The following is a 144,179-nucleotide window of genomic DNA, read 5'->3' as shown; positions in this document are numbered from 1 at the left end:
AGGCAAATTATTTTGGGAAAATAATTTGCCTCCCAAAATAATTTGCAAAAGAAACAGCTCCTAAAACATTATTTTACACTTTTGGTTGTTGAAAAACAGCTCCTAAAACATTATTTGACACTTTTGGTTGTTGAAAAACAGCTTCTAACCATTATTTGACACTTTGGTTGTTGAGAAACAGCTCCTAAAACATTATTTTACACTTTGGGAGGCAAATTATTTTTGGAGGCAAATTATTTTGGGAGGCAAATTATTTTGGGAGGCAAATTATTTTGGGAGACAAATTATTTTGGGAGGCAAATTATTTTGGCAAATTATTTTGGGAGGCAAATTATTTTGGGAGGCAAATTATTTTGGGATGCAAATTATTTTGGCAAATTATTTTGGGAGGCAAATTATTTTGGCAAATTATTTTGGGAGGCAAATTATTTTGGCAAATTATTTTGGGAGGCAAATTATTTTGGCAAATTATTTTGGCAAATTATTTTGGGAGGCAAATTATTTTGGGATGCAAATTATTTTGGGAAATTATTTTGGGAGGCAAATTATTTTGGCAAATTATTTTGGGAGGCAAATTATTTTGGCAAATTATTTTGGGAGGCAAATTATTTTGGGATGCAAATTATTTTGGGAGGCAAATTATTTTGGGAGGCAAATTATTTTGGGAGGCAAATTATTTTGGCAAATTATTTTGGGAGGCAAATTATTTTGGGAGGCAAATTATTTTGGCAAATTATTTTGTGAGGCAAATTATTTTGGCAAATTATTTTGGGAGGCAAATTATTTTGGGAGGCAAATTATTTTGGGAGGGAAATTATTTTGGGAGGCAAATTATTTTGGGATGCAAATTATTTTGGCAAATTATTTTGGGAGGCAAATTATTTTGGGAGGCAAATTATTTTGGCAAATTATTTTGGGAGGCAAATTATTTTGGGAGGCAAATTATTTTGGCAAATTATTTTGGGAGGCAAATTATTTTGGCAAATTATTTTGGAAGGCAAATTATTTTGGGAAATTATTTTGGGAGGCAAATTATTTTGGGAGGCAAATTATTTTGGGAGGCAAATTATTTTGGGAGGCAAATTATTTTGGCAGGCAAATTATTTTGGCAGGCAAATTATTTTGGGAGGCAAATTATTTTGGGAGGCAAATTATTTTGGCAAATTATTTTGGGAGGCAAATTATTTTGGCAAATTATTTGCCTCCCAAAATAATTTGCCTCCCAAAATAATTTGCCTCCCAAAATAATTTGCCAAAATAATTTGCCTCCCAAAATAATTTGCAAAAGAAACAGCTCCTAAAACATTATTTTACACTTTTGGTTGTTGAAAAACAGCTTCTAACCATTATTTGACACTTTGGTTGTTGAGAAACAGCTCCTAAAACATTATTTGACACTTTTGGTTGTTGAAAAACAGCTTCTAACCATTATTTGACACGTTGGTTGTTGAGAAACAGCTCATAAAACATTATTTTACACTTTTGGTTGTTGAGAAACGGCTCCTAAAACATTATTTGACACTTTTGGTTGTTGAAAAACAGCTTCTAACCATTATTTGACACTTTGGTTGTTGAGAAACAGCTCCTAAAACATTATTTTACACTTTTGGTTGTTGAGAAACAGCTCCTAAAACATTATTTGACACTTTTGGTTGTTGAAAAACAGCTTCTAACCATTATTTGACACTTTGGTTGTTGAGAAACAGCTCCTAAAACATTATTTGACACTTTTGGTTGTTGAAAAACAGCTTCTAACCATTATTTGACACTTTGGTTGTTGAGAAACAGCTCCTAAAACATTATTTTACACTTTTGGTTGTTGAGAAACAGCTCCTAAAACATTATTTGACACTTTTGGTTGTTGAAAAACAGCTTCTAACCATTATTTGACACTTTGGTTGTTGAGAAACAGCTCCTAAAACATTATTTTACACTTTTGGTTGTTGAGAAACAGCTCCTAAAACATTATTTGACACTTTTGGTTGTTGAAAAACAGCTTCTAACCATTATTTGACTTTGGTTGTTGAGAAACAGCTCCTAAAACATTATTTTACACTTTTGGTTGTTGAAAAACAGCTTCTAACCATTATTTGACACTTTGGTTGTTGAGAAACAGCTCCTAAAACATTATTTTACACTTTTGGTTATTGAGAAACAGCTCGTAAAACATTATTTGACACTTTTGGTTGTTGAAAAACAGCTTCTAACCATTATTTGACACTTTGGTTGTTGAGAAACAGCTCATAAAACATTATTTTACACTTTTGGTTGTTGAGAAACAGCTCCTAAAACATTATTTGACACTTTTGGTTGTTGAAAAACAGCTTCTAACCATTATTTGACACTTTGGTTGTTGAGAAACAGCTCATAAAACATTATTTTACACTTTTGGTTGTTGAGAAACAGCTCCTAAAACATTATTTGACACTTTGGTTGTTGAGAAACAGCTCCTAAAAAATTATTTTACACTTTTGGTTGTTGAGAACAGCTCCTAAAACATTATTTGACACTTTTGGTTGTTGAAAAACAGCTTCTAACCATTATTTGACACTTTGGTTGTTGAGAAACAGCTCCTAAAACATTATTTTACACTTTGGGAGGCAAATTATTTTGGCAAATTATTTTGGCAAATTATTTTGGGAGGCAAATTATTTTGGGAGGCAAATTATTTTGGGAGGCAAATTATTTTGGGAGGCAAATTATTTTGGCAAATTATTTTGGGAGGCAAATTATTTTGGCAAATTATTTTGGGAGGCAAATTATTTTGGGAGGCAAATTATTTTGGGAGGCAAATTATTTTGGCAAATTATTTTGGGAGGCAAATTATTTTGGCAAATTATTTTGGGAGGCAAATTATTTTGGGAGGCAAATTATTTTGGGATGCAAATTATTTTGGGAGGCAAATTATTTTGGCAAATTATTTTGGGAGGCAAATTATTTTGGCAAATTATTTTGGGAGGCAAATTATTTTGGGAGGCAAATTATTTTGGGAGGCAAATTATTTTGGCAGGCAAATTATTTTGGCAAATTATTTTGGCAAATTATTTTATTATTATTATGCAAGAATTTTGCATTCGTGCGTGCGTGCTACCTGTGTGTTGAAGGCGTCTCCCAGACTGGTGAACAGGTATTCATATCCGTACGCAGCCTTACAGTTGAGCCAGACCACATGGTACACACTCTGACCAATCCACGCAGAGATCACCTCCTTGATGCCGCGGAGACACGCCTCCTACACACACACACACACACACACACACACACACACACACACACACACACACACACACAGAGAACTAATGTTTAAACCATAGACTGTAAAAAATATGGACAAAGCGTTCCGCGGGTCTAACGTGAACGTAAAATGAAGCCTGTCAGTCCTTGCAATGGAAGTCGCCATCTTTCTAGATCCGTTTTGGCCCAGTTCAGGCCAGCTGGCCCATTGGCTGGCCCAGACAACGAGGCGGGACTTCCCCCTTCTTCTTCGTTGGTTTTTATTTTGAAAAGTGAGTGGGTGGGGAATTATTTTGGGAGGCAAATTATTTTGGGAGGCAAATTATTTTGGCAGGCAAATTATTTTGGCAATTATTTTGGGAGGCAAATTATTTTGGGAGGCAAATTATTTTGGGAGGCAAATTATTTTGGCAAATTATTTTGGGAGGCAAATTATTTTGGGAGGCAAATTATTTTGGCAGGCAAATTATTTTGGCAAATTATTTTGGGAGGCAAATTATTTTGGCAAATTATTTTGGGAGGCAAATTATTTTGGCAAATTATTTTGGGAGGCAAATTAATTTGGGAGGCAAATTATTTTGGCAAATTATTTTGGGAGGCAAATTATTTTGGCAATTATTTTGGGAGGCAAATTATTTTGGGAGGCAAATAATTTGCCAAAATAATTTGCCTCCCAAAATAATTTGCCTCCCAAAATAATGGCAAATTATTTTGGCAGGCAAATTATTTTGGCAAATTATTTTGGGAGGCAAATTATTTTTGGCAAATTATTTTGGGAGGCAAATTATTTTGGGAGGCAAATTATTTTGGCAAATTATTTTGGGAGGCAAATTATTTTGGGAGGCAAATTATTTTGGGAGGCAAATTATTTTGGCAAATTATTTTGGGAGGCAAATTATTTTGGGAGGCAAATTATTTTGGCAAATTATTTTGGAAGGCAAATTATTTTGGGAGGCAAATTATTTTGGCAAATTATTTTGGGAGGCAAATTATTTTGGGAGGCAAATTATTTTGGCAGGCAAATTATTTTGGCAGGAAAATTATTTTGGCAAATTATTTTGGGAGGCAAATTATTTTGGGAAATTATTTTGGGAGGCAAATTATTTTGGCAAATTATTTTGGGAGGCAAATTATTTTGGCAAATTATTTGCCTCCCAAAATAATTTGCCTCCCAAAATAATTTGCCTCCCAAAATAATTTGCCAGCTCCTAAAACATTATTTTACACTTTTGGTTGTTGAAAAACAGCTTCTAACCATTATTTGACACTTTGGTTGTTGAGAAACAGCTCCTAAAACATTATTTGACACTTTTGGTTGTTGAAAAACAGCTTCTAACCATTATTTGACACGTTGGTTGTTGAGAAACAGCTCATAAAACATTATTTTACACTTTTGGTTGTTGAGAAACGGCTCCTAAAACATTATTTGACACTTTTGGTTGTTGAGAAACAGCTCCTAAAACATTATTTGACACTTTTGGTTGTTGAAAAACAGCTTCTAACCATTATTTGACACTTTGGTTGTTGAGAAACAGCTCCTAAAACATTATTTTACACTTTTGGTTGTTGAGAAACGGCTCCTAAAACATTATTTTACACTTTTGGTTGTTGAGAAACAGCTCCTAAAACATTATTTGACACTTTTGGTTGTTGAAAAACAGCTTCTAACCATTATTTGACACTTTGGTTGTTGAGAAACAGCTCCTAAAACATTATTTGACACTTTTGGTTGTTGAAAAACAGCTTCTACCCATTATTTGACACTTTGGTTGTTGAGAAACAGCTCCTAAAACATTATTTTACACTTTTGGTTGTTGAGAAACAGCTCCTAAAACATTATTTGACACTTTTGGTTGTTGAAAAACAGCTTCTAACCATTATTTGACACTTTGGTTGTTGAGAAACAGCTCCTAAAACATTATTTTACACTTTTGGTTGTTGAGAAACAGCTCCTAAAACATTATTTGACACTTTTGGTTGTTGAAAAACAGCTTCTAACCATTATTTGACTTTGGTTGTTGAGAAACAGCTCCTAAAACATTATTTTACACTTTTGGTTGTTGAAAAACAGCTTCTAACCATTATTTGACACTTTGGTTGTTGAGAAACAGCTCCTAAAACATTATTTTACACTTTTGGTTATTGAGAAACAGCTCGTAAAACATTATTTGACACTTTTGGTTGTTGAAAAACAGCTTCTAACCATTATTTGACACTTTGGTTGTTGAGAAACAGCTCATAAAACATTATTTTACACTTTTGGTTGTTGAGAAACAGCTCCTAAAACATTATTTGACACTTTTGGTTGTTGAAAAACAGCTTCTAACCATTATTTGACACTTTGGTTGTTGAGAAACAGTTCATAAAACATTATTTTACACTTTTGGTTGTTGAGAAACAGCTCCTAAAACATTATTTGACACTTTGGTTGTTGAGAAACAGCTCCTAAAAAATTATTTTACACTTTTGGTTGTTGAGAACAGCTCCTAAAACATTATTTGACACTTTTGGTTGTTGAAAAACAGCTTCTAACCATTATTTGACACTTTGGTTGTTGAGAAACAGCTCCTAAAACATTATTTTACACTTTGGGAGGCAAATTATTTTGGCAAATTATTTGGGAGGCAAATTATTTTGGGAGGCAAATTATTTTGGGAGGCAAATTATTTTGGGAGGCAAATTATTTTGGCAAATTATTTTGGGAGGCAAATTATTTTGGCAGGCAAATTATTTTGGGAGGCAAATTATTTTGGGAGGCAAATTATTTTGGCAAATTATTTTGGGAGGCAAATTATTTTGGGAGGCAAATTATTTTGGCAATTATTTTGGGAGGCAAATTATTTTGGGAGGCAAATAATTTGCCAAAATAATTTGCCTCCCAAAATAATTTGCCTCCCAAAATAATGGCAAATTATTTTGGCAGGCAAATTATTTTGGCAAATTATTTTGGGAGGCAAATTATTTTTGGCAAATTATTTTGGGAGGCAAATTATTTTGGGAGGCAAATTATTTTGGCAAATTATTTTGGGAGGCAAATTATTTTGGGAGGCAAATTATTTTGGGAGGCAAATTATTTTGGCAAATTATTTTGGGAGGCAAATTATTTTGGGAGGCAAATTATTTTGGCAAATTATTTTGGAAGGCAAATTATTTTGGGAGGCAAATTATTTTGGCAAATTATTTTGGGAGGCAAATTATTTTGGGAGGCAAATTATTTTGGCAGGCAAATTATTTTGGCAGGAAAATTATTTTGGCAAATTATTTTGGGAGGCAAATTATTTTGGGAAATTATTTTGGGAGGCAAATTATTTTGGCAAATTATTTTGGGAGGCAAATTATTTTGGCAAATTATTTGCCTCCCAAAATAATTTGCCTCCCAAAAAAATTTGCCTCCCAAAATAATTTGCCAGCTCCTAAAACATTATTTTACACTTTTGGTTGTTGAAAAACAGCTTCTAACCATTATTTGACACTTTGGTTGTTGAGAAACAGCTCCTAAAACATTATTTGACACTTTTGGTTGTTGAAAAACAGCTTCTAACCATTATTTGACACGTTGGTTGTTGAGAAACAGCTCATAAAACATTATTTTACACTTTTGGTTGTTGAGAAACGGCTCCTAAAACATTATTTGACACTTTTGGTTGTTGAGAAACAGCTCCTAAAACATTATTTGACACTTTTGGTTGTTGAAAAACAGCTTCTAACCATTATTTGACACTTTGGTTGTTGAGAAACAGCTCCTAAAACATTATTTTACACTTTTGGTTGTTGAGAAACGGCTCCTAAAACATTATTTTACACTTTTGGTTGTTGAGAAACAGCTCCTAAAACATTATTTGACACTTTTGGTTGTTGAAAAACAGCTTCTAACCATTATTTGACACTTTGGTTGTTGAGAAACAGCTCCTAAAACATTATTTGACACTTTTGGTTGTTGAAAAACAGCTTCTACCCATTATTTGACACTTTGGTTGTTGAGAAACAGCTCCTAAAACATTATTTTACACTTTTGGTTGTTGAGAAACAGCTCCTAAAACATTATTTGACACTTTTGGTTGTTGAAAAACAGCTTCTAACCATTATTTGACACTTTGGTTGTTGAGAAACAGCTCCTAAAACATTATTTTACACTTTTGGTTGTTGAGAAACAGCTCCTAAAACATTATTTGACACTTTTGGTTGTTGAAAAACAGCTTCTAACCATTATTTGACTTTGGTTGTTGAGAAACAGCTCCTAAAACATTATTTTACACTTTTGGTTGTTGAAAAACAGCTTCTAACCATTATTTGACACTTTGGTTGTTGAGAAACAGCTCCTAAAACATTATTTTACACTTTTGGTTATTGAGAAACAGCTCGTAAAACATTATTTGACACTTTTGGTTGTTGAAAAACAGCTTCTAACCATTATTTGACACTTTGGTTGTTGAGAAACAGCTCATAAAACATTATTTTACACTTTTGGTTGTTGAGAAACAGCTCCTAAAACATTATTTGACACTTTTGGTTGTTGAAAAACAGCTTCTAACCATTATTTGACACTTTGGTTGTTGAGAAACAGTTCATAAAACATTATTTTACACTTTTGGTTGTTGAGAAACAGCTCCTAAAACATTATTTGACACTTTGGTTGTTGAGAAACAGCTCCTAAAAAATTATTTTACACTTTTGGTTGTTGAGAACAGCTCCTAAAACATTATTTGACACTTTTGGTTGTTGAAAAACAGCTTCTAACCATTATTTGACACTTTGGTTGTTGAGAAACAGCTCCTAAAACATTATTTTACACTTTGGGAGGCAAATTATTTTGGCAAATTATTTGGGAGGCAAATTATTTTGGGAGGCAAATTATTTTGGGAGGCAAATTATTTTGGGAGGCAAATTATTTTGGCAAATTATTTTGGGAGGCAAATTATTTTGGCAGGCAAATTATTTTGGGAGGCAAATTATTTTGGGAGGCAAATTATTTTGGCAAATTATTTTGGGAGGCAAATTATTTTGGCAAATTATTTTGGGAGGCAAATTATTTTGGGAGGCAAATTATTTTGGGATGCAAATTATTTTGGGAGGCAAATTATTTTGGGAGGCAAATTATTTTGGGAGGCAAATTATTTTGGCAAATTATTTTGGGAGGCAAATTATTTTGGCAAATTATTTTGGGAGGCAAATTATTTTGGGAGGCAAATTATTTTGGCAAATTATTTTGGGAGGCAAATTATTTTGGCAGGCAAATTATTTTGGCAAATTATTTTGGCAAATTATTTTATTATTATTATGCAAGAATTTTGCATTCGTGCGTGCGTGCTACCTGTGTGTTGAAGGCGTCTCCCAGACTGGTGAACAGGTATTCATATCCGTACGCAGCCTTACAGTTGAGCCAGACCACATGGTACACACTCTGACCAATCCACGCAGAGATCACCTCCTTGATGCCGCGGAGACACGCCTCCTACACACACACACACACACACACACACACACACACACACACACACACACACACACACATACACACACACACACACACACACACACACAGAGAACTAATGTTTAAACCATAGACTGTAAAAAATATGGACAAAGCGTTCCGCGGGTCTAACGTGAACGTAAAATGAAGCCTGTCAGTCCTTGCAATGGAAGTCGCCATCTTTCTAGATCCGTTTTGGCCCAGTTCAGGCCAGCTGGCCCATTGGCTGGCCCAGACAACGAGGCGGGACTTCCCCCTTCTTCTTCGTTGGTTTTTATTTTGACTCGAGTGGGTGGGGAATTATTTTGGGAGGCAAATTATTTTGGGAGGCAAATTATTTTGGCAGGCAAATTATTTTGGCAATTATTTTGGGAGGCAAATTATTTTGGGAGGCAAATTATTTTTGGCAAATTATTTTGGGAGGCAAATTATTTTGGGAGGCAAATTATTTTGGCAAATTATTTTGGGAGGCAAATTATTTTGGGAGGCAAATTATTTTGGCAAATTATTTTGGGAGGCAAATTATTTTGGGAGGCAAATTATTTTGGCAAATTATTTTGGAAGGCAAATTATTTTGGGAAATTATTTTGGGAGGCAAATTATTTTGGGAGGCAAATTATTTTGGGAGGCAAATTATTTTGGGAGGCAAATTATTTTGGCAGGCAAATTATTTTGGCAGGAAAATTATTTTGGCAAATTATTTTGGGAGGCAAATTATTTTGGGAAATTATTTTGGCAATTATTTTGGGAGGCAAATTATTTTGGGAGGCAAATAATTTGCCAAAATAATTTGCCTCCCAAAATAATTTGCCTCCCAAAATAATGGCAAATTATTTTGGCAGGCAAATTATTTTGGCAAATTATTTTGGGAGGCAAATTATTTTTGGCAAATTATTTTGGGAGGCAAATTATTTTGGGAGGCAAATTATTTTGGGAGGCAAATTATTTTGGCAAATTATTTTGGGAGGCAAATTATTTTGGCAAATTATTTTGGAAGGCAAATTATTTTGGGAAATTATTTTGGGAGGCAAATTATTTTGGCAAATTATTTTGGGAGGCAAATTATTTTGGGAGGCAAATTATTTTGGGAGGCAAATTATTTTGGCAGGCAAATTATTTTGGCAGGAAAATTATTTTGGCAAATTATTTTGGGAGGCAAATTATTTTGGGAAATTATTTTGGGAGGCAAATTATTTTGGCAAATTATTTTGGGAGGCAAATTATTTTGGCAAATAATTTGCCTCCCAAAATAATTTGCCTCCCAAAATAATTTGCCTCCCAAAATAATTTGCCAAAATAATTTGCCTCCCAAAATAATTTGCAAAAGAAACAGCTCCTAAAACATTATTTTACACTTTTGGTTGTTGAAAAACAGCTTCTAACCATTATTTGACACTTTGGTTGTTGAGAAACAGCTCCTAAAACATTATTTGACACTTTTGGTTGTTGAAAAACAGCTTCTAACCATTATTTGACACGTTGGTTGTTGAGAAACAGCTCATAAAACATTATTTTACACTTTTGGTTGTTGAGAAACGGCTCCTAAAACATTATTTGACACTTTTGGTTGTTGAAAAACAGCTTCTAACCATTATTTGACACTTTGGTTGTTGAGAAACAGCTCCTAAAACATTATTTTACACTTTTGGTTGTTGAGAAACAGCTCCTAAAACATTATTTTACACTTTTGGTTGTTGAAAAACAGCTTCTAACCATTATTTGACACTTTGGTTGTTGAGAAACAGCTCCTAAAACATTATTTGACACTTTTGGTTGTTGAAAAACAGCTTCTAACCATTATTTGACACTTTGGTTGTTGAGAAACAGCTCCTAAAACATTATTTTACACTTTTGGTTGTTGAGAAACGGCGCCTAAAACATTATTTGACACTTTTGGTTGTTGAAAAACAGCTTCTAACCATTATTTGACACTTTGGTTGTTGAGAAACAGCTCCTAAAACATTATTTTACACTTTTGGTTATTGAGAAACAGCTCGTAAAACATTATTTGACACTTTTGGTTGTTGAAAAACAGCTTCTAACCATTATTTGACACTTTGGTTGTTGAGAAACAGCTCATAAAACATTATTTTACACTTTTGGTTGTTGAGAAACAGCTCCTAAAACATTATTTGACACTTTTGGTTGTTGAAAAACAGCTTCTAACCATTATTTGACACTTTGGTTGTTGAGAAACAGCTCATAAAACATTATTTTACACTTTTGGTTGTTGAGAAACAGCTCCTAAAACATTATTTGACACTTTGGTTGTTGAGAAACAGCTCCTAAAAAATTATTTTACACTTTTGGTTGTTGAGAACAGCTCCTAAAACATTATTTGACACTTTTGGTTGTTGAAAAACAGCTTCTAACCATTATTTGACACTTTGGTTGTTGAGAAACAGCTCCTAAAACATTATTTTACACTTTGGGAGGCAAATTATTTTGGCAAATTATTTTGGGAGGCAAATTATTTTGGGAGGCAAATTATTTTGGGAGGCAAATTATTTTGGCAATTATTTTGGGAGGCAAATTATTTTGGGAGGCAAATAATTTGCCAAAATAATTTGCCTCCCAAAATAATTTGCCTCCCAAAATAATGGCAAATTATTTTGGCAGGCAAATTATTTTGGCAAATTATTTTGGGAGGCAAATTATTTTTGGCAAATTATTTTGGGAGGCAAATTATTTTGGGAGGCAAATTATTTTGGCAAATTATTTTGGGAGGCAAATTATTTTGGGAGGCAAATTATTTTGGCAAATTATTTTGGGAGGCAAATTATTTTGGGAGGCAAATTATTTTGGCAAATTATTTTGGAAGGCAAATTATTTTGGGAAATTATTTTGGGAGGCAAATTATTTTGGCAAATTATTTTGGGAGGCAAATTATTTTGGGAGGCAAATTATTTTGGGAGGCAAATTATTTTGGCAGGCAAATTATTTTGGCAGGAAAATTATTTTGGCAAATTATTTTGGGAGGCAAATTATTTTGGGAAATTATTTTGGGAGGCAAATTATTTTGGCAAATTATTTTGGGAGGCAAATTATTTTGGCAAATTATTTGCCTCCCAAAATAATTTGCCTCCCAAAATAATTTGCCTCCCAAAATAATTTGCTAAAATAATTTGCCTCCCAAAATAATTTGCAAAAGAAACAGCTCCTAAAACATTATTTTACACTTTTGGTTGTTGAAAAACAGCTTCTAACCATTATTTGACACTTTGGTTGTTGAGAAACAGCTCCTAAAACATTATTTGACACTTTTGGTTGTTGAAAAACAGCTTCTAACCATTATTTGACACGTTGGTTGTTGAGAAACAGCTCATAAAACATTATTTTACACTTTTGGTTGTTGAGAAACGGCTCCTAAAACATTATTTGACACTTTTGGTTGTTGAAAAACAGCTTCTAACCATTATTTGACACTTTGGTTGTTGAGAAACAGCTCCTAAAACATTATTTTACACTTTTGGTTGTTGAGAAACAGCTCCTAAAACATTATTTGACACTTTTGGTTGTTGAGAAACAGCTCCTAAAACATTATTTGACACTTTTGGTTGTTGAAAAACAGCTTCTAACCATTATTTGACACTTTGGTTGTTGAGAAACAGCTCCTAAAACATTATTTGACACTTTTGGTTGTTGAAAAACAGCTTCTAACCATTATTTGACACTTTGGTTGTTGAGAAACAGCTCCTAAAACATTATTTTACACTTTTGGTTGTTGAGAAACAGTTCCTAAAACATTATTTTACACTTTGGGAGGCAAATTATTTTGGCAAATTATTTTGGCAAATTATTTTGGGAGGCAAATTATTTTGGAAGGCAAATTATTTTGGGAGGCAAATTATTTTGGGAGGCAAATTATTTTGGGAGGCAAATTATTTTGGGAGGCAAATTATTTTGGGAGGCAAATTATTTTGGCAAATTATTTTGGGAGGCAAATTATTTTGGGAGGCAAATTATTTTGGCAAATTATTTTGGGAGGCAAATTATTTTGGCAAATTATTTTGGGAGGCAAATTATTTTGGCAAATTATTTTGGGAGGCAAATTATTTTGGGAGGCAAATTATTTTGGGAGGCAAATTATTTTGGCAGGCAAATTATTTTGGCAAATTATTTTGGCAAATTATTTTATTATTATTATGCAAGAATTTTGCATTCGTGCGTGCGTGCTACCTGTGTGTTGAAGGCGTCTCCCAGACTGGTGAACAGGTATTCATATCCGTACGCAGCCTTACAGTTGAGCCAGACCACATGGTACACACTCTGACCAATCCACGCAGAGATCACCTCCTTGATGCCGCGGAGACACGCCTCCTACACACACACACACACATACACACACACACACAAACACACAGAGAACTAATGTTTAAACCATAAACTGTAAAAAATATCGACAAAGCGTTCCGCGGGTCTAACGTGAACGTAAAATGAAGCCTGTCAGTCCTTGCAATGGAAGTCGCCATCTTTCTAGATCCGTTTTGGCCCAGTTCAGGCCAGCTGGCCCATTGGCTGGCCCAGACAACGAGGCGGGACTTCCCCCTTCTTCTTCGTTGGTTTTTATTTTGACTCGAGTGGGTGGGGGATTATTTTGGGAGGCAAATTATTTTGGGAGGCAAATTATTTTGGCAAATTATTTTGGGAGGCAAATTATTTTGGGAGGCAAATTATTTTGGCAATTATTTTGGGAGGCAAATTATTTTGGGAGGCAAATTATTTTGGCAAATTATTTTGGGAGGCAAATTATTTTGGGAAATTATTTTGGGAGGCAAATTATTTTGGGAGGCAAATTATTTTGGGAGGCAAATTATTTTGGCAAATTATTTTGGGAGGCAAATTATTGGCAAATTATTTTGGGAGGCAAATTATTTTGGGAGGCAAATTATTTTGGCAAATTATTTTGGCAAATTATTTTGGGAGGCAAATTATTTTGGGAGGCAAATTATTTTGGCAAATTATTTTGGGAGGCAAATTATTTTGGCAAATTATTTTGGGAGGCAAATTATTTTGGCAAATTATTTGCCTCCCAAAATAATTTGCCTCCCAAAATAATTTGCCAAAATAATTTGCCTCCCAAAATAATTTGCCTCCCAAAATAATTTGCCAAAGAAACAGCTCCTAAAACATTATTTTACACTTTTGGTTGTTGAAAAACAGCTTCTAACCATTATTTGACACTTTGGTTGTTGAGAAACAGCTCCTAAAACATTATTTGACACTTTTGGTTGTTGAAAAACAGCTTCTAACCATTATTTGACACGTTGGTTGTTGAGAAACAGCTCATAAAACATTATTTTACACTTTTGGTTGTTGAGAAACAGCTCCTAAAACATTATTTGACACTTTTGGTTGTTGAAAAACAGCTTCTAACTATTATTTGACACTTTGGTTGTTGAGAAACAGCTCCTAAAACATTATTTTACACTTTTGGTTGTTGAGAAACAGCTCCTAAAACATTATTTGACACTTTTGGTTGTTGAAAAACAGCTTCTAACCATTATTTGACACTTTGGTTGTTGAGAAACAGCTCCTAAAACATTATTTTACACTTTTGGTTGTTGAGAAACAGCTCCTAAAACATTATTTGACACTTTTGGTTGTTGAAAAACAGCTTCTAACCATTATTTGACACTTTGGTTGTTGAGAAACAGCTCCTAAAACATTATTTTACACTTTTGGTTGTTGAGAAACAGCTCCTAAAACATTATTTTACACTTTTGGTTGTTGAAAAACAGCTTCTAACCATTATTTGACACTTTGGTTGTTGAGAAACAGCTCCTAAAACATTATTTGACACTTTTGGTTGTTGAAAAACAGCTTCTAACCATTATTTGACACTTTGGTTGTTGAGAAACAGCTCCTAAAACATTATTTTACACTTCTGGTGTTTGAGAAACAGCTCCTAAAACATTATTTGACACTTTTGGTTGTTGAAAAACAGCTTCTAACCATTATTTGACACTTTGGTTGTTGAGAAACAGCTCATAAAACATTATTTGACACTTTTGGTTGTTGAAAAACAGCTTCTAACCATTATTTGACACTTTGGTTGTTGAGAAACAGCTCATAAAACATTATTTTACACTTTTGGTTGTTGAGAAACAGCTCCTAAAACATTATTTGACACTTTTGGTTGTTGAAAAACAGCTTCTAACCATTATTTGACACTTTGGTTGTTGAGAAACAGCTCATAAAACATTATTTTACACTTTTGGTTGTTGAGAAACAGCTCCTAAAACATTATTTTACACTTTTGGTTGTTGAGAAACATCTCCTAAAACATTATTTGACACTTTTGGTTGTTGAAAAACAGCTTCTAACCATTATTTGACACTTTGGTTGTTGAGAAACAGCTCCTAAAACATTATTTTACACTTTTGGTTATTGAGAAACAGCTCCTAAAACATTATTTGACACTTTTGGTTGTTGAAAAACAGCTTCTAACCATTATTTGACACTTTGGTTGTTGAGAAACAGCTCCTAAAACATTATTTTACACTTTTGGTTGTTGAGAAACAGCTCCTAAAACATTATTTGACACTTTTGGTTGTTGAAAAACAGCTTTTAACCATTATTTGACACTTTGGTTGTTGAGAAACAGCTCCTAAAACATTATTTGACACTTTTGGTTGTTGAAAAACAGCTTCTAACCATTATTTGACACTTTGGTTGTTGAGAAACAGCTCCTAAAACATTATTTTACACTTCTGGTGTTTGAGAAACAGCTCCTAAAACATTATTTGACACTTTTGGTTGTTGAAAAACAGCTTTTAACCATTATTTGACACTTTGGTTGTTGAGAAACAGCTCATAAAACATTATTTTACACTTTTGGTTGAGAAACAGCTCCTAAAACATTATTTGACACTTTTGGTTGTTGAAAAACAGCTTCTAACCATTATTTGACACTTTGGTTGTTGAGAAACAGCTCCTAAAACATTATTTTACACTTTTGGTTGTTGAGAAACAGCTCCTAAAACATTATTTGACACTTTTGGTTGTTGAAAAACAGCTTCTAACCATTATTTGACACTTTGGTTGTTGAGAAACAGCTCCTAAAACATTATTTTACACTTTTGGTTATTGAGAAACAGCTCCTAAAACATTATTTGACACTTTTGGTTGTTGAAAAACAGCTTTTAACCATTATTTGACACTTTGGTTGTTGAGAAACAGCTCATAAAACATTATTTTACACTTTTGGTTGTTGAGAAACAGCTCCTAAAACATTATTTGACACTTTTGGTTGTTGAAAAACAGCTTCTAACCATTATTTGACACTTTGGTTGTTGAGAAACAGATCATAAAACATTATTTTACACTTTTGGTTGTTGAAAAACAGCTTCTAACCATTATTTGACACTTTGGTTGTTGAGAAACAGCTCCTAAAACATTATTTTACACTTCTGGTGTTTGAGAAACAGCTCCTAAAACATTATTTGACACTTTTGGTTGTTGAAAAACAGCTTCTAACCATTATTTGACACTTTGGTTGTTGAGAAAACGCTCATAAAACATTATTTTACACTTTTGGTTGTTAAGAAACAGCTCCTAAATCATTATTTGACACTTTTGGTTGTTGAAAAACAGCTTCTAACCATTATTTGACACTTTGGTTGTTGAGAAACAGCTCATAAAACATTATTTTACACTTTTGGTTGTTGAGAAACAGCTCCTAAAACATTATTTGACACTTTTGGTTGTTGAAAAACAGCTTCTAACCATTATTTGACACTTTGGTTGTTGAGAAACAGCTCTTAAAACATTATTTTACACTTTTGGTTGTTGAGAAACAGCTCCTAAAACATTATTTGACACTTTTGGTTGTTGAAAAACAGCTTCTAACCATTATTTGACACTTTGGTTGTTGAGAAACAGCTCCTAAAATGTTATTTTACAGTTTTGGTTGTTGAGAAACAGCTCCTAAAACATTATTTGACACTTTTGGTTGTTGAAAAACAGCTTCTAACCATTATTTGACACTTTGGTTGTTGAGAAACAGCTCCTAAAACATTATTTGACACTTTTGGTTGTTGAAAAACAGCTTTTAACCATTATTTGACACTTTGGTTGTTGAGAAACAGCTCATAAAACATTATTTTACACTTTTGGTTGTTGAGAAACAGCTCCTAAAACATTATTTGACACTTTTGGTTGTTGAAAAACAGCTTCTAACCATTATTTGACACTTTGGTTGTTGAGAAACAGCTCCTAAAACATTATTTTACACTTTTGGTTGTTGAGAAACAGCTCCTAAAACATTATTTGACACTTTTGGTTGTTGAAAAACAGCTTCTAACCATTATTTGACACTTTGGTTGTTGAGAAACAGCTCCTAAAACATTATTTTACACTTTTGGTTATTGAGAAACAGCTCCTAAAACATTATTTGACACTTTTGGTTGTTGAAAAACAGCTCATAAAACATTATTTTACACTTTTGGTTGTTGAGAAACAGCTCCTAAAACATTATTTGACACTTTTGGTTGTTGAAAAACAGCTTCTAACCATTATTTGACACTTTGGTTGTTGAGAAACAGCTCATAAAACATTATTTTACACTTTTGGTTGTTGAGAAACAGCTCCTAAAACATTATTTGACACTTTTGGTTGTTGAAAAACAGCTTCTAACCATTATTTGACACTTTGGTTGTTGAGAAACAGATCATAAAACATTATTTTACACTTTTGGTTGTTGAAAAACAGCTTCTAACCATTATTTGACACTTTGGTTGTTGAGAAACAGCTCCTAAAACATTATTTTACACTTCTGGTGTTTGAGAAACAGCTCCTAAAACATTATTTGACACTTTTGGTTGTTGAAAAACAGCTTCTAACCATTATTTGACACTTTGGTTGTTGAGAAACAGCTCATAAAACATTATTTTACACTTTTGGTTGTTAAGAAACAGCTCCTAAATCATTATTTGACACTTTTGGTTGTTGAAAAACAGCTTCTAACCATTATTTGACACTTTGGTTGTTGAGAAACAGCTCATAAAACATTATTTTACACTTTTGGTTGTTGAGAAACAGCTCCTAAAACATTATTTGACACTTTTGGTTGTTGAAAAACAGCTTCTAACCATTATTTGACACTTTGGTTGTTGAGAAACAGCTCTTAAAACATTATTTTACACTTTTGGTTGTTGAGAAACAGCTCCTAAAACATTATTTGACACTTTTGGTTGTTGAAAAACAGCTTCTAACCATTATTTGACACTTTGGTTGTTGAGAAACAGCTCCTAAAACATTATTTTACAGTTTTGGTTGTTGAGAAACAGCTCCTAAAACATTATTTGACACTTTTGGTTGTTGAAAAACAGCTTCTAACCATTATTTGACACTTTGGTTGTTGAGAAACAGCTCCTAAAACATTATTTTACACTTTGGGAGGCAAATTATTTTGGGAGGCAAATTATTTTGGGAGGCAAATTATTTTGGGAGGCAAATTATTTTGGGAGGCAAATTATTTTGGGAGACAAATTATTTTGGGAGGCAAATTATTTTGGGAGGCAAATTATTTTGGCAAATAATTTTGGGAGGCAAATTATTTTGGCAAATTATTTTGGGAGGCAAATTATTTTGGGAGGCAAATTATTTTGGGATGCAAATTATTTTGGCAAATTATTTTGGGAGGCAAATTATTTTGGGAGGCAAATTATTTTGGCAAATTATTTTGGGAGGCAAATTATTTTGGCAAATTATTTTGGGAGGCAAATTATTTTGGGAGGCAAATTATTTTGGGAGGCAAATTATTTTGGCAAATTATTTTGGGAGGCAAATTATTTTGGGATGCAAATTATTTTGGCAAATTATTTTGGCAAATTATTTTGGGAGGCAAATCATTTTGGGAGGCAAATTATTTTGGGAGGCAAATTATTTTGGCAAATTATTTTGGGAGGCAAATTATTTTGGCAAATTATTTTGGGAGGCAAATTATTTTGGCAAATTATTTTGGGAGGCAAATTATTTTGGCAAATTATTTTGGGAGGCAAATTATTTTGGGATGCAAATTATTTTGGCAAATTATTTTGGGAGGCAAATTATTTTGGCAAATTATTTTGGGAGGCAAATTATTTTGGGAGGCAAATTATTTTGGCAAATTATTTTGGCAAATTATTTTGGGAGGCAAATTATTTTGGCAAATTATTTTGGGAGGCAAATTATTTTGGGAGGCAAATTATTTTGGCAAATTATTTTGGGAGGCAAATTATTTTGGCAAATTATTTTGGGAGGCAAATTATTTTGGCAAATTATTTTGGGAGGCAAATTATTTTGGCAAATTATTTTGGGAGGCAAATTATTTTGGGAGGCAAATTATTTTGGGAGGCAAATTATTTTGGGAGGCAAATTATTTTGGCAAATTATTTTGGGAGGCAAATTATTTTGGCAAATTATTTTGGGAGGCAAATTATTTTGGCAAATTATTTTGGGAGGCAAATTATTTTGGGAGGGAAATTATTTTGGCAAATTATTTTGGCAAATTATTTTGGGAGGCAAATTATTTTGGGAGGCAAATTATTTTGGGATGCAAATTATTTTGGCAAATTATTTTGGGAGGCAAATTATTTTGGGAGGCAAATTATTTTGGGAGGCAAATTATTTTGGGATGCAAATTATTTTGGCAAATTATTTTGGGAGGCAAATTATTTTGGCAAATTATTTAGGAGGCAAATTATTTTGGCAAATTATTTTGGGAGGCAAATTATTTTGGCAAATTATTTTGGGAGGCAAATTATTTTGGCAAATTATTTTGGGAGGCAAATTATTTTGGCAAATTATTTTGGGAGGCAAATTATTTTGGCAAATTATTTTGGGAGGCAAATTATTTTGGGAGGCAAATTATTTTGGGAGGCAAATTATTTTGGGAGGCAAATTATTTTGGGATGCAAATTATTTTGGCAAATTATTTTGGGAGGCAAATTATTTTGGCAAATTATTTTGGCAAATTATTTTGGGAGGCAAATTATTTTGGCAAATTATTTTGGGAGGCAAATTATTTTGGGAGGCAAATTATTTTGGGAGGGAAATTATTTTGGCAAATTATTTTGGCAAATTATTTTGGGAGGCAAATTATTTTGGGAGGCAAATTATTTTGGGATGCAAATTATTTTGGCAAATTATTTTGGGAGGCAAATTATTTTGGGAGGCAAATTATTTTGGCAAATTATTTTGGGAGGCAAATTATTTTGGGATGCAAATTATTTTGGCAAATTATTTTGGGAGGCAAATTATTTTGGCAAATTATTTTGGGAGGCAAATTATTTTGGCAAATTATTTTGGGAGGCAAATTATTTTGGCAAATTATTTTGGGAGGCAAATTATTTTGGCAAATTATTTTGGGAGGCAAATTATTTTGGCAAATTATTTTGGGAGGCAAATTATTTTGGCAAATTATTTTGGGAGGCAAATTATTTTGGCAAATTATTTTGGGAGGCAAATTATTTTGGCAAATTATTTTGGGAGGCAAATTATTTTGGGATGCAAATTATTTTGGCAAATTATTTTGGGAGGCAAATTATTTTGGCAAATTATTTTGGGAGGCAAATTATTTTGGGAGGCAAATTATTTTGGCAAATTATTTTGGGAGGCAAATTATTTTGGCAAATTATTTTGGGAGGCAAATTATTTTGGGAGGCAAATTATTTTGGGAGACAAATTATTTTGGCAAATTATTTTGGGAGGCAAATTATTTTGGGATGCAAATTATTTTGGCAAATTATTTTGGGAGGCAAATTATTTTGGCAAATTATTTAGGCAAATTATTTTGGGAGGCAAATTATTTTGGCAAATTATTTTGGGAGGCAAATTATTTTGGCAAATTATTTTGGGAGGCAAATTATTTTGGCAAATTATTTTGGGAGGCAAATTATTTTGGGAGGCAAATTATTTTGGGAGGCAAATTATTTTGGGAGGCAAATTATTTTGGAAAAATTATTTTGGGAGGCAAATTATTTTGGCAAATTATTTTGGGAGGCAAATTATTTTGGCAAATTATTTTGGGAGGCAAATTATTTTGGGAGGCAAATTATTTTGGGAGGGAAATTATTTTGGCAAATTATTTTGGCAAATTATTTTGGGAGGCAAATTATTTTGGGATGCAAATTATTTTGGGAGGCAAATTATTTTGGGAGGCAAATTATTTTGGGAGGCAAATTATTTTGGCAAATTATTTTGGGAGGCAAATTATTTTGGCAAATTATTTTGGGAGGCAAATTATTTTGGCAGGCAAATTATTTTGGCAGGCAAATTATTTTGGCAAATTATTTTGGCAAATTATTTTGGCAAATTATTTTATTATTATTATGCAAGAATTTTGCATTCGTGCGTGCGTGCTACCTGTGTGTTGAAGGCGTCTCCCAGACTGGTGAACAGGTATTCATATCCGTACGCAGCCTTACAGTTGAGCCAGACCACATGGTACACACTCTGACCAATCCACGCAGAGATCACCTCCTCGATGCCGCGGAGACACGCCTCCTACACACACACACACACACACACACACACACACACACACAGAGAACTAATGTTTAAACCATAGACTGTAAAAAATATCGACAAAGCGTTCCGCGGGTCTAACGTGAACGTAAAATGAAGCCTGTCAGTCCTTGCAATGGAAGTCGCCATCTTTCTAGATCCGTTTTGGCCCAGTTCAGGCCAGCTGGCCCATTGGCTGGCCCAGACAACGAAGCGGGACTTCCCCCTTCTTCTTCGTTGGTTTTTATTTTGACTCGAGTGGGTGGGGGATTATTTTGGGAGGCAAATTATTTCGGGAGGCAAATTATTTTGGCAAATTATTTTGGGAGGCAAATTATTTTGGCAAATTATTTTGGGAGGCAAATTATTTTGGGAGGCAAATTATTTTGGGAGGCAAATTATTTTGGGAGACAAATTATTTTGGCAAATTATTTTGGGAGGCAAATTATTTTGGGATGCAAATTATTTTGGCAAATTATTTTGGGAGGCAAATTATTTTGGCAAATTATTTTGGGAGGCAAATTATTTTGGGAGGCAAATTATTTTGGCAAATTATTTTGGGAGGCAAAACATTATTTTACACTTTTGGTTGTTGAGAAACAGCTCCTAAAACATTATTTGACACTTTTGGTTGTTGAAAAACAGCTTCTAACCATTATTTGACACTTTGGTTGTTGAGAAACAGCTCCTAAAACATTATTTTACACTTTGGGAGGCAAATTATTTTGGCAAATTATTTTGGGAGGCAAATTATTTTGGGAGGCAAATTATTTTGGGAGGCAAATTATTTTGGGAGGCAAATTATTTTGGCAAATTATTTTGGGAGACAAATTATTTTGGGAGGCAAATTATTTTGGCAAATTATTTTGGGAGGCAAATTATTTTGGGAGGCAAATTATTTTGGCAAATTATTTTGGGAGGCAAATTATTTTGGCAAATTATTTTGGGAGGCAAATTATTTTGGCAAATTATTTTGGGAGGCAAATTATTTTGGGATGCAAATTATTTTGGCAAATTATTTTGGGAGGCAAATTATTTTGGGAGGCAAATTATTTTGGCAAATTATTTTGGGAGGCAAATTATTTTGGCAAATTATTTTGGGAGGCAAATTATTTTGGGATGCAAATTATTTTGGCAAATTATTTTGGGAGGCAAATTATTTTGGCAAATTATTTTGGGAGGCAAATTATTTTGGGATGCAAATTATTTTGGCAAATTATTTTGGGAGGCAAATTATTTTGGCAAATTATTTTGGGAGGCAAATTATTTTGGCAAATTATTTTGGGAGGCAAATTATTTTGGGAGGCAAATTATTTTGGCAAATTATTTTGGGAGGCAAATTATTTTGGGAGACAAATTATTTTGGCAAATTATTTTGGGATGCAAATTATTTTGGCAAAATATTTTGGGAGGCAAATTATTTTGGCAAATTATTTTGGGAGGCAAATCATTTTGGGAGGCAAATTATTTTGGGAGGCAAATTATTTTGGCAAATTATTTTGGGAGGCAAATTATTTTGGCAAATTATTTTGGGAGGCAAATTATTTTGGCAAATTATTTTGGGAGGCAAATTATTTTGGCAAATTATTTTGGGAGGCAAATTATTTTGGGAGGCAAATTATTTTGGGATGCAAATTATTTTGGGAGGCAAATTATTTTGGCAAATTATTTTGGGAGGCAAATTATTTTGGCAAATTATTTTGGGAGGCAAATTATTTTGGCAAATTATTTTGGGAGGCAAATTATTTTGGCAAATTATTTTGGGAGGCAAATTATTTTGGCAAATTATTTTGGGAGGCAAATTATTTTGGCAAATTATTTTGGGAGGCAAATTATTTTGGCAAATTATTTTGGCAAATTATTTTGGGAGGCAAATTATTTTGGCAAATTATTTTGGGAGGCAAATTATTTTGGGATGCAAATTATTTTGGCAAATTATTTTGGGAGGCAAATTATTTTGGCAAATTATTTTGGGAGGCAAATTATTTTGGCAAATTATTTTGGGAGGCAAATTATTTTGGGAGGCAAATTATTTTGGGAGGCAAATTATTTTGGGAGACAAATTATTTTGGCAAATTATTTTGGGAGGCAAATTATTTTGGGATGCAAATTATTTTGGCAAATTATTTTGGGAGGCAAATTATTTTGGCAAATTATTTTGGCAAATTATTTTGGGAGGCAAATTATTTTGGCAAATTATTTTGGGAGGCAAATTATTTTGGCAAATTATTTTGGGAGGCAAATTATTTTGGGAGGCAAATTATTTTGGGAGGGAAATTATTTTGGCAAATTATTTTGGCAAATTATTTTGGGAGGCAAATTATTTTGGGATGCAAATTATTTTGGCAAATTATTTTGGGAGGCAAATTATTTTGGGAGGCAAATTATTTTGGCAAATTATTTTGGGAGGCAAATTATTTTGGGAGGCAAATTATTTTGGGATGCAAATTATTTTGGCAAATTATTTTGGGAGGCAAATTATTTTGGCAAATTATTTTGGGAGGCAAATTATTTTGGCAAATTATTTTGGGAGGCAAATTATTTTGGCAAATTATTTTGGGAGGCAAATTATTTTGGCAAATTATTTTGGGAGGCAAATTATTTTGGCAAATTATTTTGGGAGGCAAATTATTTTGGCAAATTATTTTGGGAGGCAAATTATTTTGGCAAATTATTTTGGGAGGCAAATTATTTTGGCAAATTATTTTGGGAGGCAAATTATTTTGGCAAATTATTTTGGGAGGCAAATTATTTTGGGAGGCAAATTATTTTGGGAGACAAATTATTTTGGCAAATTATTTTGGGAGGCAAATTATTTTGGCAAATTATTTTGGGAGGCAAATTATTTTGGCAAATTATTTTGGGAGGCAAATTATTTTGGCAAATTATTTTGGGAGGCAAATTATTTTGGGAGGCAAATTATTTTGGCAAATTATTTTGGGAGGCAAATTATTTTGGCAAATTATTTTGGGAGGCAAATTATTTTGGCAAATTATTTTGGGAGGCAAATTATTTTGGCAAATTATTTTGGGAGGCAAATTATTTTGGGAGGCAAATTATTTTGGGAGACAAATTATTTTGGCAAATTATTTTGGGAGGCAAATTATTTTGGGATGCAAATTATTTTGGCAAATTATTTTGGGAGGCAAATTATTTTGGCAAATTATTTAGGCAAATTATTTTGGGAGGCAAATTATTTTGGCAAATTATTTTGGGAGGCAAATTATTTTGGCAAATTATTTTGGGAGGCAAATTATTTTGGCAAATTATTTTGGGAGGCAAATTATTTTGGGAGGCAAATTATTTTGGGAGGCAAATTATTTTGGGAGGCAAATTATTTTGGAAAAATTATTTTGGGAGGCAAATTATTTTGGCAAATTATTTTGGGAGGCAAATTATTTTGGCAAATTATTTTGGGAGGCAAATTATTTTGGGAGGCAAATTATTTTGGGAGGGAAATTATTTTGGCAAATTATTTTGGCAAATTATTTTGGCAAATTATTTTGGGAGGCAAATTATTTTGGGATGCAAATTATTTTGGCAAATTATTTTGGGAGGCAAATTATTTTGGGAGGCAAATTATTTTGGGAGGCAAATTATTTTGGCAAATTATTTTGGGAGGCAAATTATTTTGGCAAATTATTTTGGGAGGCAAATTATTTTGGCAGGCAAATTATTTTGGCAGGCAAATTATTTTGGCAAATTATTTTGGCAAATTATTTTGGCAAATTATTTTATTATTATTATGCAAGAATTTTGCATTCGTGCGTGCGTGCTACCTGTGTGTTGAAGGCGTCTCCCAGACTGGTGAACAGGTATTCATATCCGTACGCAGCCTTACAGTTGAGCCAGACCACATGGTACACACTCTGACCAATCCACGCAGAGATCACCTCCTCGATGCCGCGGAGACACGCCTCCTACACACACACACACACACACACACACAGAGAACTAATGTTTAAACCATAGACTGTAAAAAATATCGACAAAGCGTTCCGCGGGTCTAACGTGAACGTAAAATGAAGCCTGTCAGTCCTTGCAATGGAAGTCGCCATCTTTCTAGATCCGTTTTGGCCCAGTTCAGGCCAGCTGGCCCATTGGCTGGCCCAGACAACGAAGCGGGACTTCCCCCTTCTTCTTCGTTGGTTTTTATTTTGACTCGAGTGGGTGGGGGATTATTTTGGGAGGCAAATTATTTCGGGAGGCAAATTATTTTGGCAAATTATTTTGGGAGGCAAATTATTTTGGCAATTATTTTGGGAGGCAAATTATTTTGGCAAATTATTTTGGGAGGCAAATTATTTTGGGAGGCAAATTATTTTGGGAGGCAAATTATTTTGGCAGTTAAATTATTTTGGGAGGCAAATTATTTTGGGAAATTATTTTGGGAGGCAAATTATTTTGGGAGGCAAATTATTTTGGGAGGCAAATTATTTTGGGAGGCAAATTATTTTGGCAGGCAAATTATTTTGGGAGGCAAATTATTTTGGGAGGCAAATTATTTTGGCAAATTATTTTGGGAGGCAAATTATTTTGGCAAATTATTTTGGGAGGCAAATTATTTTGGCAAATTATTTTGGGAGGCAAATTATTTTGGCAAATTATTTGCCTCCCAAAATAATTTGCCTCCCAAAATAATTTGCCAAAAAAATTTGCCTCCCATAATATTTTGCCAAAATAATTTGCCTCCCAAAATAATTTGCCAAAGAAACAGCTCCTAAAACATTATTTGACACTTTTGGTTGTTGAAAAACAGCTTCTAACCATTATTTGACACTTTGGTTGTTGAGAAACAGCTCCTAAAACATTATTTGACACTTTTGGTTGTTGAAAAACAGCTTCTAACCATTATTTGACACGTTGGTTGTTGAGAAACAGCTCATAAAACATTATTTTACACTTTTGGTTGTTGAGAAACAGCTCCTAAAACATTATTTGACACTTTTGGTTGTTGAAAAACAGCTTCTAACCATTATTTGACACTTTGGTTGTTGAGAAACAGCTCCTAAAACATTATTTTACACTTTTGGTTGTTGAGAAACAGCTCCTAAAACATTATTTGACACTTTTGGTTGTTGAAAAACAGCTTCTAACCATTATTTGACACTTTGGTTGTTGAGAAACAGCCCCTAAAACATTATTTGACACTCATAAAACATTATTTGACACTTTTGGTTGTTGAAAAACAGCTTCTAACCATTATTTGACACTTTGGTTGTTGAGAAACAGCTCCTAAAACATTATTTTACACTTTTGGTTGTTGAGAAACAGCTCCTAAAACATTATTTTACACTTTGGGAGGCAAATTATTTTGGCAAATTATTTTGGCAAATTATTTTGGGAGGCAAATTATTTTGGGAGGCAAATTATTTTGGCAAATTATTTTGGGAGGCAAATTATTTTGGGAGGCAAATTATTTTGGCAAATTATTTTGGGAGGCAAATTATTTTGGGAGGCAAATTATTTTGGGAGGCAAATTATTTTGGCAAATTATTTTGGGAGGCAAATTATTTTGGCAAATTATTTTGGGAGGCAAATTATTTTGGCAAATTATTTTGGGAGGCAAATTATTTTGGGAGGCAAATTATTTTGGCAAATTATTTTGGGAGGCAAATTATTTTGGCTAATTACTTTGGGAGGCAAATTATTTTGGGAGGCAAATTATTTTGGCAAATTATTTTGGGAGGCAAATTATTTTGGCTAATTACTTTGGGAGGCAAATTATTTTGGGATGCAAATTATTTTGGCAAATTATTTTGGGAGGCAAATTTTTTTGGCAAATTATTTTGGGAGGCAAATTATTTTGGGAGGCAAATTATTTTGGCAAATTATTTTGGGAGGCAAATTATTTTGGCAAATTATTTTGGGAGGCAAATTATTTTGGCAAATTATTTTGGGAGGCAAATTATTTTGGGAGGCAAATTATTTTGGCAGGCAAATTATTTTGGCAGGCAAATTATTTTGGCAAATTATTTTATTATTATTATGCAAGAATTTTGCATTCGTGCGTGCGTGCTACCTGTGTGTTGAAGGCGTCTCCCAGACTGGTGAACAGGTATTCATATCCGTACGCAGCCTTACAGTTGAGCCAGACCACATGGTACACACTCTGACCAATCCACGCAGAGATCACCTCCTTGATGCCGCGGAGACACGCCTCCTACACACACACACACACACACACACACACACACACACATACAAACACACACACACACAGAGAACTAATGTTTAAACCATAGACTGTAAAAAATATGGACAAAGCGTTCCGCGGTCTTTGACACTTTGGTTGTTGAGAAACAGCTCATAAAACATTATTTTACACTTTTGGTTGTTGAGAAACAGCTCCTAAAACATTATTTGACACTTTTGGTTGTTGAAAAACAGCTTCTAACCATTATTTGACACTTTGGTTGTTGAGAAACAGCTCCTAAAACATTATTTGACACTTTTGGTTGTTGAAAAACAGCTTCTAACCATTATTTGACACGTTGGTTGTTGAGAAACAGCTCATAAAACATTATTTTACACTTTTGGTTGTTGAGAAACAGCTCCTAAAACATTATTTGACACTTTTGGTTGTTGAAAAACAGCTTCTAACCATTATTTGACACTTTGGTTGTTGAGAAACAGCTCCTAAAACATTATTTGACACTTTTGGTTGTTGAAAAACAGCTTCTAACCATTATTTGACACGTTGGTTGTTGAGAAACAGCTCATAAAACATTATTTTACACTTTTGGTTGTTGAGAAACAGCTCCTAAAACATTATTTGACACTTTTGGTTGTTGAAAAACAGCTTCTAACCATTATTTGACACTTTGGTTGTTGAGAAACAGCTCCTAAAACATTATTTTACACTTTTGGTTGTTGAGAAACAGCTCCTAAAACATTATTTGACACTTTTGGTTGTTGAAAAACAGCTTCTAACCATTATTTGACACTTTGGTTGTTGAGAAACAGCCCCTAAAACATTATTTGACACTCATAAAACATTATTTGACACTTTTGGTTGTTGAAAAACAGCTTCTAACCATTATTTGACACTTTGGTTGTTGAGAAACAGCTCCTAAAACATTATTTTACACTTTTGGTTGTTGAGAAACAGCTCCTAAAACATTATTTTACACTTTGGGAGGCAAATTATTTTGGCAAATTATTTTGGCAAATTATTTTGGGAGGCAAATTATTTTGGGAGGCAAATTATTTTGGCAAATTATTTTGGGAGGCAAATTATTTTGGGAGGCAAATTATTTTGGCAAATTATTTTGGGAGGCAAATTATTTTGGGAGGCAAATTATTTTGGGAGGCAAATTATTTTGGCAAATTATTTTGGGAGGCAAATTATTTTGGCAAATTATTTTGGGAGGCAAATTATTTTGGCAAATTATTTTGGGAGGCAAATTATTTTGGGAGGCAAATTATTTTGGCAAATTATTTTGGGAGGCAAATTATTTTGGCTAATTACTTTGGGAGGCAAATTATTTTGGGAGGCAAATTATTTTGGCAAATTATTTTGGGAGGCAAATTATTTTGGCTAATTACTTTGGGAGGCAAATTATTTTGGGATGCAAATTATTTTGGCAAATTATTTTGGGAGGCAAATTTTTTTGGCAAATTATTTTGGGAGGCAAATTATTTTGGGAGGCAAATTATTTTGGCAAATTATTTTGGGAGGCAAATTATTTTGGCAAATTATTTTGGGAGGCAAATTATTTTGGCAAATTATTTTGGGAGGCAAATTATTTTGGGAGGCAAATTATTTTGGGAGGCAAATTATTTTGGCAGGCAAATTATTTTGGCAAATTATTTTGGCAAATTATTTTATTATTATTATGCAAGAATTTTGCATTCGTGCGTGCGTGCTACCTGTGTGTTGAAGGCGTCTCCCAGACTGGTGAACAGGTATTCATATCCGTACGCAGCCTTACAGTTGAGCCAGACCACATGGTACACACTCTGACCAATCCACGCAGAGATCACCTCCTTGATGCCGCGGAGACACGCCTCCTACACACACACACACACACACACACACACACACACACATACAAACACACACACACACAGAGAACTAATGTTTAAACCATAGACTGTAAAAAATATGGACAAAGCGTTCCGCGGTCTTTGACACTTTGGTTGTTGAGAAACAGCTCATAAAACATTATTTTACACTTTTGGTTGTTGAGAAACAGCTCCTAAAACATTATTTGACACTTTTGGTTGTTGAAAAACAGCTTCTAACCATTATTTGACACTTTGGTTGTTGAGAAACAGCTCCTAAAACATTATTTGACACTTTTGGTTGTTGAAAAACAGCTTCTAACCATTATTTGACACGTTGGTTGTTGAGAAACAGCTCATAAAACATTATTTTACACTTTTGGTTGTTGAGAAACAGCTCCTAAAACATTATTTGACACTTTTGGTTGTTGAAAAACAGCTTCTAACCATTATTTGACACTTTGGTTGTTGAGAAACAGCTCCTAAAACATTATTTGACACTTTTGGTTGTTGAAAAACAGCTTCTAACCATTATTTGACACTTTGGTTGTTGAGAAACAGCTCCTAAAACATTATTTTACACTTCTGGTGTTTGAGAAACAGCTCCTAAAACATTATTTGACACTTTTGGTTGTTGAAAAACAGCTTCTAACCATTATTTGACACTTTGGTTGTTGAGAAACAGCTCATAAAACATTATTTTACACTTTTGGTTGTTAAGAAACAGCTCCTAAATCATTATTTGACACTTTTGGTTGTTGAAAAACAGCTTCTAACCATTATTTGACACTTTGGTTGTTGAGAAACAGCTCCTAAAACATTATTTTACACTTTTGGTTGTTGAGAAACAGCTCCTAAAACATTATTTGACACTTTTGGTTGTTGAAAAACAGCTTCTAACCATTATTTGACACTTTGGTTGTTGAGAAACAGCTCCTAAAACATTATTTTACACTTTTGGTTGTTGCGAAACAGCTCCTAAAACATTATTTGACACTTTTGGTTTTTGAAAAACAGCTTCTAACCATTATTTGACACTTTGGTTGTTGAGAAACAGCTCCTAAAACATTATTTTACACTTTTGGTTATTGAGAAACAGCTCCTAAAACATTATTTGACACTTTTGGTTGTTGAAAAACAGCTTCTAACCATTATTTGACACTTTGGTTGTTGAGAAACAGCTCATAAAACATTATTTTACACTTTTGGTTGTTGAGAAACAGCTCCTAAAACATTATTTGACACTTTTGGTTGTTGAAAAACAGCTTCTAACCATTATTTGACACTTTGGTTGTTGAGAAACAGCTCATAAAACATTATTTTACACTTTTGGTTGTTGAGAAACAGCTCCTAAAACATTATTTGACACTTTTGGTTGTTGAAAAACAGCTTCTAACCATTATTTGACACTTTGGTTGTTGAGAAACAGCTCCTAAAACATTATTTTACACTTTTGGTTGTTGAGAAACAGCTCCTAAAACATTATTTGACACTTTTGGTTGTTGAAAAACAGCTTCTAACCATTATTTGACACTTTGGTTGTTGAGAAACAGCTCCTAAAACATTATTTTACACTTTTGGTTGTTGAGAAACAGCTCCTAAAACATTATTTGACACTTTTGGTTGTTGAAAAACAGCTTCTAACCATTATTTGACACTTTGGTTGTTGAGAAACAGCTCCTAAAACATTATTTTACACTTTTGGTTATTGAGAAACAGCTCCTAAAACATTATTTGACACTTTTGGTTGTTGAAAAACAGCTTCTAACCATTATTTGACTTTGGTTGTTGAGAAACAGCTCTTAAAACATTATTTTACACTTTTGGTTGTTGAGAAACAGCTCCTAAAACATTATTTGACACTTTTGGTTGTTGAAAAACAGCTTCTAACCATTATTTGACACTTTGGTTGTTGAGAAACAGCTCCTAAAACATTATTTTACACTTTTGGTTGTTGAGAAACAGCTCCTAAAACATTATTTGACACTTTTGGTTGTTGAAAAACAGGTTCTAACCATTATTTGACTTTGGTTGTTGAGAAACAGCTCCTAAAACATTATTTTACACTTTTGGTTGTTGAGAAACAGCTCCTAAAACATTATTTGACACTTTTGGTTGTTGAAAAACAGCTTCTAACCATTATTTGACACTTTGGTTGTTGAGAAACAGCTCTTAAAACATTATTTTACACTTTTGGTTGTTGAGAAACAGCTCCTAAAACATTATTTGACACTTTTGGTTGTTGAAAAACAGCTTCTAACCATTATTTGACACTTTGGTTGTTGAGAAACAGCTCCTAAAACATTATTTTACACTTTTGGTTGTTGAGAAACAGCTCCTAAAACATTATTTGACACTTTTGGTTGTTGAAAAACAGCTTCTAACCATTATTTGACACTTTGGTTGTTGAGAAACAGCTCCTAAAACATTATTTTACACTTTGGGAGGCAAATTATTTTGGCAAATTATTTTGGGAGGCAAATTATTTTGGGAGGCAAATTATTTTGGCAAATTATTTTGGGAGACAAATTATTTTGGGAGGCAAATTATTTTGGCAAATTATTTTGGGAGGCAAATTATTTTGGCAAATTATTTTGGGAGGCAAATTATTTTGGCAAATTATTTTGGGAGGCAAATTATTTTGGCAAATTATTTTGGGAGGCAAATTATTTTGGGATGCAAATTATTTGCCTCCCAAAATAATTTGCCTCCCAAAATAATTTGCATCCCAAAATAATTTGCCTCCCAAAATAATTAGCCAAAATAATTTGCCTCCCAAAATAATTTGCCAAAATAATTTGCCAAAATAATTTGCCTCCCAAAATAATTTGCCTCCCAAAATAATTTGCCAAAATAATTTGCCTCCCAAAATAATTTGCCAAAATAATTTGCATCCCAAAATAATTTGCCTCCCAAAATAATTTGCCTCCCAAAATAATTTGCCTCCCAAAATAATTTGCCAAAATAATTTGCCTCCCAAAATAATTTGCCAAAATAATTTGCCTCCCAAAATAATTTGCCAAAATAATTTGCCTCCCAAAATAATTTGCCAAAATAATTTGCCTCCCAAAATAATTTGCCAAAATAATTTGCCTCCCAAAATAATTTGCCAAAATAATTTGCCTCCCAAAATAATTTGCCAAAATAATTTGCATCCCAAAATAATTTGCCTCCCAAAATAATTTGCCTCCCAAAATAATTTGCCAAAATAATTTGCCTCCCAAAATAATTTGCCTCCCAAAATAATTTGCCTCCCAAAATAATTTGCCTCCCAAAATAATTTGCCTCCCAAAATAATTTGCCTCCCAAAATAATTTGTCTCCCAAAATAATTTGCCTCCCAAAATAATTTGCATCCCAAAATAATTTGCCTCCCAAAATAATTTGCCTCCCAAAGTGTAAAATAATGTTTTAGGAGCTGTTTCTCAACAACCAAAGTGTCAAATAATGGTTAGAAGCTGTTTTTCAACAACCAAAAGTGTCAAATAATGTTTTAGGAGCTGTTTCTCAACAACCAAAACTGTAAAATAATGTTTTAGGAGCTGTTTCTCAACAACCAAAGTGTCAAATAATGGTTAGAAGCTGTTTTTCAACAACCAAAAGTGTCAAATAATGTTTTAGGAGCTGTTTCTCAACAACCAAAAGTGTAAAATAATGTTTTAAGAGCTGTTTCTCAACAACCAAAGTGTCAAATAATGGTTAGAAGCTGTTTTTCAACAACCAAAAGTGTCAAATAATGTTTTAGGAGCTGTTTCTCAATAACCAAAAGTGTAAAATAATGTTTTAGGAGCTGTTTCTCAACAACCAAAGTGTCAAATAATGGTTAGAAGCTGTTTTTCAACAACCAAAAGTGTATAATAATGTTTTAGGAGCTGTTTCTCAACAACCAAAGTGTCAAATAATAATCCCAAAATAATTTGCATCCCAAAATAATTTGCCTCCCAAAATAATTTGCCAAAATAATTTGCCTCCCAAAATAATTTGCCAAAATAATTTGCCTCCCAAAATAATTTGCCTCCCAAAATAATTTGCCAAAATAATTTGCCTCCCAAAATAATTTGCCAAAATAATTTGCCTCCCAAAATAATTTTGGTTGTTGAAAAACAGGTTCTAACCATTATTTGACTTTGGTTGTTGAGAAACAGCTCCTAAAACATTATTTTACACTTTTGGTTGTTGAGAAACAGCTCCTAAAACATTATTTGACACTTTTGGTTGTTGAAAAACAGCTTCTAACCATTATTTGACACTTTGGTTGTTGAGAAACAGCTCTTAAAACATTATTTTACACTTTTGGTTGTTGAGAAACAGCTCCTAAAACATTATTTGACACTTTTGGTTGTTGAAAAACAGCTTCTAACCATTATTTGACACTTTGGTTGTTGAGAAACAGCTCCTAAAACATTATTTTACACTTTTGGTTGTTGAGAAACAGCTCCTAAAACATTATTTGACACTTTTGGTTGTTGAAAAACAGCTTCTAACCATTATTTGACACTTTGGTTGTTGAGAAACAGCTCCTAAAACATTATTTTACACTTTGGGAGGCAAATTATTTTGGCAAATTATTTTGGGAGGCAAATTATTTTGGGAGGCAAATTATTTTGGCAAATTATTTTGGGAGACAAATTATTTTGGGAGGCAAATTATTTTGGCAAATTATTTTGGGAGGCAAATTATTTTGGCAAATTATTTTGGGAGGCAAATTATTTTGGCAAATTATTTTGGGAGGCAAATTATTTTGGCAAATTATTTTGGGAGGCAAATTATTTTGGGATGCAAATTATTTTGGCAAATTATTTTGGGAGGCAAATTATTTTGGCAAATTATTTTGGGAGGCAAATTATTTTGGGAGGCAAATTATTTTGGCAAATTATTTTGTGAGGCAAATTATTTTGGCAAATTATTTTGGGAGGCAAATTATTTTGGGAGACAAATTATTTTGGCAAATTATTTTGGGAGGCAAATTATTTTGGGATGCAAATTATTTTGGCAAATTATTTTGGGAGGCAAATTATTTTGGGAGGCAAATTATTTTGGGAGGCAAATTATTTTGGGAGGCAAATTATTTTGGCAAATTATTTTGGGAGGCAAATTATTTTGGCAAATTATTTTGGGAGGCAAATTATTTTGGCAAATTATTTTGGGAGGCAAATTATTTTGGGAGGCAAATTATTTTGGCAAATTATTTTGGGAGGCAAATTATTTTGGCAAATTATTTTGGGAGGCAAATTATTTTGGGATGCAAATTATTTTGGGATTATTATTTGACACTTTGGTTGTTGAGAAACAGCTCCTAAAACATTATTATACACTTTTGGTTGTTGAAAAACAGCTTCTAACCATTATTTGACACTTTGGTTGTTGAGAAACAGCTCCTAAAACATTATTTTACACTTTTGGTTATTGAGAAACAGCTCCTAAAACATTATTTGACACTTTTGGTTGTTGAAAAACAGCTTCTAACCATTATTTGACACTTTGGTTGTTGAGAAACAGCTCTTAAAACATTATTTTACACTTTTGGTTGTTGAGAAACAGCTCCTAAAACATTATTTGACACTTTTGGTTGTTGAAAAACAGCTTCTAACCATTATTTGACACTTTGGTTGTTGAGAAACAGCTCCTAAAACATTATTTTACAGTTTTGGTTGTTGAGAAACAGCTCCTAAAACATTATTTGACACTTTTGGTTGTTGAAAAACAGCTTCTAACCATTATTTGACACTTTGGTTGTTGAGAAACAGCTCCTAAAACATTATTTTACACTTTGGGAGGCAAATTATTTTGGGAGGCAAATTATTTTGGGATGCAAATTATTTTGGGAGGCAAATTATTTTGGGAGACAAATTATTTTGGGAGGCAAATTATTTTGGGAGGCAAATTATTTTGGGAGGCAAATTATTTTGGGAGGCAAATTATTTTGGGAGGCAAATTATTTTGGGAGGCAAATTATTTTGGCAAATTATTTTGGGAGGCAAATTATTTTGGGAGGCAAATTATTTTGGGATGCAAATTATTTTGGCAAATTATTTTGGGAGGCAAATTATTTTGGCAAATTATTTTGGGAGGCAAATTATTTTGGCAAATTATTTTGGGAGGCAAATTATTTTGGCAAATTATTTTGGGAGGCAAATTATTTTGGCAAATTATTTTGGGAGGCAAATTATTTTGGCAAATTATTTTGGGAGGCAAATTATTTTGGCAAATTATTTTGGGAGGCAAATTATTTTGGGATGCAAATTATTTTGGCAAATTATTTTGGGAGGCAAATTATTTTGGCAAATTATTTTGGGAGGCAAATTATTTTGGGAGGCAAATTATTTTGGCAAATTATTTTGTGAGGCAAATTATTTTGGCAAATTATTTTGGGAGGCAAATTATTTTGGGAGACAAATTATTTTGGCAAATTATTTTGGGAGGCAAATTATTTTGGGATGCAAATTATTTTGGCAAATTATTTTGGGAGGCAAATTATTTTGGGAGGCAAATTATTTTGGGAGGCAAATTATTTTGGGAGGCAAATTATTTTGGCAAATTATTTTGGGAGGCAAATTATTTTGGCAAATTATTTTGGGAGGCAAATTATTTTGGCAAATTATTTTGGGAGGCAAATTATTTTGGGAGGCAAATTATTTTGGCAAATTATTTTGGGAGGCAAATTATTTTGGCAAATTATTTTGGGAGGCAAATTATTTTGGGATGCAAATTATTTTGGGATTATTATTTGACACTTTGGTTGTTGAGAAACAGCTCCTAAAACATTATTATACACTTTTGGTTGTTGAAAAACAGCTTCTAACCATTATTTGACACTTTGGTTGTTGAGAAACAGCTCCTAAAACATTATTTTACACTTTTGGTTATTGAGAAACAGCTCCTAAAACATTATTTGACACTTTTGGTTGTTGAAAAACAGCTTCTAACCATTATTTGACACTTTGGTTGTTGAGAAACAGCTCTTAAAACATTATTTTACACTTTTGGTTGTTGAGAAACAGCTCCTAAAACATTATTTGACACTTTTGGTTGTTGAAAAACAGCTTCTAACCATTATTTGACACTTTGGTTGTTGAGAAACAGCTCCTAAAACATTATTTTACAGTTTTGGTTGTTGAGAAACAGCTCCTAAAACATTATTTGACACTTTTGGTTGTTGAAAAACAGCTTCTAACCATTATTTGACACTTTGGTTGTTGAGAAACAGCTCCTAAAACATTATTTTACACTTTGGGAGGCAAATTATTTTGGGAGGCAAATTATTTTGGGATGCAAATTATTTTGGGAGGCAAATTATTTTGGGAGACAAATTATTTTGGGAGGCAAATTATTTTGGGAGGCAAATTATTTTGGGAGGCAAATTATTTTGGGAGGCAAATTATTTTGGCAAATTATTTTGGGAGGCAAATTATTTTGGCAAATTATTTTGGGAGGCAAATTATTTTGGGAGGCAAATTATTTTGGGATGCAAATTATTTTGGCAAATTATTTTGGGAGGCAAATTATTTTGGCAAATTATTTTGGGAGGCAAATTATTTTGGCAAATTATTTTGGGAGGCAAATTATTTTGGCAAATTATTTTGGGAGGCAAATTATTTTGGCAAATTATTTTGGGAGGCAAATTATTTTGGCAAATTATTTTGGGAGGCAAATTATTTTGGCAAATTATTTTGGGAGGCAAATTATTTTGGGAGGCAAATTATTTTGGGAGGCAAATTATTTTGGCAAATTATTTTGGGAGGCAAATTATTTTGGGAGGCAAATTATTTTGGCAAATTATTTTGGCAAATTATTTTGGCAAATTATTTTGGGAGGCAAATTATTTTGGCTAATTATTTTGGGAGGCAAATTATTTTGGGATGCAAATTATTTTGGGAGGCAAATTATTTTGGGAGGCAAATTATTTTGGGAGGCAAATTATTTTGGGAGGCAAATTATTTTGGAAAATTATTTTGGGAGGCAAATTATTTTGGCAAATTATTTTGGGAGGCAAATTATTTTGGCAAATTATTTTGGGAGGCAAATTATTTTGGCAAATTATTTTGGGAGGCAAATTATTTTGGCAAATTATTTTGGGAGGCAAATTATTTTGGCAAATTATTTTGGGAGGCAAATTATTTTGGGAGGCAAATTATTTTGGGAGGCAAATTATTTTGGGATGCAAATTATTTTGGCAAATTATTTTGGGAGGCAAATTATTTTGGGAGGCAAATTATTTTGGGAGGCAAATTATTTTGGGAGGCAAATTATTTTGGCAAATTATTTTGGCAAATTATTTTGGGAGGCAAATCATTTTGGCTAATTATTTTGGGAGGCAAATTATTTTGGGATGCAAATTATTTTGGGAGGCAAATTATTTTGGGAGGCAAATTATTTTGGGAGGCAAATTATTTTGGGAGGCAAATTATTTTGGGAGGCAAATTATTTTGGAAAATTATTTTGGGAGGCAAATTATTTTGGCAAATTATTTTGGGAGGCAAATTATTTTGGGAGGCAAATTATTTTGGGATGCAAATTATTTTGGGAGGCAAATTATTTTGGGATTATTATTTGACACTTTGGTTGTTGAGAAACAGCTCCTAAAACATTATTATACACTTTTGGTTGTTGAAAAACAGCTTCTAACCATTATTTGACACTTTGGTTGTTGAGAAACAGCTCCTAAAACATTATTTTACACTTTTGGTTATTGAGAAACAGCTCCTAAAACATTATTTGACACTTTTGGTTGTTGAAAAACAGCTTCTAAACATTATTTGACACTTTGGTTGTTGAGAAACAGCTCCTAAAACATTATTTTACACTTTTGGTTGTTGAGAAACAGCTCCTAAAACATTATTTGACACTTTTGGTTGTTGAAAAACAGCTTCTAACCATTATTTGACACTTTGGTTGTTGAGAAACAGCTCCTAAAACATTATTTTACACTTTGGGAGGCAAATTATTTTGGGAGGCAAATTATTTTGGGAGGCAAATTATTTTGGGAGACAAATTATTTTGGGAGGCAAATTATTTTGGGAGGCAAATTATTTTGGGAGGCAAATTATTTTGGCAAATTATTTTGGGAGGCAAATTATTTTGGCAAATTATTTTGGGAGGCAAATTATTTTGGGAGGCAAATTATTTTGGGATGCAAATTATTTTGGCAAATTATTTTGGGAGACAAATTATTTTGGCAAATTATTTTGGGAGGCAAATTATTTTGGCAAATTATTTTGGGAGGCAAATTATTTTGGCAAATTATTTTGGGAGGCAAATTATTTTGGCAAATTATTTTGGGAGGCAAATTATTTTGGGAGGCAAATTATTTTGGCAAATTATTTTGGGAGGCAAATTATTTTGGGAGGCAAATTATTTTGGCAAATTATTTTGGGAGGCAAATTATTTTGGGAGGCAAATTATTTTGGGAGGCAAATTATTTTGGGATGCAAATTATTTTGGCAAATTATTTTGGGAGGCAAATTATTTTGGCAAATTATTTTGGGAGGCAAATTATTTTGGCAAATTATTTTGGGAGGCAAATTATTTTGGGAGGCAAATTATTTTGGGAGGCAAATTATTTTGGCAAATTATTTTGGGAGGCAAATTATTTTGGGAGGCAAATTATTTTGGGAGGCAAATTATTTTGGGAGGCAAATTATTTTGGCAAATTATTTTGGGAGGCAAATTATTTTGGCAAATTATTTTGGGAGGCAAATTATTTTGGCAAATTATTTTGGGAGGCAAATTATTTTGGCAAATTATTTTGGCAAATTATTTTGGGAGGCAAATTATTTTGGCAAATTATTTTGGGAGGCAAATTATTTTGGCAAATTATTTTGGCAAATTATTTTGGGAGGCAAATTATTTTGGGAGGCAAATTATTTTGGGAGGCAAATTATTTTGGCAAATTATTTTGGGAGGCAAATTATTTTGGGAGGCAAATTATTTTGGGATGCAAATTATTTTGGGAGGCAAATTATTTTGGGAGGCAAATTATTTTGGGAGGCAAATTATTTTGGGAGGCAAATTATTTTGGCAAATTATTTTGGGAGGCAAATTATTTTGGCAGGCAAATTATTTTGGCAAATTATTTTGGCAAATTATTTTGGCAAATTATTTTATTATTATTATGCAAGAATTTTGCATTCGTGCGTGCGTGCTACCTGTGTGTTGAAGGCGTCTCCCAGACTGGTGAACAGGTATTCATATCCGTACGCAGCCTTACAGTTGAGCCAGACCACATGGTACACACTCTGACCAATCCACGCAGAGATCACCTCCTCGATGCCGCGGAGACACGCCTCCTACACACACACACACACACACACACACACACAAACACACAGAGAACTAATGTTTAAACCATAGACTGTAAAAAATATCGACAAAGCGTTCCGCGGGTCTAACGTGAACGTAAAATGAAGCCTGTCAGTCCTTGCAATGGAAGTCGCCATCTTTCTAGATCCGTTTTGGCCCAGTTCAGGCCAGCTGGCCCATTGGCTGGCCCAGACAACGAAGCGGGACTTCCCCCTTCTTCTTCGTTGGTTTTTATTTTGACTCGAGTGGGTGGGGGATTATTTTGGGAGGCAAATTATTTCGGGAGGCAAATTATTTTGGCAAATTATTTTGGGAGGCAAATTATTTTGGCAATTATTTTGGGAGGCAAATTATTTTGGGAGGCAAATTATTTTGGCAAATTATTTTGGGAGGCAAATTATTTTGGGAGGCAAATTATTTTGGCAGGCAAATTATTTTGGGAGGCAAATTATTTTGGGAAATTATTTTGGGAGGCAAATTATTTTGGGAGGCAAATTATTTTGGGAGGCAAATTATTTTGGGAGGCAAATTATTTTGGGAGGCAAATTATTTTGGCAAATTATTTTGGGAGGCAAATTATTTTGGGAGGCAAATTATTTTGGCAAATTATTTTGGCAAATTATTTTGGCAAATTATTTTGGGAGGCAAATTATTTTGGCAAATTATTTTGGGAGGCAAATTATTTTGGCAGATTATTTGCCTCCCAAAATAATTTGCCTCCCAAAATAATTTGCCAAAAAAATTTGCCTCCCAAAATATTTTGCCAAAATAATTTGCCTCCCAAAATAATTTGCCAAAGAAACAGCTCCTAAAACATTATTTGACACTTTTGGTTGTTGAAAAACAGCTTCTAACCATTATTTGACACTTTGGTTGTTGAGAAACAGCTCCTAAAACATTATTTGACACTTTTGGTTGTTGAAAAACAGCTTCTAACCATTATTTGACACGTTGGTTGTTGAGAAACAGCTCATAAAACATTATTTTACACTTTTGGTTGTTGAGAAACAGCTCCTAAAACATTATTTGACACTTTTGGTTGTTGAAAAACAGCTTCTAACCATTATTTGACACTTTGGTTGTTGAGAAACAGCTCCTAAAACATTATTTTACACTTTTGGTTGTTGAGAAACAGCTCCTAAAACATTATTTGACACTTTTGGTTGTTGAAAAACAGCTTCTAACCATTATTTGACACTTTGGTTGTTGAGAAACAGCCCCTAAAACATTATTTGACACTCATAAAACATTATTTGACACTTTTGGTTGTTGAAAAACAGCTTCTAACCATTATTTGACACTTTGGTTGTTGAGAAACAGCTCCTAAAACATTATTTTACACTTTTGGTTGTTGAGAAACAGCTCCTAAAACATTATTTTAGACTTTGGGAGGCAAAATATTTTGGCAAATTATTTTGGGAGGCAAATTATTTTGGGAGGCAAATTATTTTGGCAAATTATTTTGGGAGGCAAATTATTTTGGCAAATTATTTTGGGAGGCAAATTATTTTGGCAAATTATTTTGGGAGGCAAATTATTTTGGCAAATTATTTTGGGAGGCAAATTATTTTGGGAGGCAAATTATTTTGGGAGGCAAATTATTTTGGGAGGCAAATTATTTTGGCAAATTATTTTGGGAGGCAAATTATTTTGGCTAATTACTTTGGGAGGCAAATTATTTTGGGATGCAAATTATTTTGGCAAATTATTTTGGGAGGCAAATTTTTTTGGCAAATTATTTTGGGAGGCAAATTATTTTGGGAGGCAAATTATTTTGGCAAATTATTTTGGGAGGCAAATTATTTTGGCAAATTATTTTGGGAGGCAAATTATTTTGGGAGGCAAATTATTTTGGCAAATTATTTTGGGAGGCAAATTATTTTGGGAGGCAAATTATTTTGGGAGGCAAATTATTTTGGCAGGCAAATTATTTTGGCAAATTATTTTATTATTATTATGCAAGAATTTTGCATTCGTGCGTGCGTGCTACCTGTGTGTTGAAGGCGTCTCCCAGACTGGTGAACAGGTATTCATATCCGTACGCAGCCTTACAGTTGAGCCAGACCACATGGTACACACTCTGACCAATCCACGTAGAGATCACCTCCTTGATGCCGCGGAGACACGCCTCCTACACACACACACACACACACACACACACACACACACACACACACACACACACACACACACAGAGAACTAATGTTTAAACCATAGACTGTAAAAAATATGGACAAAGCGTTCCGCGGGTCTAACGTGAACGTAAAATGAAGCCTGTCAGTCCTTGCAATGGAAGTCGCCATCTTTCTAGATCCGTTTTGGCCCAGTTCAGGCCAGCTGGCCCATTGGCTGCCCCAGACAACGAGGCGGGACTTCCCCCTTCTTCTTCGTTGGTTTTTATTTTGACTCGAGTGGGTGGGGGATCCCGTTCATAGACTGTAACGGTAGCCACGCCCCTCAGAACATGCGCAACTTTATGGTCATTTTTTTTATAAATGGGACCATCATTTTCCAAAAAGAATATTATGACATTAGAAATTAGACTTTAAACTAGTGACTGGAAGCAAAAAGTATTCATGACCATGTTTATTAAGGTAATACAGTCTAGGTGAAGTTGGGCCTAAATACATGGACTTCTATGGGGCTATGGGTTTTTTTGAGCCCAATGACAGCGCCACAACAGGCCATTATATGAACTTTCATTTCCTTAGTGGCTTCACAAAATATCCGTCTGACTGCCCCCCTGGTTTAAACCAGTGGCTCTCAAACATTTTCATGTCAAGAACCCCCAAAAGAATATATATTTTATATATATTTATATCTGACCTGTTTTCTGAAAAAGCTATGTTTCTATATGTCAGTCGTTCTTCGATTTAAAGAAAATAGCAGACCTACAAGCTCGTATTGCGCCACTCGGTGGCGCGCTTTGAGCTTGTAGATCTGCTATTTTTCACTAGCTAAATTATAACATAATGCTAACACCAAAACACAAGCCATGCGTTTTTAACATAATAGAGTTGTTACTTCATATTTTAACGGGAGGCCCTCATATTTTTTTGTTATCAATTGTTTTTTATTAAAGACAAAAAATCACAATAAAACATATTAACATCATGAATGAAATAAAATAAGAAAACAAAACATATTAAAACACATAACAGCAAAAGAAAGGAACACAAAAACAAACAGACAATCGCACCCACCACCTCCCCCAGGAAACCAAAGATGTCATAAAATGTCAGGACTCCTACCACTGTGCAATAGGGGAAAATAAATAAATAACAATGACTAAATCATGTCCTTAACCATATCTGTAATATCAGACCAAATATCAATGTTTACTTCTTTCGCTCCGTGCAATCTTGCTGTTGACAATTCCATATAGATGATATCTAAAAAGGTCAAAGCCCATTGGCGAAACGTCAATGTGTGAGGTGGTTTCCAGTGCGAAGCAACCATCTTCTTTGCGGCCGTTACGCCAGCAAAGAAGACACGAATACGGGTATTATTTAAAGGCAATTGGGATACATCGTTTAATAAGAATAGAGATGGGGAGGGTGTAATGTTAATTTGTAGAATAATCGAAAGTTTAGCAGCAACCAGATTCCAAAATGTGAGGACATCCGGACACTCCCACACCATATGAAAGAATGTACCTATGGTGTTTGGAGTGCAGAAAGTGCAGTTATGGTTATTTAAAATCCGCATAGCACACAATCTGCGGGGAGTTAAGTATGTCCGATGAACAAAATTTAGATGAATTTGCTGATGATCAGGATTCCTAGAAGATAGGGCAACATTAGACCACACTGTATCCCAGCTCCAATCTGGATCTAGATTTGGTATGTCATTCCTCCATACAGTATCGACAGCCAAGGTCCCATAACTAGATTCTAATAAATAACCATACAATATGGAAACAAAACCTCTTGACCTAACATCACAGATAAGTCTATGCAAAGGGTGCATTGCAAGGGGGGTCTGCCATGGAACCCCGTATGTCCTCATGGCAGTTTTCAATTGTAGATAGAAAAAGAAAGAGTTACCAGGCAAGTTAAAAATATCACATAAATTCTGGAAAGAACATAAACCATTGACATCAAATAAATCACCCAAAGTATGAGTGGGAAAACGAATAGGACGATTGTCCAAAAGCAAACCATCATTGTTGAACACTGGGGAAAACGAATTCCATTTCAAATCAATCTTGCGCAATTTTTCAGGGAGGCCCTTATATGAATGACATTGGACATTGGACCCGAAGGGAAATTATGTCAATAACATGCTAAGGTTAGGTATATCCTACCTCATATGTTTATTCTGAATTTGAGCCACGGACACTGATGAGATTTAGCCTGTCAGACCCCAAACGTCTACGTAGATCCCTATCTATCTAGGTACTTTAGCATGGATAAAATTGTACGTTTGGGGTCTGAGAGGCTAAATGTCATCAAATGGTGGTCCATGGCTCAAATGGGTCTGAGAGGCTAAATGTCATCAAATGGTGGTTCCGTGGCTCAAATTCTGGGCTACCTAGCTTGTTATTTAAATATTTCCATTGGGGTCCAATGCAATAAATCACGTTAAAATACGAACTATTAAAACTAAAACGGAAGCTTGTCTATTATTATACTTGCCCTCTACGACTAAAACTTTAAATTAAAATAGAGAATCTTTCACTCAATAGGAACTGCTCCGGTCGCAAGTTGATGATGTCATATGTCTAGCCCTATGGAATATGTCTCTGCTGTCGGGAGGAAAGCTCTTAACTCCAAAATCTTCATTTTTCAGGAAATGTTAAAACTAATTTTACATTTTTCAGAAATTGAAGAAAACCTTATATTTTTTAAACAAAGCAATACTGCCTCATAAAAGTTGGTATTGTGACGTTGTATATTATCAGATACTTGCATGTGTCATTATATTATCACCACTTTACCCGAATACAGCTCAAGTGGAGTTAGGTGGTTTTCTCTGTCAAGATAGTTCTTATCATTATCAATGACAGAGAAACCTCTTACACACACACACACACACACACACACAGCCTCTTTTAGTATCTGTTTGTCTGTCACTGGGCGCTTCTACACCTGAGCGGAAAAAGATTGTCGATAGCCGACGTGTCGGCTCTCGGGTGCCTAAAAAGCGGGTTTTTAGACAGCTGGTGGATGGAGAAAATGCTCCACTTCCGCCGACGACTTGCGCAACGGCCAGCCGACAGCTGACGCTCTCCTCTGCGGCAGATGTCAGCTGCCGACAAGCATAGAAATGAAGCGTGTGACCCGGCAGTGATAGGCACTAGCCAATGGAACAGATGCAGCCTGCAGGCCATCTACGGGCGGGGTTTCAATTGTAGTTTTCTTCTTTCACAGACCCAAACGCCCCTGGGAGGGACTTGTGAAGTTGTGAAGTGAATGTCGAAGGATACAGGGGGACATCTGGGCACCTCAAAGTAACATTGTCTGTCCAAAATCAAAATTGTTAACAAATAAAAAAAAGAAAAATCGTCTGAAGTAATGTAAAGCAGTGGTTCTCAATGGCTCTGGTCTCAGCCACAGCGGTGGATATTTTGACATTCCGTATTTATTTATTTTTTATGTTGCCACTACTGTTGGAGCAGCCATAAACTACACAGGTTCATCTCGATGTTCTGGACATCTTTGTAATGTTAGTGTTAGTAAAAAAGCAGGTAAAAGAGTAAAGTTTGAGGCAAACTAACATCAGTCACTCTGCCGTTCACTGTAGTGGAAGAGATGCGCCTGGTGAGGGTTTAAACCCGCAGCTACGTCGAGTCCGCCTACAGGAAATACGTAGGCTGCGACCATGAAACCGCTACGGAATCGGTCTATAGTTTGGACCCAAATGGACCATTATGGGTCTGTAACTCAGAGTCTACACCAATGGATAATCCGTAGACTAATGCATGTCAAACTGGGGGTCCTTGAAATTAAACCGGTTGAGAATCACTACTAGAGCCGTAAAAACTTCTCTTATGGGGGTCCCTGTCATGTCTTTTCAAATGGGGGTCCACGGGCTAATTAGTGTCGATTTGGGGGTTCTTTACATGAAAAGGTTTGGGAACCACTGCTCTAATCTCTTTTGCATAACTTTGTAAATTGCATTTCTACTGACGATTGTGAGCAATAACACTCTTGAAAACAAAGTATTGCATTGTGGTAACTGGGTTTGAGCAAAAAAAAATGAGGTGATCGAGACGAGAGGCCCTTGATGTCAATCAATAAAGTCACCTTAATTCAAGTGGCAGATGCCAAAATAGTTATTTAAATTATATTTTTAGGGTCACAAACACAAAGTCTCCGCCATCTTCATTCACTTTTTGACGACCCTGACATTCTTTTTGAAGGTAGTAGTATTCAGGTAGTATCAGAATTTAAATATCTTGTAATAATTACACTAGACTCAAACTTGACATTTAAAAAGCATGTTAAAAATGTAGCCAATAAAATCAAATTAAATTTATCCAATTTCAGACACACAAGACCATATCTAACAACAGATGCAGCCAAACTCTTCATGCATGCCATTTTCACACACAACCTACTGTTTCACAACCTGGTCACAGACAAATCAGACAACTTTAAAACCCATAGAATCACTTTACAAACAGACATTAAAAACACTGGATCAAAAGCCCAACCGTTACCACCATTGCCAAATTTGCCATATAGTTCAAAAGTACAACTTATTTAATTTTGACGGCTTTAAACACTTTGCAGATGCCTGCCTCATTTTTAAGATCTTAAATGGACTTGCACCTCCACCACTGAAACAGTTCATAGATCGAACGGAGAGTGGTGACAGAACAACAAGGGCAACTAGCCAACTATCAGAGGGGACTGTAAAGTGCCAATCAAACGTAGTGTGTTTGGTAAAACAGTCTTCTCTGTTAGAGCCTCCCATCACTGGAACAGTCTCCCTACAGAATTAAGAGAGACCTCCAACTATCTGACCTTCAAATTCAACCTGAAAAGGTGGCTAAAAACAACTCAAATCTGTAATCATGAGTAACTAACTTAAACTATCAGCACTATTTAGGTATTTATCACCGGTGTCATTTCTCACTTCACTTGCCGTTGTTCTGTCCCCTGTACCATGTCGATCTGTTCCTGTATTGTGTTGTGTTTTTGTATGGACGTAGTGTTTGGGTGCTTGCTTGCACATAATGCATACATGGTATCAACGCATGTCTCTACGTCACTGCCTCCGGTTCCTGGGATCGCTACAATAACATCAACAATGGCACGTTCACACGGGCAGATAAAATGATGCAATAACGCGTTTTGAGTTGATTTGGCTAGCTACTAGCCCCACAAGCAGAACCCAAATGGTACTAAAGTTCTGGCAAATGTCATAAAAGCTTTATGTAGAGTTCCGAGAGGCGCTAGCTAGCTATGCCTACATGCATTGTTCCGTCTATCAACGTGATTTCGCTGGCTTCCATTGACAACGAATGGTAGACCGCATCGTTTAATCTGCCCGTGTGAACGGGCATGATTAGATTAATAAAAAAGCAATACATAATAAAAACTCACCTTAAACAGTAAACATACACCTGAAAACAACGTTTCCTTCTTCTTCTTCTTCTTCTTCAACGCATGGGTGTAACGTCACTTCCCCTTCCCAGTCCCGGAAGTCCCATGTGGAGCGAGCATAGAGTAGGGAGCGAGCCAATAAATAATAATAATAATATAGAAGCAGTAAATATGTAGGCATACAGATTTTTGGGCTTTCTATTAATTTATCATTAATATAATAATAATAATAATATAGAAGCAGTAAATATGTAGACCTACAGATGTTTTGGGCTTTCTATTAATTTATCATCAATATAATAATAATAATAATAAAAATATAGAAGCAGTAAATATGTAGGCATACAGATTGTTGGGCTTTCTATTAATTTATCATTAATATAATAAGTATTATTATTATTTTAAGTAGGCCTACCCTAAGGGAGGAAAGAACTTTAAAGGGGAAAAAAATAAAACTGTTATTAAAAGCACAATGGCTGAACTATTATAGCGTAGCTTCCAGAGCGATTTACACATAGGCTACATACATAGAAATAGTCGTCAAACATCATCAGTAGTGATATATATTTTATTGAGTGTTGTTAATATTGCAAACCTATCGATAGAAGACAGATAGATCGATAGTGCAGGTAAATGGAGGGGAGGGTCTGTCTTTAAAATGATTCACTAACTCCTCACGTCTAATCTAATCTATACACCCATTAAATAAAACACCTTATTTGTCACGGATGAAAATATTTAATTTCCTTTTAGAATCAATACAACATTGAACATACATACAATTGAAGTGCACATTTGATCATTTCATTATAAAATCCTGAATGTAATGCAGGCCATTTATATGCTTCAGCTTCACAGATACACATGCATGTTCAGGTCAATATGAAAATGGCACTTAGCCTTACTATACTTCTCTCAAACCCTTTCAGTGGTAACTGAACCATTACATCAACTGCCACCACACCACAGAGGGGAAGCATTGTAAACAACACAGTCCTCATTCCTAAACAAACCATCGCTGTAAAGTGAGTGGGAGTACAGCTCGAATTCAATTTATCACAGGTTCACGCACACATTTCCACTACAAGCGCTGTAGGCCTACCCTTTAGCCTAAGTACCCATCAGTGCCTTGTTAGATACCTGGCCTAGGGGAGCCAAGTACACAACAAAAAATACAGGGAGACACAGTACTCAAAATAAATTAATTTATTTAAGTAATCAAAATAAGAATTAAGAATTAAATCATACCCAAATCAAGGTCAAACAGATGAGGTGTGGAAATCAGTAGTCAGTAGTGTAGTGCGTGTGTGCATGAGTGAGATGTGTGTGCGTGTTGTATGTATTAACCCATTCTGAACGGGAACCCATTTTGGTGTTAGCATCATGTTATGCTTTAGCTATTGAACTAGAGGATGTCTGAAAAAAAAATGTCAGAATAGTTCTAGACTGTAATGCGTGATTTTTTATAAGCATATAAATGTATTGTTTTCCTTTTATTATTATTATTTAAAATCCTTTTTTTTATTATTTTTGAATGCCTTGCAAGAGGAATCTGCATAGCCTATTTGCAAAACTTTGGTTTTAGTCTATATGTCCACCTAGCACTCATCCAAACAAACTATTTTACATTCTCATTCTTTCTTTATTATAAATAAAAGAGTTGCAGTATATATAATATATAAGTGTAAGCAAGTGAACATTCTTATTCTAATGATCAAGGAATATCTATTCGTGGTAACAACATAACACTTGGAATATATCTATAGAGTGATAATATAGTCAACTGAAAACAACCCCAAACCACAAATGCTAATAGGCCAAGTTCAATAAAACAAGTAACAACAGGCAAGAGTCTTAAGGTAATAAAATATTTTATTTGTGGCATGTTCACTAGTTTAAGCTCACATTTCCTCAAATCATAATTGTTTACATTCCAACTCTTCATTGTCAAAGCTTTAGCTTGGATGCAGCAAGTGAATGTTGGCCCCAAAAGATTGCCAAAACATTATTGCAAATGTATGTATGAAGTACATTGGGGATTAAGTTTACATTCTGGATAATGCATGTCAGTTGAATAAACAGTATAGTTTTATAGAAAATACTATATCAATAATGATTCGGTAAAATAAAACATTTTCTTTGATAAATCTTTATGTAAATGCAACTCTGCGACTATGAAAACGGTCCAACATGTGTTTCAAGTTCAACCCAAATGAAATAGCATCTTTTTGGTCTGCACTCTGCAGGAATTAACCCATTCTGGACGGGAACCCCTTTTGGTGTTTTAAACATTATGTTATAGTTTAGCTATTGAAAAATAGCAGATCTACAAGCTCATGGCGCGCTACAGAGTGGCGCGCTACGAGCTTGTAGGTCTGCTATTTTTGAAAAATCGTGAAAATATTTCAGGCCATAGGTCAGGCCAATGTACTTAAGGTCCCTGCACACTGCTGCGTTTCTTTCAGATTTTTAGCAGCGTTTTCCAAAAAATGTGTCCAGTCTGCAAGGACCTTTACATTCAGTTTTTAATCAACTTTAGCAGTTCCACACAAGACAATTACAGCAATTCAGTCACAGCAAAAATATACAGTTTAAATATACAGTAAATTGGTAGCAAACCTATAAAAACCAAGATGCACAAATACAGTATGGTAAATATAAACTATAGAAAATGATTAAATACAAATCCTCTACAGTTAAAAAAAAGGACACATACTGTAAGTGTTTGGCACACAATGAAATCTAGCTCCAGATGACAATAAGGAATAGGGCTGGAATGATTGGGAGAAATATATTATTGCAATTTCTCAGACTAATAGGGTAAAAAAAACTGATATCGCACTGCACTGGATTAATGGGCCAAAACCTAAAAGACTAGAATACTCTTAATTGTTTGGACCCGTCTCCCTTTTACATTAATTGCTGCCTCTGCGATTTGGAATTTTGCAATTTTGATTATTTTTCAATTAATTGTTCAGCTCTACTAAAAACTTTGAAAAGTATGATTTAAATGACATCCAAACTTGATAACCCTAGTCAGCAGAGACATATGTATTGTTTTGTACGTTTCTATTTTATAATGTTGTACTTGTGTTGCATCCGCTTATCTTTTTGTGACGATGACTAGAAATGTACTATATAAATAAATTCATTATCACATTACCGAATGCCAGGTCATGTGTGAACTGCAACAGCCGAGACTTAACCAGGAAATCAGAAAACTGTCATAATTTAGAAGATCTTTTCTTGCAGAATCAGGTCTCAGGTCTTTGAAAAGTTATCGAGAGTGACTTGACGACATACTTTTTCCTGGAGTTCCAACAGAAGCCAAAGTGCACGACGTTTTTCAAAAGAGAAGAGGATTGTCCAGCACGGCCACTCCGGTAGAATCTGATCTCAGGTCAGACGTTTTTCAAAAGAGAAGAGGATTGTCCAGCACGGCCACTCCGGTAGAATCTGATCTCAGGTCAGACGTTTTCAAAAGAGAAGAGGATTGTCCAGCACGGCCACTCCGGTAGAATCTGATCTCAGGTCAGACGTTTTCAAAAGAGAAGAGGATTGTCCAGCACAGCCACTCCGGTAGAATCTGATCTCAGGTCAGACGTTTTCAAAAGAGAAGAGGATTGTCCAGCACGGCCACTCCGGTAGAATCTGATCTCAGGTCAGACGTTTTCAAAAGAGAAGAGGATTGTCCAGCACGGCCACTCCGGCGGCCACGCCCCCATCAGCGTGTTCAGTGCTCTTTGTCCTCAGTAGATGTCCCACACATTGGTTCATTACCATGTCTTTACCCTGCCTGCAAGCAAGCGCACACACACACACACACACACACACACACACACACACACACACACACACACACACACACACACACACACACACACACACACACACACACACACACAGGAATGGGACCCAAGAGCAATAACAAAATGCATTTTAGCGTACATTTCGAGGAAGCTTCAGTGAATCCATGCTATGAGGCTGGCCAAGGCCAGGCATATACTGTAGTAGCCAGGGGGGGGGGGGGGGGGGGTTAAGGATTAACCTGTGATGCCTCATGCCATACTTTTTATTTGTGTTTTTGAGTGGTGCAACCACTCCAAGGAACAGCTTTGTCCTAACCTATGTGACTATGTCCCGATGTACCAGTAGGGGCAAAGGTGGCGCTGTTGTGCCAGAAACAGAGAGAGAGAGAGAGATGGCTGTGCTGTCACTGTGATGACGGAGCTATAGAGACAGAGTTACACTTTTTAACACAATGTAAAAACTACACAAATATTAGAGAGGAGTTCTTCCCAAAATTTGACACAAATTTCCCAGAAGTATGACAGAAAGGGAAAGATTACCAGTCCTTCTGGGGGAACAGAAAGAATGTGCAGTTTTGGCTGCAAAATATGTCAATTCCTGTCACAAGAAAAGGGACAACCAGTAGGACACACATACAGTATGCCATGTTTTATTTTCTGCACCACCTGCTTTATTTTATATTATTTTAATTTATTTTTTCATGTCATTGATATTATGTTGTTATGTTGTTTGTAATATCTGTGATTGTGCTTTGGCAACACTTGTAAAACGTCATGCCAATAAAGCCTGTTGAATTGAATTGAATTGATAGTGTTGCCTGCTAATTACACAGAGAGAGAGAGAGAGAGAGACGCAGGGGGAGAGGGGAGTTGCACCACTCAGTTCACACGGGTGTGATTTTTTGGTCATTGGTCCACCAAGGTCTGCTCTGCCCGAAAACATCACGAAAAAAAGTTATGGCCATTTTTTGTATACACACCACACCATAGACAATCAATATCAAGGCAACATTTTCCAAATTTCATCATGCTTTAAGTAGCATGTGACATGTCAAACTAGGGGGTTTTCATGATTCTGAATCCATCCCAAGCATTATTTTTGCACGAAAAACACTCCTTGGCCTAAATTCTGCCTTCTAAAACGGGTAGTCCCAATACACGATTCTGATTGGCTGGTTACCGTCACGTGACCGGTGTAAATTTCACCATAAACCACTCCTTCAATCACTTTGTATCAAACTGCAGCCTTGTAGCTGAACTGGGGAAGGGGAGCGCTTCATTGCTTTACAAACACATGCCGTGCGGGCGTCTAAGCACCGCCCGGCTCATATGACTGAATGTGTGGCTCCAGGCAGCCCCGTAAATACATCAAGCGCTACAACCAATATAAGGCAACTCAAGGCCCCAGCTTACCGGGTACTTTACACTGGCTGGGAGGTAGAAGACCCTCCGCTGCGCGTCGGGTCTGCCTACGCCCCCAGCCAGTGTAAAATACCCGGTAACCTGAGACCTCTCGTGGCTTATTGCTTAAATATCCACTTGCCAAAATGTGCCCAAATGTGCTGACCTTGACACATTTGTGATGACGGCTAGGGCTGTTTTTAGGCCAAGGAGTGTTTTTCGTGCAAAACTAATGCTTGGAATGGATTCAGAATCATGAAAAACCCCTAGTTTGACATGTCACAATTGTCACATGCTACTTAAAGCATGATGACATTTGGGAAATGTTGCCTTATATTGGTTGTCTATAGAGCGTCGCAGTCCCTCCCCCTTTCAGAACAACGAGTGGCCCAGGAAATGAATCTCAATGCATTTTCCCCCATAGGCATTTCCAAGACCTTTTAAACGTTGTACGAAGCCAACTCTTGTCGTGACAAATCATGACAACAAACACAATTGTTCGGGCCAAACAAAGAATTAGAAAGTAGAAAAAAACGGCAGGTTACAACACTTCTTTTGTCGTTTTTCTTCTTTGTAATTATTTGTTTGGTCCAAAATATTGTGTGTGTTGTCATGATTTGTCACGACAAGAGTTGGCTTCGTACGACGCTTAAAAGGTCTTTAAATAAAAAGTTTAAGAAATGCCTATGGGGGGAAATGCATTGGGATTCATTTCCTGGGCCACTCGTTGTTCTGGAAGGGGGAGGGACTGCGACGCTCTATAGTGTGGTATACAAAAAAGGCCATAACCTATTTTTTTGATGTTTCAACTCTGTGGGCTAGTGCAAATCTCACGTATTTACATGTAAATTAAATATATATATATATATATTTAACAGTAAAAAGTAAAAACCGGAGAGAAAAAAACAAAAGCAAATGTTTTGTCAATTCTGATAATGCACAATATAATTGTATATTGACCTTAAAGAGATTACATTAGATCAGCATGGAGATATTACACTAAGACACAGATTGACAGTGAGACATAGTGGCAGACAAAGCAAAAGTGTGCAAAGATTGCATGTTGAGTTTTTGAGATACCTAACATAAGCTCCGAACACTCCCAGCTCACTGACACAGCTGCTGAGCTCCAGGGGCGAGTCTCGCCTCAGCAGGTAGTTCTGCAAAGGCTTGGGTTGGATCTTATCCATCAGAATGTATGCCGTCCTCTCCGTGCTCTCCTTGACCACCTCCAGTACCTGGCACATCTCTGACCCATAGATGTTGTTACCTAAAAGAAAAGAGAAACGTTATTTGGCCTCGAACGAGAAAACTATACTACAGCGCTCAGGTGGCTCTCGCCCATAGGCTGGATTTACCATTGGGCGCTAAGGTGGCCCTAAAAAAAAAAACGCAAAAAAAATACGGCAATTCTTTTTCTACGGCCGCGCGGGAACAGCCACGCGACCGAAATGCACCGCACAACCCAGGGGGGGCCCTGAAAATGTGTCTAGGCCCGGGGCCCTTGGGAGGGTAAATCCGGCCCTGCGACACACACACACACTGTAACAGCTGTTGGCTGTTTTGATTAATGATGATAAATATACATAGAGCTGATGCTATCATATCTATATATATCCGACCGAGGGTCTTCTAGATCACAACAAAGATGAGAAGACGACATGGTGGAAGTTTATAGGATGACAGGATTATGTACCCCGATGACATTGATTGACATACATATTATCTCTTGACCAGCAGTCGTCAAGTCGGTGTTATCGTTGTCAGAGATGCCCCAGTTTGAGCCGTTATTCCCCTTATCAATGACCTTGGATGCAGGACATTCAGCTCAAAACACTTCCATCTTCTAGAGGAACGGACGACATTTGACAGTAGAATCACTTTAACAGTACACATGATTTAGGCCTATGTAAATTGTTACACATACAATTACTGATCGATAAAGCAGATCAAACATATCCATCAAGGTATAACTTACCTGATTGTGAAGATATTCCACTTTGCCACACATTGTTCCCATAACTTGCTTGTAAACAAATTAGCTTGCTATGGTAGGTTTACACAAATAATTCATAAAGTGAGACTTAGGACTACTAATATTTGAATGGGATGTAAAACCCAAAACAGTTTGAAACCAGCAGTTTCCCCTCCAACTCAGTTCCTAGTTTCTCTCCATTACACTACAGTCTAATAGGACAGAAATCTAAAAGGTTATATTTATGGTCCATGTATATAATGTTAGTTGCTGTGTATGTATAGTTAAGAGGCTTTTGTTTAATATTAGCCTCGGAAACCACAATATAGAAGGCAACCAATAGCAATTAATTGAGGACATATGCAGGGACCAGTTAAACTTTTGACAACTTTTATTCCTTAGCAGGAAATGGAGACAAACATTTTACATTAAACATTTGGTTAATTCAATTGAATTAATAAAACACAGAGGTCTTGCTGTTTTTTTTTAACACAGGATATACAAAAACAAATACAAATACAAAACAAAGACGAGGGCCCTTGTCCAAGACAAATTAATTCCTCGGGAGACAAATAATAAACACCGAGGAGACAAACTGAGCCAAGTCTTGTCTGTAATATCCTTCTAGAATTATTCTTGTGTGGCTCCAGTCTCTTGCTTCCTCTTTGACTCTGCTTCCTAAATGACAGAGCAGTAACAGAAGGAATTAATTCAACAGGCAGCACAACACCATCAACATTTTAAACACTGGCATATTCCGACACCTACATGTAGATGTCCAACTACATTATACAGTGGAGGAATGTCGTGCATATCAGATACCATCAGCATATCAAACTGGAGTGAATAATGGGGAGGTTGCTTGCGTTCCAATTAAAGCACACATACTTAGAACCAACTAAATATAGATCACGTTTGTCATATTTTTGCAGGCATGTTCACAGCCCAGAACCAAACAAATTAATAGGATTTACCAGCCAAGTACCAATAAAGCTCAAGTTTAAACTGAGGTGTTTAGTGGATGCCTTTAGGCATGTTTAACTACTTCAATCCTACATGCTCTGTTGAATTTCCAGTCTAATATCATGATATGGATAGAATATCACGATCACGTTTTTTGGCTCCAGATCCAATTCCGACCATTTGAAAATGATGTGATCGGCCCCCGATTTCCGATCACCCGATCAGGACAACCCTACTCAAAATAGCGATGCTAGCGGTCAATGTGGTTAATCCAGGGATTCAAACTCACAGCTTCGCGGATGAGGGTCAGTAGGTCGCTGAGGAAAGGCTTGGAGGTTTCCGCGGGCACGGCTGAGGCCAGCATATCGATGGCAGCACGGGCAAACACCAGCAGCTCGGCGTCAAACTCCGCCTAACAAGAACAACACACAAGATACTGAATCATAAGAACACGGGCAGCAAACATGACATTTTGACCTGAGATCAGATTAAAAAAATGTCTTCAACATCCTGACAGTTTTCTGAAAAAGCTATGTTTCTATGTCAGTCGTTCTTCGATTTTTCAAAAATAGCAGACCTACAAGCTTGTAGATCTGCTATTTTTCAATAGCTATAAAGCATGACATAAAGCTAACACCAAAAGGGGTTCCCGCCCAAAATGGGTTAAGAAAAGCAGGCATAACGAACTTCCTGGGTTTTTAACTGTCCGACTGAAATCAGAAGACATTTAAGAATTCATACTCACACATCACTATCAACACAGTATTAATTTACTGCCCTAACTAGTAACTATTCAAGTGAATCTCCTCTAACCAGTTCTCCCATGTAAATATTGTTCTCCTCTATGCTCTTCTTGTGTATCTTCATGCTGAACAAAATCCCCCAAGGATTGATTACTTCTTTTGCACACAAGAGCAGTGTTTTTCTATAGAGACAAAGATCCAACCTTTTCTTCGGCATGTTCATATAGCTTCTTCTTCTTCTTCAGCACGTCTCGGATGGCGTGGCAGATCTCCTGCAGGCGACTGTCTGTCTTGAACACCTCCTCCTGGCAAGTCTGGACGACATGGTACATGGCCCACAGAACACTCATGATCATCTGACCTGACCACTCGTTACCCACTGCTTCCACGTAACATGGCAACACCTTGTTCAGCATCGTCTGGAGGGCTAGGGGATGGAGGGAGAAAGAAAGACTTAGAAACTACTAACCTACTTTAGATCTCTTGTTTTATCCCCTTGATAATGTGTGTCAATAACCCCTGTCCCTCATTTAACCAGTGTTGTGACTAACGCCATTACATGCGTTACGTTACATAACGTAACTACCATTTCTAGTAACTTGTAACCTAACGCTTTACATTTCCCCATTCCATAACGGCGCTATAGTTATTGTGCGAGCGTTACCCGCGTTATGGCGTTATGTCAACTTATGTGATCAGTGAAAAAAGTCTGGCCATGCAGCTCCGTGAGTCTATCATACAGGCGTCTCTGTGCTGCTGAAGTGAAGGGGGCAAATAAAGTTGTGAATCGATATAATTCAACTAAACTGCGGGAGAAACACAGATGTACAAGCCCAACGTGCTGTGCATTGCGACGGGTAGATAACTTGTAGATCTGCTACTTCCAGCGCAGGAAGGGCGCATGCTTATGACGCTCTTTAACTATGCATTCAGCCAGCCAGTGACAGACGGCAACACAGAAGTTGACAGAACACACACGCACTGCAGCAGACGGAATGCACAGGCAGACAAAACTTTGCACACATCTGTGCTTTGCCTTTCATCCACGCTTCCATAGCCTTTTAAATCTTATTTCCCATCCACGGGCACAAGCAACGTGATATCAGCAGCTTCCACCCGATTTGTGGTGGTGTTCTGTTGACGAGGGTAGCTACTAGCTAGCATGGGAGCTAAGTCAGCTAACGTTAGTTTCACTATGTACTTTTCATCCGTTCCCCAACCCCTCACACTCGCTGCTGCGTTTACACGGGCAGACACAAAGACGAATGGGAATATCATTTGGAGCTTTAACAATGAATGATAGACTGTATCGTTGCGTCTGCCCGTGTGGGTTTCACTGTCCACAGCAGGCAGACCTGTCAAAACGATGCACTTCCCAAAAGTCAGAGACAATGATGCCACCACCTAGAAATTCAAACCCACATCTGGAATATTGCTATCTCATTCCACTTTAATTTATTTTATTCCATAGTCTTAGTTTTTCTCTAATAAAGTTGTTTTTATTTGTTTTCTCATGTTCTCCTTGAAAAGTGTCTTTAAGTACTCTATAAGCTTTATATAAATAATATTATCACTATAATTATTATACTTGTTTTATTGCCTATGCTTATGTAGAAAAAAAGCTCACTGCTCAGGTCAAATATGCCTATTGATATGCGATTAAAATGTGATTAATTGAGATGAATTCATCACAAAGCCTCCAATTAATTAGATGTTTTTTAATGAAGTCCCAAGTCTCCCAACCCTATTCTTTATAGATCTAGCTTCAAAAAAAAAGTTCCTATATTCGGTATTCGGTTTCGGACGTTTTTTATATTATTATTTTATAAAGTAAAGTAAAGTAGTTACTTTCATAATTTCATGTAAAGTAAAGTAACAAATTACTTTTTTAGATAAGTAACGATAACTATAATGCCTTACTTTTTAAAAGTAACTTCCCCAACACTGCATTTAACCCATAAGAACCAGGAAAACATCAGTGTCATTTTAGATTTTAGGGTTGGCTATTCAAATACAGCAGATCTACAAGCTCACAGTGTGCCACTTTGTGCCATGCTGCGAGCTTGTACATCTTCCATTTTGGAACATTTTTGAAAAATCTTGAAAGTGTTTTGAAAACGTTAAATAATTTTGAACAACGAAATAACGAGTTGAGAACTACCGATTGAAGAAGGCAGTTGTAGAATCTGCCTCAGGTTTCCATGGCCTAGATGTGTCCTGTGATGCATTTGCCATTAATTACCCTGGTGGTCGGTTCCAGGCAATGCCCGGAGCTTGTGCTGACCTCTGCAGAACTGGCAGATGGCTCCGAACGCCGCCCTGCGCACGTCGTCATGTGGAAACTGAGGAAGAGTTACAGAAAGTTAAGAGAGTAGGATTGTAAGTTAAGTAGGGTCGGAGAGGCTTATTGTCTGTATTAGACGTGCAAATCAACAAAACCCATCTAGTGTAAAGAAACATTATGCCACCTGTTCATCAACACATGTGAACGCTCACGTGACCAGAACTAAAATATACACACACACACACACACACACACACAGAGGGACTAAGGCAGGGCGACTTACTTTTGTCATCTCTAATACTGGCGAAAAGATGACCTCCCGGAATGGCTGGAATGCAGCACTGGTGCAGCAAAGACACAAGAAAACATTCATGAAGTTGTCTGATCCAGTAAAATCACAGCAAGTTAGGCTACAAATAGAACCAAAGTAATAGACCATTTTACAGGTCCACACTTTCAAAGTTACAGATCTGTAAAAGTCCAACCCTGGATGCTACAGTAACAGCGTACGTAAAAAGTTCCTATAATTAGTTCCTTTTGAATTAAAAGTATACACATTTGGATGTTTGCTCTTGGACAGAAAGATACATGTAATAGGATGCTTTTGTGTTTTTGCGATCACACCATGACTGAGTAGAGACGTGAACGTTGAAGGCGATCTCTCCCAGGGCGTCAATCATCTCGACAATGTAGGCGTGTCTCTTAATTAAATCGTCGTTGTCATTTTCATTGTCGTCTTCGTCGTCAATTAACGCCTCTCCCTCCTCCAGGTGTGTTTGACGATAGAGAAGGAACGGGGAAAAGCATTATTGTCGGCAGAAACCTTGTATCTCCATTCTCCATATTTGACCCGAGATCAGATTCTAAAAACGTCTTTTAAATCTAGACAGTTTTCTGAAAAAACTATGTTTCTATGTCAGTCGTTCTTCGATTTTTCAAAAATAGCAGACCTACAAGCTCATAGTGCGCCACTCGGTGGCGCGCTATGAGCTTGTAGATCTGCTATAGAATAACATTATGCTAACACCAAAAGGGGTTCCCTCCCAAAATGGGTTAACATTCAACCAATGAAAAGTATTAACATGATCTTGAGACTAAATAATCGGATGCTTTGGGACCCAGGTTATTCCCCCCCCCCCCCCCCCCCATTTACTGAAAAGTAACAGTTTTGGACATGCAAGGTTTCTGCCGTACTGAACGACAACAATATCATAACATAATAATACTCCATACCACGACTCCCACGAGAGAGAGGTCCAGCAGCGCCACGATGTCATTGAGGCTTCCAGTGAGGCTTTCAGTCAGACAGTCTTTTTCCGCAGTGTTGAGGTGGTTGGCGTGGTATGCCTGCACCACTCCCTCCTCCAGGTGTGTTTGACGACAGAGAAGGAACGGGGAAAAGCATTATTGTCGGCAGAAACCTTGTATCTCCATTCTCCATATTTGACCTGAGATCAGATTCTAAAAACGTCTTTTAAATCTAGACAGTTTTCTGAAAAAACTATGTTTCTATGTCAGTCGTTCTTCGATTTTTCAAAAATCACACCCGTGTGAACTGAGTGGTGCATAATACTGCTGCAGGTCCATAAATGCACACATGATGGATAGGCTTCTTTTTTAATAACTGCAATATTTGCCTGAAATACCATCTTTTAAATAATGAATGGTTCAAGTACACATAACAGTGTATGCCTACAGCTTTTTTGGGCTGAGTATGCTCAAATCATACAATGGAGAATATACTGACGTAGCAAGGAATTTATTTTATTTGCGTGGGAAGGATGGGTAGCAAGGTTTTTTTCCTACAGCAATGATGGATAGGCTTCTTTTTTAATAACTTCAATATTTGCCTGAAATACCATCTTTTAAATAACGAATGGTTCAAGTACACATAACAGTGTATGCCAGTACAGCTAAACATTTGAAAACTTTGAATAGAATGTCCACACACTGGTTGAATACTTTAGAGTTTTATTTTAATTCAACTCCAAACCAAAGTAAAGTGCTGCATCACTCACATACCAAAAAGCTTATATACATATATATATATATATATATATATATAAGTTCATGTTTCAGCTTCATTATATTATATATATATATATATTATATATAATATAATAAAGCTGAAACATGAACTTGTGTTTTGAAGCAGAGAGCTACTGGCTATCCCTGGATCAAACAAATTAACTTAAACCAACAATGGCATAAAGTTGTATTATTATTATGTATTCATGTAGCTTCAGTTATCTTATGGTCATCATAAGTAAACACCCTGTATGGAGACTACAGTGTAATGTTAGCCTGTAGCTGGTGCTTTGCACAGGCAGACGAGACGACAGATACTTTGCACAGTCCATGCTTTGTTGTGTTGTTGCGCGTGCCGATGGTCTCATCAAAGACAATTTTATTTTTTACTCTGTCGTATTCTGCTCATGATGCAGCAACACAAACGTCCAACATAGATAACCGTTAGCTTCTCTCTTCATGCTAACGTTAGCTTATCTCTCCCCCTTGGAGACTACAGCATAACGTCATCCCGGGGGGGGGGGGGACAGATACTTTGACAGATACTTTGCACAGGTCCATGCTGTGTTGTGTTGTGCCCTGCGTCTCCTCCTTAATTATGTCTGCAAATTATTTAGTATTCGATCGAATTATTTGTGGCGGTGCCTTGCACGGGCAGACGACAGATACTTTGCACAGGTCCATGCTGTGTTGTGTTGTGCCGTGCGTGTCCTCGCGATGATGCATTCCAAAACATTTGCGCACGTGATATTTATATTTTAGACGAAAGAAAACTTTATTTTGACTTTGCGCGTGCCGATGGTCTCATCAAAGACAATTTAAATTTTTACTCGGGTCGTATTCTGAGCTTTTTTAATAGCAGATCTCCAAGCTCATGATGCAGCAACACAAACGTCCAACATAGATAAAAGTAATTACTCACATAATACTGCTGCAGGTCCATAAATAATCCCAGTGTTGTTGAAGATGCATAATAATGATTGTCGCGTGGTTTAGCGACGACTACCACAGTCGATCCACATACCACTATGACAGGAGAAAGTTGGGACTTTTGCGAAACTTTTGGACTTTTTCGATTGTGTTGCCACTACGGGGGTGCACGCACACACACACGGGCGCGGGTGCGTGCGCACACCACTGGTGCACGCACACACACGGGCGCGGGTGCGTGCGCACACCACTGGTGCACGCGCAGGTGCACGCGCACGCATGCGCACACCACTGAGGCTCAAAGACACAGGTACACAGGTAGGTACATGGACATTGCTGATTGTAGGAGTGGTTGCACCACTCAAAAATAGCAGACCTACAAGCTCATAGTGCGCCACTCGGTGGCACACTATGAGCTTGTAGATAAAAATAGCAGACCTACAAGCTCGTAGTGCGACACTCGGTGGCGCGCTATGAGCTTGTAGATAAAAATAGCAGACCTACAAGCTCGTAGTGCGACACTCGGTGGCACACTATGAGCTTGTAGATAAAAATAGCAGACCTACAAGCTCGTAGTGCGACACTCGGTGGCGCGCTATGAGCTTGTAGATAAAAATAGCAGACCTACAAGCTCGTAGTGCGACACTCGGTGGCGCACTATGAGCAAAACATAATAATACTCCATACCACGACTCCATACCTTGTTTTCTGCTGCTATGTTGAGACCAGTCATGTTTTGCTGATCTTTTTTTTGCTGATCCAAAATCTTGTCTAACTCTAAATCATCTGTGTTGAGGGAGTGCGGTTTGTCGTGTGTGACTAACATCTTTCTCATCCACTGGTGTGTTTGACGACAGAGAAGGAACGGGGAAAAGCATTATTGTCGGCAGAAACCTTGTATCTCCATTCTCCATATTTGACCTGAGATCAGATTCAAAAAACGTCTTTTAAATCTAGACAGTTTTCTGAAAAAACTATATTTCTATGTCAGTCGTTCTTCGATTTTTCAAAAATAGCAGACCCACAAGCTCGTAGTGCGCCACTCGGTGGCACACTATGAGCTTGTAGATAAAAATAGCAGACCTACAAGCTTGTAGTGCGACACTCGGTGGCGCGCTATGAGCTTGTAGATCTGCTATTTTTCAATAGCTAAAGCATAACATAATGCTAACACCAAAAGGGGTTCCCTCCCAAAATGGGTTAACATTCAACCAATGAAAAGTATTAACATGATCTTGAGACTAAATAATCGGATGCTTTGGGACCCAGGTTATTCCCCCCCCCCCCCCCCCCATTTACTGAAAAGTAACAGTTTTGGACATGCAAGGTTTCTGCCGTACTGAACGACAACAATATCATAACATAATAATACTCCATACCTCGACTTCCTTGGTCAGGGCCATGTACATGACATCGGTGATGTCAGTGAGGTGAGGAGTCAGACAGTCAAGACTGACGGTGGATACTGCAGAATACAAACGGTACCTGGGTAGATAGACAGAAAGATGTCTTGCTTGTTATGTGAAGATAACCGGTATTCATTAATTTGTCATAGGATAGTTTTAAGCACTGGGTAAACTGTTGCGCCTTTCTTCGACCTTTGTTAAAGCTTGACTACAGGAGCCGTGGTCTCAAAAACATAGAGGAAAGCTGATGGAAAAAGACTCGCTCACTGTATAAAAATAAAGGAGAACTCCTTAGTCCGAGACTTAAGAAAAACAAAATATTTTATTTTTCCATGTGCTCTGTGCCTTGACTTATTCCTGTAGGCTCCTAGGTGGAGCATAGGGCCGCGATCACACCCCGCCATCGGACTCTGTTTTGAGCAGTTTTCTTCAGCTGGGCCCACGATAGTCTGGTCGTCTTTGCCTCACTCTCCACTGATCTTCTCCAGGTCTGTTTTGGCCTTCCCACTTTTCTTTTACCCTGCGGATTCCAGTCCAGTGCTTGCCTAGTGATGTTGTCAGTAGGTTTTCGGAGGCTGTGTCCAATCCACCCCCACTTTCTCTTCTTCACATCCTGGCTGATGGAGTTTTGGTTGGCATTTGATATTTTATCGGGCCACCTGATGTTCAGAATGTGTCTCAGGCATCTGTTGACAAAAGTCTGGAGTTTGTTGGTGGTAATATTTGTCTCTCTCTCCATGTCTCTGATCCATAGAGGAGAACTGACTTGACGTTGGTGTTAAATATTCTGGTCTTTGATGTTGACTCCCTGTAGTTGACTGGGAGGTCCCGTTTGTTGTTTACTTCTGTCTTTTTCACATGTGCTCTGTGCTCAAGGTGAAATTCAAAGTAGCACACGTTTCGGTCCTGGGACCTTCGTCAGTGCCATTTCTGACAGCTTTCCTCATATGATAGTCTTACAGGTGTAAAGCATTTGTTTTTTTGGTGCACACTTTCATCATTTTGTAGCATTGCAAATGCAAAGACATAGAAACAGGTTAAATAACAAATAAAGATACTGAATATCTGATCGCAGGTATATACACAACACATACAGCATCATCTGCGGGTGTGTACATAACGTGCTGCCAGGCCGGGTAAAACAAATACAAAATAAAATAAAGGAGAGATATGGAATAAGAAGCAACAGAAGGAAATGAAGAAAAAGTCTCTCTCTCTCTCTCTCTCAGTCTGTCCTGCGTGTGTAAGGATGGAGGAGGTCTTGGTCGCAAGCGCGGAAAGTGCTGACCTTAACAACTTATCAAGGAGTTGTTATCTTGATGTTGGATAGTTGTGGTCTTGATGTTCTTCAGTTTTGGGAGCAAGTTAAGAATGATTAAATTGCAGGTTTAGAATTAGAATCTCAATACAGACAAGGTTGACAATTAATGATCGGACAGAGACTGGTGCTGGCATGGATGCCTTATATAAGGAGGGGATGACGTCACAACTAGGTAGGCGTGACGACATCCCTGACAGTACCCCCCCCCTCGAGGAACGCGTCCGCGCGTAAACAAAGTGCTCGTGCGCCTCGACGTGCTCGTCGAGTAAGGAGAGGGTCTGTAGTCCAAGCCGGAAAGGCTGGAATTGCCCAGGATGGGTAGATGGCTGGAAAGATCCGGAAGGCTGGAATTGCCCAGGGTGGGTAGATGGCTGGAAAGGTCCGGAAGGCTGGAATTGCCCAGGGTGGGTAGATGGCTGGAAAGGTCCGGAAGGCTGGAATTGCCCAGGGTGGGTAGATGGCTGGAAAGGTCCGGAAGGCTGGAATTGCCCAGGGTGGGTAGATGGCTGGAAAGGTCCGGAAGGCTGGAATTGCCCAGGGTGGGTAGATGGCTGGAAAGGTCCGGAAGGCTGGAATTGCCCAGGGTGGGTAGATGGCTGGAAAGGTCCGGAAGGTCGAGGGTAACTACAAGGGGTACCCAGTCACAATGGAAGTTGGGTCCTTAGTCCTTAGTCGGTCTTCGTACATCGCAACAGCCTACCTAGGGGCACGATATCCTTCAGCGTGCGGTTCAATTTTAACCTCGCCCAGGGGAGGGCGGGGCAAGTCATCTTTGGCCCTTCCCGGAGGCGAAGTGCCACCGTTTGGGAAAATCCACTGGGCGAATCTGAAGTAGGGTGGAATGGAATGGAAATGGAATGGAATGGGAATGGATGAATGGAGCTTGAGAGCGGGGATTACACAGTAGATTTTTTTTCAGTACTTGGCCTTCAGTGATACCCAGTCTGGCGGAAGGACCTGAACTTGGCCTTCGTGATACCCAGTCTGGCAGAAGGACCTGAACTTGGCCTTCGTGATACCCAGTCTGGCGGAAGGACCTGAACTTGGCCTTCGTGATACCCAGTCTGGCGGAAGGACCTGAACTTGGCCTTCGTGATACCCAGTCTGGCGGAAGGACCCTTTTTCTTTTTTCGGGCTGGCTGGGCGGCGGAGAGCCGGGCAGCGTTGAGCCGGGCTGGCTGGGATTGCCCAGAGTGGGTAGATGGCTGGAAAGATCCGGAAGGCCGAGGGTAACTACAAGGGGTACCCAGTCACAATGGAAGTTGGGTCCTTAGTCGGTCTTCGGGATTGCCCAGTAGATCTTTTCCGCTGCGACCAAATCTTGGTCCGATCATTCTGTAAGGATGGAGGAGGTCTTGGTCGCAAGCGCGGAAAGTGCTGACCTTAACAACTTATCAAGGAGTTGTTATCTTGATGTTGGATAGTTGTGGTCTTGATGTTCTTCAGTTTTGGGAGCAAGTTAAGAATGATTAAATTGCAGGTTTAGAATTAGAATCTCAATACAGACAAGGTTGACAATTAATGATCGGACAGAGACTGGTGCTGGCGTGGATGCCTTATATAAGGAGGGGATGACGTCACAACTAGGTAAGAGTGACGACATCCCTGACAGCGTGTGCGCTTATACGTACGTGCATCGCCTGAGGTCGGGGTCATCGTTGGATTGGGTGAGGAGGAGTCCCAGCTGAACGCACTCTGTAGCCTTTGTAGGACTGAGCGTGTCGTTGCGGGCCAGCACAGACAGAGTGTCTGATGATAAACCACATGAGGACATTAACAGACATTCACTCACAAAAACTACAACTATACAAATGCCACAATCAGAGGTGATTTCAGGAGATCCGTCTCAGTCTGAACGCAGTAACCTGATCTAAACCGGATTCCATGTGACTTTGTGTTTAGACTTATTTAAACTAAATCTGATTCCAATCTGGACGTGGCACAGATCTGGATTTGGGGCTGGATTTGGCTGCCAGTCTGAACACACAAATCTGTGACAGATTTGATCTGGCAAATGCAGTGTGAACGGTCGGGGCCAAAAGATCACATTAAGAGAAATTAATGGTATTTGGATCCGGATGTGATTGCAGTCTAAACGGGGCCTTGGTTCTTGTAATGTAGACGTTAGTGAGAGGCGGCCTTACCTAGGGCCTGAGTCTGCAGGGCTCTCATCTCCACCGTGGTGGCGGTGAGGAATCCCTTCAGGCTCTCGATGACGGGGTCAATCGAGGCCAGGTGATCAGGGCTGGTGAGCAGACCCTTGCCGGTGTTTGCTGACAACAGACAAGACAGGAGATGAACATCAGGGTTCAGTCATTATTCACTCAATAAAGAAAGGGTATGTGTGATCAGTTGCAAGTGATAAGTAAAGTGTATTTGTGACAAAATTATTGCTGCAGGTATTTTCCATCAGTATTTTGAGTTTTTCCATTGAAGACATGGATTAGTCAGATAACTAACTCTAATCTGATTCCTCATTGAGACAATGCTTGCGATCAAAGTAAAGTCTTTGGGTCGATACGATAGGAAGACGGCCAACGCAGTGTCCAGACCAGAACCACTGACCTATGGCACTGATGGCTGACACGGCCAGCTCTTTGATCTTGGTCTTGGTCTGCCCAGGGTGGGTAGATGGCTGGAAAGGTCCGGAAGGCTGGAATTGCCCAGGGTGGGTAGATGGCTGGAAAGGTCCGGAAGGTGCGCGTGTGAGGTAATGCAGCATTTCCTTCATCAATTTGGGGTACCAGTGGGTAGGCATCTTTTCCCCTGTCACCAAGAAAAGATTAAAGGAATGACTCATTTTATCACATGCCGTTAGATTTCTGTGTGAATGGGATAAAAGTGACAATGCAGAACAAGGAGAAAAAGCATGTACAGATTTAAAAAGAGTCTGTGTGATGAAGCTGATAAAAGCACCATTATATATATCATTATACCTTTTGTGTCATCGATTGAAATAAACACCAAAGCAAAGTTATCCAAAGCATTTTCATTTTCATTTAGCAGTCACCGTGGGCGAGTGTCTGTGCAAAACTACACAATGGTTGTTCTTAAAATACCTCTTTACCAATTACCATGTAAAATATGTCCTAGTAATACATTTGAGGGTACCATAAAAGCTGCTATTCAATTGGCATAGTTACTTAGATAAGAAGTCAGTTAATTATTGAAAGATGTACAGTGATACTCTTTATAAACTGGAGGTTGTTGTTCAATCAACGCGCTGTGTCACTAATGTCCGACTTCCTGCATCACTAGTCAGTTGGTGGGTGTAGGGTGGGTGTATGCCTGCTATACAGACAGCTTGGTGCAAAGAAGACAACACTCGATGGAAGTCACACAATATAAAGGTTAACCTTTACTTAATGGAAAACCCCAAAAAGGCCAGTCGAGTCAAGGCCAGTTCAGTACAATTTACAATTTACAATTTAGGCATTTAGCAGACGCTCTTAATCCAGAGCGACTTACATTAAGCAAGAACAAAAGCATTTGCAACTGCATTTACCATGCAGTTGCAAAGTGCCAAAAATCATGGCTGCAGCCGGGTGTATGATTTTGTACAGTAACCACAACACCACACACTGTAAGTAAATCTTACCCAGGTTCTCTATGAAGTTTTCCAATACGTAGAAGGCCTTGGTGGCGTGGCCCACCTTGGCCTGGTTCCGATCTATGTATCCCAGCAGTAGAGGCACCAGCTCTTCACAGTACTTGCTATCGTCCGGCTGGAGAGAAGGGAGAGGAAGGAAGACAAGAGAGAAAGCGGGCAGAGGATAATGTAAACTTACTATTAACCCATTTTGGGCAGGAACCCCTTTAGCTATAGAAAAATAGCAGCCAGATCTACAAGCTCATAGCCCAGGTCTACTATTTTTGAAAAATCGAAGAACGACATAGCTTTTTCAGAAAACTGTCAGGATGTAGACGACATTTTTCAAAAATGATGACAGGTCAAAATGGGTTAACTGTAGATTAAGTTCAAGTAGACCAGTGCTGGCCTACTTAGGAACAATTTAGGCATTTAGCAGACGCTCTTACTCCAGAGCGACTTAAAGTAAGCAAGAAGAACACATGGTAATACATAGAAATAGTCATTGTGGATCACAAGTAAACTAAGAATCAGTAGAATAGCTGTACAATGAAACTACGAATACACTACACTATAGAGTAGATATAATATGCTATCTAAATTATAATATAATGTTTGCCTTTGCAGACGCCTGTATGGTCGTCGAGGCTAGTGCAAGTGCTACGGCAAGGAAACAATGTAGACAACAAAATAGGCAGCATACATACACACGGCACACGTTACACGATAGTAAGATCCTGAAGGAGAACGTCATATCTAAAAATATATATATTTTGTATTAGTCTGCAATGTGACGTGTTTCTAATTTGGCTGTGTGCTGTCAACACAACTCAAAATGGTTAAGGAAGGACCATCTAACTCTGTAATGCTAACAAATCAAATGAAGAGGTACGGTAGGCTCACCTCAGTCACCTGCAGGTGTTCAGAGAACTGTCCCAGGGCGAAAAGGGCAGCGCTGCTCACCTGATGATCACTGTCCGACAGGCTCTGACAGACCGTCTCCCACCAGTTTGACAGCCTAACACACACACACACGCGTTTCATTTACCACTTAAACCACTTCATTGTATGTCAAGTACAGGAAATAGCCAACCTACAAGCTCACAACAACACATTGCAGCATAACGCGTTAAGAGCTTGTGGATTTGCTATTTGTTGGCCTGTTCTCATTGAATGTTCACCCATTATAATATGGCCAGAATAGGGAATGCCACAGCATTTTCAACTTCAGTGTGATATCCATTTTGACCTGACTTGGCCTAAGACAGCTTACTTGGTGCGCATGTTGTCTGGACAGCCCATCGCCATAAGAGCCAGATACATACAGCCCTCATACATTTTCCCTTCGTCGAAACAGACCGTGGCCAGGTTCTCCTGATGTACAAAACAAGAAGAGCCAACACATCATCAGTCAACCGGTGCCCGAGGAAAGGACACTGGACAGACGAGTCGACCAATATCACGACACATCACATTAATGTTCACGCTGGGATATGCACAACATCACTCACCATTCCCTTCAGGGGCCTGTGGCTTGCCATGGTGTCAATAATCTGCAACACATAAAAAAACACATCAAGTCTGGCTTTCTATTGAAATAAGCTACTAAAACTTTTGTAGTTTGACTTTTATTCTTTGGGCAGTTAGCTATCATCTGAGAGACAGGAAACTGAAAGGAGAGAGGAGGAGAGACATTAAACACAGCTTGTAGCAGAAATCCAGCCGAAAGCGAACCGGGGATGTAGGACAACTAGCCTACATGAGGTCAATGCACTATCCAGACCGCTACCCGTGTGCCCGATAAGACTTTTTGAGTGGCGCAACCACTCCAAGGAACAGCAATGTCCCTATGTCCTAACCTATGTCCCGATGTTTAGAGTACCAGTAGGGGGTGCTGGTGCACCACTCGCTTCAGACTGGTCTGATCTTTTTTCAAGCAGGCTTTGCAACCAGCTCAGTGGCCTTGTGGTTAGAGTGTCCGCCCTGAGACTGGGAGGTTGGGGTTCAATCCCGGGCCGGGTCATACCAAAGACTCTAAAAATGGGACCCAATGCCTCCCTGCTTGACACTCAGCATCAAGGGTTGGATTGGGGGTATAAGTCCCTGCGACATACTAGCGTCAGGTCCAGGGGGTGTACTTGTACATCAAGCTGCCTCACGCTACAGAAACAGGAGATATGCTCCTGCCCTATGGGCCTCATGGCTTGGCAAGGCTACTTTGCAACCAGGCCATAGTAACTGAATGAAACATGGCTCCAACCTGAGCAGCACAGTGTTTGGGGTTCTGAATGAAACATGGCTCCAACCTGAGCGGCACAGTGTTTGGGGTTCTGAATGAAACATGGTCCCAACCTGAGCAGCACAGTGTTTGGGGTTCTGAATGAAACATGGTCCCAACCTGAGCAGCACAGTTTGGGGTTCTGAATGAAACATGGTCCCAACCTGAGCAGCACAGTGTTTGGGGTTCTGAATGAAACATGGTCCCAACCTGAGCAGCACAGTGTTTGGGGTTCTGAATGAAACATGGCTCCAACCCAGTGGTGGAAAATAACGAAGTACAATTACTTCGTTACTGTACTTAAGTACAAGTTTGGAGAATTTGTACTTTTATTGACTACTTTTCTTTTGCTGTATTTTTACTTTTACTTCGTTACATTTACAAGGAAAAAATCGTACTTTTAATGCGCTATATTTAAAATCGGACACCTCGTTACTCGCTACAAATTAAATAATAAAATCTTATATTTGTCTTACTGGAGGAATGCGCAGTTGAGAATTGAACAGGGCTGCTCCACTCTCAGATAATAGGGGGGCGGAGTTGTGTTCTGCTGCCTGGCCTGCTTTGAAGACGGCAAGACGCACACACTGTGTTTTGTCACACGCATTCAACATGGATGAACACGTTCATTTCTGGCGTGTGTGAACGTCACTTTTTCACGTTCAACTTTCGTTCAAGAGTGAGTGTTTCAATAGAGCCTTCCAGGCGAAATCCCCGGCACTAAAACACACCCTAAACATGCCTTAATATTTAGCGGAAAACCAACCAATAAGTCCCTATCCGACACAAATTAACTAATCTTTCTCAGCCGTCACTCACTGGAGCGCGCATCTAGCTACTGCATGATGCACGCTGACAGACAGCAGACACTGTCCCAACTCCTAACACAAACACTGAGGGAACTTGTTGTTGTACACACATAATGTGCCACGAAAAATAGCTTCCAATAGCTTAGTTGGTTATTATCGCTTCGAGGAGGTACGTGTCCATAATATCGCCACGAACGGCCAACAAAAGACATCTCTCTTCCACAGTGAATGATGCGCAGTGATGCCTAATTTATTCTTCGCCGTACAAAGTGTTCCGTGCTGAAAATAGCTGATATACAAGCTCACAACTCGTCGCGTCCGGACACGTTGTGAGCTTGTAGATCAGCCAACCCCAGCATGCGGAGATGCAGGCTCTGAGAACGTTCAGAAACTTTTGCCTTCACAATAAAAGCATGCAAAAGCCCATATAGAGAAGGAAAAATAATTCGGTGGCATTTCACATTGCAAATTTTTGTAAAATGTAAAAAATATATATAAAAATTAAAGCAAAAAAAGAACGAAAAAGAACTATAATAGTTTTTAAACGATGAACTTTAGTTCAAAATTTGGAATGATGAACTATGAACGGAATTAGTTCATTTTAAAAATGTTGAACTGTGAACTGAACTATAGTTCCTAAAAAAAAAAGAACTTTCCCAACACGATGTATGCTGTTGGGGGTTCTGTATTTTCAGTATTTGTATGCTATTTAGTTTTTTGGAATAAAGCCACTTTTGACAGGATGACAATTTTGGAAATTCATTTCTTTGTATTCATTTTGAAAATAATTTTGTATTTTGTACTTTGTAATTTTTACTTTTATACTTAAGTACATTTTACGCTGGGTAAATTTTTGTACTTAAGTACATTTTATTTGAGGTACTTTTATACTTTTACTTAAGTAACTTTCTTAATGGGCACATTGTACTTTTACTTAAGTAATTTTCAAGTAGAGAATCAGTACTTCTACTTAAGTAAAATATTTTTGTACTTTTTCCACCACTGCTCCAACCTGAGCAGCACAGTGTTTGGGGTTGTCTGTGGCGTCGTCCTCTTGGTCCTCCGCACTCAGGAATATGGTCTGTACCATGGGAAGCAGTAAATTTTGATTCAGAAGAGTCTATAGAGGGAGAAGGAAAGAAAGGGAAACAGTGCTGTTAATGTCTTTTTCAATTACAGTAATTGCTTATATTTATGGTACAACTCATTGATAGATACATCTACAGTATGTGGGCCATTCTGTGTTCCTACAAAGGAACGTGTCGTATAATGAATTGCATTTTTATAGCAAAAGCGCTGTACAATGGTTCATTCATTCATACATTGGGAGGTGAAGCGGCCAACAGCCAACGCCAGCGTCCTCACTTCCCACATTCACACAGCAATGGTTGCAAGCTCACACCGACCGACTCATTGGAGGCAATGTAGGGTTCAGCGTCTTGCCCAAGGACACTTCGACATGTGGACAGGAGGAGGAGCCGGGATTCAAACCGCCGACCCAGGGATCATTGGACGACCTGCTCTACCTCCTGAGCCACAGCCGTCCAATATATGACAGGGTAAGGACAGCTGCAGCTAATTAAATTGATAATTGAAAACAATATCCAGGGAAACAGTGGATAAAAGCGGCACAGTGAGAGGCAGCGACATCTCTGGCCAGCTGTCTATGAAACAATTTTGTGTTGCCTTCACACAGGCAGGAACCCCTTTTGGTGTTAGCATTATGTTATGCTTTAGCTATTGAAAAATAGCAGATCTACAAGCTCAGGCGCGCTACGAGCTTGTAGGTCTGCTATTTTTGAAGAATTGTGAAAAGTGACATGAAAGTGTTTGAGAACGACTGACATAGAAAAACTGCTTTTTCAAGAAAACAGTCAGGATTTAGAAGACATTTGCAGAATCGTTCTCAGGTCAGCATGGGTTAAATGTACATCAATTATCTGTTGGCTCATGGTGCGTTGTGATCCTCTCCTCGCATCTATTTTTACCATGCAAGCTGAATGACTGACATGACTGGGGAAGGAGCCAAATGCCTCCTAAATTATATGCAACCTTTACACCCGTCCTTGATTATGGTAATATTAATTCGATCCCGTCCAAAGCCCTGTGTTGTACGTACAGTATGTCTCACTTCTTGTCTCTCTACACTCGCCTATCTAAATACAACAGGATATATACCACGATAAGAGCCCTCGTTCACCCAGAGGTGACCTACTCAGTTTCGCTTCCCCGTTTTTCCTACCCTATTTCTCCCCAGTGAGCGGTGGGAGGGGAGGGGCGTCTGGACGGCAGACGGCTGTGTCGCAACACGAGGATAAAAGGAAACAATCAGTGCAAATGTTTGCTAATTCACAAAAGGATACTACAGTGAAGTCGGTTCACGGTCACGGAAGTTGTTGTAGGCGATATGTGGGGATTATCTGACAAGGTACCATTTGAGTGGGCAAAACCTTACATATACTAAATTATAATAATATAGCGTTTCCAACTTTCCATAGGATTATCTTTTTATATTTTTATAGTTATAGTTATGAATCTTGAACCTAAGGAAACTAAAACAATAGTAAAAGGCTGTTTGCTGTAGTAAATAAGGCAGTGTGTTTGAATCTGCATACAGGGCTCGCCCTCCCACCCCTCACTGGTGCGAAATCGGGTAGGAGATACGAGATAGGAGGTACGTCTGGGTAAATTCAATGTAGTGGCTATACTGGAACAATGGACAAAGCCAGCGCTAACAAACCTACACCCACTGCTTTGAAAATCAATCCTGATACATCATATTATGAAGGACTGGACCATCCTTGCATTGGTTCTGTGATTGGTAGTCAGAAATGTAAACAGAATGAGGTACAGTCAAGACATTTAGGCTAAAAGGAGAACACAAAAGAATCCTGGAGAATTTGTTTCCAGTGTGGTCATATATTGCGGTCCTATATTGACATTATACATTTCTGTTAATGTTTCCAAGCTGTTTTAGTCCATTCCTTGCATTTAGACGTCACCAGCATTAGTGGACATGTCTGGCTAAACGAGACTATAACGGGGACAGAAATAGGCCATCCTTTTATAGCAACGGGTGAGGTGACCTTACATTGCTCCTCAGCATGATGAGAGAGGCGATGCAGTTGAGAGCCTTCACACGCACGGAGTCACTCAGCCTGGTATTACGGCACACCTGATGCAGACACACACACACACACACACACACACACACACATTTAAATGCATGCCATCAAACATCTCACCCACTGCTCGCACAAACCCAAAGTAATATAATGACCCACGAAAACTAACCTCCAAGCAGAAGGGGACAACAACAGTGATGATTGGGTCAATGAATTTCACGTTTCTATTAATCATCTTATCAATCCCCTTCATCATCATCTCGCTGGCTTTTTCCTGTGCGCGCGCACACACACACACACACACACACACACACACACACACACACACACACAATTGTTGTATATATTTTCTTTGTTTATATTTTTCTCCAATGATGTGTAAATAATGTGTATAACATGAATATGATTTAAATCATAAACTGTAAATTGTATTTTTGTGGTGGGCAACAGGAAGACTTGTTGAATCGGCTATCCCTATATATACAAAGTCAAACAAATAAAAAATACTGCATCATGATCTCACAGGAACATGATGGGACCAACAACGAACAGCTGCAACTCCTCGGATGTCAATCTAAGTTCCTCCATTTACCTGATCCGCCTTGGTGAGGTTTTTCAGAGCCGCAATCATTTTTGGGATGAGCGAGTGCATCAGGTTCTGAGGGACAATACATCACTTCAATCAATACAGATTACAGAAGGTGATGTTTCACTTGTCTTAAATTACATTTTCCATACAGTGTGAACAAAACATGCAAGAGATCAAGATACAAGCTTATAAATAATGCATCGCCACGTGTTGTGAGGATGTAGATCTGCTATTCGTTATACAACAACATATTGGTTACGGGTGACTGAATGCAATAGTTAATCTGACATAAACTTCCTAATGCTTTTGTTCCGTCTTCAAAGCTTGCCTCAAAGAAAACCTGCGCCAGTTTCCCTTTCACAGTAGCTTCACATGCATGTCCTAATATAGAGGGTATGTGCATGCATGACATTGTTTAATGCAAATCAGATTTTCAGACTTTTCTGTTTGGATGTCAAGGTTTTTGCCACTCAGTATACTACTCTATGCCCATGGTGACCTGAGATGGAATGATGATGATGCCTCACCATCTTCTCTGAGCCTATATATGCGGTTATGGCAGTGAGCGTGTGGTAGTGCAGGGTCGTGAGGTTGTCCTGATCGTTAAACTCCTCGAGCAGCAGCGGGTAGTGAGGCTCGAAGGGCTCAGGGTTGGACTCCACCAGCAGGGGGACCACCTGGGAACACAAAGGACACCTTTAGACTACCGGTAAATATAAACTTTAGAGACCTAGTGAAATGAAAAATATGTTTTTTTCACAGTTTTAGAGCATATCCGTGGTCACATGGGAATACCTAACAAATTACAATAGATGCCAAAACAATGAGGAAATTTCCATTTGTGTAGGTTTATATCAAAAGTCCCTAAAAAGCTCATTTTAATTACTTCCTGTTCCTGTGAGCAAAAATGTGCTGCGTGATGACATACATAGATTTGTTTTTGGCTTTTGTGCCTTTATTGATAGTATCAAGTGAAGATGGACAGAAAGGGGGAGAGAGAAGGGGAGAGACATGCAGCAAAGGTCGTCATGACCTGAACGGGACTCGAACACGCAACACGCTGTCAGGCAAGAGCCTATTATGTGGCATGCGCCTGGACCACTAGGCCAGCAGGCGCCTGACATACATAAGACTCTTGTGAATATAAATTAATCTTGATTTAATTCACCCATTTGATTCATATAGCTGTACCGTACCTTCCCTTGATTTTTTTTGATTACTGAACTACGCCATCTTTAATCTCATTCTTTCAAGATGACATTCCAGACCGTATATTATTAATTTTAAACTTAATCAGCACACTAAAATATGTATCCAACATTGAACGTGTGTAGGCGACGAACTATTCTGGCGCCCACCGGTAATGTGATGGATTTGTCTGAACTTCTACTTGAGGTCTGTATACCTGTCTATCCTGAGAGTCCTGGTTGAGGAGTTTGCCAAAGAGTTTGAGGAGTTCTGGCCATCCGTCGTCAAGTACATCAATACAAAGATTGGCCAACACCGCACGACACAGCTGGGACAGGGAGTGGCACACAGTATGTCTGCAACACAGAGACTTGAATGAAGGGCCAGTCATTCACATTCAGGCTGTGGTGTATATTATAACTCATAGATTCACTGTACAGATATTCTACTGTTAGCAGATGCTAGGTTCTTAGCTTGCTCATGATTCTTGATAACTATTTATATGTATTGTTCCATTGTTTCGTTTACTGTAAATCACTCTGGATTAAGAGCGTCTGCTAAAGGCCAAAATTGTAATTGTGTATATATTTACATTGAAGGGGTCAAATACACCGGAGTGACACTCGTGGCAACTTACTCTGACTCTTGTGTGAAAGCTTGTAGCACGGCTGCCTTCAAGCTGTGGCACAATAAAACAAAACAAATTATCAATCATTATTAATATTCACCTCATTATACAAGCAGTAAGGAGGTCGTATTCCAATGTTTTTTATTGGCTATTTCCCCTACCATAAGCCCATTGGGAGTTGTGCTAATTTGCTTATTTCCATCGCTCAAAAATCTATGTAAATAGTATCCCAAGTGGCATTTCAATGGAAATAAGCGAATTAGCACAAAAACCCAACCCCCATTGAGGGCTTATAGGGTAAATAGCCAAGAATGCACTTTTACACAAAATAACACCTGGACATCTTTGGTGGGGACGTAACCACTACAAATAAAGCCTTCTAGCATGGAATTCTCCTTTAAGGCACCTAATAACTTTGGTGACTGACTGCGCCACACAGAATATCTCTAATACCTTTCTTTATGATCCGGGCTTATCCCATGTTTCTTCACTCCCATACTCAGCATCACTGCAGCCGACTGCCGGACCTAAACAGAGATGAAAAGATAATAAAATACCAAAGTTATAACACAAGTACAAGTAGATTTGAAGTTAATCTTCAGAGATTATTTAGAGCTCAGGTTATAATAAAAACATACCTGAGGGTTCTGAGAGCCAGTCATGACAGCACACAGTGCAGGGATGATGGCCATATTATTTAAAGCCAGCTTCAGCTGGGTTGTGACATTAGCCTGATGGGGGTAAACGGACACCAGACACACGTCACTAGTTATGTGACTCAGAAAACACATTTGTCTACACAAACACAAACATCATTTCCCTCGTTGATATTACGACTGTTGAACATGTTATTCATTTAATTTGCTCAATAAAAGTAGTAGCCTACATAAAAGACACACATTGGGAAGGGGAAAAAACAATCAAGGGCGTATGTGTAATGTATGCGAAATCATATACATAGGCCTATAAACAAAAGTTAGATGGATTTAGACCTTATTTAGTAATATTTACTGACACAAACGTGTCATTCGTTACCTTTGTTGCATTGTTTTGCTGTGACAGCTTCCCAAGAATTGTCTCTAGTAATTGTTGAAGTTGTTGTTCTGCCATGTTGGCACTTGTGTAGCCTATTAATATTAAATACGATAAACGCCGGTGAGAGTTAGACCACGCGGGCTTCTTCTTCTTCTTCTTCTTCTTCTTCTTCTTCTTTCCGGATTTATGGCGGTTGGCAAACCTATCAAGGTGCATTACCGCCACCAGCTGGACACTGGAATGTGTAGTACTAGGGACTAAGCAGCAAACCAATAAAATATAAAATATAAATCTATATTCTATTCACCAATTGGGTATTTCTTATTGTAGCTGCCCCTCGATTGATGAAAGAATGACAGGTTTGGGTGGTCTCGACGGGTGTGTTTATTGTTCCAACACCGTGAAAACTATAAGGATATAGAATAAATACAGTTACAATCGAATAATCTCATAGTTTCACTACTAAAATCTGTGCATTAAACTTGTCACTTCAGCAGTACAATCAACAATAAAAATTGTTAATTTATGGTCAATTATAAATACACTAGTGATACAAAACTCAAGTCATTTCAATTATAAGACAAGGAAATGCACAATAACCAAAAGTACCACAACCAAACGAAAACCAAACAAATACAATCATGAATGATATACTCCAAATGGAAACTAGACAAATAAATAATCATGTATACCTCACTCCGCGTATCGAGGGTGCTAAAGGGCTGCATAACCAACTTGAACCTCAGGGCACATCAACAGTCACCGATGGTCACATTTACACATAGTGTGACGGACAGGCACTGTAGACAATAGACAACTTCAGTCACTAAAAGTTCACTACCACTGCAAATGTCACAGGCTTCAACGCTGCTTAATCAATAAGAATACAAACATAATAAGAGTCACATAAACAGTCAAACATTTAATACCGTGTGGTCTGGTCGCGCACACACACACACACACACACACACACACACACACACACACACACACAGGTTCTCTCTCCCTCTGCTCACTCTGGAGTCTGGCTGTGTGAAATGAGTCTATTGGTCTGAAGTGAGTGAAGCTAACAGGCTTCAGCTATATATGGATAGGTAACAGGAGGTGTCAAAGTAAAAGTATGCCAAATTACAGGAAGTATCCAAACAAACAACAAAATAAGATATTAGCTTGCTGTTAAGACCCGAGTGTCCAATTCTCATGCGAGTAATGTAGCCCCCTCCGGTAGATAGATACGTCACAATAAGGCGTTCTTTGTTGTACAGACATTTATTTAGCGTATGCTAAATGCCGTGAGAACTCATTGGCCGCATCCACTTTGGGGGGAATAAACGGGGGAAATCTTCTCAGTACCAGTGTATTGACTTTGACTGATATCATGGGCTGGAAAACAGCAGATCTACATGTGGCAGCAGCAATGCATTTTAGCTGTTGCACGCTGAAGCTCTCTCTCAGAATGAACTGGCTCTGCCCTGCTCTGCTAATTACCAGTGATCGAAACCACCCTTGCTCAATCAGCAGATCGGGCTTCCACTGCTCAGAGGTTAAAGTGACTTTAGTCAATCAATCAAACATAAATCACCTCAAAACACATTGAAACATGAAATTGACATGAAACAAAAAACATTATGAACTTCTTAACTTATGTACTTTTTTATAAATGAACTTTTATAATTCTGTAGGCAGCTTTTAATCTTGATGCATGACAGCTACAAGTAATAATACTCTCCTCCCTCCTGCTCCAGCCCGGGCCACCACCCTCTCACTACCAACTTGCCTGCCTCTGAATGTTATAAAGAGCGCCGCAGTCCCGCCCCCTTTCAGAAAAGCGAGTGGCCCAGGAAATGAAACCCCAATGCATTTTTCCATCGGAACTTATAATTTATTCAAAGACGGTTACGCCGCGGACAAAGCCAATTCGGATCGTGACAAATCATGACAATGAACACAATGTTTTGGGCCGATCAAATCATTAGAAAGAAGAAAATAAAGGCAGGAGACAACACTTTTGTTGTTTTTCTTTGTAATTATTTTGTTCGGCCCAAAATATTGTGTTTGTCGTCATGATTTGTCACGATCCGAATTGGCTTTGTCCGCGGCTTTAAAGGTCTTTAAATAAATACTTTTTGAAATGTCTATGAGAAAAATGAATGGGGAATTGTTTCCTGGGCCAGGGTCCACATTGAATCGTGTCAAACCACAATATCACAATGTCCCTGGGTCAAACCCAGCTGGAGACCTGTGTTTGATATCCCGTCATCCCTGCACTTAATCAAAAACTACCAAAAACGTATTCAGGAGAAAAAAAGAAAAGAAAAACAGTACCGGTAGTAACATGTGGTTTCTAGATTTCAGTGGCTTTCTTTGTTTTTTGTAAATATTGTACAGTGTTTTGTTTTGGCTTCATTTAAACAGGACGGTGTAGAAAAAACTGGGGCAAAGAGGGGGGATGAGTCCAACCAGAATGGAAACGGGGACACTGCATTAACCACTTATATCATTTTTCGTTCAACAAATAGCGACAAATCTACGAGCTCACAACAAAATATAGACACTAGGATTAATGTGGTTACCGCTAAGTAGTCAGGTCAGCTACCGCCTTTTTACATAACCACTACCCATCTGAATGACAGGAAACCGCCGATGGCCATGTGGACAGCCATGTGCTTGTACCAGGGCTGGCTGGGGATCTGTCGGGGGATGTTGCGGCAGGGCGCCTGGAAGCTGCCGGCCCGGTTCTTGCCCACGATACCCCCGATGATGGTGAGAGGGAAGCCCACCAGGACCCAGGTGCCCAGCAGCAGGAGCACAGTGGTGGCCGGCAAGGCCTGTGTGGAGCCACTCCACAGAGTTCACCACACTCCATGTCAGGAACAACGGAGCTGTTGGCATACAGGACTACAATGTAAGCAAATAAAGCAATGTAAAAAAATACAGCAACTGGCATGGACTCTGTTTGCTTACTTCTGCCTGGAATACCCTCTAGAGGGAGCTAGAACTATTAGTTTCTTTAGACAAATAAATGTAAGTCTACTCTCAGGAGGAGATGGTTTACTTACTGACTGACTGACTATTGTTGAAACGCAGGTTGGGGGGGGGGGGTGGGAAGGGGGTCATATTTCTGCATGTGTTAAGACTCCTGTGCTTGGAGAGTTTAGCCATCTTTGGTTTAGGTTTATGGCACGAGTCCTAGCTTGAAGTGAATATTACTGTACTGTATGGAAAGCATAAAGGTCACTGTTTAAATAAACCAGTAATAGCCGATGTATGTATAGGGTTAGAGTTGTTAAAATGGTCTAAATGCTATGTTTTATTTTTTGCTGGGGGCCCCCTGGAACCCCCTCAAAGACACCTGAGAGTTAGCAGTTAACTGCAATGTGTTATCTTTATATTGTTTACTCCTTTCTATGCGTAGCTCTCTTCTTAGCTACAGATAATTAGCCTGTGCTACAGTGCATATTTGTCCATGAGGTGCAGGGTGTTTTGTTAAATGTGCGGATGTATTAAATCGAACAAACAAAAAGGTAGGAGCGCACATTAGTAGTGGGGAGGTGCTGACCGCAGGAGATAAAACTTAGACTGAGAAAGGAAAGAGGCCGCACAGCTCGTAGTCACAATGCCATCAAAATATTAATTTTTCCAACGTTTCGGCAACAAGTTGCCTTCTTCAGGAAATGTATTAAATTACATTTAGATTTACAGACACAAAGTAATGCTGAAATAATGCTGCCCTATAGGCAGTAGGGATGTGCATGACTGACCAAAAATAAATTTGGATTATTATACTGTTTTTAAGATTATTCTAATGAAACCATTAGAAAAATAAATTAAATAAAATAAATAGAAAATGCATAACATTATAGTTAACTTTTAGCCATCAGGAAGCAATGAAGTATTGCTACAGACACAGTTGTGACCCTACTACTACCCAACTGTTAGCAGTCTCACCGTGAGACTGCTAACAGTTTGAAAATGTTGCCCAATACAGTACTTTCAATAGGGAGGAAGTATGTTCTGAAACCAACGATAAAAGGGCTCAGTATCATTCATGATCACAAAGTCATGGTTCACAGGGTTCTCTTTCCGACAGCCATTGGTACCTGCTAGTATGTTGTGTGTTGGCCTGTTGGGTAACTGTATGAACGGTTAAAACAGGGTTCTGCTGTAACACATGTTCCACAATTTACCCTTTTTAAACACATGCCCTAAATACCACAACGCCTTGTGAGCTCAAATTGTAGTGTAGATCTGCCATTTTCTTATATAATAATGACGTTCCCAAAACAAGGTAATCGGGTTTAATGTGTGGTTAAATAAAAAGGTAAATAAAGAAATAGGGAAATGAGCCCAAGGACACTTCGACATGTAGAAAGGAGGAGCCGGAATTCGAACCGCCGACAGGTATTAAGGCTTTATACTACAATTATACGATTGTATCTGTGTGGCCACGAGGTGTGTCCTAGTTAACTCTATCTCACATAAATTATTTCTGTGGATTTCTGTTTGAACCGCATGAGGTTCATGTGCACATGTACATAATGCGCACATGCAGAATACACCTATTTGGGACACCCTGTTTGAAAACAGCACAATCTCGGACAAACCGGGACGTCTGGTCACCGTACTGTACAACGTAAACTCCTTTATTGCCAGTGTTTGCCACATATAATACAGACAGAGACAGCAACAGATCTCCTCTCTCAACCTCGCCTCGGACAGTGTCCGTGTTTCTGTGCAGTCAGTGTACTCGCACATGTGCATAAAGTATGCACAGTTTAAAAAATCTTTGATGCACACGATGTCAAAAACAGACATGAGCTGCAGCTGCTGGTGATGAATTGTACTCCATATAACGCTAAGAAGAGACCCTTAATGCTATGTGGATGCAAAACTAATAAAAACTATTTAATAATAATAAAGGCTATGTGGCAAGTATAACTTGGCCTTTAAGTGTGTGTGTGTGTGTGTGTGTGTGTGTGTGCTGCGTTTTATGAAAGGCGCAGCGGTGGTAATCGGTGGTATAAATCTAAAACCGACAAGCCCCCATCCTTTTCACTCATGCAAAAACCCATCAGAGTGTATTCAAGACATGAAACTTATCAATACCTGGGGCATAAATGTAATGTTGCAGGCGACTGGGAAGAGCAAGTCAGAGAACTGTATGATGACTACTCTGTCAGACTGGACTTGATCGACTCCTCCCCCCTCCCTATCCGAATGAAATTGCAGGCAATCAGAGAATTGGCACTCGCCAAAATTCAACATCTATTCTCGAACATCCATTTGCCACAGAACACCCTTACAGAACTGAATAACAAGGCAGTGCGCTTGGTGAGGGGCTGGTTCTGTCTCAATACTCACTCCACCCGTGCCATACTGTTTCAGCCCATCAGAGATGGTGGTCTGGGTGTACCGAATATTGAGTGGGTTTACACCGCCACCAGAACCAGTCACCTTATAAATATGCTCAACAGCGACGACCCCACGGTCAGGGAAATGGCTCGTGAGTCACTCATTCAACATATGCAGCGACGTAAAGTACCACCCGCGCTGGAGAATGAGACGCAGTTCCTTGGATTCAAGACTAAGGCGAATGGTAAATTGGACATTAAAGCCGCTGGATTCGGTGTGCGGTCCGACTGGATGGATCTTAATGATCTATGCCAGCGATCAGGACTACAGTTAAAGTGGGTGGCGCCTGATACAATAATTGCTGCGCTCAACAACAGCATCATCATAGATCCGCGTGTCCGTGCATGTGCGACCTACGAGCAAGACGGTGCGCACCATGAACTGTCAATCAAATCCGCGACCGCAAGAGCCACCATTCTAGGAATGAAGCGATCAGAAAGTGCACAACACTGGACCAGTCTGAGGCTGCAGGGAAAACTGGCTCTTCTTCCCTTTGCAAACCACTCATTATCACACTCTATACTGTCAAATAACACCATAGGTGAGGACATTCTCATTTTCACTATTAAAGCCCGTTTACAGGTGTTGCCGACCAAGTTCAACTTGGCAACCTGGTACCCATCAGCACACGACCCACACTGCATCCTACATCCAGTACCACATGACAAAGAAACAGTCGCACACATCTTAAATGGTTGCAGCCACTATAAAGGACTGTACATTGCCAGACATGACCGTCTGGTGGACCTGGTCTCAGACAAGATCAGAGGAGTACAGGACAGGACAACAAGAATGTATAAACACAGCACTGTAAAAATAGACTGGTTTGATCACAATGACACGCATGTCAATTCACTACAAAATATTCCAAATACCCCAGATATTGTGTTCATCAATGAAATTAGAAAAACTGTCACTATATTTGAAATAGGCTGCCCATTTGATTTGTATATGGACACTTGTTTTACATCCAAACTTATGAAATATCAGCTTCTGGTGGAACGTATTATGGCCTTGGGATATAACTGTCAACTTATTGTCCTTGTATTTGGAAGTCTGGGCCATGTCCATAAACTTGTGCTCAGGGGTTTGCAATTGGGTGGATTGCTAAAAACAAATGCAAAAAAGCTGGCTAAATACTGTTCTGTCTCAGCTACTATGGGCAGTCTGTCTGTCTGGAGAAGGCGTTGTTTCATTTATCCCTAGGAGGCTTAAAAAAAAACCAAAACAAACATTCTGTCTAGTAGTATCAAGTATATATATGTCAACAATGTGCTGTATATATATATTTTTTTTTTTTAATATATACTTTCTCTTCTTTTCCCTCTGTGTGTTAAGCGCATGTGCAGCAGCTTGGTTGGACCATGTAATGTATAACCTTATTCTGACCAGTGTTTGGGTCTATTCTGTATACGCCTCTTGTGCAGATCCAAATAAAAGAAATCAAATGTACTTGAATGAGTGAACGCTCACCGGTGGGTAGAGTGAGGAACTGTGCCCCGACTCCCAGCACGGCACACAGCAGACTTTTGTATGGAGGAAACCTGAAGACGTCGGTGTGTATGATCTTCCAGCCGCTGTCGCCCTGGTACAGATCATCGCAGCTGCCCTCCTCGTCCACATTGTACCTAGACGACGTGACAACAGACACTTTAACCCATTCTGACCTGAGATCAGATTCATACGAGGTTTTCCACTGGACACACACTGGTCTGATTAACCCATTCTGACCTGAGATCAGATTCTAAAAATGTCAGTCGTTCTTCGAATTTTTCAAAAATAGCAGACCTACAAGCTCGTAGCGCGCCACTCGGTGGCGCGCTATGAGCTTGTAGATCTGCTATTTTTCAATAGCTAAAGCATAACATGATGCCAACACCAAAATGGGTGCCCGGTCAGAATGGGTTAATGCAGGGATGAAATGGAAGAAGAAATAATAATAATAAAAGACAAAAGACGCATTGCTCCTCAAGAAAACAAAAATAAATAGTTAATAGAAATTAACTCAAGGCACGTGTGCGTGACGCGGTGGTGACCGATTTCGGAGGTGGTTGTGCGAATCATTGTGCTGGTGGGTGCAGTACTTAAGTTTAGACAGTTTTTGGTTTAGACTAGTCATTGGTTAGACCAGTCATTAGTCCTACAACTACAACCTATCTCAAACCCTCACCCTAAACCTAACCTCCCACAGGGCAGCACACCTAAACCTAACCTTAACCCATGTCTAACCAATGACTAGTCTAAACTAAGTATGCACCCCCAGGAAATTAACTCAAGGCTGTGTGTGTGTCATGGTGGTGACCGATTTCGGAGGTGGTTTTGCGACCGGCACTGCTGCTGGAAAGTTTCCACTGCGATAATTATTATAATGATTACAATTATTATAATGAAGGCTACATTGTGCTAGTGCTTGTGATAGTTACAGAAGGCCTGAAAGTTAAATGCTCTGTACCAAGGTTCCATTGAACAGTGGGCTGTGTCCTGTGTGTCACACTATTTCAAAGGCTGAGCGAACGGACCTGGCAAAGTCATTCTTCAGGACCCTCATGAGGATGATGATGACGAAGCCTAGCAGCAGAACCACCAGCACCAGGGAGTTGATGATTGACAGCCAGTGGATCTCCAGCGTCTTGGGGAAAAACGAGTAGTCTCTGAGGCACACAAGCACGCATGCAGAATATCTGATCCACTAGTTCTGGGGCATCATATTTCTTTGTCAAGAGTTTCACTATTCCATCTTATTGTTTACAAGCCAAGGCGCTATATATACTTTTACTGTGTGTGTATATATATATATATCGTATGGTTCAGCTCCTGAATACATCTGACTCATTGGCTATTATAATTACAGATCATGAGACATTCATCTCCTGACCCAACTAGTAACTACCTAGAATAAAATGCTAATCCAGTGCATGCATCTACGATGGTCCTACTTTCTAGAACAAACTGCATGATAACCTGAGATTAGCTACAACTGTAATCTGACATCTCATGTTAGAATTGCGATGCGAGTAGACGGTCATCACAAATGTGACACACACACACACACACACACACACACACATCACCTTGTGACTGTGAGGGAGGAAGCCACTCTCTTCCATGTACCCCACAAACCCCCAGATGGGAATGTCGTCCAGGACAAACTCAAAATAATACAGCTCCTCAATGGCCTCGCGAAGCATGTCCACCTGAGACAGACAGACAGACAGACAGACAGACAGACAGACAGACAGACAGAGAGACAGACAGACAGACGGCATAAACAATATTAGTTTGGCTCTTCTACAAAAATAAAACGTACAAGTTAGTTACAAGGCTGCATTCTGTCGCGTGTGCCAAGCTGTCATTCTCTTGTGTTATTTTCCCACCACGGAGTAACCTCGCATCTTGGAGGACAGTCAAGACGGGCAGTGTCAAACCACAGCTGCCAATTTTTGTAAATGTATTGCTGTGGATTAGCATCTAGAACACTCAATGTAACTTGCAGCAGGCTTGGCTTTGTTGGCCATTTCCTGAAGACCTTACGAGGTGGAAACGTTGGTTTCCTCTTTTTAAAGAATTGTTTGCATTGAGGCTATGAGGCCTTTTTCTTTATCTTCTTTGTTGATCTGCAAACATATTTCCTCAGTGTTGCATGTCCTTTATTGCCACATCATAAAACACTGGGCAGTGATGGTCAATTTGATTAGAACCATGAATTAACAACTTAATACCCTATGAACACTTTTGCACAGTTTGCACGTTGCTCTTTTTGACAAATGTCCACCCCAAAATAGGGATACTGTGGTTCAAGTTACGCGATCATGGACAAATGAAAATGCGCAGTGCACACTGTACAGTATTTTTTGTTTACACTGTATACTGCTAGGCAAAGCCTCGGGCCTCATTCACTATAAGCTTGGATCAACACAGATTTTGTACTTCATGTACACACACCCTATTCACTTGCACCCATTTTCAAGTCAGTCAGATTCATCAAAATGTTTTTTATTTTCCTGTGGATTTTGGCGGACGTCGTACACTCAAACCGTTTGCCGTATCATAATGTTATTAGAATGGCTCATCATTCTTCATGAAAAATTAATTCCAATAGTGCCAAACGCCAATTAAACCGTTTAGACCTGAGGACGATTCTACAAATGTCTTCTAATTCCTGACAGTTTTCTGAAAATCCCATGTTTCTATATCAGTGGTTTTCAAACTATTTCATGTCAAGGACCCATAAAATCATATGTAATTGGCCGCTGACCCCCATCTGAAAATATGTTGTTCCAGGGACCCCCCCCAGAAGCAAAGATATGAGTTCAAAACGTTCGCTCTGAAAGAATATATAAATTCAAAGATTTGCGTCACAAAATAGCAGACCTACAAGCCCATAGCGCGGCACTGTCGCCATGCCGCGCTATGATCTTGTAGATCTGCAATTTTTCAACATCTAAAGCATAACATAAATGCTTATTAAAACACCAAAAGGGATTTCCCGCCCAGAATGGATTAATCATCTGCGCGACCTGGCCGAGACAGAGACGCATCGATAATAGTTCACATCAAAGTGTCGTTCTGATGTCGGGACAGAACTCGTCACAATGCAACGTTATTCCACAGCCAGAGATATAAAGTCCACTGTTTGACTGACTGGAATGTGATCCTCTGTGTCTTTTAAATCAGAGCTTTTTTTGTGTTGGAAAGTAACTATAAACTACTTAAGTACTGTGCTTATTGTATGGACAATGTTGAGGTATCTGTACTTTACTTGGAGTATTTCCAATACTTTTTTACTTCTACTCCACTACATCTCAGAGGCAAATATTGTACTTTTACTTTACAAATATTGTACTTTAGTTTCTAGTTACTTTGTAGATTTTGATGACAAAACATACATTAAACACTTCAGCCCTATATGTACATTTCGGGCCATTTGAAAATATCAGATCTACAGGCTCACAGTGCGTCACGTTGCGACGCACTGATAGCTTGTAGATCTGCCATTTAAAAAAAACATGTTTTTATTCATTTGTAAACCCTGAAACGGGACATTCTTCATAATGCGTACTTTTACTTTTCGTAGTGCATTCCGACTTTAACTTTTCGTAGTGCATTCCGACCACAATACTTTTGTACTTTCACTCGAGTATACATTCTGAATCCTCGGGTCTTTTACGTGTAACCTTGTACTTCTACATCGCAGTATATTGTAGTACAAAAAACACAAAGTGAGTACTTAATCCATCGCTGGCTTACGATGGATTCTCCCACGCCTCAGAGAGAGAGAGAGAGAGAGAGAGAGAGAGAGAGAGATAGAGAGAGACAATCGGGGTGAATAGGGATACAGGGTGCTGCGGAGGGCTCTGCTCCGTGTTGCTCAATTTGTCGGGGATCAGCAGCCCCCGTGTGCGCAGAGGATGTGCGTAGACTCGGATTGTTGAGTATTGCTCAATTAGTGATTGCTATTAATTAGTGGCTCATGTTTCTATGATATGGGAGGGCTGTGATGAGAAGCATAGATGTTTGGGAGGGAGGAAGCGACGCAGAGCAACAATTGTACCGTTCCTGACCACGGCTTAAGGATCACGCATACTGTGATTCCATTTCATTTCTAACACTCATGATTAAACTGCGGCATGACACGCGCGCACACACACACACACACACACACACACACACACACACACACACACGCATGGACTGACACATGTGAGTACACGTCTCCCTCATCTGTGCAGACGCGCGGCAAAAGACAAACATTTATTAGCCGCACATTTGACCCCGATCTGCGTGATCATTGAAACACCTGCGCGCGCGTCGGTCGGACTGGAATTTAATTGCATCACTTAGTTAAGCCACTTCACTTAGTTAAGCCACTTAAGCGCCGGCCGCGTTGCTTAATTTGTCGGGGATCAGCGGCAGGGGATGTGCGTTGACTCGGATTGTAGGTAATTGCTATTAATTAGTGGCTCATGTTTTTATGGTGTGGGAGGACTGTGGTGAGAAACAGAGATGTTTGGGAGGGAGGGAGGGACCACGGCTAAGTCATTGAATTAGTTTTCATTTTCGTTTTCTTTCATGTCATGTGGCCTTGTGGTTAGAGTGTCCGCCCTGAAACTGGGAGGTCGGGGGTTCGATCCCCGGCCGGGTCATACCAAAGAAAAACAAATGGGACCCTGCTTGGCACTCGGCATCAAAGGGTTGGATTGGGGGGGTCAGACCCTGCTTGGCACTCGGCATCAAAGGGTTGGATTGGGGGGGTCAGACCCTGCTTGGCACTCGGCATCAAAGGGTTGGATTGGGGGGGTCAGACCCTGCTTGGCACTCGGCATCAAAGGGTTGGATTGGGGGGGTCAGACCCTGCTTGGCACTCGGCATCAAAGGGTTGGATTGGGGGGGTCAGACCCTGCTTGGCACTCGGCATCAAAGGGTTGGATTGGGGGGGTCAGACCCTGCTTGGCACTCGGCATCAAAGGGTTGGATTGGGGGGGTCAGACCCTGCTTGGCACTCGGCATCAAAGGGTTGGATTGGGGGGGTCAGACCCTGCTTGGCACTCGGCATCAAAGGGTTGGATTGGGGGGGTCAGACCCTGCTTGGCACTCGGCATCAAAGGGTTGGATTGGGGGGGTCAGACCCTGCTTGGCACTCGGCATCAAAGGGTTGGATTGGGGGGGTCAGACCCTGCTTGGCACTCGGCATCAAAGGGTTGGATTGGGGGGGTCAGACCCTGCTTGGCACTCGGCATCAAAGGGTTGGATTGGGGGGGTCAGACCCTGCTTGGCACTCGGCATCAAAGGGTTGGATTGGGGGGGTCAGACCCTGCTTGGCACTCGGCATCAAAGGGTTGGATTGGGGGGGTCAGACCCTGCTTGGCACTCGGCATCAAAGGGTTGGATTGGGGGGGTCAGACCCTGCTTGGCACTCGGCATCAAAGGGTTGGATTGGGGGGGTCAGACCCTGCTTGGCACTCGGCATCAAAGGGTTGGATTGGGGGGGTCAGACCCTGCTTGGCACTCGGCATCAAAGGGTTGGATTGGGGGGGTCAGACCCTGCTTGGCACTCGGCATCAAAGGGTTGGATTGGGGGGGTCAGACCCTGCTTGGCACTCGGCATCAAAGGGTTGGATTGGGGGGGTCAGACCCTGCTTGGCACTCGGCATCAAAGGGTTGGATTGGGGGGGTCAGACCCTGCTTGGCACTCGGCATCAAAGGGTTGGATTGGGGGGGTCAGACCCTGCTTGGCACTCGGCATCAAAGGGTTGGATTGGGGGGGTCAGACCCTGCTTGGCACTCGGCATCAAAGGGTTGGATTGGGGGGGTCAGACCCTGCTTGGCACTCGGCATCAAAGGGTTGGATTGGGGGGGTCAGACCCTGCTTGGCACTCGGCATCAAAGGGTTGGATTGGGGGGGTCAGACCCTGCTTGGCACTCGGCATCAAAGGGTTGGATTGGGGGGGTCAGACCCTGCTTGGCACTCGGCATCAAAGGGTTGGATTGGGGGGGTCAGACCCTGCTTGGCACTCGGCATCAAAGGGTTGGATTGGGGGGGTCAGACCCTGCTTGGCACTCGGCATCAAAGGGTTGGATTGGGGGGGTCAGACCCTGCTTGGCACTCGGCATCAAAGGGTTGGATTGGGGGGGTCAGACCCTGCTTGGCACTCGGCATCAAAGGGTTGGATTGGGGGGGTCAGACCCTGCTTGGCACTCGGCATCAAAGGGTTGGATTGGGGGGGTCAGACCCTGCTTGGCACTCGGCATCAAAGGGTTGGATTGGGGGGGTCAGACCCTGCTTGGCACTCGGCATCAAAGGGTTGGATTGGGGGGGTCAGACCCTGCTTGGCACTCGGCATCAAAGGGTTGGATTGGGGGGGTCAGACCCTGCTTGGCACTCGGCATCAAAGGGTTGGATTGGGGGGGTCAGACCCTGCTTGGCACTCGGCATCAAAGGGTTGGATTGGGGGGGTCAGACCCTGCTTGGCACTCGGCATCAAAGGGTTGGATTGGGGGGGTCAGACCCTGCTTGGCACTCGGCATCAAAGGGTTGGATTGGGGGGGTCAGACCCTGCTTGGCACTCGGCATCAAAGGGTTGGATTGGGGGGGTCAGACCCTGCTTGGCACTCGGCATCAAAGGGTTGGATTGGGGGGGTCAGACCCTGCTTGGCACTCGGCATCAAAGGGTTGGATTGGGGGGGTCAGACCCTGCTTGGCACTCGGCATCAAAGGGTTGGATTGGGGGGGTCAGACCCTGCTTGGCACTCGGCATCAAAGGGTTGGATTGGGGGGGTCAGACCCTGCTTGGCACTCGGCATCAAAGGGTTGGATTGGGGGGGTCAGACCCTGCTTGGCACTCGGCATCAAAGGGTTGGATTGGGGGGGTCAGACCCTGCTTGGCACTCGGCATCAAAGGGTTGGATTGGGGGGGTCAGACCCTGCTTGGCACTCGGCATCAAAGGGTTGGATTGGGGGGGTCAGACCCTGCTTGGCACTCGGCATCAAAGGGTTGGATTGGGGGGGTCAGACCCTGCTTGGCACTCGGCATCAAAGGGTTGGATTGGGGGGGTCAGACCCTGCTTGGCACTCGGCATCAAAGGGTTGGATTGGGGGGGTCAGACCCTGCTTGGCACTCGGCATCAAAGGGTTGGATTGGGGGGGTCAGACCCTGCTTGGCACTCGGCATCAAAGGGTTGGATTGGGGGGGTCAGACCCTGCTTGGCACTCGGCATCAAAGGGTTGGATTGGGGGGGTCAGACCCTGCTTGGCACTCGGCATCAAAGGGTTGGATTGGGGGGGTCAGACCCTGCTTGGCACTCGGCATCAAAGGGTTGGATTGGGGGGGTCAGACCCTGCTTGGCACTCGGCATCAAAGGGTTGGATTGGGGGGGTCAGACCCTGCTTGGCACTCGGCATCAAAGGGTTGGATTGGGGGGGTCAGACCCTGCTTGGCACTCGGCATCAAAGGGTTGGATTGGGGGGGTCAGACCCTGCTTGGCACTCGGCATCAAAGGGTTGGATTGGGGGGGTCAGACCCTGCTTGGCACTCGGCATCAAAGGGTTGGATTGGGGGGGTCAAATCTACTAATCACATGATTCCCGAGCGCGGCGCACGCTGTGGCTCACCGCTCCTTGGCTGCAGCTCACCGCTCCTTGGCTGCAGCTCACCGCTCCATGGCTGCAGCTCACCGCTCCTTGGCTGCAGCTCACCGCTCCTTGGCTGCAGCTCACCGCTCCTTGGCTGCAGCTCACCGCTCCATGGCTGCAGCTCACCGCTCCTTGGCTGCAGCTCACCGCTCCTTGGCTGCAGCTCACCGCTCCATGGCTGCAGCTCACCGCTCCATGGCTGCAGCTCACCGCTCCTTGGCTGCAGCTCACCGCTCCATGGCTGCAGCTCACCGCTCCATGGCTGCAGCTCACCGCTCCATGGCTGCAGCTCACCGCTCCTTGGCTGCAGCTCACCGCTCCATGGCTGCAGCTCACCGCTCCAACAGATGGGTCAAATGCGGAGAACAAATTTTACTGCGGTAACGTGTGTGACAAATCGTACGACAAAAGCAGGGAATCATGTCTTTCAGAGAAACAGCGAGTTGAGAAAACAGGCTTGAAAGGTTCCCTTCTGTGGACTCTAAAGGTCCCTGCACACTTGTTATGATTTTTAGCGGTTTTCCGAAAAAACTTGTCCTGTGTGCAACCACCTTAAGACTTTCCCCTGAACATTCGGGAGTTTGAATGTTCGCTCATTATGGTTTGGCACTCGAATCTTAATTAATAGGCTCGAACACTTTTATTTGAGAATTTTGATGATCTCATCCACTAAAATGAAGGGGGACCACTTTGGATGACGTCCCAACTGGAAATGCCATCGAATGTTGCCCATCAGACGCCTGTGGAGCGGTGCGCTCGGTTGTGATATCATTAAAGTTCCATCCTGTGATTAATCTCCGTCCTGAGCATAACTATCTGATAGGACAGAGACCTCCGTTTATGTCGCTCAGGTTGTTAACCTGGAACCCCCTCAGGGGCCGCTGGTGGTTTCCTGACCACCTGTTGACCTGGAACCCCCTCAGGGGCCGTTGGTGGTCCCCTGACCACCGGTTGACCTGGTACCCCCTCAGGGGCCGCTGGTGGTCCCCCGCGTCTAGTTTCACCCGGCGTCTCCGGCCAGGATAGCTGTATAGCTGAACACACTTTTCATTGTGGGCTGTGTCGATAGGCCAAGCCTTGCGTGACATGTGTTCCACTGAAGCAATATAAGTGATACAAGTGCACCTTAGGACTCCGGTATTGTTGTCCAGTGGTGAATCATTACAGATCCAGACAGATTGACGTTGTGAGAAATGTTTCACTGGACGGTACATGTGGATGTAGGACCTGTGGACATATTCACAGGCGCTGCTGCAGCAGCAGTCGAGGACGATCTGTACTTCTTTACACGGAGCTGTAAAAACGTCACTGAGTATGGCGACTGGACCTCCATCGGTGCGTGTGTCTTCAACACAGTGTCTTCACGCTGGAGAGCATTGAGCTCAGTGACAACTGGAACCGGACTGGGGTTTCTTTGCAGGGGGAACATCATGATATCCGATGGCCACAGCGCTGTGCTGATAGGACACAGCGTCTACGTCTGGGGAGGGAGAAGCCCTTACAGAGATGTGCTTTACGCGTTTGACGTAGACACCCACAGCTGGTCCAAACCCATGGTGTCTGGGAGCGTCCCAGAGCGGAGGCATGGCCACTCGGCCTGTGCCTTAGGAAATGTCATGTTTATCTATGGAGGCTACAAGGGTTGGATTACCTCTAAAGACATGTTCAAGTTGGACACCAACACGATGGTCTGGTCTTTGATTAACACCAGAGGCACTTCCCCTCCTTCCTCACACAGACAATCTGCCACCATCATCGGGACAAAGATGTTTCTATGTGTGACCGCAGGGCTACACTACATCAGAGTATTTGACACAGAGACAGACCTCTGGCTGAGCACTCCTTCTGCACAAAATCTTCCAGTAAGAATCTTGTCTAATTTAGCAGCCTTTGCCTACAACGGAGAGCTGTACATAATTGGTGGCCTCACCTATGATTTTATCTCAAGTGACCTGTGGAAATTCAACCCAGAGACCTTTTCCTGGACCAAGGTTACGCCCAAGGGGAACGGCCCGTCGAAGATTCATTCTGACGTTCGCTGTTGCATGGTGGGAGATCGTATTGTCTTCTTTGGAGGATCTAAACCATACAAGGAGACCTGTGGAGACCTGTGGATCCTAGACTCCAGTATTCGTCTGAAGACGTTCTGTAAACTAGCGGTTATTCAGTACGGTCTGAATCAGTCTGAACTCCCACACGACATCCGGTGGGAACTGAGAACCATGACTGTTGAGAGTACGACCTTCCCTTGGCTACACCATGAAAGAGAACAGGCAAGAGATGCAGCATATTCCAAGACTCAGGTAATAATAATAATGAATTTTATTTATAATGCACTTTTCATTCACAAGGAATCTCAGAGTGCTACAAGGTTTAAAAACATATGATATCATAAAAGGTTAAAAACAGGTTTAACAAAAAACAGTGCAAAAAAAAACAGTTCAGCATAAAAAGACCTTCCGGAACAGGAAGGTTTTCAGGCCTTTTTTAAAACATTCCACAGTCTGTGGCACTCTCAGGTCTATGGGAGGCCATTCCACAAACGTGGTGCTGCTGAGCAAAAGGCCCGGTCCCCCATGGTGCGCAGCTTGGTATCGGGAACATGGAGTAGGAGTTTGTAGGTATATCCTACGTCAGCTGGACTAGTGAGGAGAAAGTGGAGGAACTCCATCCTGAACGCTAAATCGTACAGCACGTTCAGCTCTGTTGGTCCCCAAGCCAAGCCCTAACATCCAATATGACTGGAAGGCATTCTCAACCGATCCTTGCCTGCAAGACAGGTATCCGGAGGAGGTCAGGAGGCGCTTCCAGCTGCTGGATGAGGGAGTGGAGCCTAATGAAGAATACAGGCCATTTGTTGTCGCGAACAAAGAGGCGTCCAGGCTTTGGGTGTGTGCCTGTGCTCGACAAAACCAGAACCACCCTGCAGTCCAGACACCCGGAAGTCGTGGCGCCACGGGTTAGAGTCAAGTAGTAGTAACTATTAGCTAAAGTTTTCAAGCGACTCTACTCAGAGTCTCTCTCACGTGATTGAACTTCTCACCCCATCTCTAATATAAGGGAGATGGGGGGGAAAGACCCTCTCACCTACAATATTGTAGGAGCCAAAATATACATTTTGTTTGTTGTTTATTCCATTTGTTTATTTTTTCCCACGCTTGGGTTTTCGATGTGCCACAGTCAAGCTCACGGCCAAAGCGCTGTCAAATAAAATTGAAAAGGATCAGAAAGACCGTAAATCTTATGTGAAACAAATGCAAGAGCTCACAAAGGAAATAAAAGGGCTTATGAAAAATGATGCAAATGTAAGGGATGTGCAAAGCACAATGGAGAAACTGAATGAAATGTATGAAAATGCAAAAGCAGCACATAATTCAGCAACTGTCTTGATTCCACATGAGGAGGTGGAAAATCAAAATGTGTGGTTTTCACGTGTCATAAAGCACCATTCAGATTTCAGGGATGATGTAAAACTGTGGTTTGATAAGAGTGAAATGCCAATGAATCAATTCCTGCACAATCAGTAACTGAAGCTGATCAATCTGTTCATGTGGAAATTAACCCATTCTGACCTGAGATCAGATTCATACGAGGTTTCCACTGGACACACACTGGTCTGATGAACCCATTCTGACCTGAGATCAGATTCTAAAAATGTCAGTCGTTCTTCGAATTTTTCAAAAATAGCAGACCTACAAGCTCGTATCGCGCCACTCGGTGGCGCGATATGAGCTTGTAGATCTGCTATTTTTCAATAGGTAAAGCATAACATGATGCTAACACCAAAATGGGTGCCCGGTCAGAATGGGTTAATGTTGAACATGCACAACATATTGAAATACCTGTTGAACAGGAGGTGGAAACTGTGGAAATGACGGGTGGGCAGCAGGACAAATTGCTACCCACTAATGCTCAAAAGCACACACAATCACAACATGTAACTCAGTCACAACAGGCAACAGAGTCAGCTGACTTACAGGAAACAATCCAACCTGGTGACAGTGTGTCAAACATAACCAAGAAAACAAAGGGTTCTACAAAGCTTCAAGTACAGAATCCGCACGTTTGAAAGCCGAGGCAGAAATGGCTGCTCTCGTTGTTCATCAAAAAATGATCCAGAATAGACATGCCCTAGTGGAGCAAATGGAGCACCTGCGAAGACTAAAGGAAAAGCTGGAGCTGGAAATAGGGGCGTCCAACCGATTACCGACAACACTAACGGCTAATGGTTTACCGATAAAAATAAAAATAATTTATTTTGAAGCGCCGAGAGCGGGCACCGCGGCCAAGGCGCCAAAGCCCCTCTTTCCAACTGCACTGTCAGTGCAACCACGCATGTGCCGTGACTTCCACTTCCCCCCAAAACAAAAACACTGCATGTATAGTGGCGGAGGAGGGAAAAAGGAGGGAAAAAGAAAAGACGAAAAATGAAACGGCGCGCAGAAAGAAGTACCGTTTGGCAGCATTTTACACAAAAGAATGTTGATGAGGTCACTTGTAATCTGTGTAATTTCACGATGAAATATACCTCCAGTACTATCAGCAATGAAGTATCACCTGGATAACCGCCACCCAACCCCATCGGCCTCGGGTGCAGCAGCACAAGCAACGCTGCTTGGCATGCTAGCGTTCGCGGGGAGGAGATGTGACCCGACCAGAGCAGAGGCGATCACACAGAAAGTATGCGCTGATTGGTTGAATGGGACACCATGCCAATCAGTGTTGTCCATGGTAGGGGGTTTATGGTTGAATGGGACACCATGCCAATCAGTGTTGTCGAGGGTAGGGGGTTTCGGGCATTGATGGGCTACGTCGAGCCCAACTACCACATTCCATCGAGGCAGACCATCACCCGCCGCATTGAGGCGCGATTTAAAGTTGGGAAAAGAAACGCTCAAATCACAACTGGATCATACCGAATCTGTGGCTATAACGACGGACTGCTGGACTGCACTGACCACCGAGAGCTATGGGACAGTAACAGTGCACTATATATATTTTTTTAATACTGCTTTTATTATTGATTTATTGATTTGTTAGCACTCTGTAATGCTAACAAATCAAATGAAGAGGTACAGTAGGCTCACCTGCAGGTGTTCAGAGAACTGTCCCAGGGCGAAAAGACCAGCGCTGCGAACCACCTGATTACTGTCCGACAGGCTCTGACAGACCGTCTGCACCATTGACGACAGCAGCCTAACACACACACACACACACGCACACACACACACACACACACACACACAATGTTGGGCTGTCGAGTGTAGGCAGTATCCACAAATGTAGTTATTATAATTGTTGTATATATTTTCTCCAATGATGTGTAAATAATGTGTATAATATGATTTAAATCATAAACTGTAAATTGTATTTTTGTGGTGGGCAACAGGAAGACTTGTTGAATCGGCTATCCCTATATATACAAAGTCAAACAAATAAAAAATACTGCATCATGATCTCACAGGAACATGATGGGACCAACAACGAACAGCTGCAACTCCTCGGATGTCAATCTAAGTTCCTCCATTTACCTGATCCGCCTTGGTGAGGTTTTTCAGAGCCGCAATCATTTTTGGGATGAGCGAGCGCATCAGGTTCTGAGGGACAATACATCACTTCAATCAATACAGATTACAGAAGGTGATGTTTCACTTGTCTTAAATTACATTTTCCATACATAGTGTGAACAAAACATGCAAGTGATCAAGATACAAGCTTATAAATAATGCATCGCCACGTGTTGTGAGGATGTAGATCTGCTATTCGTTATACAACAACATATTGGTTACGGGTGACTGAATGCAATAGTTAATCTGACATAAACTTCCTAATGCTTTTGTTCCGTCTTCAAAGCTTCCCTCAAAGAAAACCTGCGCCAGTTTCCCTTTCACAGTAGCTTCACATGCATGTCCTAATATAGAGGGTATGTGCATGCATAACATTGTTTAATGCAAATCAGATTTTCAGACTTTTCTGTTTGGATGTCAAGGTCAGAAAGTCATTTTTGCCACTCAGTATACTACTCTATGCCCATGGTGACCTGAGATGGAATGATGATGATGCCTCACCATCTCCTCTGAGCCTGTATATGCGGTTATCGCAGTGAGCGTGAGGATGCAGTAGTACAGGGCCGTGGGGTTGTCCAGATCGTCCAACACGGTGCCAAACAGCTGGAGCAGCTGCCGGTAGTGAGGCTTGAAGGGCTCGGGGTTGGACTCCACCACCTTGCTCAACAGCAGGAGGCCCACCTGGGAACACAAAGGACACCTAAAGACTAAATATAAACTTTGGAGACCTAGTGAAATGAAAAATATGTTTTTTCACAGTTTTAGAGCATATCCGTGGTGACATGGGAATACCTAAATTACAATAGATGCCAAAACAATGGGGAAATTTCCATTTGTGTAGGTTTATATCAAAAGTCCCTAAAAAGCTAATTTTAATTACTTCCTGTTCCTGTGAGCAAAAACGTGCTGCGTGATGACATACATAGATTTGTTTTTGGCTTTTGTGCCTTTATTGATAGTATCAAGTGAAGATGGACAGAAAGGGGGAGAGAGAAGGGGAGAGACATGCAGCAAAGGTCGTAGGAGCCTGACCAGTTTGTTTTGAGAGGTCTGGAGCCTTGTTTTAAGGGCCTTTGAGGTGCTGTGGTACCACGAGGTGGATGCATAGTCAAAGAAACCTTGTACGAGGGCTCCTGTTAAGGTCTTCAAGGTGTTTTTGTTGACCAGTGAGGAGATCCTGTAAAGGAATCTTGTTCTTTGATTGACTTTTTTGATTACGTTGGTGGCCATTTTATCACCGGAAAGATTGGCCTCCAGGATGGAACCTAGGTAGGTAATTTCATCTTTTTGTGTGATAATAGTCACCCACTCTAACCAAGAAGTCATCTGCCTTGCTGAGATTACTATTTGATCCGAAGAGAATGGATTCAGTTTTTCCCAGGTGTAAGGATAGTTTGTTATCAGCAATGAAGGGCCAGTCATTCACATTCAGGCTGTGGTGTATATATTATAACTCATAGATTCACTGTACAGATATTCTACTGTTAGACAGATGCTAGGTTCTTAGCTTGCTCATGATTCTTGATAACTATTTATATGTATTGTTCTATTGTTTCGTTTACTGTAAATCACTCTGGATTAAGAGCGTCTGCTAAAGGCCAAAATTGTAATTGTAAATTGTGTATATATTTACATTGAAGGGGTCAAATACACCGGAGTGACACTCGTGGCAACTTACTCTGACTCTTGTGTGAAAGCTTGTAGCACGGCTGCCTTCAAGCTGTGGCACAATAAAACAAGACAACTGTATCAAATTATCAATCATTATTAATATTCACCTCATTATACAAGCAGTAAGGAGATCGTATTCCAATGTTTTTTATTGGCCATTTCCCCTACCATAAGCCCATTGGGAGGTGTGCTAATTTGCTTATTTCCATCGCTCAAAAATCAATGTAAATAGTATCCCAAGTGGCATTTCGATGGAAATAAGCGAATTAGCACAGAAACCCAACCCCCATTGAAGGCTTATATTAGGGGAAATAGCCAATAAAAAACATTGGAATACGATCTCCTTACTGCTTGTATAATGAGGTGAATATTAATAATGATTGATAATTTGATACGGTTGTTTTGTTTTATTGTGCCACAGCTTGAAGGCAGTCGTGCTGCAAGCTGCACTTTTGCACAAAATAACACCTGGACATCTTTGGTGGGGACGTAACCACTACAAATAAAGCCTTCTAGCATGGAATTCTCCTTTAAGGCACCCAATAACTTTGGTGACTGACTGCGCCACACAGAATATCTCTAATACCTTTCTCTATGATCCGGGCTTATCTTCTTCCAATGTTTTTTCACTCTCATCCTCAGCATCACTGCAGCCGACTGCCGGATCTAAACAAGAGGTGAAAAGATAATAAAATACCAAAGTTATAACACAAGTAGATTTGAAGTTGATCTTCAGAGCATATTTAGAGCTCAGGTTAATAATAAAAACATACCTGAGGGTACTGAGAGCCAGTCATGACAGCACACAGTGCAGGGATGATGGCCGGATCTTTGAAAGCCAGCTTCAGCTGGGCTGTGGCCTGATGTGGGTAAACGGACACCAGACACACATCACTAGTTATGTGACTCAGAAAACACATTTGTCTACACAAACATCATTTCCCTCGTTGATATTACAAGATTGACAGTTTAAACTGTTGACAAAGTTGATTAAAAGCAGTTGTCGGCAGTCTCCCACTCCCACAGCAGACCTCTACATCCAGACAGCGTGTTCTGTCAAAAGCTTGACAACGAATCCTCCCTATGCAAATAGTAGTTTTGGGCGGTTAGCTTGACAGCTAGCTGTCTGAATTTCCTTAATAACACTTGTGTATTACTATTAAATACGATAATACGCCGGTGAGAGAAGACACTCGAACGGAAGGTGGGTGAGGTTTGGTTGAAGTTGTGTCGTGACACACCGTTCCCCATGCACCACGCGGGCTGAACTATGGATGGATCCGAAGGAATGGATGGATGGAGCTCCTTGCCACACCTTCCACATCTTTTCACTCCTCTGCAAACAGATGCCACATGGCCGTATTCCTGGCAACAGAAACATATCATAGGACGGTAGGACCTCTCTCATAAGGCCTGACTCTGTACGATGTGTAATCCACATTATATACGATCTGGTAGCTCTCCTTCAAATGTGATACAAATGGACTTCGTGTCTTCCCTCTGCTCCTCTCTTAGCCGCAATTTGCAACTCTAGATTTTTTTACAATGGGCTGAATCCAGAGTTGCAATAACCTCCATCAACTTCCTATGCATGTTTTTTGGTTTGTGATCTCCTGGTCTTAAATGACGTTAAACTCACCAACTTTGCAGCTGCAGTCCAAGCTTGAATTATCCTCTTTCAATCTGGTGTCGCTTGTTTATCATAAAAGTCCCCCGTAGAGATGTTATGAGCTACTTTCTGTCAAAAATATTCCAAGAGTGACAATATCGAGCCGCCATTTTGATTTTTGCAACGTGCCGTAAAACAAGATGTGAGGGGGAGCGCTTGTTTAATAGAATCTTACCTGCGCAGGTAAGACACCCAAAGAAGAGGCCGACGCCCTAGGGAGGGAGGGACGCTATTAAACAAGCACTCCCCCTCACATCTTGTTTTACGGCACGTTGTAAAAATCAAAATGGCGGCTCGATATTGTCACTCTTGGAATATTTTGGACAGAAAGTAGCTCATAACATCTCTACGGGCGACTTTTATGATAAACAAGCGACACCAGATTGAAAGAGGATAATTCAAGCTTGGACTGCAGCTGCAAAGTTGGTGAGTTTAACGTCATTTAAGACCAGGAGATCACAAACCAAAAAACATGCATAGGAAGTTGATGGAGGTTATTGCAACTCTGGATTCAGCCCATTGTAAAAAAATCTAGAGTTGCAAATTGCGGCTACTCCTCTCTGTATCTAGACATTCGTCTGGCTTCCCAAACGCCGTCCACCTCTTCCCGAAAAATATCCGGATTGACTGTCAGAGGAACCCCACTTATTACTCCCTTCCTCCTCCTTAATCCTCCAAGACGAAAAGTGTTTACGGGACTCACCAAACTCATATATTTTCATAGTCCTGTATGACTGCTCATCGTCTCTGCAATCAATGAGCACCACTCCGCCTCTTGTGACCCTCACAGACTTTACTTTACCAACCCATTTCGCTATGAACTTTCCCACCTCATTCTGGTCTCCGAAAACGCCGTCAGCTTTACTCTCAGCTGTCATCCCTATCATAAACTGATCTTCTTGCTCACTTAGGTCACTTTCCCTCCTTCTCTTTTTCCTATCCACAGACACTGACATGCCGTCCTCCGAATCATTTTCCCCATACTCTTTTCCTGCTCCTGATGCCATTTTCCCGTTGCTTCAACTGTCCATCTCTCAGCGTGGACCTGTCTCACCACCTCACCAGCCGACGACACGCATTTACCTACCACCGTGTTCAACTGTCATCCACACACAGCTCTTGAATTGAGTTGGCGAACTTGGCGTGTTAAAGGGACAGCATCATGCACCAGCACCGTGAGCCGGCCGAACGGCGACATCTGTCGGAACGGAGGACACGCTGCTGCACAAAAATAAAATTGAAATTGATTGATTGAATACTTTATTAACAGATCACAGATGGCCCAGTTGACTTCAGTCTCCCAAAACATGGTCTCATCTGAGCCTACACTGTAGTACTTCACACACACTGTCCATGTATAGAGATGAATAGCAATGCAAATAGAGCCATTAGGCTTGCTGCAGTCAATTTTACAATTTACAATTTAGGCATTTAGCAGACGCTCTTAATCCAGAGCGATTTACATTAAGCAAGAACAAAAAGCATGGGGAATACATCACATAAAAACATTTATCATGAAACATGCAGCGCAGTGCAGTGCTCTCAAATCCTTTCAGTGGTAACTGGATCATTTGCACATCACAGAGAGAGGGTGCACAAACAACACAGGCCTAACCCAAATCATCTTCGTAAAAATAATTACAAATGGTGGAGAAGGCGTGAAGGAGTGGGTGATATGATTTAATTTACGGTTCAATCAACCTTGGCCTGTTCAGACAATGTGCAGTTAAATGGAGGGGAGGGTCTGTCTTTAAAATGATTCACTAACTCCTCACGTCTAATCTAATCTATACACCCAATTAAATAAAACACCTTATTTGTCACGGATGAAAATATTCAATTTCCTTTTAGAATCAATACAACATTGAACATACATGCAATTGAAGTGCACATTTGATCATTTCATTATAAAATCCTGAATGTAATGCAGGCCATTTATATGCTTCAGCTTCACAGATACACATGCATGTTCAGGTCAATATGAAAATGGCACTTAGCCTTACTATACTTCTCTCAAACCCTTTCAGTGGTAACTGAACCATTACATCAACTGCCACCACACCACAGAGGGGAAGCATTGTAAACAACACAGTCCTAATTCCTAAACAAACCATCGCTGTAAAGTGAGTGGGAGTACAAATCGAATTCAATTTATCACAGGTTCACGCACACATTTCCACTACAAGCGCTGTAGGTCTACCCTTTAGCCTAAGTACCCATCAGTGCCTTGTTAGATACCTGGCCTAGGGGAGCCAAGTATACACAACAAAAAATACAGGGAGACACAGTACTCAAAATAAATTAATTTATTTAAGTAATCAAAATAAGAATTAAGTTAAATCATACCCAAATGAAGGTCAAACAGATGAGGTGTGGAAATCAGTAGTCAGTAGTGTAGTGCGTGTGTGCATGAGTGAGATGTGTGTGCGTGTTGTATGTATTAACCCATTCTGAACGGGAACCCATTTTGGTGTTAGCATCATGTTATGCTTTAGCTATTGAACTAGAGGATGTCTGAAAAAAAAATGTCAGAATAGTTCTAGACTGTAATGCGTGATTTTTTATAAGCATATAAATGTATTGTTTTCCTTTTATTATTATTATTTAAAATCCTTTTTTTTATTATTTTTGAATGCCTTGCAAGAGGAATCTGCATAGCCTATTTGCAAAACTTTGGTTTTAGTCTATATGTCCACCTAGCACTCATCCAAACAAACTATTTTACATTCTCATTCTTTCTTTATTATAAATAAAAGAGTTGCAGTATATATAATATATAAGTGTAAGCAAGTAAACATTCTTATTCTAATGATCAAGGAATATCTATTCGTGGTAACAACATAACACTTGGAATATATCTATAGAGCGATAATATAGTCAACTGAAAACAACCCCAAACCACAAATGCTAACAGGCAAGAGTCTTAAGGTAATAAAATATTTTATTTGTGGCATGTTCACTAGTTTAAGCTCACATTTCCTCAAATCATAATTGTTTACATTCCAACTCTTCATTGTCACGCGCTTTCAGCTTGGATGCAGCAAGTGAATGTTGGCCCCAAAAGATTGCCAAAAGATTATTGCAAATGTATGTATGAAGTACATTGGGGATTAAGTTTACATTCTGGATAATGCATGTCAGTTGAATAAACAGTATAGTTTTATAGAAAATACTATATCAATAATGATTCGGTAAAATAAAACATTTTCTTTGATAAATCTTTATGTAAATGCAACTCTACGACTATGAAAACGGTCCAACATGTGTTTCAAGTTCAACCCAAATGAAATAGCATCTTTTTGGTCTGCACTCTGCAGGAATTAACCCATTCTGGACGGGAACCCCTTTTGGTGTTTTAAACATTATGTTATAGTTTAGCTATTGAAAAATAGCAGATCTACAAGCTCATGGCGCGCTACAGAGTGGCGCGCTACGAGCTTGTAGGTCTGCTATTTTTGAAAAATCGTGAAAATATTTCAGAAGATTCTTTTTTAATTTCGAGGTCAGGCCAATGTACTTAAGGTCCCTGCACACTGCTGCGTTTCTTTCAGATTTTTAGCAGCGTTTTCCGAAAAATGTGTCCAGTCTGCAAGGACCTTTACATTCAGTTTTGAATCAACTTTAGCAGTTCCACACAAGACAATTACTGCAATTCAGTCACAGCAAAAATATACAGTTTAAATATACAGTAAATTGGTAGCAAACCTATAAAAACCAAGATGCACAAATACAGTATGGTAAATATAAACTATAGAAAATGATTAAATACAAATCCTCTACAGTTAAAAAAAAAAAGGACACATACTGTAAGTGTTTGGCACACAATGAAATCTAGCTCCAGATGACAATAAGGAATAGGGCTGGAATGATTGGGAGAAATATATAATTGCAATTTCTCAGACTAATAGGGTAAAAAACTGATATCGCACTGCACTGGATTAATGGGCCAAAACCTAAAAGACTAGAATACTCTTAATTGTTTGGACCAGTCTCCCTTTTACATTAATTGCTGCCTCTGCGATTTGGAATTTTGCAATTTTGATTATTTTTCAATTAATTGTTCAGCTCTACTAAAAACTTTGAAAAGTATGATTTAAATGACATCCAAACTTGATAACCCTAGTCAGCAGAGACATATGTATTGTTTTGTACGTTTCTATTTTATAATGTTGTACTTGTGTTGCATCCGCTTATCTTTTTGTGACGATGACTAGAAATGTACTATATAAATAAATTCATTATCACATTACCGAATGCCAGGTCATGTGTGAACTGCAACAGCCGAGACTTAACCAGGAAATCAGAAAACTGTCATAATTTAGAAGATCTTTTCTTGCAGAATCAGGTCTCAGGTCTTTGAAAAGTTATCGAGAGTGACTTGACGACATACTTTTTCCTGGAGTTCCAACAGAAGCCAAAGTGCACGACGTTTTTCAAAAGAGAAGAGGATTGTCCAGCACGGCCACTCCGGTAGAATCTGATCTCAGGTCAGACGTTTTCAAAAGAGAAGAGGATTGTCCAGCACAGCCACTCCGGTAGAATCTGATCTCAGGTCAGACGTTTTCAAAAGAGAAGAGGATTGTCCAGCACGGCCACTCCGGTAGAATCTGATCTCAGGTCAGACGTTTTCAAAAGAGAAGAGGATTGTCCAGCACGGCCACTCCGGCGGCCACGCCCCCATCAGCGTGTTCAGTGCTCTTTGTCCTCAGTAGATGTCCCACACATTGGTTCATTACCATGTCTTTACCCTGCCTGCAAGCAAGCAAGCAAGCACACACACACACACACACACACACACACACACACACACACACACACACACACACACACACACACACACACACACACACACACACACACACACACACACACACACACACACACACACACACACACACACACACACACACACACACACACACACACACACAGGAATGGGACCCAAGAGCAATAACAAAATGCATTTTAGCGTACATTTCGAGGAAGCTTCAGTGAATCCATGCTATGAGGCTGGCCAAGGCCAGGCATATACTGTAGTAGCCAGGGGGGGGGGGGGGTTAAGGATTAACCTGTGATGCCTCATGCCATACTTTTTATTTGTGTTTTTGAGTGGTGCAACCACTCCAAGGAACAGCTTTGTCCTAACCTATGTGACTATGTCCCGATGTACCAGTAGGGGCAAAGGTGGCGCTGTTGTGCCAGAAACAGAGAGAGAGAGAGAGATGGCTGTGCTGTCACTGTGATGACGGAGCTATAGAGACAGAGTTACACTTTTTAACACAATGTAAAAACTACACAAATATTAGAGAGGAGTTCTTCCCAAAATTTGACACAAATTTCCCAGAATTCAGAAGTATGACAGAAAGGGAAAGATTACCAGTCCTTCTGGGGGAACAGAAAGAATGTGCAGTTTTGGCTGCAAAATATGTCAATTCCTGTCACAAGAAAAGGGACAACCAGTAGGACACACATACAGTATGCCATGTTTTATTTTCTGCACCACCTGCTTTATTTTATATTATTTTAATTTATTTTTTCATGTCATTGATATTATGTTGTTATGTTGTTTGTAATATCTGTGATTGTGCTTTGGCAACACTTGTAAAACGTCATGCCAATAAAGCCTGTTGAATTGAATTGAATTGATAGTGTTGCCTGCTAATTACACAGAGAGAGAGAGAGAGAGAGAGACGCAGGGGGAGAGGGGAGTTGCACCACTCAGTTCACACGGGTGTGATTTTTTTCTATTCACTTGGTCATTGGTCCACCAAGGTCTGCTCTGCCCGAAAACATCACGAAAAAAAGTTATGGCCATTTTTTGTATACACACCACACCATAGACAATCAATATCAAGGCAACATTTTCCAAATTTCATCATGCTTTAAGTAGCATGTGACAATTGTCAAACTAGGGGGTTTTCATGATTCTGAATCCATCCCAAGCATTAGTTTTGCACGAAAAACACTCCTTGGCCTAAATTCTGCCTTCTAAAACGGGTAGTCCCAATACACGATTCTGATTGGCTGGTTACCGTCACGTGACCGGTGTAAATTTCACCATAAACCACTCCTTCAATCACTTTGTATCAAACTGCAGCCTTGTAGCTGAACTGGGGAAGGGGAGCGCTTCATTGCTTTACAAACACATGCCGTGCGGGCGTCTAAGCACCGCCCGGCTCATATGACTGAATGTGTGGCTCCAGGCAGCCCCGTAAATACATCAAGCGCTACAACCAATATAAGGCAACTCAAGGCCCCAGCTTACCGGGTACTTTACACTGGCTGGGAGGTAGAAGACCCTCCGCTGCGCGTCGGGTCTGCCTACGCCCCCAGCCAGTGTAAAATACCCGGTAACCTGAGACCTCTCGTGGCTTATTGCTTAAATATCCACTTGCCAAAATGTGCCCAAATGTGCTGACCTTGACACATTTGTGATGACGGCTAGGGCTGTTTTTAGGCCAAGGAGTGTTTTTCGTGCAAAACTAATGCTTGGAATGGATTCAGAATCATGAAAAACCCCTAGTTTGACATGTCACAATTGTCACATGCTACTTAAAGCATGATGACATTTGGGAAATGTTGCCTTATATTGGTTGTCTATAGAGCGTCGCAGTCCCTCCCCCTTTCAGAACAACGAGTGGCCCAGGAAATGAATCTCAATGCATTTTCCCCCATAGGCATTTCCAAGACCTTTTAAACGTTGTACGAAGCCAACTAACACAATTGTTCGGGCCAAACAAAGAATTAGAAAGTAGAAAAAAACGGCAGATTACAACACTTCTTTTGTCGTTTTTCTTCTTTGTAATTATTTGTTTGGTCCAAAATATTGTGTGTGTTGTCATGATTTGTCACGACAAGAGTTGGCTTCGTACGACGCTTAAAAGGTCTTTAAATAAATAATTTAAGAAATGCCTATGGGGGGAAATGCATTGGGATTCATTTCCTGGGCCACTCGTTGTTCTGAAAGGGGGAGGGACTGCGACGCTCTATAGTGTGGTATACAAAAAAGGCCATAACTTATTTTTTAGATGTTTCAACTCTGTGGGCTAGTGCAAATCTCACGTATTTACATGTAAATGAAATATATATATATATTTAACAGTAAAAAGTAAAAACCGGAGAGAAAAAAACAAAAGCAAATGTTTTGTCAATTCTGATAATGCACAATATAATTGTATATTGACCTTAAAGAGATTACATTAGATCAGCATGGAGATAATATTACACTAAGACACAGAGATTGACAGTGAGACATAGTGGCAGACAAAGCAAAAGTGTGCAAAGATTGCATGTTGATTTTTTTGAGATACCTAACATAAGCTCCGAACACTCCCAGCTCACTGACACAGCTGCTGAGCTCCAGGGGCGAGTCTCGCCTCAGCAGGTAGTTCTGCAGAGGCTTGGGTTGGATCTTATCCATCAGAATGTATGCCGTCCTCTCCGTGCTCTCCTTGACCACCTCCAGTACCTGGCACATCTCTGACCCATAGATGTTGTTACCTAAAAGAAAAGAGAAACGTTATTTGGCCTCGAACGAGAAAACTATACTACAGCGCTCAGGTGGCTCTCGCCCATAGGCTGGATTTACCATTGGGCGCTAGCCCATTTTGACCTGAGATCAGATTAAAAAAATGTCTTCTACATCCTGACAGTTTTCTGAAAAAGCTATGTTTCCGTGTCAGTCGTTCTTTGATTTTTCAAAAATAGCAGACCTACAAGCTCGTAGCGCGCCACTCGGTGGCGCGCTAAGAGCTTGCAGATCTGCTATTTTTCAATAGCTAAAGCATAACATAACCCAAAAGGGGTTCCCGCCCAAAATGGGCTAAGGTGGCCCTAAAAAAATACGCAAAAAAATACGGCAATTTTTTTCTACGGCCGCGCGACCGAAATGCACCGCACAACCCAGGGGGGGCCCTGAAAATGTGTCTAGGCCCGGGGCCCTTGGGATGGTAAATCCGGCCCTGCGACACACACACACACACACACTGTAACAGCTGTTTTGATTGATGATAAATATACATAGAGCTGATGCTATCATATCTATATATATATTTATTAGTAGGCTTGTTTAGCAGGTACTGGGTTATAGGAGGAGCGCCTATTATGTTGCCTGGTACTGGTTGTTGCTTCTGTCCCATAGTTCTGTCCCCTGCAGGTGCTGAGCATTGTTGTCCCTAATGTGTTGCCGTCCTGAGGAGGGCCTGGCTTGGAGCCTGATCAGCCCTCGGATTGGTCCTGTGGCAGCTCAGGCCTTGCTTCCTGGACTATAAAGCTCACTCTCTGTCTGGACTTCGAGGGGGGGGGGTGGGAACACTCCAGCGTGGGGCCTTCCCTCCAGCCGACTGCTTATGTGTTTCATGTCAGGTTTAGTTGTAGTTCCATTTGTCTGTGTGTTAGGTTGTTTCGTCATCAGTCATGTAAGTCATTCCATAATTCTGGGCTCACAGAGCCATTCCGTCCGTCATTTCGTCATGCACTAAAGCCACTTTGTATTCATTCTGTCATTTGAGTATTAAAGCAGATACTCTTTTATGAGCCGTGTTGTTCTTTCCTACATGTTACGGGCGGTAAACCCCTAGACTTGAACCGTTTCGTAACAACACACACACACACACACACACACACACAATGTACCTCCTCCTTCTCTCTGGGGTTTCAGGACAAACTGCTCTGGTTTAGATAAAGCCAATGCCACTGTTTGGTCCCCCTCAGGGCCCTGGAGGACAGAAACACATAATGGCATCATGTGGGAACAGAAGAGAGACAGCGGAGCACATCGACGTATAAGAAGCCTTTGAAGAAGAAGAAGAAGAAGCACAACTTTGACTATATAATATATTTTTCCTCAGAATTGTCAACGGGAATGAATAATACATGCAGAGTTACACGGTATTCACCAGAAGAATATTGAATGGTAAAAGGTGAATACAATGATACAGTATCATGTTTTAAGGGGCCGTTTAGAGACATCTGGATATCATGTGGTTGAAAAAGTTTTTACACATTTTGGACGGGAACCCCTTTTGGAGTTAGCATTATGTTATGCTTTAGCTATTGAAAAGCAGCAGATCTACAAGCTCGTGGCGCGCTACGAGCTTGTAGGTCTGCTATTTTTTGAAAAGTTGTGAAAATGTGGCGCAAATCTGAATTTGAATATATATTTCAGAGCGAACATTTTAACTAAAATATTGGCGTCTCTGGAACTCCATATTTTGAGATGGGGGTCCGTGGCCCAATAGAGATCATTCTGGCGGTCCTTGACATGAAAAAGGTTCAGCACAGCTGACATAGAAACCTTTTTTTTTTTAATCGACCTCAGTCCAAAATGGGTTAAGAATGGATTTGAGCGTACCAGCTCTGCCATTGGAGCTCCCTCACCATATCGAGTGTGTAAAGGCCGGTGAAGGTGGCTCTGATCTGTTCCACCACCTCGGGCTGCTCGGGGAAGAACCTCTCCAGAACTCCATGTCTGGCGAGCTCCTGCTGGACCTTCTTGGTTCCGGCGAGGTGGGTACCGATGTCTGGACACTTCACAGCCAGAGAGCGCTCCATCAGCAGGCGAGCTTCCCAACTCTGCAAAAATAAAATAACGGCAAATACAATGATTATTTTGCTATAAACCTTGGGGTATTGCAAAATGTGTTTCTCATTGCATCTTGGACAGGGGCACAAAGTCACTCTATTGGCACTTAAAAAACATGAACAAGCAGATTATACCAATATGACATACACACACACATATCTATCTATATTTCTTTTCCCTTTTTTTTAATAGATTTTTACATCTTAATTAGCCGGTTTAATTACAATTTTAGAAGAGATTATTTGAATGCATTTTGTATTTTGAATGCATAAAAAAATAAACATTTAAGAACTATTAACTACCATATAAATATATATATACACACACACACGTTCTTTGTGTTTTTTTTTCCTTCATCTCGGTTCCTCAAGACACTAAAGGTGACTCCACACCAAGCAAACTTGTTCAGACTAGTCAAAGACTGCTTAGAACTGTCAGATTGCAACAGACTAGCAGTTTTAATCAGCACAAAGCCAGTCGCCCGACGAAACATTATTTTTCCCCATGCAAATTGCAAAAAGCAGCCTGCAGTGTTGCCATTAGTGTTCTGCGTATTATAAGCGACTTTGGGCTAGTTTTCCTGTAACATAGCTTAACCCATTCTGACCGGGCACCCATTTTGGTGTTGGCATCATGTTATGCTTTACCTATTGAAAAATAGCAGATCTACAAGCTCATATCGCGCCACCGAGTGGCGCGATACGAGCTTGTAGGTCTGCTATTTTTGAAAAATCGAAGAACGACTGACATTTTTCTAGAATCTGATCTCAGGTCAGAATGGGTTAATCAGACCAGTGTGTGTCCAGTGGAAACCTCGTATGAATCTGATCTCAGGTCAGAATGGGTTAATATTCATAGTTGCCCGTTGCTTTAGTTTGGGCTTATTTCTGAAGTGTAGTTACCGTATTTGGGCTTGCTTTCACGATTCTTTTTTAAAATAGCGGATGTAATAGCCTAGGCTCAAGTGGTGAAACTGGTTGCTTCTTTTGGGCTTGTTTGCATAGACCTGGTTGCTTGTTTCACTCACAGAATCTGGCAAGCTAGCTTTTCACCAAACTAGAGCCTCTACAATGCATCCCGCACCCGCAACAAAACAATTATTTTTTTCACTAGCTTTGCTTTGGAGTTGATCAATTGGTACGATTATAAATTGAGAGTTGACATTGAGAATAATGATGTCATCTAGTTCACACTGCACGAGTAGTCAGCACTGAAACATGACGAGTCGGACAGTACTCAACAGTGGAGCATTTACCCCCTTAGCACTACAACACGGATAGAGTCGGCTACCGAGGGTCGCCAGGGCTGACCGAACACGTTCGGTTCTTTATCAACGGGTTCCAGTTTGACGGCAGTCTCCTGCCGACAAGCTGCGACGCAAAATCGTGAACGAATCTGTGCAAATGTGGAGTTGGCTTTACACTCACTATTGTGCTCTCAGAATTCAATAGTCAACAAACTTGTAATAAAAAGACAAAACAGAAACTAGACCTGTTCAGAGGTGTAGTTCTGAGGCATGTAACCATTCCTAAAATACACCACTGCAATCTCCTGGCCATCTCTGAAAAGAATGTAGAAATCTTTGAGTGCAAATAGAAAAACGAAACCCCAAACTGTTAACCACATGAACCCCCATTATACTTTGTTGACCGGGATTCCCCAGGGTTCTACACTTACTTACTCCGCTCCTTTTTTCCCCCCCTCTACTCAAATATCTTTGCTGTACATCTACAAACTCACAGTGTTGCGGTGTGTTGAGAGCTTGAAGATCTGCTATTTTCATACATATTTATACACATTTTCAACATATAACATGCCCAGAATAGTGTTGCTAGGGGGGTTCAAGAGGTTAAGGCAGTGTTTAAGACAACTTTAAACCCATTTTGGGTGGGAACCCCTTTTGGTCTTAGCATTATGTTATGCTTTAGCTATTGAAAAATAGCAGGCTACAGGCTTGTAGGTCTGCTATTTTTTTTTAAATCGAAGAACGACTGACACAGAAACATAGCTTTTTCAGAAAACTGTCAGGATGTAGAAGACATTTTTAGAATCTGATCTCAGGTCAGAATGGGTTAACAGAATGTTATTTTATAAAACTCTTGGCTTCTTGTCACCACGTAGCCGTTTGACTAATTGACATTTTCATTGACACAAAAGGCATGAACATATATTTGTGTATATCTGCAAAAAAAAAAACTAAGCTCAAGAGCTTGTTTCCATTGTGGCACTTTGAGTGTTAAGTGTGTTGAAAAAGTTAAAGCAGTTGAGAACAACCTTTCTGAATTGTGACGTTTTGGGTGCATGCATGCAGGTGCAATGTTATCAAGAGACCATCCCTAGGTTTACCCACCTCTCACTTCTGCAGCCATCAGTGCTCAGTGCCAAGCACCAAGGTATCGAGTAGCATTTTTATATTCTTTGGTATGTCTTGGGATTGAAATTGAATCTGAACCTCGCAATCTCAGGGGCGGACACTTTATAAACCACAATGCCACTGGCCACTATCCCCTCAAAGCCTGCAGCAATTTCTGACTGACTCACTATCACTCCTGTAAGCTCGCTATAAGAGCCACACGCCTTGTGCATGTAGCATAGTGTTTCATACCATCACACACACTGTCCACCATCCTATCTCCACCCAAAAGCTTGCCGCTTTGAAAATTGTGGAAAAGGCAGATGCGTGCATTTCCTAGGCGTTTCGTCCGACTTTAATTGTGTCTTATCGCTTTGCCACATATTTATTAAGATCCCTTTTTAACCCATTCTGGACGGGAACCCCTTTTGGTGTTTTAACTAAGCATTATGTTATACTTTAGCCATTGAAAAATAGGTCGGCTATTGAAAATGTGGCACAAATCTTTGAATATATATATATTCTTTCAGGAGACTTTTTATTTTATTTCGACGTCAGGCCTAAATGGGTTAAGAAAGAATAATTTTGTTTGACAAACCCTACTCACACGAATAGTCTTTTTTCCTTGTCGAGGGATGTCGTCATAGAGACATTTTCAAAACGTCTTCGAATTGTAGTAATATTTCTGAAACGGGAATAAAAATACGATTTGTAATATAGTTCCTTTTGTACAATGTAAGGGGTAGTTCGTAAACGGGACGTACCTTTTCCACAGCTCATCCTCAACGTATCGATGGTCAAAGATATTTCTTTGGACCTCCTCAACCAAGAACATGACAACTGCTCTGGAAGAAGAACGGTTTGTAAAGTAAAAAAATGGCGTAAAAGGCACTCTGTTTTCCAACACAAACATTTAAATTAGGTCTGTGCTGACCATAGACTGTAAAAACACACAGCATACTGTATGTCTTCCTGAAATACCTTTTGTCCAACAGGTGGTGCTGTAGGCATAAAAGATGACTGAACTAATCCAACTTTGGCGCAAAACAAGACAAATGCAACAAAATAACAGTTCAATAGTACTAAAATATAATACAATTATTGTATAAATGTAAGGTGTCCTTATGAGACACTGTGTCCATGGATCATTGGGGGGTGCTAATCTGATAATGTTGAATTCCAACAAGGACAAGGGACGGCCAATATCACGATTATTTTAAACCTTTGCCCTCAATTACGATTCATTTATTCTTTGTTGTGAAAATAGACCTCGCGAGCTCGCAATGCGATGCATTGTGAGCTTGTAGATCGGTTAACTATTATTCACTTCAGACTAATCAACTTAGCATATCCTGATGCATTATTTGAATAACCTACAGTTAGTTATAGATTTTAAATATCATGTTTCTGCAGACCTCTCTGATCCATAGAGCTCCCAGGCCTTGGCCAGCCCCATGGCCAGACCTGCTGCTGGATTGTTGTCTAAAACACGCCGGCTCTCCTCGTGTCGACCGGCCACTCTAAGGATATGCCTGAGAGCATACGAGCAGCACATGGAAAAGATAAAGAAGGAACATAGCCTCATCAATTGAACATAGATATTGTTTTGGTGACATTGTCACCAAATGCTGATGCAAACCTCCTCGATGTCCCCAAAACCAAACTCCGTACGTGGGGGGGACAGAGCTTTCGCCTTTGCTGCCCCAACCCTGTGGAATGCCCTCCCTAAGGCACTCAGAGATGCCCTCCAAACCTTCAAATCCACCCTCAAAACCCACCCCTTCAAAATTGCCTTCCCTAGATAACCCTTTTCACTGTCTTTTAATGTTCTTTAGCTTTTTGTGTTTTTTTCCCCTTTTTTTCTAATAAAGTTGTTTTTATTTGTTGTTACCTCTGTAAAGCCCCCCCATGTAAAGCGTCTTTGGGTACTCAGAAAAGCGCTATATAAGTTTGAGATATTATTTATATTATTATTATTGTTAGAATATGTACAGTATATAACTTCAGGATACCACTGATATGGTTGACTGTACGTACGCCATTTTCTTTTCAGATGTTTTCCATTTTTCAAATGACCATTTTATTTTATAGTATGCCGTGTCACTGAGCAGTATGTGTGGGAGGGTTGAGGGGTTTCTTTATCTTTTCCGTCCTTGCATTGTATTGTATTTTCTTTTTCTATAAAAGAAAAATGTAATTCATAATTATCATAATGTTTGTGTAACAATTTATAATCTGTTCTCGATAAAAACCTATAAAAAATATATGTATGTAACTTGAACAATTCGATAACCCTTGGGACAGTCGCGCTGCAATTGGCTAGTTGAAAGTCTAGGGATATCTAGAGGGAACAGGAAGGGATGGCTGGGATTTAACTGGCTGTTGCAAACAGCAACTTGAGGATAGTTACCATACAAATTCATATTTCACCGTAAGGTTCTTAGCTTACATAATGATTCATGATGACTTATTTTTATGTATACGACGACGTATTACCATGTTTATGTTCTTGCTTACTGTTCTTGCTTAAGTCGCGCTGTGTCTGCCAAATGTGTGTCTGCCAAAGTGTGTCTGCCAAATGCCTAAATTGTAAATTGTAATTCTAAAAATTGTGAAAGAAGGGAAATGGGTTGGGGGAAAAAATCGAATACAATTGGTTGAGTGTGTTAACCCATTCTGGGGCGGGAACCCCTTATGTCATACTTTTAAGAAAATCGTGAAAATGCGGCACGAATCTTTGAAAATATATTCTTTCAGAACGTTTTTATTTATTTATTATACATCTAGCTTAAACAGGTCTTATTGACTATTAGATTGACTCGAGTGATAAAGCCAAGTGGCCAAAAAACTTGCCAATCTGGCATAGTGACGGATGGTCTTACCGATGGACCTCTGGAGTCCTGGAGGAGAGACCGCCAAAACTCGCAGCGATCGTGTTGATCTCAATTTGCTTCAGAGATGAATTTCCATCCTCACCCTGATCGAGCATGTAGTCTGAGCGGTTCAGACCCAAGACGATGGACTGGAGGAGAGGAACACAAGCACCCAAACAGAGGAATGAACCAATGTTAAGAATGACAGCTAGGCCTGAGCAAAGGTTTGAGTTAAAAACGTTCGCTCTGAAAGAATATATATATATATATATATATTCAAACATTTGCGCCACATTTTCACGATTCTTCAAAAATAGCAGACCTACAAGCTTGTAGATCTGCTATTCAATAGCTAAATCATAACATAGTGTTTAAAACACCAAAAGGGGTTCTCGCCCAAAATGGTGTTATATATTTGTCCACAGGTAATGAATGGTTGGGAAAATGACGTCAATGCCAACTCTGACATAATTATAGTCTCCATTTGTGAGAAATGAATTATCAAGAATGTCTCATCTTTGTGGAACGCACACGTTGTTGCCTGTACCAACGACGGGTCTGCTCAAGAGGGGCGCGACAATGCAAGCGTAAAAAAAAAAGCTAAACTGAATCAATCCAGGTCTGGTGAGTCGCGGGGGGGCATGTGCACGAAACAAGCACGCGCACAACAAAATCACGGGGACTGCGCTCAACGAATATACGCTTCTCCGCGCAAAAACGCAGGTCTCATTGAAAATGAACTATAGGCGTGTTATTATCGCTTCACGTTTGAAAGGCCCTTTATGCTAACGGGTATGCAGGAGAGACACCTCCTAATTCTCTGGATCCCGCGAGTCCCTATATAGACATCTGAGCGAGTCCCTGAACTTGTGGCCAACTGGGACAATTTTTTATTGGTTTTTTTGCGGCTTATAGAGGGACAGACAGTAGGCTGACAGGAAATGGGGAGAGAGATGGGGGGGGAGTGACGGGCCGTCGGGATCGGGAGTCTGCTGGAGGCACTGTTGCCGGGAAAAATAAATCCCAGGCCTCTACAGTGTTGGCCAGGTGTTCACCTCCAGGGGCGTGCATAGTTACGTAGACGCTAGGGTGCCCTCTCTGGACCAACATGCCCTTTTGTCAAGTCCATTTGGTACACTTTTTTCCCTTGTTTTGTATTATTTGTACGTGTATAGTATGTGGCCCTGGCCCATGGTGACATCGATCAATTCTGGATTAAAAGCTTATAATATATTTATTTATACATTTGTCATGATGTTGTATGTGTGTAGTGTGACTGTCCACACACACACACACACACACACCCACACCCACACGGGAGTGTGCACAGTGCCCCTCCCTCCGCCTCCGTTCACTCACTCTCACTCAACGTGAACGCGCGTACACTCCGCACAGATTAAGTTGAAAGGGCAGAATTTCGCAGAAAGGGCTTCCGACTTCTTACATTCTCACGAATGACGGACCCGGTCCAAAAAAAAGAGTTGGACGGTCGTCTATCAGAGCGTTGCAGATTGCACAGCGAGTGAGTTGACAGATAGATAAACATGACGAGACAGCGAAACGTATTGTAGTTTTACTTTCACCGAGAAGGGACTCCCACACTCAAGTCTTCAAATGCAGTGAAATAGTTTATTAGGGAACCAGCAACGTTTTGGCCTAAACGGCCTTCACAAGGCTATCTTTATGATAAAGATATCTACGATAAAGATAGTCTGATGAAAGAGGTATAGGCCGTAACGTTGCCGGTTCCCTAATAAAGTATTTCACTGCATTTGACGGAAGTGTGCGGGAATCCCTTCTTTTTCAGTACGTCAGATACTTGGCTGTCCTTCTCCTACACTATACTGTAGGTGTGCAAAAGCCTTGCTTTTTCTTACTGGGAGATTAAAAAAAAGGTATTTTTTTTTACATACCTGAGATCTTCCTTCTTTCTGGATTTGTTTGTGGATATTGAATAATCTTCTGGTAAATTCATCGACTGCAATGGTGCTATGAAAACACAAAGTGGCATGAATGTATCTAAACAATATTCTTATTAACCCATCTTGAGATCAGATTCTTAAAAATGGCTTGACAGTTTTCTGAAAAAGCTATGTTTCTATGGCAGTCGTTCTTTGATTTTTCAAAAATAGCAGACCTACAAGCTCGTAGCGCGCCACTCGGTGGCGCGCTATGAGCTTGTAGATCTGCTATTTTTCAATAAAGCGTGACATGATACATGATACACATAACAGGTTTCTGAAAAACTTATATCAGCGCTGCTCATACTTTTTAATGTCAAGGAGCCGCAAAATTATATTTATTTTAGTTAAAAAATGTTTGCTTAAAAATGTATATATACATATTCAAAGATTTGCGCACGTTTTCACTATTTTTCTAAAACAAAAACAGTTGTAACCTAAACAGTTGAATAGCCAAAAAATTGTTAAAATCATTGTAATCTAAAATGTTCTAAAAGTAGCTAGAAAGTAGCTAGAAAGTTGAGAGACACATTGACTTTTCACTCAAAGCATAAACCTTTACTGTGACCTTTACATTGCAGCCGGTTGGTTAGTAAATCACTCACAGAATAACACTTAGGCACGTGAGTCTTTTCTGCATGATCCGGTTTAGCCCGGAACTGTTTTAAACGTTTATTTTCTCGTTCTATAACCGTAGAAGAGGAAAATATAGAACTTGAAGATATAAGACACCGGACTGCATTATGAGCTGTGTTTTGGACGGACTTTTGATACTGTTTCACTGTTATTATATAATTTTTTGGATTCTGGATTCACAGACACCGGTAAGGAATGTTTCATAAACTAAATCCTTGTGAGAGTCAAAGACAAAAACAAAACAAAATAAAGCTAAAGGACAACTTTAGTTTTTTTTCAACCAAGGTTCATGTTTTAGGTTGTGTTTAGAGAAAGTAAAAGATGAGTGTTAATTATTTTTTCACAGGATCTACTGAATATGAAGGGGGTGACAAACTGACATGTTGAGCCATAGAACACATTATGGCAGCCCTATAGTACCCCCCCTTCACATTCAGTAGATCCTGTGATCTTTTGTGGTCAGATGTAATTTCCTGGGGTCTATTAGGACTATAGTAAATAATAAAATAATAAATCGCTATAAAAGTGTAAAATAAAATACATATTTAGCCCCATGTTTGAATGCCCCCACCCCCCTGTCAAATATAGCTAAAAATCGCTAAAACGAAAGAAAGCAGCAAATAAAATAAAAAAATAACACTCATCTTTTACTTTCTCTATAGTAACAACCTAAAACATGAACCTTGGTTGAAAAAAAAAAACTAAAGTTGTCCTTTAAGTTATTTTTCTTTTTTGTTACGTTTCTTTTCAACCAATAATGACACACTAAAAATTTGGGGGATACCACGGGTCGGTTCAAGGGGCTAAACATGTACCGGTACCTGGCGAGAGCCTCTTCCAGAAAGCCCGAGTCCTGACTGATTTTGTCCACCAGTACATTGAAGTGAGTCTGCACTGCCAGAGCCTGCAGGAACACAGCTTTGGGTACCGGGGAAGGGAAGAGTGTGAATGGAGCGTAAGTCACCACCTGCAAAGATTCAAGATTCAACAACTTGAAATGGAACTGAACAGGAGTACAAAAACAAGTTATTCCTCTAAACTTTTAGTAAACACAGCCACCAGGACACATGTGCCCATGCCAGACACTCTTTACAAAGCCTGTCTCTCAAAAGAGACAAATTCCTAGCATTACTTTGCATTAAACACGCCTGTTTGAGCAGGAACCGGCTGAACAGGTCCATTGGTCTCTTCTATTGATTATTCCACTGCATGGTTACTCACTGGCTCTGTGGCACTACAATTACAAATGTAAGCATTAAAAGGAGAATTCCATGCTAGAAGGCTTTCTCACCTTTATTTGTGGTTGTTACGTCCCCACCAAAGAAGAGGTCCAGGTGTTATTTTGTGCAAAAGTGCATTATTGGCCATTTCCCCTACCATAAGCCCTTATGTTGGGTTGGGTTTTTGTGCTAATTCGCATATTTCCATCGAAATAAGTAGTAAAGTGTGCCGCTTGGGATAATATTTACATTATGAAGAGAGGATATATATACAATTATTTTAAAAAAATTGAGTGATGGAAATAAGCGAATTATCACAACACCCCATAGCCCCATTCAATTCAATGCAATTCATTGAGGGCTTATGGTAGGGGAAATAGCCAATAATGCGCTTTGCCAATTGCCATGTAGTCCTGCACATTGTCAACAAGGTTGTACCAATAAATAGCCATGTTTGTATTATACCGACTAAATATCGGTATGAGCCGAGAAAACATTTTGGCCAGTGTGAGCAATGAGCATAGGGCAACCACATGCTGTGTGTCACTTAATAAATAATGCTATTATATATATAATATAATAGTATACATACTACATACTAAAACTGGTTCAATTTGTAAAATTAAAATTTCCAAAAAATAGCAGATCTACAAGCTCGTAGCGCGCCACTCTATTTTTCAATAGCTAAAGTACAACGTAATGCTTAAAACACCAAAAGGGGTTCCCGCCCCAAAATGGGTTTTAATTGAACATACTAAACAGAACATGGGTCTGTTGATGAAAAATGCCAGTGTGTCTGTTGCGTGAGAGAGAGTGCATCCATTTCTCACCTCCGATGAGTTGGGGTGCTCTTTGGTGCGCATTAAGACTCCATGGAGAAGGGCCGCATCTTTTGCAACCGTCTCTAAATCTTTGATCAGTTCGGTGTCCATCAACACATCCTCTGGTATCCCGTTGGCAGACATTGTTGTTATTCACCTGTCGGGAAGATATGAGGACTTAAATCAATATGTGCCCTGAATAACTGATATTCCATGTATTATAGTGGACGGTTATCAAAACGATTTGGTTTCCAACCATCAATCGTTTATCAATATGGGGTAAACTCAACAATATTGCACCACTCTATGGCAGGGATTCTATGGCAGTTCAGGGGTGTCTTGAGGAATACATTGATAATATTTGGAATTCATCAATGTCACTTCCGTTTAACCACCCTTTACACTAGACCCGAGTTAAACTGTACGTTATTTTGCAGCCTACAGTGCACCCACCAAGTCTCTTCACCCAAAATAGCAGATCTACAAGCTCACAACGTGACACGTTCTGAACTTGTTATGTTATGTAGATTGGCTACTTTTGGTGAATGCCCGCCTACAAGTTATTTTCAGTCTGTTCTAATGGAAACAAATATTCTCTGTATCTTTGGGGGAAAGATTTACATATTTGCGTTGCGTACAGCGTAAACTTGAAGTGAACCACTGCTCTATGGACACCGAGGATTATCCTCTCTCTCTCTTTCAAGACTCTCTTTCAAAACATGTTATGAGCAAATTCCTGTCAATAAACTCAGTTCAGCCAATGCTCTATAGCTTGCATGCTGGACTAATTGCCTCCTGTCAGTGGAGAGTGTTGCAACTATAACAGATGCAGATATTTGCTTGAAGGTCAGCTATTGACATAGGGCAGGCCTATACTACTATAGTATGACAACTATTGACAAAGTTCTGGCAGAAAACGTAGGCCCTAATATTTGCCACTTTTCCACGAGATCGGGTGAGCACTGAGCACAGGAGTGCTACTACAAATTCGAATTAAAATGCATGTGTTCTACTATAGCCATATAGTGTGTGCTCTCTTCACACACTTATGTGACAGTCATGTTTCAGGGTTAGTGTATATATGGCCGTAATATAGTAACACGTACCGGGTGCCACCGGTATGTAATATGCCACCCACATTCTTATGCTAGGTTGCAGCAGTTCAGTACATTAAATAAGAGAGGGCGTGTTGCCGTGTTCACATCCCCACTACTAATGTCAGTAGTAAATAATTAAACTTACGTCCGTGTCCCTCTCGCTCTGTCTCACACACACACACACACACACACACACACACACGCACACACACACACAGACGGACTGGTAACAGGATTCATAACAAGTAAAGGCAAAGCCCCGGTGTGTGTGTGCATTGCAACTGTGCACACTCTCTTCTCCGTCGCTAGCTAGTAAATGAGTTTGTTCAAACGGTCGGGTATCCTTCTGATCGCCAGGCACGAATCACGATTTTCCTGTGTGGACACAATATGTCAAAAAATTATCAAAAGAGTAAAAATCTTCCTTACCTGGATTTGAAACCCCACACGACGCACGAACGAGTTTTACAGTTGACCTGTGCTGAAGCCGACCACATGACCAACTACTGTAGACTAGAGTCCTCCTATTGGCCAACTGCTAGCAAAGATGGTGTAGCCACCACCTCGCCATGGTCGTGTCGAATCTCCACTGTACCAGTAGATGGCAATGAATAGCACGAAACCAGTGTTAATTTTGTTGACTTACTAAGACCAGTTTTATATTTAGTCGACTAAGACTAGACTAAGAAGACTAAACCATTTCAGAAGACTATTAAATAAGACTAGACTTGTCATTACACACTGGCAAATTATCCTAAACAATTTCAGAAGATAGATTAAATAAGACTAATGGTGTGTTATTCAAAAGACTGAAGACTAAATAAAAATCTGCTGAAAAAATTAACAATGCACGAAACAAATCAAGAAATTCAGAATTCAAAAACATGTTCCACTACATTTGCCCACTAAATAAACCAGTAGGCCTATATCATTCATCGTAGTAGATAATACGAAATAATTTCATTTTGTGTACTGTATTTGGTATAGGCCTACATTAATAAAAATAATCATAAATACTTGGTTCAAATCTGAATCCCCCCCACCGCCCACCCCTTTTTCCCCTCACTGACACTGTATATCTTTCTTTTCCCTTTTTACCTCCTTTATGATGAATTCCTGTTCTGTTCTTTGACTATATAGAAGTGTCTATTTGTTCGTCTCTAAATGTTTTGAATTGAACATGGTGGACCCAAGTGTAATGCTTAATTGGGTCGTCCACTCACAGTTAACAGCCTTTGTAGGCTATTGCGTTTGTGCTTGAAATGTACTGTAATTCTGCAAACTGTAATATTTGTAAAAATATTTCAATCAATCAAATGGCAATACCATTTGAAAGAAACATCTCAGTGAAAGTCACAGAGAAGCTGTCCAAATCAGATTGAAATCAACAGGATGTGAAGACCGAAGCCCACCAGTAGTCATCAGAGCTCTAGGACTAAATATTGACAGTTCGTTTTGCTCATGTGTATCTATTCTAAGGCCATTTAACCACTTAAACCCTCAATACTTGGTAAAAAGGAAAGGAAAGGTACTATGTTTACCCATGGTAACTGGACTAAGCTCAAGAACTTGTTGACAGCCAGGCCCTGCTCATAGACTAGAACATGTCATGATAGAGGTTCAATGCCTTGTCCAAGGGCAGCGGTGGTAATTTCAACGTGCCGGTCCGGAGGATACGAACTAGCAACCTTCCGATATCAAGACCGCTCCGCAAACCGTTCGGCCACTGCTACCTGTGATCTTTTTTTCCCCCCTCTACACTGAAATTCGACTGAATCTCTTGGCCATAATGGCCATGCACATCTACTACAAGCTCATGCAAGCCTGTTGTAAGCTTTTGGTGAATGCTGGCTAGTTCAAGTTGGTTAATAGAAGGAAAAGAAAAACATTTGGCTACATTCGGTTAGTATCTCTGAGGACCCATACATGGGCAACTGGGGGCCCAGGGGCCACATTTTACTGTGTTTTGAAATGCATTATGTTTGTGTATGGTGTCCTCTCGTCTAATGTCAGTTTTGTTTAGTGTTCAATGTCCGGGGACTACGGATGGAAAATAGCCTTCCTGCTAAATCCGGTGTATTTACGCTACATTTTTAATGTACTGTTCATTAATATGCTCTGTCGAGTCTAAATAAACAAGTAAAGTACATGCTGCCCCCACCTTCACTTAGTGTGGCCGGCGTCAGGCTAATATCGCAACACTGATATTATTTATTTCAGCTGTTACAATTCCAAACATGACCCACTTTAATTACACTGCGTTTTGAGCTTGTAGATTGGCTATTTTTGCTCCGACCTGTATGCAATGTGGAAATATAGTGGCCCTCTCCATCGTCAAAGTTGCCCAACCCTGCCTTAGGGTGTCCAGACGACCAATGAACACCCGCGGCTAAGTAAAAAGGGGGACATTTTTGACTACCTCTCCCGTTCTATCTTTGTTTTAAAAGTCACATGAATGCATCGCTGTCGCCCCAACGTTGTAATCTATTGCACCCTCTGTTGGATTCTCTTGGTAAATGCAGATGTCCAGGAGTTGCAGAGTAATAAATAAGTGGCTCTTCATCCCTTCGGCATTTAGCTTACTTTGATTATTCACATGTATTAACCGCTTTCCAGGACAGAAATTACACAGCAATTCAACAGACAATTCCTTTTCTCAGAGAACCACTGAATACTAGGGTAAAAAAAAAAAAGAAGCTAGACCAATTGATGCGTACATTTGGCTTCTCCCTGAAGCCAAATGCACACAAGACAATTTGTTCACATGTTCTCCATATTTATTTTTGTTTAAACTTTACAGTGATAATTGCTCTCCACAATTATTTTGTTAACAGTGACAACAAGCAACAATTGCCGATTATTGGAGGCCCAAAACAGACACTTTCAAATACCTACCTAGTAAGGATATACTTTGAATTATAGCCAGTTAACCTTCACTTAGATCCAAGTGCCATTGGAAATATATCTTCAGTTATGAATCTAAAGCTTGTTCAACAGATGCAGGCATTATTACTGGGTCTCATTTTCACCTGACATTCATTCAAAAAATGTCAAGTAGAAACTTTCGTAACTACTGTTGAGCAACATGGTGACAAAGTATAAATGAAGACATGTATGCCTGATTCATACTTGGGTTGTGAACCGAAAATAGCTGATCTACAAACTCACAGCACGTTACACAATCTACCATTTTTGGTGCGACAAGCGGCACACAACCACGTTTAAATCAGGCATAGAAAAGGTTTATGTAGGCAGCTTTGAGAACAGGTGTGTTCACGTGTGGTTCAATCAGGATAATAAGGAACAGCTGAGATGAATGAGGCCAGTCAACACTCTGGGGTGGAGATAACCCCTCTTGAGTGCAGACTTGGGATCAGTTTTAGTTTACCCATCTCTATCTGTGAGGTCAGTGAAATAGCACAGCATATGGCAGAGTTTAAGAGTCATTGACGGACATGTTCTCCACTCCGTCCTGCAGGCCTTCTCCTCCCTTCTTCTTCTTTCCTCCTCCGTCCTGTTTCTTCGCCTTCTTGGACATCTCCTGGTCAATGGGGGCGGCCTTCACAAACTTAATCGTCTCCGTCATACCTGGAGGAGTGGGACGAGAAGAACAAAACTGTCCCCTTCAGGCAAAGTACCACACAAGTCTGTTTCCAATTGTGGTTTCCAAAAAATAGCAGACCTGAGCTTGTAGATCTGCTATTTTGCAATAGCTAAAGCATAACATAATGCCATTTGAAAGCAGTCTATCATCTGAAAGTTTTAAAAGCAGATGTCATGCAGTTTTACCTTTAGTCTTTAAAAGGGATAGTTCACCATTTTGAATTTAGTGTTAAACATTCTGAACTATCCCTTTAATTAGTGGCATGGTTGCGCAACAACTATATTGCACAATCAACCCTTTTACAAAAGTGGAGACTTGCAAACAAACTACAAAGGAATGCCACCAGTGACACAAACAGCCTGAACACCATGGGAATGCACAAGGCCTGATAGAACGCTGAAAAATCCCCCCACACAAAGAGCATAATTCTATTTGGCATATTAGAAATTAATTGTAATTAAAAGGGATTGTGACATAAACAAAATAAGTTTTTGTAATTTTTCATGAGTGGATTGGGGAAAGGATCAAATGTACCATAGCGTAAGAACTCCTAACACTATGGACCAGAGCTAAAAGTACAACAGTGTTAAAGAGAACTCCTCCTAACGCTATGGACCATAGCTAGACAATCGTTAGCTCCCACGCTAGCTGACGCTAAGGAGGAGCTTGACGTGCTGCAGACCTGCAGTGACATGTGAATTCTGTATTGCATAATTTGCAACACAACTGTGCAACTCCACGCTTCCATCGGATAACCTTTTTAACTTATTTCCCATCCATGGGAAGGCGAATGGGAGCATCATTTGGAGCAGCGACGTGCATCATTGCGTCTTTGCATCGTCTTTGTCGCTGGCTTCCATTAACATTGAATGGTAGACCGTATCTTTGCATCTGCCCGTGTTTAACCCATTCTGAACGGGAACCCATTTTGGTGTTAGCATCATGTTATGCTTTAGCTATTGAAAAATAGCAGACCTACAAGCTCATAGCGCGCCACCGAGTGGCGCGCTACGAGCTTGTAGGTCTGCTATTTTTGAAAAATCGAAGAACGACTGACATTTTTAGAATCTGATCTCAGGTCAGAATGGGTTCATCAGACCAGTGTGTGTCCAGTGGAAACCTCGTATGAATCTGATCTCAGGTCAGAATGGGTTAATCCATTCAGGCCTGGCGTAAAATAAAAAAAGTCTTCTAAATAATGACAATTTTCGGAAAGATTTGAGGCACATTTTCAACGAAATAGCAGACCTACAAGTTCATAGCGCGCCACTCGGTGGCGCGCTATGAGCTTGTAGATCTGCTATTTTTCAATAGGGTTCGCGCACAAAATGGGTTAATGGTCAGGGATTCCACTGTTCTGAAATGTGCTTGCAGGCAGCCCCAACCCTGTCGAATGCGCTTTAAATCTTCAATGTTGCTTTCCCCAGCCGTCTCATTTCACTGTTTAAATTGAGTTTATTCCTTTATAGTCTTGAGGTCATTACAGCAGATCTACAAGCTCATACCATGCCACCGAGTGGCGCGCTACGAGCTTGTAGGTCTGCTATTTTTGAAAAATCCGATCTCAGGTCAGAATGGGTTAATCAGACCAGTGTGTGTCCAGTGGAAACCTCGTATGAATCTGATCTCAGGTCAGAATGGGTTAAGTGTAGCTTACCAGGAGGCATGAAGTCCCTGAGCTTCTCTGGAATGGTGATGCCTTCCTCGGTCTGGTAGTTCTCCAGGATGGCGCACATCACGCGCGTGGTGGCGCACATGGTGGCGTTCAGCATGTGCACAAACTCCGCCTATGTGTACGACATGCATCAAGGAAGGGATTTTTTTTTATTATTGCTCGCTAGGTGTGCCATTCTGCTCAAATGGAAGGATGTACCTACTGCCCCTGCCCCGTGCTCCGTCAGTGGCTTCGCTGATATAATAATGTCCTGTCTCGAGTTGGGAGATGTTATAAGGTTTTCAATTGCCGGCTCTGGGAAGAAAGTTTTACAAGACCTGCTGGGGTCCGTTTATTATGACATTCTACCACAACACACAAACTGTAGTGTGCTGTGCCTATGCCTCGGCCAACGCCAAACCACAACAGAAACTAAATCTGCTCTGCTATAAAAAAAATCTGCATTATTTTTTTATTTTTGTAATTATGTATGCATGTATTTCGTGTATATAGATATATGCATTTAATTTTGACTGTCTTTCCGACTATCCTTGGGATTGTGGGTGGGGGGTTGGGTGGGATAGGGGATTGAGTTTAATTTTTAATTTTCATATTTTGATACGTCCGTTGAATACTTGCCCCTGGGTTTGTCACAAAAACTTGAATAAAAAGATTTTGAAAAGAAAAGAAAGAGGGAATTTTCAAAATGCATAATGGAAACTAAAAAAAAAACATTTTTGTTCTACTGTGACAACCATACTGTAGTCTCTGATTTTATTGTTTGTGACAAACATTTGAGCATTACAGTGCCTTCCAGAGACTAAATGTTTTTATAATAGTTATGGGGGGGGGGCGCCCCTCCTCCCCACCGCTAAGCCCCCAACCGGTACGAACCGATAGTCGAATATACTGTAGGATATACATACTGTAGAATATACTGTAGGATATATATACTGTAGGATATACTGTAGGCCTACTCTACATATTCAGGTATAATTCATCATGGGGGGGCTCGAGCCCCGCCACGCCCCCACGGAGTCGCCGTCCCTGGTGCCTTCGTCAGCATTCACATTTACACATCCCGTTCCAAAACGCGACATATACATGGAATCAAGAGTATGTAGAGAGCGTGCAAACTTTCTTTGCCTTTTGGTTAACTCCGTTAACCCTGAAGCCGAGTCAGGCCGATACTACAAATGCCTGTTAACACCTTCTAAACCGGTAGTTCGGTATAGTTCACAGTGAACTACCGGTGTGAACTACCGTGAAAGTGTGTGTGAACTTTCACACGCACACTTTCACGATTCTTCACGAAATAACAGATGCACAAAGAGACATGCTGTGAGCTTGTACATCTTCTATTTTTTGAATAGCCAATGCGCCAAAATCTGATGTGCATTTCACTATTCAACAACACTAAACAAGAACAATTCGGGGGTTTTTTTGGGGTTTCCAACGGTAGAGGTCTTCTTGGAAGTAAAGGCCCTGGAGAAATGGGGGGGTCTCACCTTGTCCATCATCTTCTTGGTCTGTCCGTAGCGAATGCGGAGGCGTCTGGCCTGATAGTCGAGGCAGTTGGAACAGGACACTAGCTCCCTGAAAGCACCGGAGGCAGGAAACCAGGCCTCCAGGTCCAGCTTCTTACTGGCCGCGTGATTTAGGGCCCCTAAAAAGGAAACACGTGAGGATGGTCTTAGCTTAATCCATTTTAACCCGAGATCAGATTCTACAAAATGTCTGTTTGAAAAAGTCTGTTTGACAGTTTTCTGAAAAAGCCAATGTCAGTCGTTCTTTAGATTTTTCAAAAACAGATCTACAAGCTCATATAGCAGACCTATAGCAGACCTACAAGCTCATAGCGCGCCACCGAGTGGCGCGCTACGAGCTTGTAGGTCTGCTATTTTCCAATAGCTAAAGCATAACATAATGTAACGTAAACACCAAAAGGGGTCCCCGCCCAAAATGGGTTAATCCCCATTTACATACTACAATTTAGGCATTTAGCAGACACTCTTTTTTTTATATATTTCTTTGTGGCTTACGCCTTTTTTTTATTGGTTTTTTTGAAGGGACAGACAGTAGGCTGACAGGAAACGGGAGAGAGAGATGGGGGGGGGGGGGATGACATGCAGTAAAGGCCGTGTCGGGAGCTCGGGAGTCGAACCCGCGGCCACACTGCGACTGGATTACCAGTCGGGTGCCCAGACGGTTACGCCACCGCCTGGGCCTAGCAGACACTCTTAATCCAGAGCGTTTTTCAGTAATCACTCATGTGGTTGTGTGTGTGTACGACGTGCGTGCGCGTTGTAACACCTACCAGAGACGATGTTGACGATACGATACGGGATTCCTAACGACTGGTAGAACTCTTCTGCCGTCCCAATCATCTCGTCGAACATCTCCCATGACTTGTTGTCGTGCGGCGAGGCGTACACAAATTGCTCAATCTGAAAATGAAGCGACAATAATTATTGGAATTATTCATGTCATGTTCTACTCGAAGACTTCAACAGACAATGTGGATGTGAAAACACAGACTGCTGGAATTTAAACACTTACAACAATAATTCGACACCAACAGTAAATGTGTCTCACTTAAAAAATAAATAAAAATTATTTATTTATTTATCTTATTTCAAAGAGTGAATATCTCTCCCTTGTGGAACACCATGCCGTGTTTGTTTGGGACGTTATGCTAAAAAATGTCACACGCTATTCCATGGAACAGCATGTACAAAACTTACCAGTAAGACACCTTAACCCATTCTGACCTGAGATCAGATTCTAAAAATGGGGGGTCCGTAGACTAACGCATGCCAAAATGGGGGGTCCTTGAAATTAAACGTGTTGATAATCACTGCTAGAGCCGTAAAAATCTTGTCTTATGATGGGGGTCCCTGGCATGTCTTTTTCAAATGGAGGGGGGGGTCCGCGGGGCAAATTAGTGTCAATTTGGGGGGTCCCTTGACCTGAAAAAGGTTGGGAAACACTGGTATACGGTACGGTACGTCTCAAACGTTTTGGCCAAAGGAGCTCTGGCCGACGATGATGGGCTGACCTTTTCGAACTGGTGCACCCTGAAGATGCCGCGGGTGTCTCTGCCGTGGGAGCCCACCTCCTGCCGGAAGCAGGTGGAGAAGCCGGCGTAGCGGATGGGCAGGTCCTCCGGCTTCAGCCACTCCTCCCGCAGGAAGGCGGCGATGGGCTGCTCGGAGGTGGCGATGAGGTACTTCTCGTCGGTGGCGCCGTCCTCCGACTTCTCGCTGCTCTTCCCGATCACCTGGGGGGCGGAACGTGGAGTACTTATAGCGGTTTAATCATTTTCCTACCTTTCTTTTTTTTTTTAAGATATACATTTGTTCTGCTCTTATTGATAGGATGAAAGTAAAGTATAGTCCGACAGGAAATGGGGAGCGAGAGACGGGGCGGAAGACACACGGAAAAGGCCGTCGGGATCGGGAGTCAAACCCGCGGCACGCCAAAAAAAAGGTACATGGTGCATTTATATAGCGCCTTTATCCAGCGCTTTACATAGATTGTGCATTACATTCACCCACTCACACACACACACATTCATACACCGATGGCGGCGGAAACCATGCAAGGCACCAACCAGCACATCAGGAGCTATTAGGGGTTCAGTGTCTTGCTCAAGGACACTTTTGACACTCCAACTCCAGCTCTGTACGACACCCATTTGCACCCTATGCAACAATAACAAACTGGGAACATACATGCACATGATGTGGGAGTGTCTAGATGTCAATCGTTTTTGGTCTAGAGTTTCAGAAGTACTATCTGAGGTAATGGGAACTACAATTCCCCTCTTGCCTAATATTTTCTTGTTGAATGATGATTCAGCGATTGGGTTAACATTGACAATGCCACGTAGAAGACTCCTGCTCTTAGGGCTGACAGCTGCAAAAAAACTGCTCGTCCTAAGATGGAAACCTCCCCATAAACTTAAGACCTCACAATGGATCCTCTCACTAATGGACATGATCTCTCTGGAACTCTCTATAGCTCCATCCAATGGGGCACAAGAAAACACACTTGATGTCTTATCCACAGCACTAGAAAAACTTAAAACATGCCAACGTCCTTGATAACTGTTGTATTTTCTCCTTTTTAATTAGATTTTTCCAATTGTAATATATCTGTCTCGCCTTATTTATTATTATTATTATTATGATTATTTATCTTGTGATGTATTGTAACCCTGTATCTGTTTCGCTGTTCAACCTGTGGGGTGGGAGGGTGGGGTGGGGGAAAGAAACCCCTTTTCTTTCTTTCTTCTAACAAAAAATCAAATAAAAAACTTGATCACAAAAAAAAAGGACACTTTTGACACCAACTCTGGGCGAGCCCGGGTTTCGAACTGGCAACCTTGCGGTTCCAGTCCGGCCACTCTACCCCTGAGCCACCGTCGCCTTTGATGATGATAAACTCTGGTGAGCGGCCGCATGCATCACCAGCTTGCTGTGAAAAGTTGGGTAGGGATGACCTCGTCTCCTGCACTCAGCAGAACTCAGTGGAGTCAGGGTTCTGACTTAGGCACCGGCCTAACTTGATAAGTCAGGGTTCTGACTTAGGCACCGGCCTAACTTGATAAGTCAGGGTTCTGACTTAGGCACCGGCCTAACTTGATAAGTCAGGGTTCTGACTTAGGCACCGGCCTAACTTGATAAGTCAGGGTTCTGACTTAGGCACCGGCCTAACTTGATAAGTCAGGGTTCTGACTTAGGCACCGGCCTAACTTGATAAGTCAGGGTTCTGACTTAGGCACCGGCCTAACTTGATAAGTCAGGGTTCTGACTTAGGCACCGGCCTAACTTGATAAGTCAGGGTTCTGACTTAGGCACCGGCCTAACTTGATAAGTCAGGGTTCTGACTTAGGCACCGGCCTAACTTGATAAGTCAGGGTTCTGACTTAGGCACCGGCCTAACTTGATAAGTCAGGGTTCTGACTTAGGCACCGGCCTAACTTGATAAGTCAGGGTTCTGACTTAGGCACCGGCCTAACTTGATAAGTCAGGGTTCTGACTTAGGCACCGGCCTAACTTGATAAGTCAGGGTTCTGACTTAGGCACCGGCCTAACTTGATAAGTCAGGGTTCTGACTTAGGCACCGGCCTAACTTGATAAGTCAGGGTTCTGACTTAGGCACCGGCCTAACTTGATAAGTCAGGGTTCTGACTTAGGCACCGGCCTAACTTGATAAGTCAGGGTTCTGACTTAGGCACCGGCCTAACTTGATAAGTCAGGGTTCTGACTTAGGCACCGGCCTAACTTGATAAGTCAGGGTTCTGACTTAGGCACCGGCCTAACTTGATAAGTCAGGGTTCTGACTTAGGCACCGGCCTAACTTGATAAGTCAGGGTTCTGACTTAGGCACCGGCCTAACTTGATAAGTCAGGGTTCTGACTTAGGCACCGGCCTAACTTGATAAGTCAGGGTTCTGACTTAGGCACCGGCCTAACTTGATAAGTCAGGGTTCTGACTTAGGCACCGGCCTAACTTGATAAGTCAGGGTTCTGACTTAGGCACCGGCCTAACTTGATAAGTCAGGGTTCTGACTTAGGCACCGGCCTAACTTGATAAGTCAGGGTTCTGACTTAGGCACCGGCCTAACTTGATAAGTCAGGGTTCTGACTTAGGCACCGGCCTAACTTGATAAGTCAGGGTTCTGACTTAGGCACCGGCCTAACTTGATAAGTCAGGGTTCTGACTTAGGCACCGGCCTAACTTGATAAGTCAGGGTTCTGACTTAGGCACCGGCCTAACTTGATAAATGCTAGATAAAAGATACCGATGTATGTTTGGTTACTACCGGTAGTTTGTAATTTAGATGTACGTACTGTATCCTTGACCACAAATGCTAACATGTATGTTATTTAGATAATAAGCTAAATTGTCAGCACACAATACTCTGAATATTATATAGTACCAACAGCATTAACTCCAGACAAGATTGACCACAACAACTCGGTCAGCCCCGGTCGAACAACGTCAAATTGATCGAACATCCCAGTACCTTGTAAAGTTCATCATCAAACTGGCTCAGCTGGGCCACCTCCTGCATGACCTCCTTCCTCATGAAGAAGGGCGTGTAGAGAGGGGTGTAGTTCTTAGCGTGGAGGACCCTGAGGGCGTAGTTGATCAGAGCCTGCTCCAGGAAAACCAGAGGGCCCTGCAGTGCACACACACAACACACACAAGGGGAGAGTTGAAGCAATGCATGTACAGTATGTGTGTGTGTGTGTGTGTGTGTGTGTGTGTGTGTGTGTGTGTGTGTGTGTGTGCTCGCAAGAATGCGTGCCGATGTCCCTCGGGCGTCCGCGGCAATCGAGGAGTTAACGCATCTCCCGCGTAGCGCACACACACACATACACACACACACACACACACACACTCCCGACATCACAGTTCACCTCGCCTTCACACATCGTAGGATGCATCTTCCATTCTCTATTTCTGAGGGGCGCTAGCCCCTCCTATATACAGGTTTAATGTTTGTTTTAAAAACCCCATTGATAATGAAGGGAAAATGCATGTCATCTTGTCCCTAACACAAACATTAAATGCCATTAAAGGACCACTTTTCAACCTATCTTGTCCCTAACAAACATTAAATGCCTAAAGAGAATGTAATGTTTGTGTTGGTACCGTTTGTTTTGCATCACCATTACAATCATCACCTAATGTGTTAGACTTTAATATATTAGTGCCCCTCACTTCACACGAGTGTGATTTTTATGTATTCATCATGTTATATACAGTCTTTTTCTTAAAAACAGGCCTATTAACCCATTCTGACCGGGCGCCCATTTTGGTGTTGGCATCATGTTATGCTTTAGCTATTGAAAAATAGCAGATCTACAAGCTCGTAGCGCGCCACCGAGTGGCGCGCTACGAGCTTGTAGGTCTGCTATTTTTTGAAAAATCGAAGAACGACTGACATTTTTAGAATCTGATCTCAGGTCAGAATGGGTTCATCAGACCAGTGTGTGTCCAGTGGAAACCTTGTATGAATCTGATCTCAGGTCAGAATGGGTTAACCACACAAACCCCATATGTTGTTTAGTGGAGTCCCATGGGTTTCTCTTTATGATAGTGTATTCCGTTATCTCTCTACATTATATAACTTTGCTGAAAATAGCCCATCTACAAGCTCACAACGCACAGTGTTGAACACATACACAGATCTGCTGTTTTCGGGCTAATGTTTTCCCCCGAATACGGATTATGGGGTTTAAGTGGTTAACATATCGCCACCAACAGGTGAGTTCAGTTGTGGTCCAATGTGAATTTTTTGTAAACTTTTAATCGCCAAGACTAGCTCTGGTCCATAGCTCTAATGCGATGCATTTAGAGCTATGTTACTCTCAACTTCCGCCGCTCGCATAAATGCAGACCCAGCCTCTCGTCTTTAGCGTAAATAAAAATAACGTTTTCGCTACTCGCCAAAACAAAGGCGGGTTGTGTCATTAGAAAGCCTACTTTCCTTAGTGGGAGCACTCTGAGCCCCCCCCACCACATGCAAGGGGATTTTATTTCCACCGGAAAAATAATACTTTGTTACTCGGCTGCACCCTCTACCGATATTGCCCAGAGAATTGCCTCATAGAGAATATTTTCCGGTGAAACAAAAACCCTTTCTGGCCAAAAAGTACCGTTTATACGTGTGGTGGGGGGGGCTCAGAGTGCTTCCATTAAAACACATTCTGTACAAAACACGTCTGGAAACGTCATAAGGATCAGAAACGAGTAATACCTTAGACGTCTGTGGACGTCCTAGCGACGTCCAAACGACGCGGGGCGAGATAATAATAATCAGAATTATTCCAATTTTTTTTTTTGGCATTTCGCTTTTCGCTTGCCGTATGCTAACGCTCTGTGCAAGTATTAGCTTGTCATTGACTCCCATGTTAGCGCGGCGGAAAGAATGACTCGTATCTCCTCATCCAGGGCGCTCTCCGTGGTGATGAATGGATCGATATGCTGGCGCTGCATTTCTGCTCCTCATCCGTCTCTCCCGCAAAATATGAACGCTTTTTGGAGTTTATATAAATATATTAAGATGATCGGGGATTATGAGCTCACTTTGTCAAGTCAACTTTTTTAAGAAAGTATTTCCGGTTCTTGGCTTTCAGAGTAAATGCGATCAGACTACTCTGGCACTATAGCGGCCTTTATTTTGATGCACGTTGGCGTACTCAATGTGTTAAGGAAAGTACGTAGGCTGTCCAATGACACAACCCGCCTTTGTTTTGGGGCGTAGCAAAAACGTTCTTTTTTTATTTACGCTAAAGACGAGAGGCTGGTCTGCACTCTGCATTCATGCGAGTTCCGGAAGTTGACACCAAGTCACGTGAATTTTGTCACCAGTATAATGCATCCCGCATAACGTCCGGGATTGACGTTGACATGTGCATACCCTCTATTTAAATGGGTTTCTTTTTGTGGCTTTCGCCTTTATTTTATTTAATTTTTTATGGAGGGACAGACAGTAGGCAGACAGGAAATGGAGAGAGAGAGATGGGGGGGGGGGGGGGGGGTGACATACAGTAAAGGCCGTCGGGATCGGGAGTCGAACCCGCGGCCACACTGCCAGACTGGATTACCAGCCGAGGTGCCTGGACCGCTGAGCCACGGCCCAGGCCCATACCCTCCATTTGACATGAACGCCTGCTGCAGCCAGTGGGGAGCGCACGTCGCGCGCTAAAGCCTTACCTTCAGGAAGTAGCCTCTGCTGCCAGCCACGACGGCTCCTTTCTCTCCGTCGAAACCGTCGATCATGACCACCAGGTCAACGTGGGAGTACTTCTTCTGCACGCTGCAGTCTCCCCAGGTACGCTCCACGATGTTGTCTGCGTCCTGACGTCGCAAAACAACAGGCCATAGGGGAGGTTAGAACTTAAAACCCATTTTGACCTGAGATCACATTCTAGAAATGTCTTCTACATCCTGACAGTTTTCTGAAAAAGCTATGTTTCTGTGTCAGTCGTTCTTCGATTTTTCAAAAATAGCAGACCTACATGCTCGTAGCGCGCCACTCGGTGGCGCGCTATGAGCTTGTAGATCTGCTATTTTTCAATAGCTAAAGCATAACATAATGCTAACACCAAAAGGGGTTCCCGCCCCAAAATGGGTTATGGAAAAGAAGCGATGAGAGAGAGCAACTACAGACAGGGATTTTTATATAGATGAAAAATCCTAATGTTTTGATAACAATAATATGACATTTATAGCCAAAGCCTTTAGTGTTTTTCAGCTTGTTTCAAATGTTTTCTGGTCCCAACCTGTAATGCTATACATACAATTATCTCGATCATCGACCCGCTTTGGGATTTTATTTGATTTATTTATTTGGTGATGGCAGAGGAGAGCAATCTAACATTGCTGTGCTTGCTTTCACTTCAAATCAAATTAGCTTTGCAGGACAATCAAGTTTGACACTGAACTTCCAACATTGGGGGGGGGGGGGGGGGGGGGGATAACTGTCCTAACACTGGAACTAAAAATGGAACTGTTTTTGACTGAAATGCTTGTCTGTAATAACCTCTAAAAAGGAATGAAAACAAAGTAAACTGTCCTAACACTGGACCACAACAACAGGCAATGCAAACAAAATACAAGCCAAGCCTTTACAATTTACATGACTATTATGCAACTCCCAGTTGGATTCGAACACAGGTCTCCCACAGATTCCCACGTGAAAAGCAAACATCTTAAACCACTAAGCCAAAGGGGATACCCCCATAATCCGAGGGAGATATTACACTTTTTGTTTAGGTCATCAGGCTGAGGTTGTGAGCCACTCTGAGCCTACATATACTTTGGTGCAACAGTGAATTATGCAGGCCAACTGACCTCATCGTTGCTGATGGGTACAGTGGGATGCAGGAGGTTACCGATCTCTCGCTGGTACTCAAAGCGCTCCGCCTCCAGCTTTATCCTTTCACTGTCGGTTTTCTGCACCGCCTCGTCCACCAGCGCGCGCACCTGCTTGATCTGGGTGACGGTCAGCTCCTGTGGCACATGAGAGAGAAACAAACGTTTACAACATTGGGAGTGGACAAAGAATCTCTTTAGTTGAGCCTGAAAAGTTCATGGCAGCGATGTTTCTTTGGAATGTGGATCAATAGCTAGTATCTGGCATGCAGACCTGACTGCAGTCTCTAAGTTCGGCACAAACGAGGGACTAAATTATTTTCGCTCCTATGCCACCAAAATGTGGAACGCCCTACCAACAACAGTCATTAAGACATGTGAATCCCTTGACTCCTTCAAAACCGCTCTCAAAGGGCACCTACGGACGGCTGCAATTCGAAACTGGCCCCCGTAAAATCTGAATCCCCCCCACCGCCCCCCCCTTTTTCCCCTCACTGTATATGTTTCTTTTCCCTTTTTTCTTCCTTTATGATGAATTCCTGTTCTGTTCTTTGACTATATGGAAGTGTCTATTTGTACGTCTCTAAATGTTTTGATGAATTGAACATGGTGGACCCTCTAGTAAACAAGTGTAATGCTTTCGTTTCGATTGGGTCGTCCACTCACAGTTAACAGTCTTTGTATTGAGTTTGTGCTTGAAATGTACTGTATTCTGCAAATAAATCAATCAGTTACAGTTTCCTACAGTACACACACACACACACACACACACATACCGATAATGTCTCGCCGGTAAGAGCTTCCAGATTCTGCGCTTCTTCGGGTATTGTATCGTCATCTCCAACAGGCTCCTTCTTCTGCATTCCCCCCAAAACATGAAAATGAATAATTTAGTTCTCAGGTCAGTCTGGCGTGTAGAGTTACTGTATACACATTATGACAGCTGGCTACTGTCCTAAATATGGCTTCACTGTTCACCTTCATCTTCTCTCCAATCTTCTTGCTGCAGAGATTCTTGGCCTTGTTCAGGTTGTCTGCAGTGAAGCGACCTATTAAATACAATTATCATGTAAATATAATCATTCGTGGCTTGACTGGAGCATCTTTGGCTTTCATTTGGTTCTTCTGTGCTGCTGATGCTGCTTGAAACAGCAAAGACCTTGATGACAGACCGCCACAGGCCGGCCCCAATTGCATGATCATCACTCTCTAACATTGGTTAGACTAGAGAAAATGTGACACAAACTGAAACAAAGAACGTTAGTTACTTAGTTTAATGTAACTAAAGCACTCAACATTGCATTCGACAACTCCTGCACTCTTATATAGCACTAGCAGTAAAGTTCCTCCAACGCCGGTAAAGCCGCAGGGGCAAGGTTGACTATGCTCCCATCTAGACTAGGAGGATTGCATCAGATTGTGCGTTAGATCAGATGACGCACCGCACCGGCACCGGTATAGCTTCATTCAACAGAAACATCAGCCAGCTAACGTAGCTATGCCTAGCTGTGGCAATTGTGACTTAACTTAGTTGTTTACAAGATGGACAAAAGTAAACAAATAAGTGGCAGTTAGCGAAACGAAAGGCCAATACTAGCTGAAGAGTTACCATATGGTAATGTTTTGATTAAATGAAATGGCACTACATTTAGCTGTGCTAACGTCACCATTAGCCACGTTAGCCAGCGTGCTGCTAGCATCCAAGAGAAATGACACTTAAAAACACATACATTTTCGCCATTCGCTATCTGTGTTGACAAGTTTGTCCACCAGAGTAACATCTTTAAATCGCTTTCTCTGGATCTCACGAACGGCTTCTGGGTCGCCGCCCTTGTCGGCTCGAAACATGTCCAAATCCAGCACCATCTTTCCACGCTGGCTGTCAAAGAGTAAAAGCCTCAGTGCAGCTCCGGCTCCGAGTCCGCGTCAACGTTAGGGTTGCCAGACTCTGCTCTGCTGACTGACACACAAACCTCGCGTCACCAGACCTCAACAACAGACGTGTTGTCTTGCCTTCAATAATAATACTAGTAATAATGAGAGAAATGGGGTAGGCATACATAAATATATATTATTATCCAATATCAGTCAATTCGATAACTCTGGGTCTCAGGAAGGACCACTGGACAACTAAACGCCAGAATGTAATAGAGAAAACAAAGGGCTGAGATATAGGCAGTTATGGTAATAGTCCACTTGCCAGAATTTCAGGGTTTTCATGATGCAGAATCCATTAAAATTTAGATTTTATTGCCTTCAGTAGGCCTAGGTTGTTAATGTTATGGTCAAATTCTATGCCAATTATGAAAATTGCTCAACATATGCAAGTTAGCATCCGGCAGTTTCTACATGCTGGGGAGTGGGACCCATACTCAACATTTCTAACATAAAACATTGGTGTATTCAACATATCCGGGTTCACAATGGGGCTTATGGGCTGGCAAGTAGACTATAACGATACTATACCCAATACCCTTTGACCAGAAGAACGTTCTAAGATTCCTTTGCGTATTTTACATTTACTGAGTAATATTTAAAAGTATGCATCCCAAATTTAGTCTTTCCAAATCTTCTTTCATTGTAGGCCTATTTGAGATTGAGGCCAGCAATTTATAACTATAAAATTCACTTTTTTTTGTTACTTTTTGTTACTCTGTTTTTCTCTATTTTTAAATGTTTTAAAATAGTAAAAAATGGCAAATAAGTTTAAGAGGTAAGGGGTGGCGCACGATGGAGCCACACGTCTGTAATATCACAGTCATTCTAGGGCTATAGTTTCTTACAAGCCTGGCAGCCTCACAGTCTGCATCTTGTGTCACTGTCACTCAGCACTTTACTGTATTTGTTAAGCCAGAGGAAAATAAATAGTCAAAATACCAAAGGAATCTTTTTTTCCTTTATTATGTGACGGAAAAACATAGAAAAGGGGTTTTAGGGTTTTTAATAGACAAGGCCATACTGAACAAAGCCATCCTCAAATAGCATTTAACTGAATAGGTATAAGTTCAATATGTGCAAGTGAGCAAAATAAGCTCTTCGAATATTGCATTAATATATCACAAGTGAGATAATGAAGGTGGCAATTATATCTGAGGCGGAGATTAATAGATATAGCCTAATAATATATAGGCTATCCTCATAATGTCCATATTATGGATATTTGAATGAAACATATACTTCACCAAGGCTGACAATCACTAATGACAATAATATTTTACATATTGGCCAACTACTAACTATACGTTAGTCAGGGATACTCAAATAGATTTACCTGTGGGCCACATTACAAAAATGGCAAGGGGCCAGGGGCCAGTAGATACAATTACGACATTAATGATACTTGATAACTTCTCTCTTTCAATTGCTTTATTTTCGCAAAATGTATCAAAGTACAATGTGCATGCACACAATATGTAAATAAATAAATGTGTTACATTTTCTTGCATAAACACAAAGAGCTGTTTCCATAACTGCACAAATTATTGCACATAACATGAGTAGCTGTTATAATAACATAATAACATAACATGAGTAGCTCTTTGCCTGCCTGCCTGCCTGTCTGTCTGTCTGTCCATGAGTAGTTATTTGTCTGTCTGTCAATGAGTAGCTGTCTTACTGTCTGCCTGTCTATGAGTAGCTGTCTGCCTGCCTGTCTATGAGTAGCTGTCTGTCTGTCTGCCTGCCTAATTGTCCATGAGTAGCTGTCTGTCTGCCTGTCTATGAGTAGCTATCTGCCTGCCTGCCTAATTGTCCATGAGTAGCTGTCTGTCTGCCTGTCTATGAGTAGCTGTCTGCCTTCCTGCCTGTCCACTTGTCCATGAGTAGCTGTCTGTCTGTCTATGAGTAGCTGTCTGCCTGCCTGCCCAATTGTCTATGAGTAGCTGTCTGTCTGTCTATGAGTAGCTGTCTGCCTTCCTGCCTGTCCAATTGTCCATGAGTAGCTGTCTGTCTGTCTATGAGTAGCTGTCTGCCTTCCTGCCTGTCCAATTGTCCATGAGTAGCTGTCTGCCTGCCTGTCCAATTCTCCATGAGTAGCTGTCTGTCTGTCTGTCTATGAGTAGCTGTCTGACTGCCTGCCTGTCCAATTCTCCATGAGTAGCTGTCTGTCTGTCTGCCTGTCTATGAGTAGCTGTCTGCCTGCCTGCCAGCCAGCAAGTTGGTTAACAGAAAATAAATTGTTATGGCTGAGTAAAATAAAATACAATAAACACAATTTGCCTGAAAATAGATTACCCAGCTATGACCTTTTTCATGAAAAAAAAATGAGTAGTGATATGGCTGACTGAGTAAAATAAAACAATCTACCTGAAAATAGATAGCTATAAGTGAAGAGCAATTTCCGCAATTTCCATTTCCGCAATTTCCATTTCCGCAATTTCCATTTCCGCAATTTCCATTTCCACAATTACCATTTCCGCAATTTCCATTTCCGAAATTTCCGCAATTTCCATTTCCACCATTTCCGCAATTACAATTTCCGCAATTTCCATTTCCAACTATTAATGGCAGCTGGGTTTCATCATTCAAATAAAATAGAATTATGTCCGTTTAGCTATAAAATTATGTCAGGGAATAGGGATACACAGTATATGTCTTTCATTTGCATTGCATCTCCCCCCCCCCCCCCCCCCCCCCCCCCAAGCTTTTATTTTCGTTCGAGTAATAGTACAACTCTAATAGTATTACTTATAATAATGTAATTAAAGATAACTTCATTCAGATTTATTTATTTTTATTTCATTTTCCAGATTTTTTTTTCTTCTTTTTTTTAGATTTTCATTGGTGGGCCAGTCATAATGGTCCCGCGGGCCTGATGTGGCCCGCGGGCCTGAGGTTGAGTATCACTGCGTTAGTGTATATGTGCTTACCTGTAAACGACTGTAATGGACATTAACGCAAAGAATTCACACACGTAAATTAACCAATCACATAATTGACTCTGTAATCAGTCCTGGTTCATGTTACATAGAGCAGTACCATTCAACAGGCAATCTAATATACTATACTGTGGTAAGTATAAGTAGCCTTGCCGAGCCATGAGGCTCATAGGGCAGGAGCCTATCTCCTGTTTCTGTAGCGTGAGGCAGCTTGATGTTGATGTTGAAGTACACCCCCTGGACATGACGCTAGTATGTCGCAGGGACTTACCCCCAATCCAACCCTTGATGCTGAGTGTCAAGCAGGGAGGCATTGGGTCCCATTTTTACAGTCTTTGGTGTGACCCGGCCGGGGATTGAACCCCAAACTCCCAGTCTCAGGGGACACTCTATAACCACTCTCTCTCTCTCGGGTGAGACACTCTAACCACAAGGCCACTGAGCTGGTACTGTGCTATATTGTATAAGCTGTCACAAGTTACAAATCAACTCAAGAGCAGGGAGGGACGACATGCACACACAAAAATTCCAGCAAAACATAATTTATGTCATAGTCTGAAAGAAGGCAGTGGGGCGAGTGCCTGTGTGGACAAGAGACAAGAGAGAAAAGACACACCGTGACACAGAAGAGCAGAGTACATGAAAATAAATCACTGTTGGAGCAATAAGTTGTTTAGTGATTTACTCAAGGGCACGTATAGGTACTGCAGATGAGCCGGGCAGCCATCCTTCAGTTGCAGTCATAGCTGTTAATCACACAATTTGTGTGTGTAATATGTGGTTTTTAGATATTTTAGCAGATTTTAGCAGTGTCCATGATGTCATGGACACTGGGCTCCCTTGCTTCCTATAGTTACTTAGTTAGTTACTTTATTGACACAAATGTATAAAACAATGAATCAAAAACTTTAAAAGATACAATACATTAAAATATACAATACACAATACAAAATCCCTTTGCAACAGGAGCTTTATATTGCTCCACAAGTGACAGGCAGGCATGTAGAATATACAAAGTCTCTCTGTTAGTGTCCACAAAGAGTGAGCTCAAATCAATACCCTCGTGTCCATATTTCACTCTGATATCTTGTGCGAGGGGACACACTAGTATGTGCTGTTAGTTTTGTACACCAGTCTCACATTGGCAAAACCGCTGTTCAGGTGGTATGTGGCTCCATCTTCCCATTTCCACACGCACTTCGCATTTCCACACACTACATGTTGTCTCAGTAAGACAGCCCTCAATGACATATGATATTGTGATATAGTACTTTATTGTCAGTTCACACTGAAAATTGTCTTGCGACACAGCAGCCAAGTATATGCAGAACACAGCAGCCAAGTATGCATATATTATATTACACACTGATATTTGCACTGTGCCCTTCTTTCCTCTGTTGTTTAACAGCTGATGTTGGGGGGGAAGCACCCTATGATCCGACGGACCATTGCTCCGAAGGAGCATTGGTCCGAGGTGCGCTGGGGGTCGGGAGAGGGTGGGTGGTTAGGTTTAGGTGTCTGCCCCGGGGGAGGTTAGGGTTAGGGTGAGGGTTTGAGGTAGGTTGTCGATCGGACCAATGGACCGTCGGCATATTGACGCAAACCCATGTTGGGGTGGGTGGAAGAGGGAATAAGCTATCTGTTTATACATGTATCTGTATATTATCTGTATCTGTGTACTGTATGTTTCTATGTATCTTGTTCTTGTGTTATGGGTCCCCCTTATGAGATGCTGCATCTCAAGAGGCCATCCCTTAAAAAAAAGAATCTGAAATCTAACTCATTTGGGTTCACCACTAAATCTCTGAACGCATCTGCCGCATCCCCTGACCTATACATTGTATTTGCCTTATTATCGCCTTTATTGGAAGGATAAGCCCCCCCCCCCCCCCATCTAATTTACTCGTTTATCTTGTGCGGCTTGTGCCTATACAGACACCCTTGCTTTCATAAGCCCTGAGTTGTACACAGGCATCATCACGCACCAAAAGCAGCAGAAACGTGTGCACAACGTATATATAAGTCAGGCATTACACTGCTCTATCTCACTCAGCGGCACCGTCGCAGCCTCTCGAATAGCTTGCTGCAGCGCTGCTCCGGCTGGCAGCTCGGCGAAGCCCTCCTCCGAGATGTGCTCTATCTTCAGGTATCCTCCGGGCCTGTGCAGAGCCACTCCGTGGAGGTGAGAGAAAAGCAGGGGCAGGTCTCTGGTCAGGGTGTAGCGAGTCACTAGTCCCAGCTCGGCGGGGATGTCCGTCTCCTCGGAGTATTCGAAGATGGCGGCCATGTATCTGGACAGGTCTTCACCCTGTGCTTTCTTCCGGCCCATCTCCTCTCCTATGAGGGCGACAGCAGCGGCGGCGGAACTGGAGGCGTTGGACCACCAGCCCGTCTCCTCTTCCTCCTCGTCACCACCATCACCCTCGGGTTGTGAGGGTGGTTTCACAGGCCAGTGTTTGAGGCTCCGAGAGCAGATGACCAAGATAAAGTCACTCTCCTGGATCTGTCTGTAGTACCAGCCCATTGCTCCCTCCTCAGCCAGACTTAGAGAGTCCCATAGATCCAGGCACACCTGATGGGGGAAAAAAACAAAGTTTCATCTAATAATACTTTCATAAGCACATCTGGGATATCCCAGTTAAAGAAAAGGTGAAAAAAGGAAATATCAAGTATCAAGGATTATATCGTCAACTTTATGGCAGATATAGTTCAAATGTAAAGAGCCATACCGATGGTTTGGCATGTTTTTACAAACTAAATTCAAACGTGACAGATATTTATTAACCACACAATTGTTTGACATTGACTCAATCAGTTAGAAAGTAAGTAGCCTTGCCGAGCCTGTTTCTGTAGCGTGAGGCAGCTTGATGTACAAGTACACCCCCTGGACATGACGCTAGTATGTCCCCAATCCAACCCTTGATGCTGAGTGTCAAGCAGGGAGGCACTGGGTCCCATTTTTACAGTCTTTGGTATGACCCGGCCGGGGATTGAACCCCGACCTCC

At 40.1% G+C, this 144,179-nt stretch overlaps 7 protein-coding genes across 8 annotated transcripts in view; all 7 read right to left on the bottom strand.

Annotated features, from left to right (window-relative positions):
• Window positions 1-50,588: 50,588 nt before the first annotated feature.
• Window positions 50,589-53,524, bottom strand: LOC308315271 (glutathione synthetase-like). The gene is made up of 2 exons (XM_080763157.1): window positions 53,342-53,524; window positions 50,589-50,847 (listed from the first exon to the last, which is right to left on the bottom strand). Exons 1-2 carry the CDS (start codon window positions 53,506-53,508, stop codon window positions 50,724-50,726), a joined length of 291 nt encoding a protein of 96 aa, XP_080619283.1. The 5' UTR covers window positions 53,509-53,524; the 3' UTR covers window positions 50,589-50,723.
• Window positions 53,525-54,825: 1,301 nt separating this feature from the next.
• LOC308316226 (importin-4-like) lies at window positions 54,826-66,389 on the bottom strand (the record flags this gene model as incomplete). Its single annotated transcript, XM_080764697.1, has 12 exons — window positions 54,826-54,914; window positions 55,489-55,611; window positions 56,146-56,369; window positions 58,185-58,284; window positions 58,510-58,567; window positions 58,851-58,990; window positions 59,460-59,588; window positions 61,885-62,022; window positions 62,564-62,669; window positions 65,543-65,660; window positions 66,056-66,184; window positions 66,368-66,389. 12 exons carry the CDS (start codon window positions 66,387-66,389, stop codon window positions 54,867-54,869), a joined length of 1,335 nt encoding a protein of 444 aa, XP_080620823.1. The 3' UTR covers window positions 54,826-54,866.
• An 11,129-nt stretch (window positions 66,390-77,518) lies between these two features.
• On the bottom strand, window positions 77,519-85,499 carry LOC308315335 (uncharacterized protein). Of its 2 annotated transcripts, XR_013964015.1 has the most exons (4): window positions 85,084-85,499; window positions 84,038-84,192; window positions 77,845-80,034; window positions 77,519-77,559 (listed from the first exon to the last, which is right to left on the bottom strand). XR_013964015.1 is itself a non-coding variant. In XM_080763273.1 (3 exons), the coding sequence occupies exons 1-3, from the start codon at window positions 85,110-85,112 to the stop codon at window positions 79,745-79,747; spliced, it is 474 nt and encodes a 157-aa protein (XP_080619399.1). In that variant the 5' UTR covers window positions 85,113-85,499; the 3' UTR covers window positions 77,519-79,744. The 2 variants fall into 2 exon arrangements, 1 of the variants encoding a protein (XP_080619399.1); XM_080763273.1 differs by having other exon boundaries at window positions 77,519-80,034.
• A 124-nt stretch (window positions 85,500-85,623) lies between these two features.
• LOC308315334 (importin-4-like) lies at window positions 85,624-101,693 on the bottom strand. Its single transcript, XM_080763272.1, has 7 exons — window positions 101,305-101,693; window positions 99,706-99,792; window positions 99,519-99,598; window positions 97,763-97,961; window positions 97,226-97,291; window positions 96,782-96,890; window positions 85,624-85,758 (listed from the first exon to the last, which is right to left on the bottom strand). The coding sequence occupies exons 1-6, from the start codon at window positions 101,311-101,313 to the stop codon at window positions 96,840-96,842; spliced, it is 492 nt and encodes a 163-aa protein (XP_080619398.1). The 5' UTR covers window positions 101,314-101,693; the 3' UTR covers window positions 85,624-85,758; window positions 96,782-96,839.
• Window positions 101,694-103,621: 1,928 nt separating this feature from the next.
• On the bottom strand, window positions 103,622-121,658 carry gss (glutathione synthetase). The gene is made up of 13 exons (XM_080763813.1): window positions 121,575-121,658; window positions 120,058-120,205; window positions 118,829-118,974; window positions 117,324-117,399; window positions 115,420-115,559; window positions 113,953-114,069; window positions 113,302-113,382; window positions 113,145-113,222; window positions 111,676-111,745; window positions 109,980-110,174; window positions 109,236-109,317; window positions 107,912-108,101; window positions 103,622-105,353 (listed from the first exon to the last, which is right to left on the bottom strand). Exons 2-13 carry the CDS (start codon window positions 120,190-120,192, stop codon window positions 105,230-105,232), a joined length of 1,434 nt encoding a protein of 477 aa, XP_080619939.1. The 5' UTR covers window positions 120,193-120,205; window positions 121,575-121,658; the 3' UTR covers window positions 103,622-105,229.
• A 2,170-nt stretch (window positions 121,659-123,828) lies between these two features.
• LOC308315924 (serine--tRNA ligase, cytoplasmic) lies at window positions 123,829-138,212 on the bottom strand. The gene is made up of 11 exons (XM_080764197.1): window positions 138,027-138,212; window positions 137,275-137,345; window positions 137,073-137,153; window positions 136,276-136,434; window positions 135,136-135,279; window positions 132,437-132,592; window positions 129,462-129,683; window positions 128,721-128,850; window positions 127,912-128,069; window positions 126,407-126,536; window positions 123,829-124,733 (listed from the first exon to the last, which is right to left on the bottom strand). The coding sequence occupies exons 1-11, from the start codon at window positions 138,160-138,162 to the stop codon at window positions 124,582-124,584; spliced, it is 1,539 nt and encodes a 512-aa protein (XP_080620323.1). The 5' UTR covers window positions 138,163-138,212; the 3' UTR covers window positions 123,829-124,581.
• Window positions 138,213-143,026: 4,814 nt separating this feature from the next.
• LOC308315753 (interleukin-17 receptor D) overlaps window positions 143,027-144,179 on the bottom strand; it is a 10,105-nt gene continuing 8,952 nt past the window's right edge. The window contains exon 12 of the mRNA XM_080763884.1: window positions 143,027-143,745. Within this exon, the coding sequence (XP_080620010.1) occupies window positions 143,197-143,745 (549 nt within the window). The 3' untranslated portion in view covers window positions 143,027-143,196. The remainder of the gene's footprint in view (window positions 143,746-144,179) is intronic.

The sequence above is a fragment of the Protomyctophum bolini genome (genome assembly GCF_963924005.1).
Source record: "Protomyctophum bolini genome assembly, chromosome: 5".
In the NCBI taxonomy this organism is placed as follows: Eukaryota; Metazoa; Chordata; class Actinopteri; order Myctophiformes; family Myctophidae; genus Protomyctophum; species Protomyctophum bolini.
Note: the sequence above shows the minus strand (reverse complement) of the source record. Positions and strands in the feature narration are given on the sequence as shown.

Excerpts from the sequence above, each read along its gene's own strand:
- LOC308315271 (XM_080763157.1), bottom strand. The coding sequence starts at position 53,508 with ATGTGCCAGGTACTGGAGGTGGTCAAGGAGAGCACGGAGAGGACGGCA. Across the intron at positions 50,848-53,341 it reads GTGTTCGGAGCTTATGTTAG|GCAGGGTAAAGACATGGTAA; the intron begins GTATCTCAAAAA and ends GCTTGCTTGCAG.
- LOC308315334 (XM_080763272.1), bottom strand. Across the intron at positions 97,292-97,762 it reads ATACAGGCTCAGAGGAGATG|AACCTGATGCGCTCGCTCAT; the intron begins GTGAGGCATCAT and ends ATTGTCCCTCAG. Across the intron at positions 96,891-97,225 it reads ACCTCACCAAGGCGGATCAG|GCTGCTGTCGTCAATGGTGC; the intron begins GTAAATGGAGGA and ends TGTGTGTGTTAG.
- LOC308315924 (XM_080764197.1), bottom strand. The coding sequence starts at position 138,162 with ATGGTGCTGGATTTGGACATGTTTCGAGCCGACAAGGGCGGCGACCCA. Across the intron at positions 128,851-129,461 it reads GGGTGCACCAGTTCGAAAAG|ATTGAGCAATTTGTGTACGC; the intron begins GTCAGCCCATCA and ends CTTCATTTTCAG. Across the intron at positions 124,734-126,406 it reads CAGGGACTTCATGCCTCCTG|GTATGACGGAGACGATTAAG; the intron begins GTAAGCTACACT and ends CCACTCCTCCAG.
- LOC308315335 (XM_080763273.1), bottom strand. The coding sequence starts at position 85,112 with ATGAGGGTCCTGAAGAATGACTTTGCCAG. Across the intron at positions 84,193-85,083 it reads CTGAAGAATGACTTTGCCAG|GTACAATGTGGACGAGGAGG; the intron begins GTCCGTTCGCTC and ends CACGTCGTCTAG. Across the intron at positions 80,035-84,037 it reads GTTCCTCACTCTACCCACCG|CTCCGTTGTTCCTGACATGG; the intron begins GTGAGCGTTCAC and ends GTATGCCAACAG.
- gss (XM_080763813.1), bottom strand. The coding sequence starts at position 120,192 with ATGTCTGCCAACGGGATACCAGAGGATGTGTTGATGGACACCGAACTG. Across the intron at positions 113,223-113,301 it reads GAGGATGAGCTGTGGAAAAG|AAATATTACTACAATTCGAA; the intron begins GTACGTCCCGTT and ends TTCCCGTTTCAG. Across the intron at positions 105,354-107,911 it reads GTGTTCGGAGCTTATGTTAG|GCAGGGTAAAGACATGGTAA; the intron begins GTATCTCAAAAA and ends GCTTGCTTGCAG.